The sequence below is a fragment of the Metarhizium album genome (genome assembly GCF_000804445.1).
Source record: "Metarhizium album ARSEF 1941 chromosome Unknown scaffold_15, whole genome shotgun sequence".
In the NCBI taxonomy this organism is placed as follows: Eukaryota; Fungi; Ascomycota; class Sordariomycetes; order Hypocreales; family Clavicipitaceae; genus Metarhizium; species Metarhizium album.
This window is the reverse complement of record NW_024467589.1, coordinates 12277-146540: the sequence shown is the minus strand read 5'-3', so window position 1 is coordinate 146540 and position 134264 is coordinate 12277. Positions and strand designations below refer to the sequence as shown.

At 56.6% G+C, this 134264-nt stretch overlaps 37 protein-coding genes across 37 annotated transcripts; 18 read left to right on the top strand and 19 right to left on the bottom strand.

Annotated features, from left to right (window-relative positions):
* Positions 1–2161: 2161 nt before the first annotated feature.
* Positions 2162–3548, top strand: MAM_05672 (uncharacterized protein; the record flags this gene model as incomplete). Its single annotated transcript, XM_040824470.1, has 3 exons — positions 2162–2441; positions 2526–2655; positions 2738–3548. The coding sequence occupies 3 exons, from the start codon at positions 2162–2164 to the stop codon at positions 3546–3548; spliced, it is 1221 nt and encodes a 406-aa protein (XP_040677449.1).
* Positions 3549–4863: 1315 nt separating this feature from the next.
* MAM_05671 (acetolactate synthase precursor) lies at positions 4864–7553 on the bottom strand (the record flags this gene model as incomplete). The annotated part of the gene is made up of 8 exons (XM_040824469.1): positions 4864–4925; positions 4992–5432; positions 5559–5625; positions 5681–6762; positions 6808–6918; positions 7009–7061; positions 7112–7192; positions 7408–7553. 8 exons carry the CDS (start codon positions 7551–7553, stop codon positions 4864–4866), a joined length of 2043 nt encoding a protein of 680 aa, XP_040677448.1.
* A 5460-nt stretch (positions 7554–13013) lies between these two features.
* Positions 13014–14809, top strand: MAM_05670 (3-hydroxyphenylacetate 6 hydroxylase; the record flags this gene model as incomplete). The annotated part of the gene is made up of 4 exons (XM_040824468.1): positions 13014–13412; positions 13475–14232; positions 14295–14413; positions 14484–14809. The coding sequence occupies 4 exons, from the start codon at positions 13014–13016 to the stop codon at positions 14807–14809; spliced, it is 1602 nt and encodes a 533-aa protein (XP_040677447.1).
* A 2169-nt stretch (positions 14810–16978) lies between these two features.
* Positions 16979–17859, bottom strand: MAM_05669 (Lipase, class 3; the record flags this gene model as incomplete). Its single annotated transcript, XM_040824467.1, has 3 exons — positions 16979–17178; positions 17252–17527; positions 17571–17859. The coding sequence occupies 3 exons, from the start codon at positions 17857–17859 to the stop codon at positions 16979–16981; spliced, it is 765 nt and encodes a 254-aa protein (XP_040677446.1).
* Positions 17860–19552: 1693 nt separating this feature from the next.
* On the top strand, positions 19553–21031 carry MAM_05668 (uncharacterized protein; the record flags this gene model as incomplete). Its single annotated transcript, XM_040824466.1, has 1 exon — positions 19553–21031. One exon carries the CDS (start codon positions 19553–19555, stop codon positions 21029–21031), a length of 1479 nt encoding a protein of 492 aa, XP_040677445.1.
* A 911-nt stretch (positions 21032–21942) lies between these two features.
* MAM_05667 (Major facilitator superfamily domain, general substrate transporter) lies at positions 21943–23556 on the top strand (the record flags this gene model as incomplete). The annotated part of the gene is made up of 2 exons (XM_040824465.1): positions 21943–22478; positions 22554–23556. The coding sequence occupies 2 exons, from the start codon at positions 21943–21945 to the stop codon at positions 23554–23556; spliced, it is 1539 nt and encodes a 512-aa protein (XP_040677444.1).
* Positions 23557–25084: 1528 nt separating this feature from the next.
* On the top strand, positions 25085–27402 carry MAM_05666 (uncharacterized protein; the record flags this gene model as incomplete). Its single annotated transcript, XM_040824464.1, has 2 exons — positions 25085–25470; positions 25539–27402. The coding sequence occupies 2 exons, from the start codon at positions 25085–25087 to the stop codon at positions 27400–27402; spliced, it is 2250 nt and encodes a 749-aa protein (XP_040677443.1).
* A 1227-nt stretch (positions 27403–28629) lies between these two features.
* MAM_05665 (uncharacterized protein) lies at positions 28630–30080 on the bottom strand (the record flags this gene model as incomplete). The annotated part of the gene is made up of 3 exons (XM_040824463.1): positions 28630–29341; positions 29446–29676; positions 29995–30080. The coding sequence occupies 3 exons, from the start codon at positions 30078–30080 to the stop codon at positions 28630–28632; spliced, it is 1029 nt and encodes a 342-aa protein (XP_040677442.1).
* A 703-nt stretch (positions 30081–30783) lies between these two features.
* Positions 30784–32685, bottom strand: MAM_05664 (cytochrome P450 3A7; the record flags this gene model as incomplete). The annotated part of the gene is made up of 2 exons (XM_040824462.1): positions 30784–32533; positions 32597–32685. The coding sequence occupies 2 exons, from the start codon at positions 32683–32685 to the stop codon at positions 30784–30786; spliced, it is 1839 nt and encodes a 612-aa protein (XP_040677441.1).
* A 2422-nt stretch (positions 32686–35107) lies between these two features.
* Positions 35108–38219, bottom strand: MAM_05663 (C-1-tetrahydrofolate synthase; the record flags this gene model as incomplete). The annotated part of the gene is made up of 4 exons (XM_040824461.1): positions 35108–35216; positions 35271–37798; positions 37878–37915; positions 37958–38219. The coding sequence occupies 4 exons, from the start codon at positions 38217–38219 to the stop codon at positions 35108–35110; spliced, it is 2937 nt and encodes a 978-aa protein (XP_040677440.1).
* Positions 38220–40371: 2152 nt separating this feature from the next.
* On the bottom strand, positions 40372–43346 carry MAM_05662 (uncharacterized protein; the record flags this gene model as incomplete). The annotated part of the gene is made up of 2 exons (XM_040824460.1): positions 40372–43089; positions 43155–43346. 2 exons carry the CDS (start codon positions 43344–43346, stop codon positions 40372–40374), a joined length of 2910 nt encoding a protein of 969 aa, XP_040677439.1.
* A 933-nt stretch (positions 43347–44279) lies between these two features.
* Positions 44280–45528, top strand: MAM_05661 (eukaryotic translation initiation factor 3 subunit 2; the record flags this gene model as incomplete). Its single annotated transcript, XM_040824459.1, has 3 exons — positions 44280–44329; positions 44485–45082; positions 45163–45528. 3 exons carry the CDS (start codon positions 44280–44282, stop codon positions 45526–45528), a joined length of 1014 nt encoding a protein of 337 aa, XP_040677438.1.
* A 993-nt stretch (positions 45529–46521) lies between these two features.
* On the bottom strand, positions 46522–49874 carry MAM_05660 (chromatin remodelling complex ATPase chain ISW1; the record flags this gene model as incomplete). Its single annotated transcript, XM_040824458.1, has 3 exons — positions 46522–49533; positions 49606–49773; positions 49836–49874. 3 exons carry the CDS (start codon positions 49872–49874, stop codon positions 46522–46524), a joined length of 3219 nt encoding a protein of 1072 aa, XP_040677437.1.
* Positions 49875–51163: 1289 nt separating this feature from the next.
* Positions 51164–51898, top strand: MAM_05659 (uncharacterized protein; the record flags this gene model as incomplete). The annotated part of the gene is made up of 1 exon (XM_040824457.1): positions 51164–51898. The coding sequence occupies one exon, from the start codon at positions 51164–51166 to the stop codon at positions 51896–51898; it is 735 nt and encodes a 244-aa protein (XP_040677436.1).
* A 400-nt stretch (positions 51899–52298) lies between these two features.
* On the bottom strand, positions 52299–52991 carry MAM_05658 (hydrogen voltage-gated channel 1; the record flags this gene model as incomplete). The annotated part of the gene is made up of 2 exons (XM_040824456.1): positions 52299–52572; positions 52639–52991. The coding sequence occupies 2 exons, from the start codon at positions 52989–52991 to the stop codon at positions 52299–52301; spliced, it is 627 nt and encodes a 208-aa protein (XP_040677435.1).
* An 874-nt stretch (positions 52992–53865) lies between these two features.
* Positions 53866–54662, top strand: MAM_05657 (Nucleotide-binding, alpha-beta plait; the record flags this gene model as incomplete). Its single annotated transcript, XM_040824455.1, has 3 exons — positions 53866–53943; positions 54084–54340; positions 54416–54662. The coding sequence occupies 3 exons, from the start codon at positions 53866–53868 to the stop codon at positions 54660–54662; spliced, it is 582 nt and encodes a 193-aa protein (XP_040677434.1).
* A 2542-nt stretch (positions 54663–57204) lies between these two features.
* MAM_05656 (ubiquitin ligase) lies at positions 57205–59922 on the top strand (the record flags this gene model as incomplete). The annotated part of the gene is made up of 5 exons (XM_040824454.1): positions 57205–57231; positions 57280–57413; positions 57490–57626; positions 57689–59750; positions 59823–59922. The coding sequence occupies 5 exons, from the start codon at positions 57205–57207 to the stop codon at positions 59920–59922; spliced, it is 2460 nt and encodes an 819-aa protein (XP_040677433.1).
* A 1120-nt stretch (positions 59923–61042) lies between these two features.
* Positions 61043–61858, bottom strand: MAM_05655 (NADH-ubiquinone oxidoreductase 20 kD subunit; the record flags this gene model as incomplete). Its single annotated transcript, XM_040824453.1, has 3 exons — positions 61043–61493; positions 61556–61730; positions 61846–61858. 3 exons carry the CDS (start codon positions 61856–61858, stop codon positions 61043–61045), a joined length of 639 nt encoding a protein of 212 aa, XP_040677432.1.
* Positions 61859–62822: 964 nt separating this feature from the next.
* MAM_05654 (Lipopolysaccharide-modifying protein) lies at positions 62823–64718 on the top strand (the record flags this gene model as incomplete). The annotated part of the gene is made up of 1 exon (XM_040824452.1): positions 62823–64718. One exon carries the CDS (start codon positions 62823–62825, stop codon positions 64716–64718), a length of 1896 nt encoding a protein of 631 aa, XP_040677431.1.
* Positions 64719–65272: 554 nt separating this feature from the next.
* MAM_05653 (Rab-GAP/TBC domain protein) lies at positions 65273–67591 on the bottom strand (the record flags this gene model as incomplete). Its single annotated transcript, XM_040824451.1, has 6 exons — positions 65273–65530; positions 65621–66486; positions 66575–67020; positions 67105–67318; positions 67406–67430; positions 67478–67591. The coding sequence occupies 6 exons, from the start codon at positions 67589–67591 to the stop codon at positions 65273–65275; spliced, it is 1923 nt and encodes a 640-aa protein (XP_040677430.1).
* A 936-nt stretch (positions 67592–68527) lies between these two features.
* Positions 68528–68915, top strand: MAM_05652 (heterogeneous nuclear ribonucleoprotein HRP1; the record flags this gene model as incomplete). Its single annotated transcript, XM_040824450.1, has 2 exons — positions 68528–68571; positions 68633–68915. 2 exons carry the CDS (start codon positions 68528–68530, stop codon positions 68913–68915), a joined length of 327 nt encoding a protein of 108 aa, XP_040677429.1.
* A 1321-nt stretch (positions 68916–70236) lies between these two features.
* On the top strand, positions 70237–71633 carry MAM_05651 (heterogeneous nuclear ribonucleoprotein HRP1; the record flags this gene model as incomplete). The annotated part of the gene is made up of 3 exons (XM_040824449.1): positions 70237–70273; positions 70334–70497; positions 70578–71633. 3 exons carry the CDS (start codon positions 70237–70239, stop codon positions 71631–71633), a joined length of 1257 nt encoding a protein of 418 aa, XP_040677428.1.
* An 833-nt stretch (positions 71634–72466) lies between these two features.
* On the bottom strand, positions 72467–75824 carry MAM_05650 (uncharacterized protein; the record flags this gene model as incomplete). The annotated part of the gene is made up of 5 exons (XM_040824448.1): positions 72467–73561; positions 73625–73756; positions 73837–74810; positions 75045–75105; positions 75378–75824. 5 exons carry the CDS (start codon positions 75822–75824, stop codon positions 72467–72469), a joined length of 2709 nt encoding a protein of 902 aa, XP_040677427.1.
* A 6539-nt stretch (positions 75825–82363) lies between these two features.
* MAM_05649 (phosphorylcholine transferase) lies at positions 82364–83886 on the bottom strand (the record flags this gene model as incomplete). Its single annotated transcript, XM_040824447.1, has 4 exons — positions 82364–82492; positions 82557–82899; positions 82963–83313; positions 83417–83886. The coding sequence occupies 4 exons, from the start codon at positions 83884–83886 to the stop codon at positions 82364–82366; spliced, it is 1293 nt and encodes a 430-aa protein (XP_040677426.1).
* A 3415-nt stretch (positions 83887–87301) lies between these two features.
* Positions 87302–90921, top strand: MAM_05648 (Phosphatidylserine decarboxylase; the record flags this gene model as incomplete). Its single annotated transcript, XM_040824446.1, has 5 exons — positions 87302–87388; positions 87504–87548; positions 87648–89787; positions 89871–90622; positions 90691–90921. The coding sequence occupies 5 exons, from the start codon at positions 87302–87304 to the stop codon at positions 90919–90921; spliced, it is 3255 nt and encodes a 1084-aa protein (XP_040677425.1).
* Positions 90922–92740: 1819 nt separating this feature from the next.
* MAM_05647 (Leucine-rich repeat, ribonuclease inhibitor subtype) lies at positions 92741–96604 on the bottom strand (the record flags this gene model as incomplete). Its single annotated transcript, XM_040824445.1, has 3 exons — positions 92741–94145; positions 94218–96405; positions 96550–96604. The coding sequence occupies 3 exons, from the start codon at positions 96602–96604 to the stop codon at positions 92741–92743; spliced, it is 3648 nt and encodes a 1215-aa protein (XP_040677424.1).
* Positions 96605–99300: 2696 nt separating this feature from the next.
* On the top strand, positions 99301–100533 carry MAM_05646 (Oxoglutarate/iron-dependent oxygenase; the record flags this gene model as incomplete). The annotated part of the gene is made up of 2 exons (XM_040824444.1): positions 99301–99388; positions 99455–100533. 2 exons carry the CDS (start codon positions 99301–99303, stop codon positions 100531–100533), a joined length of 1167 nt encoding a protein of 388 aa, XP_040677423.1.
* Positions 100534–101254: 721 nt separating this feature from the next.
* MAM_05645 (60S ribosomal protein L5) lies at positions 101255–102480 on the bottom strand (the record flags this gene model as incomplete). The annotated part of the gene is made up of 3 exons (XM_040824443.1): positions 101255–102122; positions 102234–102271; positions 102478–102480. The coding sequence occupies 3 exons, from the start codon at positions 102478–102480 to the stop codon at positions 101255–101257; spliced, it is 909 nt and encodes a 302-aa protein (XP_040677422.1).
* Positions 102481–103150: 670 nt separating this feature from the next.
* MAM_05644 (epoxide hydrolase) lies at positions 103151–104100 on the top strand (the record flags this gene model as incomplete). The annotated part of the gene is made up of 2 exons (XM_040824442.1): positions 103151–103216; positions 103276–104100. 2 exons carry the CDS (start codon positions 103151–103153, stop codon positions 104098–104100), a joined length of 891 nt encoding a protein of 296 aa, XP_040677421.1.
* A 2054-nt stretch (positions 104101–106154) lies between these two features.
* Positions 106155–108760, bottom strand: MAM_05643 (MIZ zinc finger protein; the record flags this gene model as incomplete). The annotated part of the gene is made up of 2 exons (XM_040824441.1): positions 106155–107542; positions 107656–108760. The coding sequence occupies 2 exons, from the start codon at positions 108758–108760 to the stop codon at positions 106155–106157; spliced, it is 2493 nt and encodes an 830-aa protein (XP_040677420.1).
* A 4293-nt stretch (positions 108761–113053) lies between these two features.
* MAM_05642 (Pleckstrin-domain containing protein) lies at positions 113054–116151 on the top strand (the record flags this gene model as incomplete). The annotated part of the gene is made up of 3 exons (XM_040824440.1): positions 113054–113126; positions 113288–113431; positions 113492–116151. The coding sequence occupies 3 exons, from the start codon at positions 113054–113056 to the stop codon at positions 116149–116151; spliced, it is 2877 nt and encodes a 958-aa protein (XP_040677419.1).
* An 867-nt stretch (positions 116152–117018) lies between these two features.
* MAM_05641 (forkhead domain-containing protein) lies at positions 117019–120576 on the bottom strand (the record flags this gene model as incomplete). Its single annotated transcript, XM_040824439.1, has 1 exon — positions 117019–120576. One exon carries the CDS (start codon positions 120574–120576, stop codon positions 117019–117021), a length of 3558 nt encoding a protein of 1185 aa, XP_040677418.1.
* A 1366-nt stretch (positions 120577–121942) lies between these two features.
* Positions 121943–122536, top strand: MAM_05640 (uncharacterized protein; the record flags this gene model as incomplete). The annotated part of the gene is made up of 1 exon (XM_040824438.1): positions 121943–122536. One exon carries the CDS (start codon positions 121943–121945, stop codon positions 122534–122536), a length of 594 nt encoding a protein of 197 aa, XP_040677417.1.
* Positions 122537–122860: 324 nt separating this feature from the next.
* MAM_05639 (uncharacterized protein) lies at positions 122861–124068 on the bottom strand (the record flags this gene model as incomplete). The annotated part of the gene is made up of 3 exons (XM_040824437.1): positions 122861–122947; positions 122997–123812; positions 123907–124068. 3 exons carry the CDS (start codon positions 124066–124068, stop codon positions 122861–122863), a joined length of 1065 nt encoding a protein of 354 aa, XP_040677416.1.
* A 2111-nt stretch (positions 124069–126179) lies between these two features.
* Positions 126180–126528, top strand: MAM_05638 (uncharacterized protein; the record flags this gene model as incomplete). The annotated part of the gene is made up of 2 exons (XM_040824436.1): positions 126180–126297; positions 126443–126528. The coding sequence occupies 2 exons, from the start codon at positions 126180–126182 to the stop codon at positions 126526–126528; spliced, it is 204 nt and encodes a 67-aa protein (XP_040677415.1).
* Positions 126529–127147: 619 nt separating this feature from the next.
* MAM_05637 (uncharacterized protein) lies at positions 127148–128307 on the bottom strand (the record flags this gene model as incomplete). Its single annotated transcript, XM_040824435.1, has 2 exons — positions 127148–127977; positions 128046–128307. The coding sequence occupies 2 exons, from the start codon at positions 128305–128307 to the stop codon at positions 127148–127150; spliced, it is 1092 nt and encodes a 363-aa protein (XP_040677414.1).
* Positions 128308–128672: 365 nt separating this feature from the next.
* MAM_05636 (arrestin) lies at positions 128673–130370 on the bottom strand (the record flags this gene model as incomplete). Its single annotated transcript, XM_040824434.1, has 1 exon — positions 128673–130370. The coding sequence occupies one exon, from the start codon at positions 130368–130370 to the stop codon at positions 128673–128675; it is 1698 nt and encodes a 565-aa protein (XP_040677413.1).
* Positions 130371–134264: the final 3894 nt, after the last annotated feature.

Genomic DNA, 134264 nt, shown 5'->3' with positions numbered 1-134264 from the left:
AGAACTTTGACACCTTGTATTGCACACTACTTGAGTAGTTTAGCGTCAAATATGCCGCCAACCAGCTCAGGACCAGGATTTGACTAGACGCTTGGGCACAGGACAAGGGCTAGGGCTGGTTGTTTTCTTCACAGCCTAGTCTGTATCCTGGCATTCTATCCTGACATGTGTGTCGCTTAATCCCCGTCGTCGCCTGTTATTCGGGACAGCCGCCACGGGACTAGTCTGACCGAGCGCCTGCTCCACGTTGCCTGGCGCTGCTGGGCTCTGAACATGTAGCCCGAGTGCTATCGATGCGTCGTGTTCTCCTTGCTTCGAGTCACCATCCATCAACCGCACTACCCGGGTTGAGGCATCCTCACCCTCTTCTCCTTCACTGTACCCTCGCTCAAAGCCGAATCGTCGCCGGGGGGGAGATGACAAAAGGCGAACGCAAGTGGTCGATTTTCCCGCTTTCCTTGCCTCAGCGTAGCGCCGTGCTTGATGACGCTCACAGTCACCAATGGGTATGCAGTGCTGCCAGGAAGCGGCCTAGAGCGACATTCGATGGCGTCTACACGTGGGCATCGCGGGAATAATACCACCCTGTCACGGGGAATGGCGGTAAACCCGTAGAGGCCAGGGTGTTTTATCCCGACAGGAAGCATGAATAGATGCCAGATGCTCTGCTGCAGCCCAAAGCACAACCAGAATCAAAAATTTGCAAATATATCGTCGCGCACGCACCGTCCACCACCACCACCACCATCATGAAGTGCGGCATCTGCACAGTCACGGTTCTCCTCGTGGCGGCAACTAGCCCGCTTGTCTCGGCAGTCAGCCCTCCCGTCTCGGAAGCTTCGTGCTTCCAGGGCCTCACCTACTGCGGTTGGACTCTGAAACGCAAGGGTCAGTATAGGCTAGTATTGGCACCAATACCATCAGCTCGTCTCTCGTCTGCCCCTTGGGTCGCTGGTGTAGTGTTCTGGCGGCGCCGTGTTTCTCGCACAGCAACGCCTGCTTGGGCGAGGAAACAGCAGCAGATAGCTGGAGAGGGGGGATAGTTTGCTGACAAAAGATTGTACTCGTGACAGGTTGGAGCAGCGAGGCCTTGGAGATGGCGATTTTGAAGGCGGGGATATGGCCCGACGACCGCGCAGAGGCCTTTGGATTATTCAAGTGCTTGGCCGGCAACAAGCTCAGGTGGGAGAGGCAATGTGGAGTCAACAGTTGCGCCTCCGGGGGGCAACGTAAAAAGAACTTTTGCACTTGCTTCGGCGGCAGATGTTGACGGCTTGGGGATACGAGGAGCGGCGCTGCAGAGACGGGTCGGGTCGCTGGGCTTGTTGGGCAAGCAGGCGAGAGTCGAGAGTCGAGAATTAGACCAGGCGCTTCGCAGTCTTTTCATTACAACGTCGGACTTGGCAACGACCGTGGTGACCGTTCATGTGAGACCGACGTGTTGGTCATTGCAAGGCATTGACTGCGCCGAATGAAGCTTCTCACGATGGTCAAGCACGTAGTCGGCTACGTGGCTTGCACTGTGCAGTCTCTCGTGTGTCTCCATGTCGCTTCGCTGTCGCACGAGGAGACGGCGGAACGTGGATGAAGCTGAAGTCCGTGGCGCAACGTCTATCCAATCCAGCTGCTCCGGACGGCGTCGCGATTCGATTCTCGCCCCATGCCGAGCTACAAACAAGGTGACGTGCCACGATGGCCGTGTGCGTGGATGGTCGGCAAGTTCCGTCGTGGCAGGGCTGAAAAGCATCCCCAAGCCACGGGCAGTTTGATCCTTGCAGGAACGAAACGTGATGCCACCATCCCGTCACGTCCGGACGTTTGACGGACAACCGGGCGTACAAGCCGTGGCCCTTCTTGGCTGGACGGCAGTCATTTGATACGTCCGTACTTCGGCTGACCGGCGGTGTAGGTGCCCGTTGCTCGCGTCGGTTTTGAATCCAGACCGCGGCAGCGTGGCGAGCTGAACCGACGTCCGCGAGAGGCTTGCTGCCAGCTCGACGACGAGCTTGCTCGCCAAACACGGCGCCTCTGCATCTACACTCTGGGCAGTCCAATTCCTCCGGGTCCCGAGCGGTCTCTGCTTCTCCTCGAGCTTCACACAGTCCATCCCGCGTCACCACGTGCCTCGTTACAAGTGTCGGACGGCAAAAACATGCCCTAAATGCTGCGACAACGAGTCCTCTCCGTCCTCGTCTCGGCCCTGGGAGGCAAAGTCGTCGCCGATCGACCCAGCGACCAGTCCATCTGTGACTACTATGCCAGCCAGCGCTACGGAGCGAGCAACGACACGACGCAGCTGCGACTGATGCAGGGCATCGTTGCCTACGCCTATGCCGGCGGCGAGACGCTGCCAAACGCCGCGGCCAACAGCACGGGCATCTTCAACACGGGGCAGTTCAACGGCTATGACGTGTACCTGCGACCATGGTTTGACGGATCAAGTATGACCCTGAACTGAAATCCCACGAGCGACGGCCTCGCCTCGCCTCGCCTCGCACGAGTCCAAGGCTGACCACGTCCCACAGGGGCAACCACGAACCTCAACGACCAAGCCGTCGGGGTCAACTGGTTGGACGGAGGCGGCACCCAGCCGCTGATATCTTTCCTGAACGGCTCGACGCAGACGGCCGAGATCAAGAGCGGAACAAATCAATAGTACGTTGCGCGTCCCTGCCGTGACTTCTCCCGCAAAGAGGGCGTCGTATCGTCGCTGACCCTTGGCCCCTTCTCCCGCCAGCACCTTGTTCACGCACTGGTACTACGTCTTTGGCAAGATATTCGGCTGCTCCCGCTACAAGGGGTTTGTGGGCACCAGCTTCACCCCTCTCACGCCGGCCTACGTCCACAAGTTCATGGACTTGAACCAGACCGAGGTCGGGTACTTTATCGAGCAGTTCATCGCCGCCAGCAGGTACTACGGCTTCTCGGACGCGGACGCCTCGACGCTCTCGACGTTTATGAACGCGCGCTACAACATCCGCTGCTCGCCGCCGCTCGACGGCCAGCTGTACTCCATCTGCTTCGCAAAGGAGTGCCCCCTCGCCGCGCCCAACGCCGAGTGCGGCGCGTATTCCAACGTCCAGCCCTACGGCCTCGCCGGCTCGACGAGCCAAGGCAGCGGCACGCCGCCGCCGCCGCCGACGACGACGACGACGCCGTCCTCGCCCACGGCCTCGACCGCGACGCCCACCACTCCCGCGGCCGCGCCCTCGAGCTTGTCGGGAGGCGCCGTCGCCGCGGCCGCTGGCCTCCTGGCCGCAGCCATGTGTTTGTTCTTCCGGCGCAGACGGCGAGCCGACGCCGCGACGCCGCCCGGCCCCAGCATGCTCGACAGCACGTGGTCTCCCGCCTTCTCGTCCCAGCCGGCTTACAGCTCGAATCTGCGCGACAGCTACTCCAGCCAGAGTCCACACGCGGGCGTGGCCTCCGCCGCCGCCGACGCCCGTCCCCAAGCTGCCCTGGCATCGTCGTCGCCGCCGCCGCCGCAGGAGCTTGACACGCGCAATCCTGCCGGGGGGCCCGCGTACTACGGAAAATATGCGCATTGATCCAGCAAAGGCCTTGACGTATATCTGCACGTACGCCCGTCGAGACGGATGACCTGCGTTTGGTTTGAAGCTGGGACGGAGCCCTCGCGTCTTTTGAACAAGTAGTAGTACCAAGTCTCTCAATGAGTAGATGCTGTGCCGCTGGTCGTGACCCCGAGACGAGGCCGTATGAACCATTTCTGTTCCGCTATAGAACCGCAATGTGCTCCGTAACAGAACGTCTGCACCGCCGCTTAGAGCCACACCAGCTCGATGCCAATCACCTATTGCTCCCTGAGCGGCAGTGAGTGAGCATCCCAAGTCCTCCCTGAGCCTCCGCTATGCGTGCCTGAGCCTTCTTCCTGCCTTTCCTGGCCAAAAGTATCAACGCCGACACCCGGCCCCGTTCCAATGGCGACAATGACAAGCAAGGATACCAGGACATCCTCCCAGGCCTGTCAAGCCTTCCACCGCGCGGCGACGGCAAAGCCAATGATAGATACCCCTGATGTCGACCAGCATATGCTCAAACGCCGCAAGGCCCACAAGTCTGTGGCCAGGGTTGATAGCTGCTCCCGCAAAGTCCATGGGGAACTCTCTCATGCAATAACGGCATCCAAACCCAGGACCACGTCGGAAACCAGCTCTAGTTATGACACTGTCGTGCGAGGTGACCAAGAGTACTCTCCTCTGGCACGGAACGGCGACGCAACAGAGGCACTAAGCGAGAGCTGTTATGCCGATGATGATTCTGACCACCATGCCCGCCAACGAAAGCTTGGACGATCCTCAACCCGCGGCAAGCCTCGCCAACGACTATATGCTGCCAGTCCATCAAGCCGCCCATCAGCATCGAATGACAAGCAAGATGAGGGTGACCCACGGGCTCCGTCAGCGACGTTTCAAGAATGGCAAACGCGTCTTCGTAGGTGGTCAAGCCTTGGTTCAAATTCAGTTCAGCTGGAATTCGCGCATGCATGATCACTCAGTGGCAGATGTTGGTGGCAGAGCCGGAGTACGGACGTGTACACCAAGGACATCTCGCCGAGCCTCACGGAGGGCTATCGGCCATGCTTTTACGTTTGAGCAAGACAATCTCCTTATCGGCTGGAAAACGTCAGGACAGACTTCTTTGGCTCAGAAATACATAAGCGGTTCAGCGGCATCTTTCCTGGACAGCCATCTCAAGGCAGCCAACAGGTTCACTATTGTGAGCTAAGGGGGCGCAATGCACCTATCCATAGTCATAGAATCGACGCAACATCACAATACCTATGTACCTTAAAGATCTTTGACAATTTCACCTGACAGCTTTGCTTTCCTCCCGGACTCCTGGCTAGGAACCGTGAAGACCGCTGGTTCGCTCGCGCATTAGCTGTCGCCGGGCCTTGTCCTTTTCTATAATCAACCGCCGTTAGCAGATAGCCATATCATCGTGTTACAATCCCAGGAACTGTGGCTTACCTCTATCATAAACCAAGAACTCGTGGAGGCCAGCGCCTGCTGGTACCATAGGCAGGACAGGCACCTTCTTATCGGTAATAACCTCGAGAAGAGCTGGACCGTCTGTGTTAATGAGCCACTCAAGGCTAGCCCGAACGTCCCCAGGCTTGGACACCTTCCTCGCCTGCACACCCATTGCGTCGGCTAACTTGACAAAGTCCGGATTCCGCTGGTGGGTATGTGCGTAGCGGTCCTCATAGAACAGGTTCTGCCATTGGGTAACCATGCCTTGCTCCTCGTTATTCAGAACAATAACCTTGACGCCAATGTTAAATTGAGCAGCGGTGGAGAGCTCTGTTAGGGTCATGTTAAAGGACGCATCGCCATCAACGTCGATGACGAGGGCGTCTGGTCTCGCTACTGCAATACCAATCGCACTTGGCAGCCCAAAGCCCATCGTGCCTACATCCCAGGGTCAGAACTAGGATCGTTACAAACTTCAATTGCCAAGAAACATGACGAGATTTGGGTTTGGAGTTGGGAAAGGCCGGAGAGAAACGGCCACGGCGCTGCAAAAGCATCACGTACCTAATCCACCGCTCGTGACAAACGATCGAGGCTCTCTCCACGTGTAGTGCTGCGCTACCCACATTTGCTACTTCAGGTCAGTTGGTGTTCGCAATAGTGTTGGCTGCTCATGAGGAACTCACATGCTGGCCCACTCCAGTCGAGATGATTGTTTTCTTATCAATTTTAGAGGTGAGATCGCTCAGCTCCTCGATTAGGGACTGGGGCTTGATGAGACCGTTGCCCCCAGGAGAATCAGCGCGCTCATAGTTGGATAGAGGCCACTTTGCCTTCCATCCGGATATCTTGTTAAACCATTCGCTTCGTTGCTCCATGCTTGTAGATGTGAGCATAGGTATGAGCATCTTGAGGTTAGTGGCAACGTCGCCCTCAATAGCCTCAGTTGCTTGAATGACCTTGTTGATATTCTTGGGCAATATATCAAAATGAATAATGCCGCCTCGCTTCTCAGCTGCTGCAGCTTTAGCATTAGGAGCAAATTTTGAAGCATTGAGGACAACACGGTCATCAAAGCGAGCACCAAGAGCAATGATAAGATCGGCCTCCTGCATAGACATATTGGCGTATGCCATGCCATGCATACCCAGCATGTGTAACGACTTCTCGTCACGCTCATCAAATGCACCAAGGCCCTGGAGGGTTGTTGTAACAGGAATAGAACACTTGTCAGCTAGCTCGCGAAGAAGCTCAGTTCCACCTTTAGACTGAATGATGCCTTGGCCAGCGTAAATGATGGGCTGCTTAGCTACTTTGATAAGCTCAGCAGCATGACAAAGGGAGGTATGAAGTTGCTTCTCCATTAGTCGTTTGGCAGCCTGAGAAGCGATGCTTGGAAAAGAGGGTAGGCAAGTCTGTGTTGGTATAGCCTTTCGAAGAATCCCAGCTGTAATATCCTTGGGAAGGTCAATGAGAACAGGGCCGGGACGACCACTGGTAGCAATCTCGAAGGCCTCGTTAATCCGACGCGGGAGCTCAGCAATGCTCGTGACCATGCAGTTCCACTTGCACGCACTCCTGCTGATGCCCACAGTATCGCACTCTTGAAACGCGTCCAGTCCGATGGCACTTGTTACGACCTGTCCGGTGAAGACCACTATGGGAGTGCCATCTGAGAGAGCATCTTGCATGGGTGTGATGACATTGGTCGCTCCCGGACCCGATGTGACGAGTACAACGCCAGGTTTTCCGGAGGCACGTGCGTACCCTATGACATGTTAATATAAACCTTGTTCAACCAAGCAAGCCTTACCTTGTGCCATGTGGCCGGCGCCTTGTTCGTGTCGAGGCAAGATAAAATCGAAGTGTTTCGAGTTGTAGATGGCGTCAAAGACGGGAAGAATGGCGCCTCCGGGGTAGCCGACTAGGACTGATTAGCACGTGGGTTCTCATTTGGCCCTGCCGACGAAGACAAGTTCGGTTGGAGGAGAGGACAAACAAATATGCTTCACACCGTGTCTGAGCATCATCTCATGAAAGATCTCGCCGCCGGTCTTTCCGATGAACCTGAAAGCACATGAGAAAGAGCCCATCGTGGTTTGAGAGAGAATTCTTACGACTCATCCATCTCGGGTTTCGATCGGTTGACAAGAGGCTGAACATGACGACGAGATTCGGGTTTCAAGTTGAAGGCGGGGCTGGGCACAGGGCGAGTTTGATTGTAAAGCAGGTCAGCAACATGACTGGGATGAGATTAACAATGAAACATCGATTGACTTGGTGGAGCGAGCGTTTAGGCACTCCTCGGCGTCTTTCCAATCAGGAACACGGATAGTTGTTGGGCGGTGAAGCGTGACACCACGAACGAGGTTATGAGGGTGCAAAGGACCAAGAAAAACAGCCAGAAACTTACGGCGCGGCAGAAGTGGTAGCAGTGGCCTTTGTTCTTTGCGACGCGGGCAGCTTTGACTGCGCAAGAGCGGCTGTGGGCGGCGTCGTCCTGGCCCTCGCCTGGCCAAGGGCGTCGATAGCCTTTCTCGTAGGGCGATTTCGGAGCATCGCGGAGGAGTAGATGGATTCGGGGGGGAGAGGAAAGTCGGGGTGGGGTGGGAGAGCCAAGATCCCAATTGCGCGAGAAAGAGTATCCGAAGATGCCAGTCTATGCTTCGGGATCGAGGAGGATGAAAAAATAAAGATGTTGTTGGAGGAGGCGGGAGGCGAGGAAGGCGGGAGAGGCTAGAGAAGGAGGGTTTGGCTCTGGATCGAAGCGAAGCCGGACAAAAACCTGGGGCAAGACTCATAAAAAAAAAACGTCGCCACACAGTCACTGTGGAGTCGCAGCCACGCTCCGACGTCGTCCGGCAAAATATGTGGGGCTCTGTTGGCGCCCGGTACTTGGTAGCCAATCGCGCCCACGTTTCGACACCAGAAGTAAGCTGTCAAGGACTGGCCTTACAGGCTACTAAAGGTAAACCTGGAGATGGAACGATGAGGTAGAGAAACAGAGAAGACTTAATTCTCAAGTATTTAATATCATGAGGATACCCAAGCGTTGCGGGTTAAGGAATTGATAGCAATTGGAGCGAAACCTTCTACAATCAACAAAAGCAGCTACAGCTTAGGAACGCTTTCAAGAAAGAGAACTAGGTCTCTTGCTTAATATTCTGTAGACTTTAACAGAGACCTATTGCCCAGACGGGGCGGAAAGATGCGCGGCTATATCAGCCGGGACGAGAAGCAGAGTGCTTTTGAAATACATTTCCCCGCTCGGCCGACATCCAAGGAAACAAGCTATAAAAAAACCAAACGTCCATGCCAAGTTGTGGCAGATTGCAGGGGTATAACCCAACACAGAATGTACCGTCATTTCAAGCCGCCAATATCATTGGCCGAGTCGACTCAACAGCGCGAATCAGAAGTACAAGTCCCAAGAAGAACTTACTGCCACTGTTCCTCTTGCGATTCGGGGCCTCGTTGACGATACGCGGAAGCGCAGCCGTTTGCGTTCGTGTTGAACCGGCGGGCAGGGCGGATTTGATGACTCTTTAGAACTGAGACTTCTTACGAGAGAGCCCTCCTGCGATCCAGGCGAGCAGTTTCCATCCCTGTAAAGAGAACCATTCTAGCCTGGGGAATGAAATTACATGGCAGCATATCTCGAATAGCTCGAGGTAAAACCCAGCGTAATCCCAGTCAATGAGTCATCAATGACGGCAAGGATCTAGCATAACATTTCGTGGTACCAAGTTGTAACAATAAGTAAACACAAATAGTATTCCAGCTAAAAACGTTTGTTTTAGGCAGGTAGAGGGTTGGCTGACGTCTTTTAATCTCTTGGCGGACGGAGAAAAACTCGAGCCAGAAATTCGTAAAGGCGTTGACTTGCTTTGGGGTTGCTCTTGGCGGAAGACCGAACGAGTCCTCGGAGTAGCAAGATCTGAATACACTGGCCTGTCGCCAGCGACCCAGCCGTTGCTGACTTGACTGACGATGGTTGATGGATAATGCGGCAAAGCCGGAAGGCAAGGCGAACGGCAGCAACTCAACCAAGAGTCACCCACCGACTTAGTAGCTAGCAAGGCTCTTTAGATCCGGTCCATGATGCAGTATGTGGCACTGTCGGCCTGTACTGTTTGTCTAATTCGAGGAACACAGATCCTGAGCTTAGACGCAAAACTTGGTGACGTCGGTAGCATCTTCTGTCTCGCCCCTAGAAATATCTTTTTGCCATAGACGTGGAAGAAAGCAGGATGATGTTAGGGTACTCTAGTGGAAAAAGGTAGGGCTTTTACATAATGGCAGATTTGCTCATCAGAATAGTCAAGCTATTAACCATGTTTAAACTCTAGGTCTATGTCGGAAGGAGTAAGGGGACATGTATAGAGTCGAGTTTCCGTTTCTCTTTAAAACCTCGCCTAAAAGACTGTTGATAAAGGATTCCAGAGTTCCTCTGACGTTTCTTTACCAGCAATTGCTTCACTCTTGAATTTGTCCATTTCCCAGTCGCGATCCATGATTGTAGAATCGTTACGTCGCGATTGGTATAATGTGAGTTTAGGGCTGCTGTCTTTCCAGAAAGAAGCTCAGCCAACAAGAGTTGGTATGTTGATTTGCACTAGAAGCCTACCAAAGAATCTACGCTCGTCAATGCTTGCACACGATGAGGTGAACTCTGCCAAGGATTCGACTGAACGGGAACTTACGGTGTCTATATATGTTCTCTCTTGTGTTGGTTCAAGCCAGTGCGGCATTAGTGTAACAAAGGCTGGTTGGGGGTCAGGGCTCGGAGCAAAAGACTCGATTCACATGAAATACTGTATGGTCTTGAGGGTCCTTGGCGCCTCAAGACCATACAGTTATTTTGTAAATGTGTGACACAATTAGCCAGATATGCTCCGAAGCTCCCCCACCATTTTGAGTGACCGTACATCGCTTGTTCTTCTGCTACTCGCGCCCCAGGCAGCCCGTCGTCTGATCCAAGCGTGGCTGGTCTGTGGTTGCGTTTCCGCGTAGCCTAAAAGGGCGCACACCAAATCTCGGAGGTAGGTTTGCCGTCGTGCTCAACATGTCGCCTGTTTGCGTGGCCATCTTTCACAGGAACAACCAGTTCCTTCTATCAAATATTCATCCACGAAACGGGCTTCGTGTTCTTCGATTCCCAATATCGGGAGCGAGCAACCCACACACGCCGATGTATCCGGCCTCATGAGTCATGACTTATTACCGACGGCTCCAAACAGAAGGGAGTATAGGGAGCCTTGTCAATATCAATTTCTGGAGTTTAGAGCCCCGCTTCGGGTTCGGTGGGATTGAGTCATAGACGCGCGACGTACGTAATCGTGGTGGCTTGCTTGGGATCTTGCCAAGACCGGGTTCAGAGTACTATAGCTTAATTTTAACTCTGGTCAATCCAAGCAGAAGACCGAGACAAAAGCAGTCCAGCCAGCCAGCTCGCCCCTGGATAAAGGATCGACGGCGGGCCAAGGATGTACCCGGCTGTATAGCCTTCATGAGCAAGGACTTTGGCAGACTGCCATCTCGGCACAGGCCACTTCGTCTCAGATAGATGGGCCGACGAGTTTGACGGCAAGTGACGGCCCAAAGCAGCAGCCGAGAGCGCTGGTGTCCGACCAATGCGGTATGCTTGGTGAGAAACACTTGACTACATGGTGCCAGTCGGGAAGACCGGGGTTCCATGCCAGGTTGCAGGGCATACGTAGTTGAAAACGCACAATCAAACCTGTCAGACGGCAACCACGAATAGAGGCCTACGGGCAGTACGGGTTCTGATACGTCTCGCAATGGCAGCTAGAGCAGCCAGAGTCAACGACAGGCCGGGTCTGTCATCCCATTCGGAAAAGGAAAGGCCAAGGCATGGACACATTCCCGGCATACGGAGCACCGACAGGCAGGCCCTTGCCCTTGTATCGCATCGCATAGCTTGTCCAACCGAAGGGCGCACGCAATGTCGAATGAGCTTCCATTGATGTCAGCGGTCGACGCCGTGGCCCGCGGCATCGCGTCGTCGCTCTCGGGGGTTACCATCTACGCCATCAACATCTTTGACAAGTGCGCCCGCCGCCCATCCATGGCTCAGGCTCCAAGGCGGCGCTCTGCCGTAGCCCATGGCATGTTGATACTGGAGTGCGCAGCAGTATGACCCTGCTCTTGGAATACAAGCGTAGCCAGTGTCACATTTGATGCCTCACAAAGGCCAAGGGCATCATTCGTTTCCACTTGCTCGAACCATGCCCGTTAGAAGGGGCTTCTCACTTTGCTTATTACATCACCTCTGCAGGGATCGATTGATTCTTGCGATAAAAAGGTGTATAGCACGCGTGGCTCGCGGAGCCCTTGGGCATGTCGCAAACGCCCCGGGCATCTTTCAGGGACTGCGCCCATCTACATGGAATACGTGTGTGTGTCCAGGCCACAGGAAGTCCACCAGCGACAAGTAGCGCCAATTCAACTTGTGCTTCATTCCGGGGTCGTTTCCAACACCAGTGGCGGTGTCGATGTCGGCACACTCGAGCGCTTCCGGCAAACACAGTAAAGCGATTGCCAACTCGTCGTGCACACCGCAGATTACCGCGGCTGCCGCTGCATGAGCAAGTCGACGGACAAGGGAAAGCGCTCCAGTCGTGAACAATCGGCCTCGACGACGAACAAAACTATCCATGGCCGCGACTAGCTGCAAGGATCTCAGACGGTCGAGGAAAGTCGGTGACGACAGATGTTCTCTCCACTCGACAGAGATTTCGCAGCGCGTTTGGCATCATGGCAAGGCAGCAAGCTCGCTCTGACTCGTATGGATCGGCGGAATCTAGCTTGGCCTCGTTGCTGAGATGGACCTGGATGAGTACCGACTCGTGAGCCCACGCCGGCGGCGCACCATTTGCCATGTGCCGCGCATCATTCGCCGTCGGCATCTACGCTAGTCGGCGATTTTCCTTTGACTAGCGCACCGTGTTGAGATTGACACGGTCAGCACAAGCTTTCCTCGCCGAGGGTCTTTGGTCCGGCTCTGATCGCGACCAGGGAGGCGCAGACACGGGCTCGTTTCAACCATCCGACAAGTTATGAGCTTTCCGTGACGGGACTTGTCATGACTGACCTTGCTGGTATGCAGCCACCCGAGTCGGGGATACCTTCTAGCTGGGCTGAGTAGCAGATCACTGCGTCAATCTTCTTTATCCCGTCACCGCCCTCAGGGGTTCTGTAAAGGATGGCCAATGGGCAGTTTGTGCTCCTCGAAACGACCGAGGCCGCTACTCTATGGCTGTGATAAAAGTATCAGCGTCTCGATGAGGGTTACATCTTGGAAAGACTTGTAGATGAACCGATGAAAAGGGCACAACAGTCTGGAGCAGTTGGCGGGCTGTGGGTTCGCATAGCTTTCTTACACATGGTGAAACATGCCAATGCCAGTGACGGAGAACCCTTCAGTTCATTACTAATAATCCCCGCGTGGCCGTCATTCCATCTTGCATCCGGGACCGAAGCGACGACAGCCGTGCCCCTTGCCACCAACCTTCATCCCATGACGAGGAGCAAACTTGGCATCGGGTCCGTCGTTACGCAGACCGTCAAGTGTCATGCACGATCAACCTGCTGCTGTGTGTCGTCCCAAGTCGGCCGCAACGATGCAACCCTAGTCCTTATGGTTATGTTTTGCCATGTGGGTTTGAGTTGCAGTGCCGCGGCGCACAAACTCCCCCGTCGTGGGGACAAAGGTCGGCCATGCAAATGAGAGTGTGCTCTCGTTTAAAAGGCATGAGTGCATACGCAATACTACTCCCCGTCGCGGCGGCTTCTGATGGTTTGAAGTTCGGATCTGTGGGATGGATGCAACGGCGAATACGTATGCAGTCGATTCATACATTCCCTTGAGGACTGGACTGCATTTATAACATGTCTTTGTCCTCGGTTGATGTGTCCCGTGGAATTTTTTTATAAATAAAAAGTCTTGCTACGCGTTTGCCTTCTCCCCATTGCCGTCATCCTACGCGAGTTGCAGCCATGGGTTTCTCTGACGGATCAGGCCTCGTTTCGGCATCCGTTGCCAAGTTTGCGACAACGCTTCACAAAACCCCCTCGATAGAACTCCCCACCGCACGCATCCTTCTGTATGTGCTGATAGGCTCGGCGATATGCTTTGTCCTTTGGGCAAAGCCGTCGGCGCCGCGCAAGTTCCCTGGTCCGCCGGCCTGGCCCGTCGTCGGCAACCTGCCGTCGATTTACCGCCAGCATGCGGAGCGGCAGTTTGCCGAATGGGCCGCCGTGTACGGCGACGTCATCCAGGTCCAGTTCGGATCCTTGTCGGTTGTTGTCGTGAACTCGGCGGCGGCGGCCAAGAGCATCTTCACCGGCAGCGCCGCCGCCCTGTCGTCACGCCCGGTATTCCACACATTCCATCAGGTACGCTGCTTTTCCCCCCCTTGCCAGTCGCCAATCCCGACTGACACGAGACTACTCCAAAGCTCATTGCGGGAACTCTCGGGCCAACTATCGGAACTGCGGGATACGGAGAGGCCCTGAAAAGAGGCCGCAAGGCTACGGCCTCGGAGCTCAGCAAACCGGCCGTCAAGGCGAACCTGGACAAGATCGACCTAGAGACTCGCCATCTGATTGACGAACTCAACTGCTACGGGACCGAGGGACACAGCCCCGTCCAAGTCTCAAAAGTCATCAAGAGACTGACCCTGAGCCTGTCCCTGGGAATATGCTACGGCCGCCGCATGTACCTCGGCGACCCCCTCACACAGGAGATCATCCACGTCGAGGACGAGATCCTGCGGCTCCGAAGCATGACGGACAACCTCCAGGACTACATCTCCATACTCCGATGCTGGCCCTTCAACACGTATCAAAAGGCCGCCACCGGCCTGCGAGAGCGCCGAGACGCCTACGTCGGCAGGCTGAACCGCGAGATTGAGGAGAAGATGAGGGAGGGCACTCACGAGGAGTGTCTCTACACCAAGAACTTTGACGGCCCGCACCCGCTCCCGACCAAGGAGCTCTCCACGGTCCTGCTCACCTTCCTCTCCGGCGGCCTGGCCACGGCAAGCAACACCATGCACTGGAGTCTCACTCTACTCGCCGCCAGGCCAGAGATCCAGGAGACGGCCTACAGGGCCATCCGGGAAGTCTACCCGGACAACAAACAGCTCTTCGAGTCCGTGTACCAAGACACCGAGGAGGTGCGGTACATGTCGGCCCTGGTCCGCGAGTGTCTCCGGTGCGATTTGCCCCGACCATCGCTCACGTCTCGTCTGTCGCCTGCTGACCAGCCCGACGCAGATACTACACCCCGTCGCGACTCGCGCTCCCTCGCCTCGCCGTGCAAGACATACGATACCAAGACGGGACCATCTCCGAGGGCGACACCGTCGTCCTAAACACGTTTGCCTGCAACAGAGGTCAGCACAGCACCACCACCCACCCCCGTCAAGACACGTCGTGAGCTGACTGCCGTCCCCTGATCCACAGATGCCGCGGTGTACGGCGACCCGTACAGCTTCCGCCCCGAACGGTGGCTCGAGAACCCCGACCTTCCCATCTTCAGCTACGGCCTCGGCTACCGCATGTGCGCGGGCTACACGCTGGCCAACAGGGAGATGTACATCGTCCTGATGCGCATCATCGCCTGCTTCAGGATCAGCGCCGACGGCGACATCGACGCCGACCCCATCACCGGCTGTCTGGACGCCGCGCACCAGGCCATGGCCCCCAAGCCGTCCGGGCTCTACTTTGAGCCCAGAGACGGCCGCGGCCTGAAGCGGCTTTTGCAGCCGCACCAGTCGCTTGGTATCTAGGGGCGTACGAGGGCTGCAGGACGTGTGTGCAACGCAGTAAGCTGCACAATCAACTAGCATAGAAGGCAGCACGTAGGAATCGACGATAGACTACATAGATCAAGACGAGACAGACAGTGGAGTTGAACCTGCTCCGGCCGAGCCATTTGCCAGGTGCTTAGCGTGCCGGCAATCGCGAACTCCAAAACGCAGCAATAATCGCGTCCCGTTCTCCGAGCTCATTCTTGGCGCCGTCGCTTCACGGGTCCCCGGACTCCCGGGGCCCGGGCTGCGGATCGGGGGCCCGTCTAAATCAGGCATAGTGGCGCCCGAGTCCGGCCGGCGTTGATCCCGAGGTGCGCCCGCCGTGGATTCCCGGCAGCCCCGTACGTCGCGAGCTTGACGGGACAAAACGAGTCGTGGCTCTCGACTGAGTAGCGCTGGATAGCATGCCGGCTGCGAATGTGGGATACTGCCGCTGTGACAAGGGCTCGTCCGAGGGCTTGGAGCAAGCGCAGCTTAAGCATACAGCACACTTTTGCCCTTTGGTTCGTAAATACGTTGTACTTGTTGGAATAAGAGGGTAATTATCACGGACGAGTGGATAACGTTGTGGAGAATTTTCCAAGGGCCTGAAAATTTATTAATACTGAGAAACCCCCCCTCCCTGAGTGTCGTGGCTTAAGGGACTGACAGCTATTGAAACTATACCTTCCATTTTAACAGTCCTATACGATTACAGCTTATATCTGACGGACGCTCGACTGTGTAGCGGCACGCCAGTGCTATGCCATTAGCACGGCGACATTGCATGTGTTCCGCCGCAAACACGGGTCCTCGTTCGACGATCCAGAGGCTTGAAGTAATAGTGACCTGCCGCATCACAAGGTTTCGACTTACCCAAGACGATAGCATTGCCACTTTCCAGTCCCGACGCGCAAATCAGGCAAGGACACGCAAGACTAGCTGTTCGCTGGTCATTCCTGGCGGCCCGTGCAAATCCAGAGGTCGTCGGCCTTGCCCAAGACACCAGTCGGATCCTAAGCTCTGCCGGCTTCCCCACGTCTGAGCGGCCTCTCAGGCACTCTGCAGCGCCTGCTACTAGAAGTAAGATGTAAAGTCTACAAGTAGTATAATAAGCTACTCAATAAGTTAATAAGATATAGTATAGAGAGAGGTAATAACCCATAGGCGTCAGTCTGTCTGTCTGTCCACGAGCTGTGCCCTGTGTGGAGACGGCTTCCTTCCTCTCATTGGCTGCGGATCCCTTGTCGGTGGCCGCCTCGGCCGCCTCGCGCCGCCCCCAAGAGCGCGGATACGTTTATAAGATACTTTAAAACTAACCCTTTCGGCCGGGTAGCTCAATGGTAGAGCGTCTGATTACACAAGTATCCTTATAGTATCCTTATGCCGTAATCAGAAGGTAGCAGGTTCGATTCCTGCCCTGGCCGCTTATCTTTTTGGTCCCGCACCACGCTGTTTTGTCTGCTGGCTGCGCAGCAACGTAGAGGCGTCTGTCGTGACTCGTTCCCTTCTCCGTTCGTATGGTCAATCCTTGAAGGGCCGTGTCTTGACGCCATGGACAAGACGACACATGAGAGCATCTTTCCCACTTGCAGCTGTTGCTGCGGGCATTGCGCTCGACATCGCACTAGCAAGAGAGACAGAAACGACACGACGAGCACAGGGCGAGAAGCCAGGACGGCGATGGACATGGGCGAGGGATAGATGAGCACGACGTGAGACAAACTATCTCCTGGTCAAACACCAGGTCCTAGCTATCTACCGCACAACCCTCGATTGAAATTCCTCGATAAGAACTGATTCAATGGTCCGGCTGGTAAATCAAGCCCACTATGGACATCATTGACTCACACGCTCCCCTCCAAGGACATGGACGAAACTAGCACGGTAGACACCCGGTCACGCCTGGTCAGAGTGTGAGCGACTCCAGCAAAGAAACTCGTCCATTCGAATCCCCGCTTGCTTGCTTTGACGAAGAAAGAACCAATCTCACTGTCACACGGTTACGGTCACAAAAGGGCTATGACTGTGACCACGAGTTTGAGGCACAGGGCCTGCGCCAAGAGGATCGAGGGACGCCCAAGTACAGAGAGTCCTCTCATAGCTGAATGAAGCTATGGCTCAAGGCCCTCTCTTCACTGAGCCCTCGTCACAATTGTCAACCATTTAACAAGACGACTTCATCGCAGCATAGGAAAGATGAGCCTGCGATACCAGAGATGCTTGCTGGCCAAAGGCACAATCCATGGCCTCGTAGCCGTAGCACCTGTATGTCGTGGCTGCGTCGGGTGTGTCGGAAGACTGGAAGTACTCGGTCCTCGGATGGATGGAGCCAAGAAGGAAAGGGTACAGGTGCGGAACAAGGTCTGCTTCCCCGATCAGTCCTTTGCAAGCTCCCATCAAGAATTGGCCAGCAGCCCGGGCACACGTCATACTTACCATTCCAGTGAGTGACCCGGTATGAAATGCCGGGATTCGCATCCGTCGCCCCAGCGAGCCTGTCAAAGTAATCGGCGAAGCCCATGTTGCCGACTCTCGGCGCGCCGTGGGTGATGACCTGCGTGACATTCAACGGCTTCGGCCCCAGGCTGCCAAAGGCCAGCTCGCTGAGAGCGCCGCCCAGGCTGTGGCCTACGGTGGTGACGGTGTAGTCCGGGTGCGTCTCCAGGCTTGACGCCAGCTCTCGTTCCACCTCATCCTGGATCGATTTCCATGCTGTCGTGAAGCCATGGGTGCGTTTTGCATTGTGTGCAGGAACCTTTGGGGTCGGTGTATTCAACCAGACGCAGGTCGTTATCCGTGTCCCAATCCTTGATGGATGCGGTTCCAGGAATCGCGAGCACCAGCTCCTTTCTGGGATCCAGTCGGAATATCATGGCCTGTGTGTCGGTGTCGGTGTTGTTGACGTAGTGCTGCTGGACAATTCCGTCCGGGAGTCTGCCAGCGCATGGAAGGCGGAATACGGAAACTGTGCTAGTACTCAAGCTTCTTGAATACGCTGGGGGCAACTTCTCCCATGTTAGCGCGACACTCGGGTCTAGGAACATGTTTGGTTGCGCATCTTGCCTGGTTTCCGAGGACAGTTCGGGGTGGCGACGGCCTCTACCGCAGCCGTCTCGCTGAAAATGTCTGGAGGGGCACCTTTTGCGAGAGCGCCGGCTGCTTGAATCGCATAGCTGATGATGCTCTTCTTTACGACATTGGCCAGGGCAAGGGCAGCCCAGGGCAGCCCGAGTATGACTGGGAGCATTCTAGCTTCTGTTCCGGAGAAAAGTTCGCACGCCGACAAAAGCGCGACCTGCGGCGTCGTACACTGCCCACGATCCATCCTGAAATAATTCCACGAGGGAGGCACCGGTTGGACGAAGAGGCCGCTAGATGTTGCTTTGGGCGAGCTGCTCTATCTCAGCCAGGGCCTATGCAGAGCAACGTTCGAGACGGTGCTCAGTCTAGTTCCAAGACAACGTTGACGCTAATGCCGGCGAGGAAAAGTGAGCAATCCGCATAGTCGAGTCAGGGCATAGGCAAATTCCTGTCAACCTCGTTGTCAATGTCGACCAAGACAAGGCTGCGCACGGCAGTCAGATGCACGCAACTGCGCGTTTCCCGTCTCCTGGGAATAAATGTAGTCCATCACCCTTGCTCCTTTTCCCGTCATTGGCCAAATTGTCTCTTTTGTCCCGTGTTGCCACACGCAACTTCTGCTGTTTGTCCCACCATCCAACGCTTCATAACGACCCTTTGCACTGCCGCTTTCGCCAGCACCACATCGGGCACCAACTCGGCCAACGGCTCCTTTGGTCTATTTCAGAATGCAACGGAGCCACGCCGAGATAACCATTGGTATCGGAAGGATTCGATGGTAAACAGACTCGCCATAGCTCCGGTAGGTCGCCCTGTCAATGGTGGCTGCAGCGTAGACGTCCGCAGAACTGCTTAGACTTTGAGGACCCGAAAAAAAAAACTCCTATGCAACGAGATGCCGGCCGGATCTTTGCTGTTTGCTAGTCCTTGGTTAAGCCATGCCTGTAGTTTCAAAAGTACGGCGGACAACACATGACTCCGTCGATGCCATTTACCAAGCGGCCGGCGCAGTCATGGTTCGAAAGGCGTGCGCCGCAAGCGTTGCTGCACAGGTTCGTTCGATTGTTGAGCATTCTTGTATGGCTCCTGTACGCATATACGCGCTTTGCATTGAAGGCTGGCGTCAGGAAAGCAAACTTCGAAATGAGCTTGAGGACCTGGGTAAGTGTGGTCCGGTGTCGTGCGCTGGTTAAAAATGGACCCTAATAAATTGACGTGAGCGACGGCGCTTGGGGTTAGGGTTGCGCGGTGGCGCCCCTCCCACTCTCTACGCGCTCAACACCAAAAAACGCGTCCGCTCTGCCGTTGTCGCGTTATCTGCACGTACCACGTACCACGTACCCCAGCCCGTCCGCTTGCCTCCACTCCGTTCGTTACCTGGGCGCCCTGGGGCACTCTGACCTCGCGTCCTTCCTTTCTTGCCCTGCACAATCCACGACTCGACGACTTTCATCGCTCCTGCACCGCATCGCACCTTGACCGTGACGGTTGAGTACGGCAACCACAGACACCGCTTTCATCGCATTCACTCTGCCTTGCCACTCTCGGCAACTACACCGCCGCCGACGACATCCAACCTTCCCGACCAACGGGCTGGCGCAACACCCTCGACTTGGTTGCGGCCGCGACACCAGGCACCAGGCACCAGGCATCGACATGCCTCAGCCGGCAGTCACGAGGCGGCAGGCCGTCCAAGCCTTGCCTTCTCTCAATCCCATTACCAACTTCACACGCGTCGTCAAGACGCAGCAACTATCCGACGTCGCCGCGAAAAAGGCACTCGTCGTGGAGTTACCGTCCCCTAGCCCATCGCTCAAGAGAAAGGCAAGCTCCATCCAACAGGACACCGACAGACGACGCATTGTCTCCTTCTCCCCCCGCAGTGACGGAGACGAACATGAACGTGCCCCCTTGAAGCGGGCGAGACGGGCCGGGCCATCCCCCGCTGCAGACTGCATTGGAGTCTCTTCCCCCAGCGAGGGAAAGCGCTTCTCCAAGGCTGCGCCGTCCAAGACAAAGACGGCTCAAAGACCAAGCCAGTCTACCATCATCGCCAAGGCCCTCAAGCAGGGGAGGCGGGTTCAAACCAGGATCGACGCCGTCTATCAGAAGAAAGCCGACAAGGCCAAGGCTAACAGGGAAGAAAAGTCACTGCTGCCGCCGCACCTGTTCGACATGATTGCCCTGAACAGGGCATTCCTCAAGACCATCATGATTCAGATTGCTCACAGCGGCAGCACGGCCCCCATCGACATGAGGATGATTTCTCCAAATGTCTCACGGACCTGGGGGAAGCGACAAGTCACGGTGGAAGACATCCGACGGTGCATCGCGGTTCAGTCCCACGGGCCGGAGGGCTCCGCATCACCATTCATCATTACCGACTACGGGCGGGGAAGAGTCTGCGTCGAGCTAGCCAGCGGCGTGGAGGCAGCGTCCATCAGGGAGGACCGCCTGTGCAGCCAGTTTGAAGACAACATCCGGGCTCTGTGTGCGGAAAAGGCCACGGATGGAACGACGGACGTGCACGTCCCCCTGCAAAGCCTGTCGCTGTCGGATCTTCCCCAGGCCGCCGTTGCAAACAAGACCGACGGTTTGCAAACGAACCCTCTCGTGGCCAGGGGCCAGAGTCTGCTGTCGGGGCTAAAGAGCGACATCGCAGCCAAGCAGCAGGGGAGGCAAGACAAACAGCACCGAGCGGCCGCACAAACGGCCCAGCTGCTCAACCCCGACGGCACCAAGATGAGTCTCCTGGACCGGCTTCGGCACAAGCAGCTGGCCAAGGCAAACGAGCCGCTGGCGCCCTCTGGCCCAGACCTTCAGCGCCGCGCCGCGCTCAACCGCGTCGTCGACGTTGCTGCCACCATCTCCATGCTTAGCCTGTCCAACCCGCTGTCTCTCCCCCGCCAGGCCTTCACCATGCTGGCCATATCCAACAAACTCCGCGACTCACTCCGCGTGCCCCTCTCCAAGGAAGAAGGCGTGGCCTGCGTACGACTCATTGCCGCAGAAATCGCGCCCGAGTGGCTGCGGATTGTGGCCATTGGCGGCCGGGAAAATGTCGTCATTCAGCGCCACGGCCAGCCCATCGATCGGGTTATCCGCGAGCGCGTGCAGAGGCTGCTCGCTGCGTGAGGGCAGGAGCATAGACGTGCACGTTGGCACGTTGGATACCAAGACGAGATACCCGCAGCATTTCTTTGAGGAGACTTTCGCCTCACAGGGCGCTGGATCAGGGCCGATCAGGTCCCAATGTACGTCCAGATCAATAGTTGAATACGCCCGTGTCTAAGCCACCCTCCCCACATGTCGTATTCGTTAATCGTCGGCGGAAACTCCATGGACATACATGTGCCGGCGGGTCCCCACCACAGTAGTGAGTGTGCCTCGGCAACGACACATCGGATACAAACACGGCAGGAAGTACGCCTTTCCACCAAGCAGTGCAAGGACGAAGCAGGATCCTCAACTCAGCAGATTGGAGGCAAGCGCATCTGCTGCGTTCGTTTCGGCGCCGGGACATTCGCGTTGGCTAAGTACCTAGGCGCCTTTCCTGTCGGAAGGCATCCGCACCCCCATCCCACTTCCGAAGAGTAGTGATTTTGCTCCGGAGCGACGCCCGACGACCGGGGTCAGGGACGGAGTCTGCGCGGATGGATCTACTAGTTATCGGCTACTTAGCCTGCGACTCCCATGGGATGGGGCCACGGCAATGCCAAGGGGGGGGCAAAGTTGAGCTACTGGTCTTTATCATTGGGACCTTGAGGAACCCTGGGGGGGAGAATCGGGTTTCAATTAGTTAACACGTCTTTTTTTAAAAAAAATCCCTTCTGCTCTTCTTGCGTAGTAGCCATTTCGTTTTGGTCGGGTGATGCTTTCGTCGACATTGCTCGCGTCTGGCCCGAGTGAGCTTTTTCTACGGGAAAATTGTACGAATTGGATGAGGTCGTTTTCGCTGTAGCGGAACGTTATCCGCTACAAGCTTGAGCAGAGAGGACGTCGTTCGGCTTCGCGCAAGACTCCACGCCGTCGAGCAGCTGCTGCAAATGACGCAGCCGAAAGTAACGGGGGCTACGCCTCGCTTCACGCCCATATCGCACACATCAGGCGACACGGCTGAGGCGTACCGCTCCATCTCTCACGTATCGGGCCACGACTTCCATCCTCAGACCCTGACGGAGACTGTCGACGAAGACACATCCGGTGCGTGTCATGGCCTCTCGCCGCGCCGCAAAACAGTCATTGTAGCCGTCTTGTCCTTCTGCGCCTTGCTCTCTCCCATTTCCAGCACTTCCGTCCTCGCCGCGACTCCCGAGGTAGCAAAGGAATACGACACGACGGGGTCCATCATCAACGCCTCCAACGCGGCCTACATGATCTTTATGGGCCTGTCGCCAGTAGTATGGGGCCCCATGAGCCAGGTGTTCGGACGGCGGCCGGTCATCTTGCTGACGGCAGTGCTGTTTTTCCTTCTGAGTCTAGCGACGGCTCTGGCGCCGGATCTGGTGTCATTTTTTGCATTTCGTGCGCTCTCGGCGTTCGAGGGAACGGCCTTTATTCTACTAGGGAGCGCATGTCTAGCGTGAGTTCATCGCTCGGCTATGTCCTTGTACGAGCTGTTGTCTTGTATGCATTGTGACTGGCTGACGCTGGACAGAGATATATATCATCCTACCGAGCGAGGCACAGCCATGGGCTGGTTCTTGTCCGGTACTCTCATCGGGCCGGCGATGGGCCCATTTATAGGCGGCATCATCGTCACGTATTCGTCGTGGAGGTCAATATTCTGGCTGCAGACTGCCCTCGCAGGGACCAGCGTCGTCGGTGTCTTTTTCCTGGTTCCCGAGACCGCGCAACACAAGAAGATTGCAGATTTGGAGAATTTGCCCAAAAAGGAACGGCTCGGAGCAGTTATGCACATGATTAGTCCCATTCGCGTGCTGAAACTGTTTCGGTATTGGAACCAGGTTCTCGTGGCATGTGCTAGTTCGGCCTTGCTCTGGAACATGTACAGCTTGCTCACACCCATTCGATACGTCCTCAACCCACGGTTTCGCCTGGATTCCCCATTGCTGGGTGGGTTATTCTATCTTGCCCCGGGCATGGGCTATGTCGTTGGAACTTTTATGGGTGGTAGGTGGGCGGATCGGACGGTCAAAGTGTGGATAAAAAAGCGAAATGGTGTTCGCGTTCCGGAAGATCGGCTGCGGTCAGCAGTTCCGTTTATGGGTATTGTGATGCCCGTTTGTATTCTTGTATACGGCTGGACGGTGGACAAGTCGGCAGGAGGCATCGCGGTTCCGGTAATCGCCTTGTTCGTACAGGGCATGGCACAACTCTTTAGTTTCCCATCATTGAACACATATTGTCTTGATGTAATGCCGGGACAGGGAGCTGAAGTCGTGGCGGCCAATTACTTTGTGAGATATTTGGCGGGTTGTATAGGCTCAGGCGTGGTGCTGCCTGCGATTGAGGGTGTTGGAGTCGGTTGGTTCTCTACCATTTCGGCGTTGCTTCTGGGTCTATCTACAATTGGTGTCATGGCCGCCATCAGATGGGGAGAGTCGTGGAGAAGGGCGACTGATGCCAAGTTGGAAAAGCACAGGAGGAGGACGCCTCAAAGCTTGAAAAAGAGGATACAGCTGCGGAGCACGGCGTGATTGAAGATAGACTGTCAGCATAACAGATTGCGTGATGAATCATGATAAATTCCAATGGAGGAACCCGGGGGTTTAGAGCATCTTACATGAAGACGGCGTGTCGAGTCTCGACTCTGCGGGCTAGAGTACGACTTTTGAGAGGACAGGAGCACGCCGTCATCGACAGCCACTAGCAACGGGCATCCGCGCGTGGGCAACTGTTGAGCAGCAGTATTTGAGGGTCGGGAACGATTTTGGCGCTTTCGTGAGTTCGTTGGGTGCGGCAGGCAGTGATCGATACGAACTGGCACCTCGACATGATTGGACAGGCGCCAAGGCAAGATCACGCCACGTTTGGCTGGTACTGCCGGTCGAAACGAGGAAGCCTTCCCTCTAGGAGGCAACGAATCCTCTCGTGAACTCGTAGAACAAATGGATTCCTCCTTTTCTCTCCTCCTCGCAGTCGTCTTGGCATGCACAGCCGACACCAACAACAGGCATCGATCGCCGAAGCGCCCTCGGCCGATCAAACACCCGTGAAATGTAGAGCGTACTCACCGTCACTACTTTTGCTCTGACTATCCGCAAATAGGTCCAATAGGAACAAACGGATGCGTATCGAGTACGGCTGGTTTTTGCCTTGTCGAGTGTCAAAGCAGACGGATGGCCAGTATGGTCATGAGCCATGACTGAACTTCCACAGTAACGTAAGCGCCTTCTCCAACGTGGCGACGGCGTGGCGGGACGTGTGAGCCATGGACGTGGTCTTACATGGCGCTCCGTGGCAGATGCGGCCTTGCGACACCGAGAGGTGGAGGGATTGCGTATCCCATCTCGAATGAGGCCGTCCAAACATACAGAGGTAGTGAGTAGTAGATGTGTCGTCGTCAGATCCATTGTGGCATTGCTGGTCACTGCATTGTCCCTCGTCACAAGTTGCCCTCTTTTTCTCGCGAAAGCTTGTATTATCCATCACGTTGGTTCCTTCCTTCCTTGTCTTGCGACTGACTATTGGTCCATAGCTGAAGGCGCTTCCCAAACTACCCTTGACCTTTTCTTTGCCTTCTGCATACTCCAGTACGCTTATTGCTCCTGTCTCCTTGACGTCCAAGTCATATCATTCTGCCTCCTTGTATATTCGTTTCTTCATTTCTTTTTGGCCTTGCAACGCAGGAGAAATGATTCTCCATCTCTTTGCTCATTTGTGTCTTGACGAGCCCGTTTCGGCACCTCATAGCTGCACCGCGAGATCTACGACGTAGATCCTCTCCTGGACGTTCACGTCTGTTTTCCTTTTCCCTGCGACTATTGTTACATCCAAGTCTACAGTCCATTACCTAGGATCGACGTTGAACTAGAATTTTTTTTGTTTACTACTTCCTTTTTCACAAGGCGTCCTTATTGTCGGCGCACCCCTCCGGCAGCAAAAGACTGTGTAATAGACGCCTCCCGGTATACATCACTATTAACTGATTGGCGCTTCAATTTACGAAAAAAAAAGTTTGATACTCTAATGTGTATCTAACTTGGTTGAAACACGCCAACTGGCATGGAGCGCCGGGCCCCTTTGCTCGGTCTAGGCGACCGCGGAAGCATGCGCAACGGTCACAAGTTCAAGAAGAGTGACCCTATGTTACCATATTCTGAACACTCAACCCGGGATCACGTCGCGCGAATCAAGACAGTTTTCAGCCACTGTCATTACAGGAGGATTTTGTTCTGGGCTGCCGTGTGCCTGATGCTTGTCATTCTGGGCTGGTCCCAGAGCAAAAGTGTTGCAGTGCCACGCGCGGTTGAGTACGCAGAGAGCAAAGCCTCAATTTCGGAAAACACTCCCGAAACCACTAGCAATGAAAGACTAGGGGCCGAGGATGAAGAGCAACGAGAAGAACTCGAAAGGGAGGCCAAGCAAAAACCTTGGCTCCGGTTCCCTCAGTAGGTGCTCCTTTCCCTGTAGCAAGCAATAGGTCGGTCAACCCGTAGACTCACCATTCTTCGTCTAGCCTCGACGGCTACTATTACGGTTTGAAGACGCTAGTAAAAGCATCAGACCTGGTACCAGAGTACCCCAACACCACTGACACAGCGGCTTTGCCCGCCCCAAATATCAACGAGGGCCGTCCACGGAGGCCAGCGGTATACGATCCATACCACACAGCCGGCAGACATGTCAAGACCTGTTACCTTGACAAGAACAAAGAGATCCCGGCAGCCAACGTGTATGCGTACGATGGCGTACCCCAGCACATGCCCGCCGCTACACTTGGGTCGTACGAGTTATTTGGAATTCGAGACGATGTCTGCTTTGACCGGTTTGGGCGGTTTGGTCCCTATGGCTTGGGATATGCGAAAGAGGAGGGGGGTTCGGGTGTTGGTCAAGACACAGAGGATTCCCACAGCGAGCTCGTCTGGGCAGCGAGCGGCAAGATCAACTACACTGAGGTTGACTGGGGTGATGCTCAAGACCGCTGCTTAGAAGCCAACCAACATGGCCTATTAACCCCTGACGCGAAATTCGGTCGAGTTGCCAATTCGGCAGGCGATGCAAGCAGCAAGAAGGTTCGCCAGGCAGTTGTTGCGCGCTGCTACACCGACTTCCAATGGACGGACATTGCCATTGTCAACTTTCGGGCTCTGATCACGGAGCTGTCCCTCAAGTCGGGCGGCGAGTACACAGTCCATATTCTGCTCCACGTCCTCGACGACGACGAACCCATCTGGGCGGATGAGAGAGTTGTGCAACGAATCCTCGACAGCCACATCCCCCGCGAGTTTCACAGTCTGGTGACTCTCTGGAGCGAAGCCCAGATGGAGCTGTTCTACCCCGGAGACTTCGAGGACGCGTACGAGAACCCCAGCCACTCTGCCATTCACGACGTCTTTCGCAGCGCGCACTTGGCGCTGCAAGTGTTTGCCTCTCAACATGCAGAGTACGAGTACCTTTGGAACTGGGAGATGGACCTGCGCCATGTGGGAAACTACTTTGAGCTGCTCGACCGAGTCGGGCGGTGGGCAGACAAGCAACCGCGAAGATTGCTCTGGGAGCGAAGCGAACGCTACTACGTCCCCTCGTACCACGGGACGTGGGAGAATTTCAGCAGAACCGTTGAAGCGGACCACGCACAGTCGGGCAGGCAGGCCGTCCTGGGCCCGGTGGACGACGAGGATGGGAGGCCTCTCTATTCCGAAGAGGACGGCAGGGGCCGTGTCCCGGAAGGCTGCGGCGCCGAGGACGACGCCGCCGGATGCGGAGTCGACGAGGGCGCGGACCTCATCACGTTCAACCCCATCTTTGACGTTGCCGCCTCTGGGTGGGTGTTCTCCAACGACGTGGTGGGATACAGGGGCGCGTCGTGCAGCAATCCCCCGCGGCGGGCGTCCATTGTCACGGCGGGCCGGCTGAGCAGGAGGCTGTTGATGTCGATGCACGAGGAGGTCTGGCGCCACCGCCGGACCATGTTCTGCGAGATGTTTCCCGCGTCGGTGGCCCTCCACCACGGCCTCAAGGCCGTCTACGCTCCTCACCCCGTGTTTGTCGACCGCGCCTGGGCGCCCGCGGGGTCCGCCGTCGACGCCGTCTTCAATGGCGGCCGAGACCACTCGACCTCGGGCCCCAACAGCCCCTTTCACCTTGGCAACGAGCACAACCACCGGGGGACCAGCTTCTACTTCAACAGCGAGTTCGCGGGCCTCTTGTGGAGGCGCTGGCTCGGGCACGCCCAGATGGACGGCCGCGGGCTGCGCGGTGCTCGCAGCGGCACCCTCCGCGGCGGGCGAGGCGAGGAGAGCCGGAGCGACAGCAGCGGCCGCATGTGCTTGAGGAGTGTGCTCCTCCACCCCATCAAGACGGAGGGTCCCGACCTGTAGCCAGTCTGTCGACGGCACGGCCGGAATGGTTCGGCGGTTGGCGTCGCCACAAAACATGGAACAGCGTCTCCTGCCGGGAGGGAGGCGAGGGGGCAAGGGGTCAGGCAAGGCCACATATTTCATGTACCGTCTAGCAGAATTCTTCGGCATCAATCTCAAGTACAAGTACAGTGAGTGTGGGCTTCCAAGTGGGCGCGAGTAGTTTTCAACAAGCGTCTGTCAAGGACGCAACGTAGATGCAAAGGCCGGACGCACGGGGCACCTCGTCGCACCGCCAGGCGAGGTCTGTATGAAAACCAGAAGAGCAGAGTCGACCGGTAGACGGATCCCAGTCTGGACCGGCGACAACTCGAGACCAGTCTGGTCTGTACTGTCACTGTATACAGTATACATACAGCCAGGCAGGCACGCACGCACTGGGTGACCAACCCCCCCAAAAAAAAAGAAAAGAAAACATATTCCGACACGAAAAGACGCAAAAAGGCACCCGAACCCGAACCCGCCGACGACAAGTCGACGCTTGACAACAAAGACCAACGGCAGCCGCCACCAAGGGCTCCAGGGTGTGGTCTGTGGTTTCGCCCCGCGACACGGCCCGGCAACGCAACACCACCAGCTTACGTACTTGGAGGCGGGCATGGTCGCGAGCAGCCGCGCCACGGCCACACCGGAAAAACAACAAACAGGCAGAGGTCCCGACGATATACGAAAAAGAATAAATGCCGTCTGTCCCGAGAAACCGCAGCCCAGAGAGCCTCCCCCCTCCCCCCTCTCCCCCTTTTCCTTCGCGCCTCCCGCTGTGCGAGCTCAAGCTCCCCTGTACACGTGTCACGGCAGCCCATACAACAGAGAAAAAGCCCATCCTGCGCGCCGTCGAGCAGAGGCTCCAGGTCAGGAGAATGGAAAAGCGGATATTAAATAGTAGCTCGGCACAGCGTGGGGGTGAAATCGCTGGACGTCAAATAAAAAGCGAGACAAAGAGGTATCGAAGCCACGCCGCGACGCCGTCAACGCCCTGAACGCCACTTCGAAAGGGGACACGGAAGAACCCCGGAGAAGAGAAAAAAGCAGCCATCGCGCAAAGAGAGGGAGGGCGGGGCGTGTCGTGTCATAAACGTCGAGGAATAAAGAGAAGCAGACCAAACCAGGCCCCCAGTGGCACGGTCACGGTCGATATCGAGGCGACACGTCAAACCGGTGGCTCAGGAGACGTGGTGACTCTCCTCTTCATTTTCTCAAGACAGCCTCGTAGATGCTCACGATGCCCGTAACGGCAGTGCCGACAAGGATACCTTTGTAGCCGCCGTAGACGGCGCGTTCGAGACGCTCAATCGACGTCTCGGGCAGGAGGCCGCCAAAGGTGACGCCCTGGCCGTACACGACGTACGAAACCAGGGCCTTGGCGATGCTAAACGTGAGCGGGTCGACCACGGTGTCGTTGGCCGCGGCCCTGGAGCGGGTCCGCGGGCCAGTGTGGCTCGTGGCCGTCAAGTTGAAAAAGTACCCAAACAGGCTGGGGAGGACAACGCTGGTCAGAGTCCAGGTGAGCGCCGGCGACCAGAAGCTCGAGGTCAAGATGAGGAACATGTCGGGCAGGTAGACGGGGTAGTCGGAGGTGCCAATGGCGCGAACCGCCGGGATGGTGAAGGCATAGCGGTCGGCCAGGATCTCGCGTCGGATAAGGACCAGCTCAAAGGCAGCGACGACGAAAAGGACGCTGGTGACGGTGCTTAGGGTCTCGCGGGCGGCATTGGAGGCCTCGGTGATGCCGGTCTCCTGATACATGGACGCGACACGCTTGCGCATGGCCACGGTTGAGCGGTCAAAGGCGTTGGCCACGTCGGCAGGAGTGGCCGGCAAGGGGATGCGGGCAGCAACTTGAGAAAGGCTACGGGCAGGCGTGCGAGCAACGGCCGTAGAGGATCCATGTTCGTCGCTTCTGTCGACGCAGGCACGACGGGTCAGCCGTGAAGGGGGAAACTCGGGTCCGCGACGAGCAGAGACTGGGACGCAAAAACGACCAGACAGCATCGGGGCACTTACTCAGAGGCCAGCTCCTCGAGGGCCTTGTTCGCGCGGCGCTTGGCAACCCGGAGAGGCTTTTCGCTCTCGTCCTTAGAAGAGTCCTTCTCCTTCTTAACGGGGGAGCCGAGCGCCTTGGAGCGGCTGTTGAAATAAGGAGTCAAGTCGGAGCGGTTGGCCAGGCGGCTGCTGTGTTCGGCGATGAACTCGTCGAGCGCAACCTCGAGTTCGCTCTTCTTGAGGCTCTCATAGCTACAAGAACGCGCAGGCTGGTCAGCGCACAAGCTTTGATGCGTCTGGTTGGGGTTGAATACTGCTCAAGCCAAGGCGCCCGGCGACGACGAGGTTGTGCAAGAACTGGCGCGCTCGGGTGCGGCACACGTCGCGCGGCTCGAGAAACAGAAGCCTCAAGCACGCCTCAGTCGTGCTACCATGACATGATGCTGCACGGCTCAATGTCCCGTGGTCGCATCAAGCTGGTTTCGCGCGCGGGAGCTCCGGCAGTCGCGAACCTGACGCGCCAGTCTTTGTGCGCAACGAGGAAGACAAGACGAGGAATCAGCAACATACTTCTTCAAGCCAACATTGTCGGCAATCTGGACGAGATCGAGCTTGCGCTGCGCACGCAGCCAGGCGTTGGTTTGTGACGAAGACATGGTCGGCTCGATTTCGCCGTTGTCGCGCGGAAAGACTGGTGGCCGCAATCGATAATCGATGCGGGCGCGCGCAAAACAACCTCAAGGTCAATACAAAATAAGGCTACCAGGGTGCCAGTCTTGACGAACAAGGGTCTTTGTTGGCACCGTGACGAATGAATCTGGAGTGGAGAGACAAAGTAGTGAGAGAAGAAGAAGAAAAAAAGAAAAAAAATAGTATTAAAAAAAAAGAGCCCAAAAAAAAAGCCAAGATGGATTTCGACGGTGGGTGGTGGGTTGCTGTGGTGGTGACGGCCAATTGTTTATGTTTTGTTTTGGTTTTTTTGGGGCCCCCAGGTGGGGCAGCAGCAAAGGGCAACTCGCTCAGGAAGGACGGAAGGACGGAAGGTGGTCTCAACTTGCAACTGCCGTCCGCCCTCGACTGCCGCCGGCCCTTGCCCGTTGATCCCGGCTTGCCTGCCTTTTGAAATGCGTCACGGCCATGGCTGAAAACGCGTCATTGCTCCGTACTACATACACCAAGACCCTGACTGCATGCAGCTTGCTGCCTTTTGCATCCGCCTACCCTCCTGACTGCCTACTTATTTATTACATGCATGTATGTACGCATGCCCAAGCTGGCCGCCCTCTGACCATGTTCCAGTTGCAACAGGACCCTTGTCTCCATTCGCCGTTATTGGAAGCCTTCATATTCAGCTTTGCACTACGCATCCGACATCCAGTTGATGAACTTTTCTTCTCCCCTCTTGACGAGCCGCATGGGGACTGTCTTGCCCTGCAGGCCCAACGTGATCACCGACTTGGCCTCCGCCAGCGTCCTCCTGCTACGTGCCTGCGCCGTGCGGTATACCTCCGCTCTGGCGTCCCTGCTCATTCTTTGTACTTCTTCTTCGCTGGCCCATTGGTCCACTGCTAGCTCGAGGCTGTACCGTTGGAACAGAACCGTGAGAAATGTCATGATTTCAACCTGCGCGACTCGTCGTCCGATGCAGGATCGGGCCCCGTCGCTGAAGGGGAGATAGGCTCCGCGACGGGGGCGGAAGAAGCGCACGCTGCTGTCGGGTTTCCGGTCGATGCCCTCGTCGCTTTCGTCGTCGCCGCCGTCGAAGCCGTCGGACGACTCTGTCCAGCGCGTCCCTTTCTCGTCCGTCTCGTCCGTCTTCCCTTGGCGCCGGGGACCGGGCGTCGTCTCAAACCACCGCTCTGGCTTGTAGTCTCGTAGGTCGTCTTGTCCGGGAGTCAACCGACTCTCCTCGCAAGGCCAATGGCGAGCGTCTTCGTGAGCCTTCAAGACTTGGAGCATAACCAAGCTTCCCTTGGGGAGTAGGCATTCCACTCCATCAACGTTGACCACCTGATCACGATCCCGGGATACCTGCTTGGGGATGGCAGGTCCAGGCGGAATAAGCCGAAGAGTCTCGTTCATACACGCCGCGATCGCGCTGCCTGTCATGGGCCCAATCAATCTTTCGTAATCCCACGTCGAAGGGTCCGAATTCCCGACCAATTCGTCAACGTCTTTATGGATCAATCGTTGAGCCGCTGGGTTCGTGGCCAGGTTGATGAGAGTGAAATGAATGGTGTTTGCCGAAGTCTCGTGACCTGCCACAAACATGATGAATGCATTCCCAAGAATCTCATCCCGGTTGAGCACCCGTGTTCTTCCAACATTCCCAGCAGTCCCCTTTGCATCCAAGCCGTACGAACCCTTGATCAGCGCGCCCATGAAATCCATGCCCTCTTCGGTCTGTGTTCCATTTTCTACACCACGCATTTTTTCGTTCATCATCTCATTCGAGTATCGGACGTAGTCCTGGTATGCTGCCGCAGCGAGCCGTGGGCCCTTCCACGGGGATAATTTAAGCAGCCAGGAAGGTAACAATAGGACGATGAGGATGTCGTTCAGTAGCCGAACTAGGGTGTCCACGAACGAGAATGAGTAGCCAGGAGGCGGGTCTAGTGAAGCGTACTTTGCAGCGGCGACGTCTACGCCAGGTGGCAAATCTTGACCCGGCCAGAGAAGTCGTAGTCCGAACCCAACATAGCTAATGACGTTGATGGTGAGTCGCGTAATATCAGCCGAGATGGTTGTCAGGGGCTCACTCCTGTTGCCCAAGTCGTCTACCCAGGTGCCCATCATGCCCTTGGTCTGCTCGATGATTTCGCGAAAGACCAGGGCAGAGTTCTTCTCATTGAAGCTTGGCGACGTGGCCTTGCGATGAGCTTTCCACACGTTCCCTTCGGTCGTGACAACGTTTTCGCCGAACAATCTCAGCATGCGATAAATTTGACATGGCTTGGGGAATTTTTCTCGCTGTGTAATTATTTGTCGAATCACGTCGGCATTGGCTGTCTGGATCATAATGGCACCGGGAGACACCAAGGCAAACGTGTCGCCATGGCGTGTATAACGCTTTCTGTCTAGTCGGTAGGCGGCATCGGGAATCATGAGACTAGTGGCTTCCGGTTAGAAAATAAAACTGTCGACCTCGTGCGCTAAACAGCCAGCAGCTTACTCTAGCCAGTCATCCCACCAAGACTTGGGCAACAACCTGATCAGCTTGGCATAGATGGGAGCCAATACCAACCAGTGTCTCGCCAGCATTTCACATGCTACAGATCAGACGAAAGACATCGTCTCGAGTTAGAAACATGGTGCCTTCAAAAATCTCAAAGACAAAGGTGCTGGCGGAAAAACAATAAGCAAGCCCAAGATATCGACTCACGAACAACAAGATACGGCAAGTTGCTTGCTTTGGCTATGGCGATGTTCCGCCTTAAGCCCAAGACAAGACGAATTGTGCCATAGAAAAGAAGCCCCGCAGCGACTAGCAGGACGTTCTGCATGGTCACGGCGTGGCAGCAGTCCTCCTTGGTTAGCCAGTTCGGTTTCACTTCCAACCAAAGAACCCCATATGACTGAACCGAAATACAGGTTGGAATCTAGGGACGTTGAATAGATGAAACTGTGTATGACCGGTATGCGACGAGTCCGGGGACGTTGCTGTTAGAAAACGTCAAAATGAAGACAAGCGCAGATAGGTATTACCCAGTGTCAAGTTGATTGAAAAAAACATTTTCCAAGGATCGGTTGGGAGAACAGACGGCGGCGCGAAAGCATATTATCTCAAGCAGGAGTAGCTAGTTGCTCATTTCGGCGCCAATGCCAGCCAGCCCGATGAGGAGAAGCCCGTTTCCCCTTGAAAGCTGGTCTCGGTTTCTAAACATCCGTTCCCACTTGGCTCCAATCGGCAGCGGAGCACTGTCAAGGCATAAACAGATGGTAGGGACCGGAGACTGGGAAGGTTATGTGGACCAGGATACGTCGTGGTCACAAGTCGCCAATGCTACGTCTAGCTTCGAAGGCTGAACGTGCTCGGCGGATACGCGAACTTGAGTGGCGGAAATTTTGTCTAATTGCCGCACATGGCGCAAAAGTTACGCGGCCACCTAGCGGGTGTTTGGATGCTTCGCCATGTTAAATCGGCAGTGCTGGTTGCTATTTGTTAGTCGACGCCGTGTTTCAACTCGTTTATTTGCACTCGGTCCGCCTTGCCGAGAAAAGGTCCAGCGTCGACAGCATAGACGACAGCAAAAGAGAAGACGACCAAGATCCATTGAGCTGACAAATAGCAGGCCTCGAAATCGGATCATTCCAGACTGCGTTGGGTCGTGGTTGAGCGCCCGCGTGAGTGGTGTCGACCTCGCCCACAATTGACCTCGGGAGGTTTCGATGCCGGCGCCAGTGGGCCAATCCGTCGAGTCCCATCGTGGGAACCGCCAAACGCTGCGGGCGGCTCCTGTGGCACCGGAGACTGGCGCATCCGAGATGCAGGCTGCAGGCTGCCTTGAGGGAGGATGACTGTGTGTGCGATCGACGTTGGACAAGGTGGATGCAGCGAAGCGATGTCTTCACGGGCCTGCACGGGCCTGCATGAGGCAAGAAGCACTTTCCTTGTCCCTTCCAGCCCTTGGCGGGACCAATCAATGTCTGTCCCCCACGATTCCACGGATGCACACCCCCACTCAACAACTGCCGCACCGGACCCTTGAAGCTGACGCATCTCAAGACGGTTCAACGTGATGAAGAGATGCGTGCCGGCGCTGTGCCGCCGTGGCTCGTGAGAAACATCCGAGACGACGTTCCTGAGCTTGGAGAATCTTTCGGGCTTCGCAATGCGAGGGACACCGGTGTGTGGCTCCCACTTCGGTGGCAGTTTCGCCACACTGCTTGCAGGAGGCACTGTGACCGCAAAGAGCCAGAAAAGAACAGCTAGTCGAGCAAGTTGGCAAGTTGAATGAATGCCTTCAACACGGATGAGAATAGTGTATCGGCAGTTTGCAATTCCTGCTGCTCTGTTGCTCTGCTCTGCCGTCGTCGAGCCAACCTTGACGAACTGGGAAAAAAGAAGAGGTGAATTGAGCATGCACGTGCACAAAACAGTACAATCATGCCTGCCTTGCGAGCCCGCGAGGCTCCGGCGGCAAAAACCGTAACCCCCACCTGGCGTTGATGAATTCAAGAAGGCGCAAACGCCGACTCATGGTCCGGATATATACACGGGCAAGCATTGAAGTACAATGAGCAATTTTGGTCTTTTCTGTGCATGCTGCTGCCGAGAAGCTAGTTACATCCAGGGACTGCTTCGCCCCAGCAGTCACCCTTTTATTCGCCGGCATCAATCCTGGTCAAGATTGGAGCAAACGGACCAATCATCATCACATTGAACACAACACTTCAACAAGAGAAAACGTCTCATCCAAACCCTTTGAAATGGCTGCATCACATCTATCCTTTTCCCCACTAATCCGCGCTACGTGTTGAAGATATCAAAGTAAAAGACGCTGTTCTGCCTCCTGTAATTCCGCTTGCCGTACCACGTTGAGTCGAAGACAATATGTTCTCATGATTTTATCCGCCGCCCCCGCCGCCGCCCCCGCCCTTCGTGAATAACAAGAAGGGGGAACTAAAACAATGCACTTTCTGATCGAATCGTCGCTTGTTTCGGTAGATCCTGTACCCTCTTCTAAAACAACCCATCAATCTCGCCAGTTTCCGTGTCGACATCCACGTTGAGATAGCCGGGGGCCGTGGGCAGACCGGGGATTGTCTGAATATCAGCGGCCAATGCGTATCTTATTGTTCGTGTTAGCTAGCAGTTCGCCTGGGAAAGGCCTCAAGGAACTTACAGATACCCTGCACCGGCGGCCATACGGACGTCCCGAATCGGAACGGTAAAGTCCGTGGGGGCGCCCTTGAGGTCAGGGTCGTGGGAGAGGGAATACTGCGTTTTGGCAACGCAAACAGGCAGGTTGCCATAACCTTGTCTGGTGTAGGTGTCGACCTTCTTCCGGGCCAGCTCGCTGAACTCAACCTTGGCAGCACCGTACATCTTTTGCCCTATGGCCTCGATACGCTCCTGGACACTCCCGTCCAGTCCATAGGTAAATTTGAGCTCCTTGGGCTTTTGGCAAGCCGCAACAATTCCCTTGGCCAGGTCAACGGCTCCTTGGCCGCCCTGGGCCCAGTGGTCAGACAGGATAGCATCTTCAGCACCAGCAGACAAGGCCTCCTCGCGAACAACGGCAATTTCGGCATCCGTGTCGGTGGCAAACTTGTTGATGGCCACGACTACGGGAACGCCAAACGACCTAGCGTTTCTGATGTGCTTCTTGAGGTTGACACAGCCGGCACGCAGGATTTCTACATTTTCCTGTCTGTAGACGTCATCTAGGGGGGCTCCAGGAGCGATAGGAGGGCCACCGCCGTGAACTTTCAGAGCGCGCACAGTAGCTACGACGACAACCACATCGGGAACAAGGCCAGAAGTACGGCACTTGATGTTGAAGAAGCGCTCACCGCCCATGGTGAAATCGAAGCCGGCTTCGGTGACAACGAACCCAGCTGATTCGCCATGGTTCTCATCAGGTTCGGTACCGGCTAGCTTCAATGCTAGCTTGTCCGCGATGATGGAGCTCTGGCCAATACTGATGTTCGCGAATGGACCAGCGTGGACGAACACAGGCGTTCCCTCCAGAGTCTGCATGAGGTTGGGCTTGATGGCATCCTTCATCAAGGCAGTCAAAGCACCGCCAGCCCCAATGTCATCACAGGTGACGGGGTCGCCGCTGCGGGAAGAAGCAACGACCATGCGTCCCAGGCGCTCACGCATGTCTTCCAAGCTTGTGCTCAGGGCGAGAATAGCCATGCACTCGCTGGCAACAGAGATGTCAAATCCAGTTTCACGGGACTGGCCCTTTTCTGTCGGAGCGGTGCCAACGGTGACGCCTCGCAGATGGCGGTCGTTGACATCGAGTACACGCCTCCAGGTAATGGTGTCGGGGTCAATGTCAAGACAAGCGAATCGTCGAATCTCTTCCTCGGTGAGGGCATCAGGGTCGGCCTTGTCAATACCGAGCTTTTTCAAGCGGCGGAACATGACGGGGGCAAACTTGCGCACTCCATTCTTGGCGGGGACAAGTCGTCTGTAGAGAGGTCCGTCCTTCTGCGTGTTTTCATGGAACATGCGAGTTTCCAATGCCGCAGCCAAGAGGTTGTTGGCAGCAGTGATGGCGTGAATATCACCCGTCAGGTGCAGGTTGAACTCGTCCATGGGAATCACTTGGCTGTAGCCGCCGCCGGCAGCGCCACCCTTGATGCCAAAGGTAGGGCCTTGGCTGGGCTGCCGGACGTTGGCAAACGTCAATCGTCCCAAGTGGGCTCCGAGAGCCTGGGCAAGACCCATGGTCGTCGTGGATTTGCCCTCTCCCAGGGGTGTGGGCGTTATTCCAGTGACTACGACGTAGCGGCCATTCCTTCGATGGTCGAGGCGTTTAAGCACGTCGAGGTGCACCTTGGCTTTGTAGGCACCGTAGGGTTCCAGCTCGTGCGGAGCAATGCCAACCTCGGCGGCAATACGAGTGATTTGCTTGGGAATTTGGTCTCTCGAGATGGCGATGTCTGATGGTACAGGGGTCTTCAACTTGAGGGGGAGGGGGATCGTCTTTCTAATCTTCTCCTTTTCAAAGAAGAGATTGGTGGCTTCGACAACGTTTTGCAGAAGCATGGCAACAGTCATGGGGCCCACGCCTCCGGGGACGGGGGTAATGACGGAGGCGACTTTGGAAGCGCCTTCAAAGTCGACGTCACCGACCATGCGCTGGCCACTCTTCCTGGAGGCGTCGGGAATGAAATTGGTGCCAACATCAATGACAACGGCACCTTGCTTCAACCATTCGGCCTTGACAAACTGAGCCTGTCCAATGGCAGCAATGACAATGTCGGCGTGCCTGAGGAAGTTGTCCAGCCCCTGGGTCTTGGAGTGGCAGACAATGACGGTAGCGTCAGCATGGCGCAAGAGGTAACTGACAGGACCGCCAACGATGTTGCTCCGGCCGAGAACGACTGCCGTCTTCCCAGCAACCTGGACGCCTGCCTCGTCGAGCATGTACATGACGCCCTTGGGAGTGCACGGCGTGAAGATGGGAGCGCCGCCGCGCTTGGCCAACTCGCCAATGTTGTTTGTTCCAAAGCCGTCGACATCCTTTTCATCGGCCACGGCAGAGGTGATGTTGTACTCGGAGATGTTGGCGGGAAGGGGCAGTTGAACCAGAATGCCATTGACGGTAGGATCGTGGTTGAGGCGACGGATCTGGTCCAGCAGCTCGGGTTCGGTGATATCCACGGGGAATTGGAGGAGTTCGCAAGCGACGCCAGCCTAAGGTAAAGATATGAGGCGTTAGCACCAACGTAGCCCACCAGTCACATGTAAAGGCACACGTGGGAAAATGGTGTACCTCTTGGGCAGCCTTGAGCTTCATGCGCACGTAGGTGGCTATGGAGGCCGGATTCTCCGGTTAGCTGTATGCCGGCTCACGATTCGCGGGGGAGGGGTCAAGAAAAACAAAAATCGGGCGAGGCGGGACGAACAAGAATCTGGGCGGTGGCCAACTGTCGAAGGCAGAGTCAGTACGGACAAAAGCGGAGGGACGAAGACTGTGGGAAGCGGAATTGCCTTGAATAATTTTGAGAGAAGGCTTGTAACGGGGGTTGAGCCTCTGCTTCTCGACAATCTCTGCACCGATCCTCTCACGTATGCTCTTGGCGATGGCAGTGCCATCCAACACCCGGGCAGTCATGGCTGCACTGGTGGCGAATCTTGTTTGACGACGAGGTGAGGACAGATGGTTGCCAAGAGACGAGGAAGCCAGCCGGGCAGGACGGCGTGAAGGGGAAGTCGAGAAGTAGAAGCGTGATGGTTGTGACCGGGGCGATGACGGCGGTGACGAGGGTCCCAATGGGGGTCCAAATGGGGGGCCATGTGCTAAGCTCCAGGCCGTCCAGGCTCGTGACAGTGCGGTGCTGGCGACATGTGAAGGCCTGAAAGCCAGCAGGCGGGTGCCGCCGCGGCCAAGCGGACGGTCAGGACGTCGCTGGCTGCATTGGGTGGCTCGGGCGGCTGCGGCAGCGGCTGAGGATGGACAGGCAGGACTTGGTAGCCGTCTGGCACAGGTTGAGTAGGTCGAGCAGGCATGGGAATGCCTTGTGCGCGCTGCTGGAGGCCGGGATGGTCTCAGTGAGATGGCCAAAGTCGTAGCCGAGTGCATCTCTCGTCGTCCCGTAATGGCACAGCGCTGCATCGTATCCCGCCTTGATGCTCCATGCCGCAAGCACACACGGTACAGGCGCTCGGAAGCCATTGCCGTGCTTCGAACTCGAAGGCCTCGCTTGGCCAGCAAATGCTCGTGCTCGGGGATGTGTATGCTGCAGGCTACGACTCGAAGTTGCGGGACCGGAACCAGGCCATTTGCAGAGCAGAGACACCGTCGTTGTTATTAAGGGTCCGACCGATGACCAGACGACAGCCGCGCCAAGGATTTGGCCTTTTTCTTTCCCCCCTTTGGCCTGGGGTGATTTCCAGTCTGTTTGTTCGCTGAGCGGATCCCAGGTCAGCCAGGGTTAGGGTTTAGCCAAGGTCAGCCCCGTCTTCGTAAAGCACCTCCCTCCACGGCAAGGTCGTGGGTTGGGGTTCTTTTTATAATTGCAAACTCCCTCCGCGATCCCAACCCGTCGAGCCATTACCATCACCCACACACTACGGATGCCATTGATTTCCCAGTCCTGAAACCCCGCTCCTGTTGTGAGGATGCGGCCCGTCTTGTCAGCTGCTATCGACAGACCAGGCAGGTCCATGGCCCTCATACTCGATGCGGCCAATGGCTTAGTTTTCATGACCAACGAATTCGCATCGCCAGCGCGGGGCCAAGGATGGACGATGCCAGCCAAAAAAAAAAAAAAAAAATAACCTTTCCAAGGGTATGTCAAGAGTCACGAGGTTTCGCTTGCATTGGCGCGCAAACGAGGCAGCTCTCTACATTCGATGATGCCGAGACTTGCCTGCTTGCCCATACTCTCCAAAAAACCCGGGGCCAAGCGTGAAACATATCATCGGGGCACACGGGTTCGTCAGGCAAAAGGGAAGCTTTCATGTTTTTACAAAATAGAGTGCGCCAGCCGGTGCGAAGCCTGCGGAGCTACGCCCCAGACTCCTCTCGTATCTCTACGTATTTGTTGATGCCAAGATTGCAGCAACATCTCGGATCAAAGTACAACCAGAAACAACCAGCCCACCATGTCGATCCAGCTGCCAAACCGGTCCGCTCGGCCTATTCAGACAAGCTAGGCCAAGGTGAGCCGTCAACTCCGCCGAGGGCTTGTCGGTTGTTGCCACGCTGCAAGGTGGCGCCGGGGAACCGCAGCAGCTGTTAGCTAACAGAAATTAAGCCATTCGCACGTGACGCTTTGCAATGGTATGCTGGCGGGGAGTCGGCGGCAACAAGGTTGTTTGTTTGCGTTGCCGTCAGACCGTGAAGCTCGGTCGACGAGGGCTGTGTCCGACCAAAATATGCTGTCGCATGATTCACCGTGAAAGTTTGCATGTTCTGTCATCAACTGTTTCACGTGACTCAACCCTAAAACCAATGGGAAAGTGATTCTGCGTGGTGCCTGCCGCTTGCTGCCAAAACGGTAACTTTGCACCTCTGTCATTGGATCAGCTTTCTAAGATACATAACTCTAGTACTCGCCTCGACATCTCTGCCCGTCAAATAAGTCGACCTGCATGGGCTTCATCAACCTCGGGAGTTTCTCCCGTACACAATTCCCGTCCCACCCGCACGCAGCACACACGTCCTACACCCACAAAGCAAGCCGTCACCATCACGAATCCTACGTCGCAGCACAACCTCTCGCTCCGAAAGACACATCGTCCAAGACGACGCACATCGGTCATCATTCCACCTCGGACCACAGGGCCTGCAGCCTCATGATCTCCATCCAATCATCCGTCCTGTTCGCACTCGCAAACCCAGACTGCATGTCATTAAACATTTGCGCGCCCGTGGCCCCATGCTCCGTCTCGTACCACCCCAGGGAGCTATTCCCATGCAAGTTCCCGTCCGCCGTGCCCGACAACACCGCCATGCTGTTCATGCCCGAGTACATGAGACTCAGCTGGCCCTGGTGCATGGCGTTCATCATCCTCATCTCCCTCATCTGTTGGATAAACTTGATCCTCGGCACCGTCTGCAAGTACACCTGCAACCTCTTGTCACCAAACGCCCTGAACCTTTCAACCTGCTCGTTGGACGCGCTGGAGCCGGGCTCCCCAGCCGCACATGCCTCCATCCACATGCCTCGCATGCGCGGCGACCAGACCTGGCAGATTTGCGCGCGTTGATCAACCTCTCCCTTGATGGGAATGTGCGGAGCCAGCCTCGTGTCGGCGACGAAGCCGACGTAGCAATCCTCGCAGAAGAGCGCCTCTGGATACCCCCACCACTTGGCCTTTTCGCTATGATGGATACCCGGGCACGGTGGCACCGAGGCAAACTTGCGCACGCAATCGGCGTAGTAGCTGAATACGCCGCGGTCCAGGGCCTCGAGGTACTTCTGGGCGAACTGCTTGAACCGCGGGCTTGCAGGGCAAAAGTTGCACACGACGGTTGTTTCAGGGTCCCGATCCGCCGCAGGCTCAAGGAACTTGTCGAGCCCCTTGGTCGTAAAGACGCCGACGTAGCACGCCTCGCAAATGTCGAAATCTCGACAGCCCCCTATTAACGTCCACCAGTTGCCGCGTATGATGCCTTTGCCCGTGCACGGCACGAGTTTGCTAATGGCCTGCGCTGATTTCCAGAACCCGTCAAAGTCCTTGTCGTTGATGGCTGTCTCGAGAGCAACGAGGACCGGCAGAGAGGACTTCGCCAATCCGCATGTCCAGCGCTGGCCCAGCATCTCCATCCACGCGTCAAACCCAACATTCTGATTGACGGCTTCGAACTCGCCCTCAAAAGCCGTCAACTCCAGCTTGTCCATGTAGCACGTCGCGCACACGTAAAAGTTGTCCAACTTCCGGCGGAAGAGGTACCACGGTCCTTCGCTGGCGGGTTTTGAGTCGCCCTCGCAAGCTGGGAGCTGTAGCCGATAAGCGGCCCGCTCTACGAATCCGGACCAGTCGTTCATCCCGGCGAAAGTTGCAAGCGCTCGATTCAGATACGGCCAATGTGTGTCGCAAAACCATTTGTCCTCGGCGCCTTGGCCACTGCAGGGCGTGAAAGCGGACTCGAACGCAGTGCCAATGATTTTGTCTTCGTAGCAAGCTTCACAAGTGATGAACCCTTTGATATCATTGTTCCGCATTCCGTAGTACCTGACGCCGTCTTTTCCCACCGTCGCTTCTTTACCGTTGCAGTTGGGAATCGCGAGACGACGAGTCGCGTAGGTGCGCAGGCCATCTAGACTGTTCTGCGCGAGGGCTTGTTTCCACAGAATATCCCTGACGCGCGGATACCAGAACCGACAGCTCGAAGAAGATGCTTCCTCTGCGAGTATTCGCTTGAACTGTCCCGCTAGTGACGTGCCTTGTATGTGATCCTCGTGACATTTGGTGCAGATGAGAAAATTCGGATTCTCGGGGAGCTGGTACCAGTAGAGGGAGTACTCGACGACGCGGTCTTCCGGGCAGTGCTGAACTGTGTCTCTTGGTGTGCCGCTAGCCACGATTGGGGGATGTACGTGCCTGGGGGTTTGGACGGACCAACCGAGGGTATTATTGTCTGCCGAGCCGGCCGGGCGGTTGCTCATACTGAGATTGTTCATCTGCTGAGCCATGGATTCCGCATGATTTTGAGGAGGCTGGTGATGTTCAGGCACGACAGCGTGACGGGCTTGAGCATGATCGCCAGTGTACCCATTGTGGCTCGTGTTGCTGGCTGGGGGGGCTGACTGTTGCGCGACCACAGGCTGGTGAGACCGCGCGGGTGCCATGGGAGAAGCCTCTCTGCTTTCCGGGGAGGAGTGCTGGGTGATGGTGGTGGTTGTTGGTGCATTATACGGGTGCGGGTTTTGCAAAGCTTCGGCATGTGGGTTTTGACTCGTCTGGACGGCTGTGTGGCTCGCTGTTGTCTCTGCCACGGGTCGGTACTGCTCAGGATGCTCTGCAGTTTCACGAGACGTAGCCAGGCTATAGTCTGCTTGTGGGCAATGATTATTTCCCTGCTGCTGCGGATTCGCCCGAGGCGGAGGCCCAGGAGGATAAGTCGTCGGCGAAGAGACTGGAGGCGCAGGGTTGATATGAGCGGTCTGCTGATGCAGTGTGCCGTGTGCCGGCTGCGTAGAAGTCGCCGCCGAAGAAGGCGCCTCGCGATCGGGGCTTTGGGCCCCATACCATGTATTCTGGTTATGATTCGGCAAACGGGAATCATGCGTCGGCGGCTGCTGGCGTGTCCGGGGCGGCAACGGCGGAGGGTGGTGGTGTTGACTGCGCCCATGATATCCGGCGGGAGAGGCAGGCGTCCCCGGGGCCGGATCCGATGCCGCTGACGTGTACAGTCCCTGTCCAACCGAGGGTCTGCTTGGCTGAGCGTGATGATGAGAACCACGATACGTTCCCGGCGCCGGCGTCAAGTACGTCGAGTGGTAGACCTGTTGTTGGCCCGCAGCAGTCGGCGTCTACGGGATCAGGTCAGACCAGGCTTCCGTTCCCCAGGTGCCACTGATGACTTTGTTATATCTACCTGATGGGGGCCCTGGTTGCCATGCGCATAATGCGAGCTGGCGCCAGTGTCAGTGCCATACGCGTCCGCCGCCGCCGCATTCGCACTCGCATTTTGCTCGTCGTATTTGGACAGTCGCTGGTGTAGCTGCTGCTGCCCAGCGGCGACGGCCTTGGCCAGTCCTTTCTGGAACGCCTTTGTCAGGGAATCCATTGCCCGAAGCGCGAGGGCAAATGAAGGCAAAGGCACGGCTTCTGCGCCCCCCGTGTCGATGTGGTGGCCGTCCACAATATAAGTCGAGCGCCGGTCAAGCATCAATTTGAGCCATTATTAAGCTGCGCAGCCATGTCTGACCGTTACAGGGGCGATCCCTGAGCTCGTAAGGCTTTTTTTTTTCCATTGTTCCACCCAGCTTCTGTTGTTGTTTGATGACGGCCGTCTGAAGAGTGAGGCTGAAGTGGCCTATTGACTGCGTGCAGGAGTCTCGACCCAGGTCTCCAGATTGCGGCTGACCAGGACGCGCTTTCTGACAGCCGTTGATGGCAATGAAGGGCAGCGATTTGAGCACGAGCATCGGTGTCGGATGACGATGACAATGACGATGACGCCTGGCTGACTTGCGGCGGTGGTTCGTGTCCGATGCGGCTGGCAATGACGGAGTATGTAGGCGACAGATTCGCGGCCACGCGACGGTCTACGTTGCCTCGCTGGTCCTTGCAATTTGCTGAGCGCTTTTCAAGTCTGCTGGCGCGGACTCGGTTGCGTGGATGGTCCCAAGTCCTGTCTCGTCGTGCTTCGTCACACATCACACGTGAGGCTTGGCGGAGGCACCGAAGTTGCACTTTGGGTGAGAGTATTTCAAGCCCCACGGTGTAGGTAACGTTATTTTGTCCCTCGGCCAGGTGTGGCGCCCGTGCTAATTTGCCCGCCACCCGCCCACCCTCTTCACAGATGCTGCCCGCCCCACCGAGACGCACAATCGCCAAAATTTCAAAGCCCACTCCGCATCGTCAGATCTCGTCCCAACGCCCTGCCCAGCTGCGCCCATATTGCCTACCCTCCGCCTTCTCTCGACTCTTTCTCGCCCAGCGCCGGCTCACCCGCAGCAACGAGGTCGATAGTAAATATTGCAAGCAGCTGTCCACCATGAGACCTATTCTGCTCTCAGGGCACGAGCGTTCGCTCACTCAGGTTCGGTACGACTTACTTGCCGTGCTTCCATCATCAAAAAATAGCCCCTGCCCGCCGTCAGACTATCGGGTTCTCGCCTCCCGAGCTGAACAATAAAGGGCTGGGGGGGAAAACTGCTTCGTCGTCGATTCACAAACTGACCTTGTTTCTCCGCCGACAGCTATAACCTCGACGGCGACATCATCTTCTCCGTCGCCAAAGACCAGCACATTTGCGCCTGGTTTTCGCACAACGGCGAGCGTCTCGGAACTTACCAAGGCCACATCGGCGCCATCTGGACCGTCGACGTCGACCCTACCTCGACCATGATCGCCTCTGGCTCCGCCGACAACACCATCCGCCTCTGGGACGTCAAGAGCGGCAAGTGTCTCAAGGTGTGGGAGTTCCCCACAGCCGTCAAGCGCGTCGAGTTCAACGAGGACGGCACCAAGCTCCTTGGTGTCACGGAAAAGCGCATGGGCTACCTGAGCAACATTGTCGTCATGGACATCAACCCCGACGTCGAGGCCGAGCAGAGCGACGAGAAGGCCTTGACCATTGTCTGTGACGAATCCAAGGCCACCGTCGCGGGATGGAGCAACATGAGCAAGTACATCATCGCCGGCCACGAGGACGGCAGCGTCAGCCAGTACGACGGCAACACGGGCGACCTCTTGGACAACGTCCCCATCCACGAGCTCAACCAGCCCATTGTCGACCTCCAGTGGGCCCCCGACCGCACCTACTTCATCACCGCTTGCAAGGACAAGACCGCCAAGGTAGGTGGCAGCCGGGCGAACTCGATGCGCCCACGTCGGGGGCGCTCCCGCAGCGACAGAGACTAACAGGGCCAACGCAGCTCATCGCCGCCCGCGACCTCACCGTTCTCAAGAACTACGTCGCCGACACGCCCCTCAACAGCGCCGCCATCACCCCCAAGAAGGACTTTGTCATCCTCGGTGGCGGTCAGGCCGCCATGGACGTCACGCGCACTTCCGCCCGCCAGGGTAAGTTCGAGGCACGCTTCTACCACAAGATTTTCGAGGAGGAGGTCGGCCGCGTGCGAGGCCACTTTGGGCCCCTCAACACCATCGCCGTCGACCCCACGGGGAAGAGCTACGCCAGCGGCGGAGAGGACGGCTACGTCCGCATCCACCACTTTGACAAGGGCTACTACGACTTTCTGTTCGAAGTCGAGAGGGAGCGAAGCAACCGAATGCAGTAAAATAAACAAACGAACAAACATACATACATACAAACATCACAACGATGAGACGTAAAATCCACCAAAGGTGGCGCATCTCGCCCTGCCATCTCAGCATGCTTTGCTGCGCAACGGCGAGAAGGAGGGGGCGAAAACAATCAATCCGCACGGCGTCAAGCTCTCGTGGTGCGACTCAGGAAAGCAGAAAAAAAAAGTTCACCAAACCACGCTTGGTCGTCGTCAGAAGGGCGCGTCTTTTCCTAGCCTGCTTGCATGGTTTGGCGTTGTTGGCGGAATACACGGAGAGGCACCTGCTTGTCCTTCCCTTTTTTTTGTTTCTGTCTTTTGAGGCGGGGAGGTGTCAAGGTAAACCAGAGCAAGAGAAGAAAAGAAAAGAAAAGAAAACAGAGACACAAAAGACACACAACAGTCGAGGAAAAGACGCGTCTGGCGGGCTTCAGGACGGCAAGGGGGGCCCCTTTTGTGTGCTATCTAACTAGTTCCATGTATGCCGTTTCCACTTTCGTGATGAGATGCGAGTGGAAAAGACGAAATGATAGAAATCGAGCGTCTGGCCATGTGGAACGTGTGGGAAATGACAGGTTTACTTACATTTTGAGCACTACTATTGAACGCTACATCCGTGGTCATACCATACGTACACCGGGGCCAGACAAACCAACCTTCGTATACTCGTCAAGAGCGTACCTACTAGACCAGGCCAGGCCACTCCGAACAAACCTTACAAGCTTCCAACACCCAGACCAACTTGTCGCATGAAAACGCCGTACGTCTGCATCAGTTCGTGGCTGCCTGTCCTACTTTCTAACCAGACTATGCACGCCCGTGCTTTGCTGGGGCTGTACATCACTTTCTCTTCTTGCCTTTTTTCCCCTTGGATGTAGTGGTCGAGCCCGTTGAGGCGACGCTTGATGCGCGCGAGGGGGCTCTAGAGGAAGCCTTGCTTAATTTTACATTGTCCAGAGCTTTGTTCTAGACCGGGCACTGTTAGTATTACTGGAGATGGGCCGGGATCCGGCCGCCGGCTTCGAAGTTTGGACGAACCTTGACGCCGTTCTTGGACTTCTTCTTTGCAGGGGCACCGAGGACGCTGTCCTCGTCAACGTCGTCATCCGGCTCGCGCTTGGTTTTGCCGTTGACGCCGTTGGCTCCTCGTGCAGGCACCTCTTCAAATTCCTTAACAATCGTAGTGATGAGGGTTGTGCAGCGACGGGAGAGCTCGGTCGGGGTTCTGCTGAGGAAGAACCAGTCGAACCGGAACAGCGGGGACTCGCGAATGTCGTCGCGCATCTTCTCATACAAGCCCTCGGAGTCGATGCCGTATCGATCGAGGAGGACCAGCAGGAATCGGTCCTCTTCCTCCGTGTACACCTTCTTGTTGGTCGTGGAAACCGAATAGTTGATCTTGAGCTGCTGCAGGGGCACTCTGTAACGAGACATCTTCTTACGCAGTAGCTTACGTTGATTCTCAATCTTGCGCGTGCGTTCCTCTCCGTCCTCGATGACCTTGATAGATTTGGTGTAGTCGGCAATTTCCGTGTACCGTTGCCAAAAGACTTTGGCGTAGGCCTTGATCTCAGCAGGCGTCTTGCTATCAATCTCATTGGAGATGCCCTCGTAGTCGTGACGTCCATACTTGCCTGATCCATTCACAAACTGCTGAAAGTCTCTTCGGCTCCAGTTCCCAAACCCCTTTGTCGATAATTCCTCCTTTTCCTTCTTCTCCTCCTCGGTCAATGGAGTGGCATTGTCGATTTCCTGCTGATCAAGAGCCCGCTCAGCTTCTCGGTCAGACAGTGTCTCTTCGTCGCCGTCCGGAAGGGGGATCTTATACCCGATTTCCTTTCTATAGTAGGCCGTCTCCCTATCCTGAAGATCACGTAGACGCGGTGGATAAAATTGGTAGTCCTGGACGGGAACCTGCTTGGGTGCGCGAGGAGCTTTGGGTTTGCCGTCACCCTTGGGATCTCCGTACATGGCTTGCCGGAAGTACTTGTCCATGGAGTACGATTGTTCCTTGCGCTCACGCTTCGCAGGGTTGATCCAGTTCATGCCCACATCTTTTTTGACGTTGGCAAAGTTTTCGCCATTCCATTGGTACGCAGACTCCGACGTAAACTTCTGGAGGTCGTCGATTCCCAGTTTCTCGTACTTGGCGTTGAGCTCTTTGGTCCTATTTTCGCCCTGGTTTAGGATGGCGTCGATGTCGTCATCGTTGAGTTCCTTTTTACCCTGCAGGTCTCCTGTAGCGCCTTTGGACTGGAACACCTTCTCCGCGCCATGCTGAATCATGGACAACAGTTCATCCTTGTTCGCCGCAGCCTTGGCCGCGATTTGTGCACGGCCTTGTTGAATAACCAGCTGGTCCAGACGGAGCTTTTGGGCGGCGCGCTCCAGAACCTTTTCCTCGATAGCGTTGTCGGTCACAAACCGATACACAACCACCTGTTTTGTCTGTCCAATACGGTGGGCACGGTCCATTGCCTGCAAATCGGCTTGCGGGTTCCAGTCGCTGTCGTACAGAATAACAATGTCGGCAGTTGTCAGGTTGATACCTAGACCGCCAGCTCTGGTGGTTAACAGAAAGACAAATTTCTCGGAATCGGGCTTATTGTACTCGTCAATGGCAGCGATTCGGTCCTCGTGGGCGGTTCCACCATCGATGCGGCAGTACTTGTAGTCTCGAAAAACACAGTAGTCCTCAAGAATATCGAGCAGACGGCTCATTTGAGAGAAAATCAATACTCTACTGCCCTGTTTTTGGAGTCGAACAAGAAGCCTGTCCAAAACAGCCATCTTCCCGGCGTTGTATACCAAGTGTTCATCTGTCGTATAAGGTGGACCAGGCTCGGCTCCTTCAAAGAGGTATGGGTGGTTACAGCACTTTCGGAGCTGCATGACAATGTTGAGCAGTCGCGTCTTTGACTCACGCTTTCCCCCAGCGCCATTGACGGCATCGATGTCCTTCTCAAGGATCTTCTGATACCACTTCACCTGCATGTCCGACATGCCCAAATACACGTTCACCTCCTTCTTTGGCAGCAAGCTCTTTTCGACATCACTCTTGACTCTGCGGAGCAAGAAAGGTCGCAATACTTTGTGCAGCTGCTGGACGACGGTATCTTGATCGCGATCTTGGCCTGAGAACCACTGATCAAATGCTTCCGAATCGCCAAAAACATCGGGCAGCAGGAAGTTCAACAAGGCCCAAAGCTCGTGAAGGTTATTTTGGAGAGGGGTACCAGTAATGAGGAGTCGGTTCCGGGACTGGAACAGTCGGATAATCTGAGACAGGGAGGATTCCTCGTTCTTGATACGATGCGCCTCATCAATGATGATGTACTCCCAAGCAAACTTCTTCAGGTGCGCCTTTTCTCTCAGGATCATCTCGTAGCTGGTAATGCAGACATCAAATTTCTCATCCACCAGGCGCTCATTGATGAGGTTGTGACGCTCTTCTTTGGCGCCTTGCAGAACCAAGACATTGACCTCTGGGGTCCACCTGGCGAATTCTCGTTTCCAGTTATCGAGTGTCGACTTTGGCACCGTAATCAAGTGTGGTCCCGTAATGCCCGCAATGTGCCGAAGATAACCTAAAAATGAGATTGTTTGCAGAGTCTTACCGAGACCCATTTCGTCGGCAAGGATTCCGGAAATACCGTTCTCGTGCAGAGATATCAGCCAGTTCAGGCCTGCAACCTGATAATCTCTCATCTGCCCTTGAATAAAGTGCGGCGAGTCACGGAACACGGTTTCGGCAGAACCCCCATGCTTCTCATCCTTGAGCAGTTCGGCATCTTCTTCGGCTTCGGTCCGTCGACGGCGGTCACTAGTGGCTCCTCCCTGTCGGCCAGCGCCTTTCTTCCTCTGAGCTGCCTCGTTATTTTGGCGGTCGATCTCGGCCATGATGTCTCGAATTTTGGGGTCTGGATTCGTCTCGATGAAGTGACGAAAGAGGTCGGTCAGACCAAGAAGATATCGAAATCGTCGAATCGTATCATCTTCCTATATGACGTGGTAAGTTTAAGCTCATTGCCAATAGACTGGGGATTCGTAGTCTAGGATATTGTGGCATACCTTGGATTCGCCCAGGCGGTCGTGCTTCCTGCCAAAGATGCTTCTTCGCAATTGGTTTGCTTCTGATCGACGCTTTCTCCCATCGGTAAGAGGCTCTCCGACGACACTACTAGCCGTTGTATTGGGGTTTGTATCTGAATCTGTGTAGTCTGGGGTTTCGTCAACCTCCTAGTCATTGCGTTTGTTAGCCGTCGTCGGGCTCATTACATTCACACAGGAACGGCGCCTACCATTTCTTCTCCGCGACGGTATTCTGGCGCGTCTGACATTGCGGCGTCGGTGTCCACACCGCTGGCTCGTGATCGCGGCGCCGCGGCGACGACGACAGATATTCAGACCTCTCAACGCGACGGTTGTAAATGAGACGCGTTGGAAGCAACCGTCACCGAGGAAGTCCAGAGACTTGAGCTGGCAAGAAATGTATGAGCAGCCGGCAGACGGACGCAATGAAAGCCAACGGGACTAGCGTCGCGGTGGGAAGTGTCTCGATAAAATTGGTGAAGAGGCTGAGAGAAGATGTATTTCGGAAGGTCGACGGCGAGAAGAATCTCTAGGTGCCCATCGAGGCCAAGGCCAGGTCGAGTCTGGGCCTAGCGCGTGCAGAAAGATCCACCACCCTCCAAGCAGCCGAAGGGTGAGATGTGAATGGTCGACTCGTTGAAGCCGGCGGGGATGCCACAGCCCACATACTGATTTCGGATCGGAAGAACTTTGCCCACGAAAAGTATCCCGAAGATTTGCGACGGCGCCAAAGCGTGGCCTAATATCTCATGGAGCGTGGCTTTGCAATCCTTCACCTCAAGGTATAACTAAATAAGGCCGGTCAAGGGCTGTCTGTACATGACGACCGAATCTAGAGTGCTAGTGACAGCCTTGCCTACTTAGTTGCAGTCAGCGTCCAGGTGGCATTAAGCCGGTAAGAACCCATTATTGGGCCAGCAAACTCAACAAAAGCATCTGAACCAGGTGGGGGCGTTCCAAATTTATTATAATATTTGGGAATTCCCAGTTTCATTTTTGAAATCTTTTCTCTATTTTATTTCTTACATTTGCGCACCATCGGGAGAATTTGGGGGAGATGGGGGGTTCTCATTTTGACATGGCAAAGTCACGTGCGGGCAGTTCCGAGTGGCCGCCCCATATGCCCGTTACGAGCCCCATGACTACAATCGGTGTTGGGCATAATCTGCTGACGTGACTGAGATTCGCCACTACACCGAAGGAGGAAGAGCATTGGATCCAGACACCTGCGAAATACGGCGAAAACAGGACGAAACTCAGACAGGTGCAGACCTATCCTCTGGCAGAGCCCTGTCCGGAACAGTTGCATTCTTTTGTTGAGTCGTCGGCGGGGTTGTAATCAGCCGGAAGGCTTCGACACACCGAGCGCATCCGTGCGGAACAAAATTGCCAAGGTACACAGTTGACGAAGCCATGGGCATCTAGCCACAAACCCCCGACAGACTCAGGAGTCTTTGTTAACACAGGATTACATAAAGGCGTCACGCCTCTCCTTTCTTTCTCTCTTTCTTTCTTTCTTTCTTGCTTATCTACAGCCATGGACGTCAACAAAGCCCCTGGCGGCAAGCACCCCTCGCAAACCGAAACTCCCGAACCACTGCTTGATGTCTTCAAGGCAGCAGCACTCTCCGTAACGAAGCTGTATAAAACTTCGGCTCTGGCAGAATCGAGAGCCAGGACCGAGGGCTATCAGGAATGCCTTGACGACATCCTTGCCTTTCTAGACAGGGAAAATATTGGCCTCACAGACGGAGAGGGGTGGTCGATACGGAAATGGGCGACGGAACGTCTCCATGGACGTGAGTCAGTGCCGCACACTACCGAAAGTGAGGACGAAACCGAACGAGCCGAGAGAACCTCGTCGCCGGAAGTAACAAGAACAAGCGCTGAACCTCAACCGTCGGCTGCTAAACGAACAGAATCGCCCACGCCTAACACTGTTGCGATTCCGGAGCCGATTCCCGAAGAACCTATGGCCATAGTTGTACCATCACAAGACAACTTTACCTTTCAGTCTTCGCACCCTTATCCAAACATTGCCACCTTGGACCTTTCGGATTCCCGAGCTCGTGATGGGTCATCACATCCACCTGCCCGAGGCTCCAAGTCAAGAATGAGCGGACACAACTCAAAATCAGGCCTGAGAGGAGCCGGCCATCTAGGCAAAGGAGCTGGAACAAAGCGCCGATGGGATTTTGACGACTTTTTTGGAGGCTGTCTAGGAGGTAAGGATCCACTCGGAAATGGGGGGAAGCGCAGTCGGCATGCTTGATGTCCTTGTAAGCAAAGACCATGTCAGGACCAACGATGATGAGGGATGAGGCACAACATTTCAGTACTACACTGGATAGTGTCATGCACATATGACGATAGAGGACATGGGAGCTAGCATAAAGCATCGGCCGGCGTTTTGTCTTTTGGGGCGGGATGGTTGAGGCAACTGCATATACACCGGATCCCATGGTCTCCATTGAACCAACCATTGTACGGAACGGTAGTCAGCATAGATGGACGTGTTTCTTTTTTTGTTTTTTAAACAAAAAGAAAAGAAAAGAAGAAGAAGAAGAAAATTACTACAATCATATGAACACCCAGCAAGATGGGATCGATCCATACTGTAATGCATGTCTTCATCAATCGTGGTCTCATTACTTGAATGTTACTCTCGCTAGCTATTCTTGACCGGAATGCTCGCGGGACTCTAGGCCCAACTGCAACTTCAAGGCCCTATTCTCATGCTCCAACTCCTCCATCTGCTGTTCCAATATTTCCATTCTTTCCGTGGCCCCCATGACAACTTCCTCGGATATCTTGGCCAATCTCCACAGACGCAGCACAACAACAAGGGAACCAATGGACTCGGCAAGGCCCTGCGAAGCAACATCAATAACAAAGCTCACCACAATAACGGCAGAGTCAAAGACATGGAACCACGAAGTAAGAAACCTAGTATTACGCCATTATCAGCGACAGACTATGCGACCGGATGAAAGAGGGCGGCTTGGGACGCACTCTAGACCAAATGAAAACAAACAAGCGGCCAACTCGACCATGAACAGACAACTAGAGACCAGACCGGCCGTCTCCAAGGCCTCCCTTATGCGCACCACCCACTCTTCGTCGCTTTGGTGCATCTCACAGGCGATTAGCTGGATGAAGACGTTGGCCAGCAGCGCCATGACGTCGAGCATGACGATGAACATGACGACAAAGTGCTTGCTGCGCGACGCGAGGAGGACTCTGCCTTTGCGGCGGAGGTGGTGGACATGACGGAGGGCGCGTCGAGTGACTGACGGGGAGAGGCGATGATGGGCGGGAGGCAGGAGGGGTGCAGAGCAGTCAATGTGCGTGTTGCCGTCCGACATGGTGATGGAGATGAGGCTTCGATATCATGAGCTGAGAGAGAACTTGGAAGGGCATTGATGAGGCTATGTGAAGAGTGAGAGGTAAGTACTCAAGTACGCTGTAGGATTAAGTGCAAGAGGCCCTGTGAACCAAGGCGATTGTGTTGTCAATGGAAGGTGGAACGAAGCCGGCTTCCTCTAGCTTCATGAGGGTGAGCTGCTGAATGGCCTAGCGCGCCTATTTAGTTAGTACTAAGCTAAGTAGGTAACTTAACTACTGAAGTAGGAACGTTGCTGAGCCAAGTTCGTCCCTCCTGCAGCCACGGGTACCTGAGTAAGTACGTACCGCCTACAACGCGGGCGGTGGATAAACTCCGGCTCCCCACGTTGAATGTTGCGCTACCGCGGCCCTGCGTCTAACAATAAAAGCTCCCAATGCCAGTCAGACAAGACTTGCAACAAGTTTCATTGGTAAATCGTGTCTCGAGCCTCATTTATCATTTGTTGCACCCGCCGCCCGTCCCGTATCCCCCTCTTCCTCCTTTGTCCTTGTCGCCAAAGCTCCGCGCCCCCCGGCAGTCGACTTCTCGTTCAGTCTGAGGCGAGTGCAAATTTCGCCTTCTCGGTACGTTGCCATGCGAACACCAAGAGCACGAGCCGTCTCGAGTTTTGTGGTTGTGGTCCCAAGTATTTGAAGGATCTCAAGGCCATCCCCCCACCAGTCACCTGCATTGTACCATTCCGCGCAACTTGTTTTTGCTCGTGCCCTCTTGTCTCTTGCTTGTTGACAGCATCCGAGTCCTTTGCGCATCGTTGACGCTGACTCCTCCGTGTGCTAGGTAGGACCTGCTCAAAAGTCTGTCGAGTTTGCCATAACCCTCAACGAAAATCAACCATGTCCAACGCAAATCACAACGAGGATAAGCCTGCCGCTGAGCGCGACCCGGAGACGGAAATTGCGGCATCTGAAGAGGTGGGTGTCTTGAATGGCGCAAATCAACAGCGACCCAGGAAGAAAAACGAGGAGAATCTGTTTTGACGCTTAAAAAAAGAAAATTGAAAAGAAAAAAAAAAGAAAGCAAGATGAACTGACTGGTATGCTCCCTGCGCTAGGAAGAAATCACGGCCATGAAGCGTCGTGTGGCCGAAATGGAGGAGGAAGCCAAGAAGCTGCGCGAGATGCAGGCCACCTTGGAGCAGCAGTCGGCCGATTTGGCGGATGACAAGGAGTCGGTTGATGCGCGAAGCATCTTTGTCGGAAACGTCGACTACTCTGCTTCTCCCGAGGATATTCAGGCTCACTTCCAAAGCTGCGGATCGATCAACCGCGTGACTATCCTCTTGGATAAGTTTACAGGCCAGCCAAAGGGGTACGTTGTCCCCGTAACATTGGATTCTCTCGAGATAAAACACGTCGTGGATTGATGTATTGACGGGCTATGCAGATACGCCTATGTTGAGTTTACAGAACCCAGCCTGGTCGCCCAGGCCCTCATCCTTAACGAAAGCGTCTTCAAGGGCCGCAACATCAAGGTTACACCCAAGCGTACCAACGTTCCCGGCATGAGTCGAGGCCGTGGACGAGGCGGCTTCCGTGGAGGTCGAGGATTCCACGGTCGGGGTGGGTTCCCTCGTGGAGGCTACCGCGGCGGCTATAGGGGCCGTGGCCGGGGAGCTCACGCGCCTTACTAGGGACCGGGAAGTGACTCTTTCCCTGGTCTGGATGCCAGCGACGGCGGTTCGTGGATGCCATCATCTGTAGCGCCGGGTTATTGAAGCGTTTGCAGGAACTGGGAATTTAATGGATTTTTCGGCGCGGTCACAAACGGACATTGGGAATGGGTGGACGTGGTGGTCCGTTAGGTGGGCATACAACCCAGGGACTGACGATAGTGCAGCGACACAAAGAGAGGAAAAGCTATAATCCAAACACGCAAGGAAATGGGGGGAACCCGTCGTGTTAAAGTACAGCGCCGCAAGGAGGGGGGAAACAGACAAGGCAACGACTTGGAGTTTAAAGGGTGATTTTAATCCGGAATGATTTGCTCAATTTGGCTGAATACGAAACACACATGTTAGCCCAGTCGAGTGTCTTCATCTGTGCTCGATAACCTCGGGAGCGAGGCTTGTCGGCGCCGACCAGACAAGCTCCCAGACACCAAATAACTACCACTCGGACCATTTCCACGAGTTGTCTTCGCTCAACGGGACGACTCACCCGGCAGTAGCATGTAGGCCGCACCCGCACGAGTGACCATACCAGACACCTCCCACTCACTAGACGCAGAACCTTGAACAGCAGCAGTGTCTCACGAGTCACGACGTTGCCGCTGTGGGGGCCGCCGATGTGGGGATGCAGGTCGGAGGAGCTGTGAAGCCACGAGTCGCAGCATCTCGCGTCTTCCCAGTTGGGAAATTTGGGTGTTGCGCCCCGCGAGTGCGCGCATGTCTGGTCTGGTTGTCTCTGGCGACGTGTCCTTGTTTTCAAAGGAGGTGTAATTAGCAGTTGTCGGTACTCCGTATTTCTGGGGGGGTTTCTCTTTGGGGGGTGAAACGACTGCAGTGCGCCTGGGCAATAATCACACACACACACACACATGCACGTCTACTTACCTACCTCGGTACATTCCCAGGTACATGTTTGTATAGAGCCCGTCTATAACTATTAACTACTCGAAAAAACACAATACAGGCAAAATGCAATGCTAATTATTAGCATTCATCCGGGGCGAGTTCGGAAGAACCGCATGGGCTGCGGCTGGTTTTGGGGGTTGTCATCGTTGTTGCTGTGCCAGACTGCCAGTGGAATGGCAGACGGTGTTCGCTTCTGTTCTTTTTCCCTTCTTCTTTCCCCCTTTGATCCTGCCTCTTGAGCAGTGGTTGTCGCGACGCCGTCTTACCAAGGGATAAGGCGTCAACAAGAGGGTTCATGCATTGGCTAGTTGATTGATTCGATTGATGTGCACTCCCTTGCTAAGTACGGAGCACACATGCCATGGATGCCTGGCCCTTTGCATGAAGCCTTGGGTTGCGGAGCACGGCGGTTTCCCCTCTCCTCATGACTGCGTGGGCAAGAAAGTCGTCGGCGGTAGACAGTAGATACAAGGCTGGGGGCATCGCGTTGCTGCAGGAGATGCGGAGTTGCTGGCGGCCAACTCTGTACCAGTGATGCCAGTCTTGGTACTGTGTAGAGCCGAGGATAAGCGGATTTTTGCCGCCAGGCCGGGTGATGCGAAATCAATAGGTGCATCAATACCTAGAAAAACCAGTGAATCGTCCAAGGGGGTGGTTTTCTCTCACATTAATTAAAGCAACCAATTTCAAGTGTGATTGTGGCAGCCTGGCAGGCGCACTCGAGGAGAGTTAGCCAAGCCTTGCCCCGCCATGGTTGACCCAGTCACGTGCCGCGCATGGCCTGGCAGCCGCTGGGCGCCGGGCGCTTCCTCTCGCCGGCCTCTGCTCGCACCGAGACTCTGCATGAGACGACCGTCAAGCGCCTGGCCATTGATGTTTGGAGGGGGGCCATTTGCACCAAACAATCCCACAAGGCATTCAACCATTCAACCACGCACGAGACGTTGGACCAGCCCTGGCGTCTTACCAAGCAACGTCCAGACGGCGACTCCAGCTTGAGAGCTTGAGGCCGGACGGCCACCGGAGACTCCCAAGTGCCAACCAGACGTTGCACTGCCTCAACCCTCTCCGGCTAAAAGGTGCCATAGGTGCTTGCCGTCCGCAAAGTCGTCACCACTCGCCTCACGCCTTCGACGCCGTCATTTGCAACCACCACCTCACCACCCCTTTGTGGGCACCACGTTCTTCGCCCTCTGGCTGCGACGTCGTTTTGCCACGTCTTCTACCAATTGCTTCGGCTCGTCCCTCATTACCGGCGCTCCTACACTCATCCCTACGCCTGTCTCGCCTGCAAGGCATCGACGTCGACAATGAGTGCCCGCACGGAGTCGGGGCTTTCAAGGTCAGTACACGCCGCCCGACTTCTTTTCCTCTGCTTCCCCCCTCCCTCTCTTCCTCGTTGGCTTCTCCATCTCGGCCGGCAGAAGGATCCGTCAAGACGTCAAGACGTCAAAACAATAAACTGACAGCCCCGTCTAGCAAGCCTAATCTTCGCGTTACCAGTATGTGGTCAAGACCCCTCGTCTGCCTCGGCCCCCTCGCTGTCGGACTCCCGCCATACCCCAGCTACTGACGTGACCGCGAACAGTCATTGCCGCAGATGGTCTATATAAACGAGACGTCTTCAGTATGTCCACAGCGGGTTCCTTTCGACCTGACGCTCTAGCCGGCCTAGCCCGAAACACCGTTGCTGACTGTCACAGGATTCCCCGACCCATTCGCGGTGGCCACCATCAACGGCGAACAAACAAAGACCACCGGCGTCAGCAAACGGACGCTGAATCCCTATTGGAACGAGAGCTTCGACTTGTACGCATATATCCCCTCACTGCCTGCTGTCACTAGGCGTCACTTTTCGATCCTGAATCTCACCATGATATTGCAGTCGAGCAAATGAAGGCAGCATCCTCGCGGTACAAGTCTTTGATCAAAAGAAGTTCAAGAAGAAGGACCAAGGTTTCCTTGGTGTCATCAATATTAGAGTCGGAGATGTCATGCCAGACCTCGGCCCTGACTCTGACGGTACGGCCCCTGCATCATCCTGGGGAGCACTGACACGGCTACTAACTGGCGCCTTGCTTTAGACCAAATGCTTACAAGAGACCTCAAGAAGTCGACCGATAACCTTGTGGTCCACGGAAAGTTAATCATCAACCTTTCATGTAACCTCAGCACGCCCGCACGGGGGGGTCAGGCCTCCAGCAGCCGGCCGGCCCTGTCCGTTCCTGGCACATCAAGCTCTTCTGCCCTCTCCGCTCCCGATGGTAGACCAAGCTCGTCCATGTCCAACCAGAACGGCATTTCTCCTGCGCCTCAATTGACCTTGCCTCATCACTCGCCTCTTTTCAGCTCGAGTTCTTCCCCTGCTCCGGGATTGAATGGCACGGGTTCCTCTTCAAGGCCGACCAGTCAATTGAGCCCCTTCGAGGACAACCAGGGCCGACTTCCTGCCGGCTGGGAGAGACGAGAAGATAATTTGGGGCGAACATACTACGTTGACCACAACACACGCACAACCAACTGGAATCGCCCTACCGCCAATGGCGGCGCAGAGACTCGAGAGCGAGAAGCCGCAACAGCAGTAGAGCGACAGCGACACCAGAATCGTACGCTGCCCGAAGACCGGACAGGCACTAACTCACCGCCTCTGTCTCAGCAGCAGCAGCAGCAGCCGCCGCAGCAGCAGGGTGGTTCCCAGTCAGGAGGCGGCGGCAGTCCGACTGGTCCCGGCAGCCCTACCCAAACCGGCGCGAGCACCACGGTGATGCACACCGGTGCAACGAGTCCCGGCACTGGAGAGCTTCCACCGGGCTGGGAACAAAGATGGACACCGGAGGGACGTCCCTACTTTGTTGACCACAATACCAGAACGACTACCTGGGTCGATCCCCGTCGTCAACAGTATATTCGCATGTATGGCGGCCAAAACAACACCAACGGCCAAATTCAACAGCAACCAGTCTCGCAACTCGGGCCCCTGCCCAGCGGTTGGGAAATGCGGCTCACCAACACTGCGCGGGTGTATTTTGTCGACCACAATACCAAGACAACCACGTGGGACGATCCACGTCTGCCGTCGTCCTTGGACCAGAACGTTCCTCAATACAAGCGAGACTTCAGACGCAAGCTCATTTACTTCCGATCTCAGCCTGCTATGCGAATCCTCAGCGGCCAATGCCACATCAAAGTCAGGCGTGAGCATATTTTTGAGGATTCTTTCGCCGAGATTACACGTCAGTCCGCCACTGACTTGAAGAAGCGGCTGATGATCAAATTCGACGGTGAAGACGGCTTGGACTACGGAGGTCTGTCCCGAGAGTTCTTCTTCCTGCTGTCTCACGAGATGTTCAACCCGTTCTACTGCCTTTTCGAGTACTCTGCGCACGATAACTACACCCTGCAGATCAACCCACACTCGGGCATCAACCCAGAGCACCTGAACTACTTCAAGTTTATCGGACGCGTAGTTGGGTTGGCCATTTTCCATCGACGATTTTTGGATGCTTTCTTCATCGGAGCCCTATACAAGATGGTCTTGGGCAAGGCTGTTTCACTTGCTGACATGGAGGGCGTCGATGCCGACTTCCACCGGTCCCTGCAGTGGATGCTGGATAACGACATCTCTGGCGGAATTCTGGAGCAGACCTTCTCCACCGAGGACGAGCGATTCGGTGTCATGACGACAGAAGACTTGATCCCCAACGGCCGGAACATTGAAGTCACCAACGAAAACAAGAAGGAGTATGTTGATCTCATGGTAAAGTGGCGTATTGAGAAGCGCATTGCGGAGCAGTTCCAGGCATTCAAGGAAGGGTTCCACGAACTTATTCCTCAGGATCTCATTAATGTGTTTGACGAGCGTGAACTCGAGTTGCTCATTGGCGGTATTGCTGAGATTGACGTGGACGACTGGAAGAAGCATACAGACTATAGAGGATACACCGAGTCGGACGAGGTTATTCAGAATTTCTGGCAGGTAGTAAGATCATGGGACGGGGAACAAAAATCGCGTCTTTTGCAGTTCACTACCGGAACTTCCCGAATTCCCGTCAACGGCTTCAAAGATCTTCAGGGAAGTGACGGTCCGAGACGATTCACAATTGAGAAGACGGGAGAGCTCACCAACCTTCCCAAGGCACACACTTGGTATGTAATCAACTGCTGGTGCAATCTATTCTTTCTTTTAAGCTGTTCTTTTTGCTGACCAGATATCACCAGCTTCAACCGCATCGACTTGCCGCCTTACAAAAATCTGGACACGTTGCAAAACAAGCTGACGATAGCCGTTGAGGAGACAATGGGATTCGGGCAAGAGTAATGAGAGAAGTCCAATATGCATTAAGATGACCAGGGATATGTCAACCAGCGATGTTTTTGCGTTGTGTCTTTTTAAGCCCCCTATTGAACGCCACTCTGGACTCATGTTTTGTTGTATCCACACTCGTCCCCATCTCGCACATAATTTTGCCAGTCTTTGTTCGTACATTCGTTCCCTGATGAATACCGTGTGTCTCTCACACTTCTTCTTTTATTCTCTCTTTTCTTTTCTATTTGCTTGTTCTTTTCTTTTCCCTTTTTTTTTGGCCTTGTCTCTCTCTCTTTTGGTTATGTTGTGTCGTCTTTGGTTTGAAAGAAAAAATGGCTTTTTTTCGACAAGGGTCGTTGACGGCGCTGGCGGGTTCAATTGTCATGGAAACACGCAGGAGGCAGAGCGGGAACAGCACAGGCATAAATTATTTACAAATCAGCACGACGTATGAAACACGGAGAGTGGCAGCGAAGTAGATTCTTTTGCGCGCGGTGACTGCAGTGCCCGTGAGAGAGTGCTTATCAAAAACCCCCCGCCATTAGAGTGAACCGGCAGGCACCGAGGACGCGCACCAGTAACTTGCCCAAACGGATTGTCTGCGCAGGTATGAGTATGGGCATGCGGCAGTTCCGGAAACATTGCGTGGCTTGTTTTCAAATGTCGGTCCGTGGAACCGCCACGTACGTTCAGCTCCCCGTTGAATCACGACGAGAGTGCACAAGACGACACGATCAGGGGGCACATGTGTCTCGTTTTGCGATGGGTGGTGAAAAGAGGACCAGGCCGTGACGAGCAAGGTATTCGGGATGATGGGAATGGCACCACGCAGAGGAGAGAGCACTGCCTCGAATGGTGTTTGTACAAATTCGTATTGCAGAGTCGGTCTATCTTGACAACCGTGTACACTTTGGCGAACATGGGAAAGTCGGAAACTTTGCCAAAACTGCTGTGACCGCACCGGACCCCCCCGCCTTCCAGGTCCAGCCCAGCAAGAATGGGCTATATTATATGCAAGGTCATTTTATTGCTCGCCTCCCCCGACGAGCCCGTGTCGGGACGGGAGCTACCGACGGCACTCTCTGACGAAACGTCTCGGCTTGTTTCCCCCCGAGTTCCGCGTCCCCTTTTTTTACCTCCTGTACCACATGCGCGTGATCTTGGTGTTGCGCATCTTCCTCTGCAGCTGGAATATGCCGTACATGAGGGCCTCGCTGGTGGGCGGGCAGCCGGGGACGTAGATGTCGACAGGAACGATGCGGTCGCAGCCCCTGACGACGCTGTAGCTGTAGTGGTAGTAGCCGCCGCCGTTGGCGCAGCTGCCCATGGAGATGACCCATCGCGGGTCGGGCATCTGGTCGTAGACCTGGCGCAGGGCGGGGGCCATCTTGTTGGTGAGGGTGCCGGCGACGATCATGACGTCGGACTGGCGGGGGGAGGCGCGGAAGATGATGCCCAGGCGGTCCTGGTCGTAGCGCGGCGTCGAGAGGTGCATCATTTCGACGGCGCAGCAGGCCAGGCCAAAGGTCATGGGCCAGAGGGACGATTGCCGGGCCCAGTTGGCGACGACGTCGAGCGTGGTTCTGCGCGTCCCGGCGGGTTCCGGCGTTAGATCAGGCCAGGGCGCGGGGAGGAGAGGGCGTACAGTGCATATTGGACGACGCCTTTGGTGCCTTCTTCGCTGGGGAGAGGGACTTCCTTGCGAGGCTTGGCGAGGCTCGATCCCGCAGCGTGGGGGGTCAGGGAGCTCGCGTCTCGGCGGTGGGCGATGGGCAGGGCGGACGCCGCACGGAAGGGCATCACAGCCGTTGCCGGCTTGACTGTTTGCGAGGTGGGCGTTAGCTTTTCTTGGGTTTTGTTTTGCGTTGGGCGTTTATGCCGGCGAGGGCGGAGGAGAGGGGGGAGTTGACGGGGCGGCTGGGCTTCGCGGCGTACCTCGCAGGGCCATGGAGGCCGCGGACCGTGATGAAGAGAGCATCTCGACGGGGGGCGTAGGCGACGGCTTCTACGCGAGGGGGTCGTCGGGGCCGGGCGTCGAGGTTGAAGGTCGGGAGAGGAGGTGTGGCGATGACCGTCAGTCAGGTCTTGGGACGTTGAATTTGTCGTGGATTTGCCTCGCTGATGGGAATTAGGGCCGTTCTGATTGGCTCATGTGGTCTGGTGGGTGCGAGGTTTACCCGGGTAGGACCGAGGATCCCACCCGGCTACCCTGTAGGCGGCTGGTGGTGTGGAGGTCGAGCGAGCGGCGGCTTTTTGTCTTGATGAATTTTCTGCGGAGTACGGAGTAGGTAACTCCGTAGATACGCGTGTGTGCGTGCGCGTGTGGGAAAAGAGAAAAATTGACGTGGTGGTTTATGGTGGGTCGCGACGAAATCCCAGCTTCTTCTCGAGCGCTGCTATGCCGCTGTCTGTGGGGACGGCCAGCTGGATGGCTTTCTTTTTGGACGGGATTATGGTATTGGGTGCGTGCTGTTGGTAGCAACGGCAAAGCATCCCATATGTTTCAAGTGCCACGACTGCGCAATCTGCAACAGTTCCGACGTTCCGACGGGGAACACAGAATGCGAGGGGAGGGTATGATGAGCCAATCAACATCCAGCGGGTGCGCCTTGACATAAGCTTATCTAGCTTATCTGCCGGCCTTGCGCAGACTCGTGGCACGGGGCACCTCAGTAGTACATCATGGTGAGCCCTGGCGAGCCTTGTAATAGTGGGGCGTTGCACGAGTAGTGCGTAGTACACTGTACATGCTCCAAGTACCAAGTACCGCGATTCGGACATTTGTCCTCGATCTCGTTCTTGTTCTTGGACAACCCATCAGACCAAATCGCTTCGGCACCACGAGGGAAAGAGAAGAGAGAAAGGGGGCGAAAAAAAAAATCGGGAAAAAAAAAGAATATACTCATGGTCAAATGCCCAATGCCCAACACCAGACGCTGAACGCTGAACGCCACACGCCCGGCATGGTCACGTCCAAGACTTGGAAGCGCTTGCGTCTCCGACTCTGGCCGTCCCGTCTCGCCCTGCGCTACAAGACCGTCATCATCATCATCTTGGTGTTCATCGCCAGCTTCACGCTCTGGCACGATGCCAAGCTTGGGAATGTTCATCTTCCACTCAGGACCAACACCAGGGCCGCGACCAGGCATCCTGTCCGGCAGCTCATGGTCGAGGCCATGGCCCGTCACAATGCCCTCCTCGCCAAACGGACCTTCGCCCTCGACGCGGCTGCCGCGCAGTATCGCAGCCGACGAGGACGGCACCCTCCGCCCGGCTTCGACAAATGGTTCCGCGCGGCCCTGAGCGCCGACGCCGTCATTGTCGAAGACTACTTTGACAGGATATACAAGGACCTGGCTCCCTTTTGGGGCCTCGACCCCGAATCGACCAAGAAGCGTGCTGGTGCCTGGCACCACGTGGTCAGAGTCCGCAATGGCAATGCCACCGGCCAAGGAGACACCACCGGCCGAGTCCCTTGGCTGCAGCTGTGGACTGCTCTCGTCGCCGAGTTCGCCGAGCACTTGCCCGACGTCGACATGCCCATCAACTACATGGACGAGCCCAGACTTCTCGTGCCCTACGATACCATTGCGAGCCTGGTGGCAAGGGAAGCCAGGGAGAGACGCAAGGTTGACCCTCGCAACGCCACCTCCGAGTTCACGGGACTCGCCGCCGTCGACGCCGCCAAACCCGATCCTTACGATCCTCACTGGCACGGACCCGGCCACCAGTACTGGGACCTATTTGTCAAGACGTGTGGCCCCGACACCCCAGCCTTTGGCGTCGAGCAAGTCCGCGACATGTCTGGGCCGGCCGAGTTTCCGCAAGACTACAGACCAAGTTACGCCTACAGAGGCTACGTCCGAAACTTCACCGCCTCCTCAAATCCCTGCCTGCAGCCGCATCTGCGCCAGCTCCACGGCAGCTTCATCGAGCCCATCAGCCTGTCCTCCACGGAAGAGCTCATCCCCCTGTTTGGGGGGTCCAAGCTCCCCACCAACAACGAGATCCTCATCCCGGGCGCCATGTACCTCGACCAGGGCGAGTTCTACTCTGGCGGCGAGTCGCACGGCCCGTCGTGGGATCGAAAGAGGACCGCCGCCGTCTGGCGTGGCGAGAGCTCCGGCGGCCGCGCGCGAGAGCCCAACTGGCACCATTTCCAGCGCCAGCGCCTCGTCCAGATGCTCAACGGCACCGTCGTCTCGCAGGTCGAAAAGTCCGGCGTCCGGGCCAAGACGTTTGAGCGCCCCCCCGAGTCCATCTATCCCAGTCCACGCCTCCGCGACGGCAACTTGGGCCCCTTTGCCGCCGAGATTGCCGACGCGGCGTTTGTCAAGCTGTGCCCGCCCTCGGACTGCCCCTTTTACAGCGACGCCTTCTCGGTGCGGGAGCATCTGCCCATGAGGCAGCAGTACCAGTACAAGTTCCTCCCCGACGTCGACGGCAACTCCTTCTCGGCGCGGTTCCGCGGCTTCCTCCGCTCCACGAGCCTGCCTCTCAAGGCCACCATCTACGCAGAGTGGCACGACGACCGCCTCACCCCCTGGGTGCACTTTGTCCCGTTCGACAACACCTTTCAGGACCTGTACCCCGTCCTCGACTTCCTCTCCGACGTCGACGGGACGGGGGACGCCGCCGCCCGCTTCATCGCCGAGCACGGCCAGTCGTGGGCCGAAAAGGTCCTCCGCAGAGAAGACATGGGGCTGTACGTGTGGCGGCTGCTGCTCGAGTGGGCGAGGGTGTGTGACGAGAACAGACACACCCTCGGCTACGTCGATGACTTGACGAACAAGAAGGCCGGTGAGTGAATGGAAGACGCAAGTTGGTCATGGCGTTGTTGCTTCGTCCCTTTTTTTTTTTCCCCTTTCCATCAAGGAGTATTTCCTCATCTCTGTTTTGGAAATCACCCGCAGTCCCCTGTTGGTTAATCGCGCATAAGCATTCGGACGGGCGTCTCGGCGTGGTCTCTTTTATTTTTTTTTTCTGTTCCCCCGGCGCCCCGTTTTATGCCTTGTAAGCATACTGCCCGGGGGGGGAGAGGAGGGATCCAAGTGGCTTGAATAGTGTTTGTTGGACTTTTGGATGGTCTGGTTCGGGCTTCCACACCCCCTTTTTTTTTCCCCTTTGGATGACACGGGGCCAACGAAGCAAAGTAGACAGATGGGTGGTGTGAATTCATATGAGTTCCTTAACTATTGCCAACAGAATACCAGGCTATGCTCGTTGCTTGTATATGGTGCCGCGTATATCCCCCGCGCCCGCCCGCCTGCCCGCCCGCCGTTGCACGTCCAGTGATGAGAGCGAGCCCTGCAGAGCACCCAGCCGCCGCGACGTGTCGTGTCTGTTCCCCATCCTGGCGCCTCTACAGCTGGAGATTTGCGAGGAGTGGCTTGCTAGGCCCGCCTTTCAGGTGCGCGGCCGACCCCTTGTACAGGCTCTGCCAGATAAAGGCCTCGCTGAGGAGCAGCTCAATGTCCTTTTCTGTCCACGTCTTGGTGGGCAGCGACTGGAGGAACATCATGATTTCTTGAAAGTCCATACTGACCAGCTTGTCGGACCACTTGACGAGGAGGGCGGCGCAGACGTACAGGTGGAACTCGGAGAAGCCTTGCTCCTCGGCCTGTTACACGGTCACGTAGTTAGATGACGAATGTTGGCGGGGAGACAGACACAGACACAGACACAGACACAGGGAGGAAACAAGACGTACGAGGTACGTGTCCCACATGCGGATGATGTTCTTGACGCTGATTTCACGCATGAGGAGGCAGTTCATCCAGCGGAAACTGAACTGGATAAACTCGACGCCTTGCTGCTCGAGGTGCTTGGAGAGGGTGGCGTCGATGCGGGCCGTGAGGTCGCGCAGCGCCCCGACCTGGCGCTGGATGCCGGGCTGCGCGACGATGTAGTGGTCTTGGATGCCGTCGAGGAGCTTGGTCAGGCACCAGAAGGAGTCGGCCTCCACGGCGTCGAGTACCGACCTGGGCAGCTGGCCCGGGTCCATGCCGGCCTCGATGTTGGGGTCGGCTATGTACAGCCCGAGAAAGACCTGGAAGAAGGGCGTGACGAGGTCGTTGATGCCCTGGACGTAGCCGCTTGCCGGGTGGCGCACGGCCCAGAGGTACAGGATGCGCTCGAGAGACCGTTGCGTCGCCTCGTAGCTGTAGAGCTCGATGTGCGGGTTTGTTCGGGGTATGTCGATGCTGATTTGGTGCCAGATGGCTTCGTCCAGCCCCCGTGCTCGACCGGCTGAGGATACGTTGGGGCCGACCCGTTCAAACGCCTGTCGCACGCCGTCAACGTATTCTTTCCGCTTGCGCTCCAGCGTCGCTACCCTTCTTTCGCTGTTGGTCGGCAGGTAGCTGAGGAGGAGTTGCCACGTCATGGCGCGCACTTCCTCGGGAACTCCGGACCAGGCCAGCGCTCGAAGGTCGGGTAGTGATATGGACGACGCTTGGAGGAGTTTCTTGAACTTGTTGATTCTGGTGATTCGAGAGTTGATGGCATCGGCTTCTTTCGTGGTTGCGTCGCTGGAGGTGGATGGGTAATTGATGAGATGCAAGGCATTGGCGGGATCTATATTGTTGTTTGTGGTCAGCGCGAGAGTCTGGTGTGCCCTGGGGCGTTGGTTTATCAAGGGAAAGGAAGGGGGGAGGTGAGCTACCTTGAAGAATGTCTTTATACTGCGGCCGCAGGATTTTGCCCTCGCTCTTTTTCGGCATGGGATACGTCAATGATGGTCGCTCGACAGCAATGTCAGCACTATTCGAATGGCGCCTTGTCCCTAAGCCAAACGACCCATCCAATGCTGGTGTGAGACCTCCGGCGTTGGTTTTGTTTTGCGTCGCCGTCCTCCTAGACCGTCTCTTCATGTTGGACAGGCTGGGCAGCCCAAAGTCGTCGCCGTCGTCATCATCGTAACCGAGCATCTCATCTTCGTCTGCTTTCCAGTCATCGTTGGTGTTGGAAAGAAAATTGATGTAGCTTTTAAAGGGCGGAGAGCTGGCGCCGCCTGCTGACCCTCGTGTCGGAGGGGTTGCTTCACCTGAGCGGCCGACTTTGGTGACGGAACTTGAAGGAGGTGTCCTGGGTCGGTTGCTGGTGAGGCTTCTAATCAAACGGGCAGGTAAGAATATCATGTCGGGCTCGCGATGGGGGACAGAGGACGGACATGACTCGAGCAGGAGCACCTACAATGAGTCGAATTTGAGCATATCGGCATGCGAATAAGCTGCGCCCACGACGAAGTTGGGATCGCGGCCTGCAGGCGACGTCACACTTCGCTTAGGAGCATGTTCTCGAACCGGAGGTCGCCAAAACGGGGAGGCTGATCTGTAACTGTCATGAGTGTCTGGTGTGCCTGGTCGGAGCAGAGTCAAAGAAGCTGGGACAGCGTACTCGGAGCGGTCTGTGCTCGAAGGCATTATGCATCAGCAGGACAGTTGCACAAAGAAACAAGGATTGGACAAGAAATTGGATGGATTGGGCTACATACCGACCTGGACCATTTCCTGCGGCTGCTGGGTGGGCTATTAGCAAGCGATGAAACAGCAGGCATGTGCCCGACGGGGATGTCGATGTCGATGGCCATGACGATGTCGATGTCGATGTCGATGATATGCCACGACATGACAGGCGAGCGAGGTGCGACGAGGGCGATGAGGGGCGACGAGGGGGACATACTGCAGCTGCCGGCTTCTTGCCGCTGCCAGATGACGACCACATAGTCACGGTTGGTCGTCGAGAGGGCGAGATGGACGCTTCATTCTGCGAAGATTGCGCGGGTGAGGCCGGGAGAGAGCCTCGTTGCGCGAGGACGTTGGCGGTTCAACGGGTGAGTGACTTTGATGTTGTCACGGACGCTCAATGGACTTTGACTTTGGAGTCTGGTGGATCCCGCGCTGTGGTGGCAAGGCACCGGCTGCTGAGATTAGTGGGGCTTCCCCGCTGCCGCCCACTGCCGCCCGCTAACACTCACTATGTGCCTCCCGCCACAGCTCACCTGCCTCCAAACGGCACGCCGTGTCAATGGCATCGCGTCAGGCGATCGTTGGATCGGATTGTCTATCAAAAAAATCAAAAATTCTGCACAGCTGAGGCTGCGTAATTAAAGCTGTACAACTTGTTTAACAAGTCGACTTTCACACGTGACAAATGTATTCAACCCACGCCGTTTGCTGGGCACTGAGCAGCTCGCCCTTGCAAATTGGAGTCCTGGTCCACATTATAACTTAGTTATTCGTCTGCCAGGCTGCCCTGGAGCCCTGGAGCCCCGGAGCACCAAGCCCAATCTGGCACGGACCGTCTTAGTCAGCGAGCCGGACAACTCCGCAGCTCCTCGCCATTCCTAGGGCACCACTTCCAACTTTTCACTCAACCTCCTTCAGCATCCCATCGACGACGCAGCTCGCGCCATCATCGAGTGAACCGTAGCATATCGCCGGGCGTCTTGCCATCTTGATACTTGTCCGCAGACGCTTACGTCACTGTTACTTACGTTTCTCGGCGTCACCTACTGCGCTTGGCATTCCGGCGTCACCTGGAGCAGTCCTGCAAGCGCTTCGACCTCCTGACTTGCTTACAGCCCGTCCTTGTTTGGCCTTTGACAATCACAAACATGACAGAAACCGAGAATTTTGAAGAGGACCTTTTTGCTGACCTGTATGCGCTACAAATAACACGACTGCACTGGATCGTCTCTTTTGACTAACCGTGATTCTAGCTACGATGACAACGACACATCCGCAAAGGGGCCCCCCGCCCCAGCACCTGTAGCGGAACCGCCCGACAATGACCAGCAGAAGTCGTTGCCGCGACCCAGTAACGATGCAAACGAGAACGAACACATGCATCACGATGGCGGAGAAGAAGAAGATGACGACGAAGTTGACTTTAACCTCGGAGGCGGCTCTAATAATGCTGTCGCTGCTCCTCCCCAGGATACCGGCTCGTCGACCCCTCCGTATGGAACTGTTCACAAGGCAAGCGCCAAAGATGATGGGTAAGTCTCGTTGCAACCTAACGCGCATGCCATTTCCTATATTTTCCTATATCCCCCCCCTCTTTTTTTTTCCTGCACCATCATTCTCCGTGCCCCTTGACACTATGGCCCGTGTCGATGGCTGCTGGTGGTCCTGGTCAAAATGGAGACCATTGGCAAATTGGTCGGGCTGGTACATGGGTAGACTGCCTGTTTTCTCCGCACAGGTTTGAGCGGGTGACTTCACTCGGGTGGAAATATAGACGCTGGGACAACTAGCTGGTTTGGCAGATATCTCAAGAAATATTCTCCACGTCCCCACAGGGAAGCTTCATTCTAGTCTTGGAAGTATGACTAGTACCGAGTGCCACCACCTACGGGTTGGACACCACAGGACAACAAGGCGTGTGATGAGTCTACAAAAGGCAGAGAAGAGAGTTTTGCGAACTTGCGGAAAAGAGAAGAGGAAACAAGGAAAGACACTGGAGTGTATTTTTCTTCCTATGGAGATGATCGAAAGCACAAGCAGCCGACTCTAGTCTATCTCAGGGCGCCGCCTTGTCTTTTATAGCCATCAGCAACGGGATATCTGGAACTCCTTGATGCGGGTTTCGTACACCTTCGAAAGCTGTAGCCGCTAGATTGACGGCGACTAGCGCTCAGGGTTAGAGCATAACTAGCATGAGACAGTCAGTATGGTCCAGACAGTACAGTTCAGAGGAGAAGAGCCAGACGATAGCACAATTCGAAACCAGACAGAAGCAGAACAGAAAGAAAAGAAAAGACAGAATCGACAGAAGGGACATAGCATTGGGCATTCCATGTTGGCATTCTGTGGCCTTGTCGTCGTGTTGGCTGCCTTTGTCGCGCACTTTGCTGCGACATTGGCTCCGCCTTTACCGCCACGTCTCTGTCTCCCTCCGTCTCCCGTGGCCGACTATCAGAGCCTACTGTCATGAACGCCTCCGATTCCTGCGACCAGGCCAAGTCACATGGCTCACACGGCATGTGAGATGCAAGCGCGGCGACAAAGGTTATGCCAACATGTCCGGACGGACTTGTCCGGGGTCCGCTCCACGACATGCCGGGTTTCGTCGGCGATGATCTATTCTCTGCCCTGTACTCCCGCTCACCAAGCCGGCCTGATGCAGAGACGGCCTGTACTCGGGCCCATCCTGCCAAAAGCGGCCGACAATCATGTCTTGAACGACTGCCCTTGTGTTCTGACGGACCCTGTTTGTTGCCTATCGTCCCTTTGTTGTTGTTTTTGCACCGGTGCTGTTTGTGTGCACAGCACAATTGCTTTCTGTGCGTATGAGACGACGGCTGATCATGTGCTTAGAAAAATGTTCATTGGCGGGCTGAATTGGGAGACCACCGACCGTGAGTTGAAAAGCGTCTTGCGGTATCAGCAGAGGGGAGCCTTCTAACCCGGCGGACCAGAATCACTACGAGAGTACTTTGAGCAATTTGGCGAAGTTGTCGAATGCACCGTCATGCGTGACAGTAGCACCGGACGATCTCGTGGGTTTGGATTTCTGACCTTCAAGGATGCCAAGACTGTGAACATCGTCATGGTCAAGGAGCACTTTTTGGACGGCAAGATTGTGAGTCGGTCCTTCTCGCACGAGGCTACGTATGCGCCGTATACTGTGAACATTGCCCTAATGAAAGCCCCCCCCCCCAGATTGACCCCAAGAGAGCCATACCGAGAGACGAGCAGGAAAAGACGAGCAAGATCTTTGTCGGTGGCGTCAGCCAAGAGACGACGGATCAAGAGTTTCGAGACTACTTTGCGCAGTTCGGACGAGTCGTCGACGCCACGCTCATGATGGACAAGGACACAGGGCGTCCCAGAGGGTTCGGTTTCGTGACGTTCGAGAGCGAGGCCGGCGTCGAGGCGTGCATCAACGTGCCCCTCGAGATTCACGGCAAACCCGTCGAGGTGAAACGGGCACAGCCGCGCGGCAATCTCCGGGAAGAGGAGGAGGCCGCCAAGCGCAGCAAGTTCAAGAAGGACGACCAGCCAGGCGGGCAGGGCACGAGCCAGCAGATGGGCAACAGCGGCATCACGCCCCAGGTCATGGCGCAGTACTTCCAACGGATGCAGCAGTACTGCGCCATGGTCACGGGCCAGATGGCCATGAACCGCGGCATGAACATGAACCCGGCCATGTGGCAGCAGATGGTGCAGATGCAGCAGATGCAGCAGATGATGGGCCGCGGCGGCGGGAACAACCCGCAGGGCATGATGGGCAGCAACATGAACCCCCAGATGATGCAGCAGATGCAGCAGATGATGCAGCAGCAGCAGATGATGCAACAACAGAACCATCACCAGCAGCAGCAGCAGCAGCAGCAGGGGCCAGGCTCGCCAACACAATCAGATCAAGGCGGCTACGGCCAGTTCAGCCAGCCACCACCCAGCGGCCCATCCGGCGGCAGGAGAGGCGGCAGAGGAGGAGGAGGAGGAGGAGGCGGCGGCGGCGGCTACGGAATGGGTGGCGGCCGCGGAGGCGGCGGCGGCGGCGGCCCAACCTCCTGGGAAGGAATGTACGATGACGTCCCGCAGCCCGACGCAGGAGGATATCGTCGTGGCGGCCACGGCTCAGCGGACGGCGGCCACGGCGGCGCCGCGCCGCTCAACGCCCCCACGGGCCCCAAGAATGCAGGTCGTCCAGGCGCGAATTACCGCGGCGGCGGCCGTGGCGGCGGCAGAGGATACCACCCGTACGCTCGGTGAGGTCATGCATGACGTCTCCGAGCTTGCTCCCGTCTCACCATACTACACGCGGAGGGGGGACCGGCAGAGGCCCCTTTGAAAAGACACTGGCCGCTGGACCGCTGGAGGCGACAGCAAGGGAGGGGAAGAGGACGGGAGATTGAAGCCATGTACTATACCATCTACCTAGGGAGACTCGAGACGCCGCCACGTCGGTCGAATGCGTGAAACTGCTAGGCTTTACAGCTCGTGTACCGTGTACTCTGTGCCATCGACGCATCCACCCGTCGGTTGCGTGCCTGCGGACGTCGGGCCATGCATGCCAGGCCGCGTCGCCACGGAGGCGCCATCATTCTTGGCACCGCGCTCGCCCGGCACCGGTCCGCAGACGGATATAGATGCATGCCGAGACTAGATTGGACGGGTAGGTGTCTGTCAGGCTCTCACGGCCGGTATCTGAGACAGGCACGGCAGAGTATCCGAGCCATCGCCATCGCGGACCTGGACTGGGAGCCAACTCGACAGCGCCTGGGTAGGCACGCAGCTTGCATTCATGGACATGTCTTCATCGTCTACCGGTGGCACCTCCGCCGACCTGGACACGAAACAAGAAATCGAATCAACTCTACGTTGCACGTCCCCGTGCCTGAAATGCCTGGAAGCGCGCGCTGATGAAGAGTACACTACACAAACGACGGCCCAATGAAAAAGTCTCGAATACAATACAATGCCCGATGCGAGCGGGAGCACGGAGCATCCCTTTGCCCGTTCTGCGCCCCCGGCGACGCGGGACAAGAAAAAGAAAAAGAAGAAAAAAAGTACATGCTTGGTCGTCAGTCATCAGACACGGCCGGCTAGAACCAGCTCCAGTTGTCCACCTCCTCCAGCTTTCGAAGAACCCCGACCGAGTCTGCGAAGAGGATGTTTCGCCCGCCGAGACAGTCCTTCTCCAGGACATCTCGAACAAAGCCCACAATGGCCTGCGAGTCCTCCCGCCTGGGCAGGGCCTGCAGCTGGCCGGGTTCGAGTTCGGCCACCGTGCGGATCCAGTTGATGGCTCTGGTCCGCGCGGGGAGCCGCTTGCCCGTCGTCGTCGCCGTCGCCGTCGTCGGGGTTGTCCGTTTGCCAACATGCCCGAATGCCCAGCAGATGAGGGTGCAGACGTACAACCCCCAGTAGTCCGAGATGTCCGTGCAGGCTGTCACGCCGTGGGAGGCGCTGCTGGCCTTGGCCGGGTTCCGCCCCAACTTGTCCGAGAGGTCCAGGAAGTCTCGAACGGCTCGGGCTGCGAAGACGGTTGCGATTGCAGACGTGCCCGAGTCTCGCCACCGGCCCAACTTTTGTTTGTACTCGGCAAACAGGCTCGCGTCGGGTATCTTCTTGTTGAAAACCCAGCTGTCGCCCGAGACAGCCAGCAGAACGTGCAGCGGCGTGTAGTGTAAAGCGAGATAAGCGTTGGCGCCTGGCCGGCGGTTAAAGGATTTCGACATGGGCAGATCGTTGCTGTTGAAACCCGACACATCTCGCGTCAGGCCCACCTCCTGACGGCTTTGTCGGGTTGGCAGCAGAAGCGCGTGGGCCGCAATGACGAGGGACACGTCAAATGCCGGGGTTGCTTCCGTGGTTGCCAAGTTCGGATTCTCCATCAAGTCGCCAATCGTGGTCAACATCATGGTCGACGTGTCAATTGCAGCCCATGCCTCGGCATTCCTGGCCTCCCAGAGGCTCGTCGTGCTCCCGGATAAAGTAATGTGAAGTTTTGATGAGGCCAGGCTGTCCAAGCCCAAAACGGTGGAATACGGCTGCTCATGATAGCACATGCCGTGAACGCTGAGGAGAAAGCAAGCAGCCAACAGTCTCCGACACGATTCAATGTACACCCACGCGTTCCAGCGCTCGGTGTTGCCGCCAGATGGTTGCGGAATAGTCCCAGAGCAGTACCCGGACACCTATGAAACATTTATACGTCAGCTTATAGCTCCAAGCGTGGCTTGGCAACAACCGCCGCCTACCGTTTGACATAGGGTGAGGAATCGCGACGAGGGTTGATAGTCATCCTTGTGTCGCCCTCGGAATCTGGCGTAGTACTCGCAGAGCAGGACGGTTTGCATGGCCGGTAAAGACCATGTGGCTGACTCTGTAAACTTGATTCACGCATCCCAAGTTAGCTCATGGGGAGGCTATCGGGTATGAAAAAGCAAGCAGGGAAGAAGGTTACACCCACGGTTTTTGATTTGTGCCAGGCATAAGAGTGTAGTTGACTGCCGTTGATGCGATGTTCTCTGTGGCCCAGAAACTGCGTCGCGAGTGCGGCCATGGCACACCGCAAAACGTCTACATGCTCTGGGACGGCGCCCGCACCATCCTCCACCGTTGATTTGTGAATAATGGGATAGAGAGGGTACACCTTATCCCAGAAGATGTCGATATAGTTTGGCAGGGCACTCCGAGCTTCCCGATTTAATGACACAGGCATGAAGCCCTGAGCTAGCAAGCCCAGCCTCGAAATCGGCTCCGGTGGACACGGCAGAGGGTTGACGACACGATCCGTTGGCAGTGGTGCCGAGGTTGTGACCATTGTCTCCGATGACTGGCCAACGACTAGTTGAGGGGACATGCGCATGCTGGGAGCGGGAACATGAGGTCCATAGAGCCCTGGCGTTTCTCCATATCCGGGAATGCCAACAGTCGACTCGTCATCGTAAATGGAGGAATATGACTGCGGAGCGGAAGGGCCATACCCGTAGGCAGCATACCCTCCCGTGGCCATCACAGCTGCTGGCATGACCCTGGATGTTGGCTGATCAATGCGGCTGGTCCAGGCACTGTTCGAAACGGCCATGGACGATCGTTGACTGCCCCGTGAAAGTACGGCTGACGTTGAAAAGGGGCCAGAGGCTGTCGATAAGGGTGTCGTAATACGCGGGCCGGCCGGCCAGGTGATTGAGGTAGTAGGGATCGTCGAAACACAAATCGAGGCGCTTCCGTTGCCGTTGGCTAGGCTGGGCATGACTCGGAGTTGTTCTGCAAACGCAGCCGCAGCGGTCGTTGGCATGTTCGGCACCGATTCCACCAAATACTCGCTTTTGATACCGCCTATAGTGATTTCGTCTGGGCTGTGTCGTACGGGAACCGCTGTTGGCTTGGCCGAGTGTGACGCCCATGGGGAAGAGTGCAACGACAGGGTCGGGGTCGGCGCTGATGACAACGAGGTCGGTGAAGTATTACCATACGACTGTTGAACTTGAATCAATGATCCTGGTGGAGAACTAGGATAACTGGGTGGTCTTCGGCTACCTCCTTGGGAAAAGGAAGGACTAGACGATTGGCCATTACTTGACTTTCCCACGCGATCTTCCTGGTCACTGGGTGGAATTAATAAAGAAAGAAAAGGGCTCTTTTTTGGCGAAATCGGGAGGTGGGACTGCTTACTGTCGTTGTTGATGGCGCTCGAGGAGATCTCGCCGATGAAATATTTTGTCACATCCAGGAACTGTACAGGGCAAAGCCGGCGGCTGATGGCTAAGTTGATGGCGTCTTCGTGGTCCGGTTAGCAAAAACGGCGTCTTGCTCTACCATTTGACAAGAAGAAGAAGAAGCAAACCTCAAGTGCTCGGCTCGGGTAAAAGTCTAACCAAAACACACACACACACACAACACGTCAGCCAACACACATATGCGAGGAAAAGAGGCTGCAAGCGCTACCTTGGGTGGACGGCAGATATCACAGGTGTGGACTGGAACTCCCTTCCTTGCTCTGCTCACTCTTCCGGTGATAGGGGTCAGTTTGACGGGAACCTCTTGTTGAGGCGGGCACGGTCTCATTGGCGTGGCGGAGAAGGCACCAGCGGTTCCATGCCCATAGACTTGTCCTTGACCGTAGTGGGAATCCATAGAGTCGGCGCTGGCGTTGCTCGGGCGCCTATCGTGAGGATGCCGACTGCCTGGGTAACCGCCGTAGGCCATGCCCGGCGGGTGTTGATCGACCAGCAACGAATGCGAGGAGCGTGTTGGAGGAGTAAATCTTTGGCTGCGAGACGGCGACGCAGTCATGGAGTAGTCCGAGCCTCGACCGTACGGAATGGAGGCTGTCGAAGCATCCGGCGGATGTTGTAATGATCTTGATCCTACATCCATGGTCTTTAAAGAATGAGAGTTACTGGCATGATCGTCATCGGCATCGACGTTCATGATATTTCTAAGGCTGGCCATTGTTGGTGGCAAGTAAGATGGAAGCAGCTGTGTCAAGTGCCCGAGAGCGCCCTGCGTCGGAGAATGCTAATATCAACAACGACCTCGCACAGCCTTCTCGGCTGCTAAGTTAAGAAGCCTCAGGTAAGCAGGCAGGACCTATATTGGGAGAGATCTCCCGAGACCAGTAGCCAGAGCAAAGTGACCTCCGAGGCTGTGAAGGTCGGGCTCCGGTTGATGTAACAATATTGTTCAATAGACGAGGTGAGAACGCAGCTTTGGAGAAGAGCGTATGGCAGACCAGGACTCGGGACAGGTTGTCTTCAGCCTCATGAGACGACTGGGATGTTGAGATGACACACAGGACCCATCTGCGATGAAACGCACAAAAGATATCCTGGCGAAATATTCAGGACAAGAAGGCCATGATTACTTGATCACAGGTGAGCAGGCGGGATTTTAAAAAAGAGGGTTGAGACCAGGCAACTCATTGCGAACGAGACGGAAGATGACCCTTGATCCATCCCAGCGCCATGGCCCAACAGGCCTGGCAGCTGAGCCAGGCCCGCAGGAACGATTACCATGTACATGGCCCACGCCGCCTGAGGAAGGGAACAAGTCGCGTTCTGTGACGAATATGGTGTAGAGCGGGCTACGGGTTGCTGACAACTGGGGAAACGAAAAGCAGACCGCCGCCCTCGAGTTCTTGTTGGGCGATCCTTGTCGAGGCTGACAGCGTAAGATGTAAGAGCAGCCTCAGTGGAGGTGAACCAACCCGGCGGAAACGGGCTACGTGCATCCTACCCGCGACTCGTGAGCCAAGTACTAATGTAGGGGTCGCGAGAGGAATAGGGGCAAGGAAATACATATCCAGCCTCGTCCTGACTCCTGATCGAACCACCTGCTCGTTGTTGGCCCGGGGGTCGACTCGATAAAGACGTCCATATTGCTTGGTCCCCTTCTGTTGGAACGGTCCAAGGTCTGGCTGGCCAATGGCTGTCTGACTGACCGTAATATGAGCCTGGCCAACCATACTCCGTAGCTCGATGGGAACTCACTCTGCTCTACAGACGCCACAACAGCTCCCCCCCCCCCCCCCGGGCCACGGTTCGTCACTACCTCCTCTGTGCTCGGTATCTTGCGCAGCAATGCTCATGAACACACATGACTGGCCATGATGGCATCCACGCTTGAGCAGTCGCTCGAGATGTGCAGACAAACTGACCACCGAGTACTCCGTAAGAGCTGTCAGTGCTGGACCTTGACTGCGGGCACCAGACGTGGCGTTCCGCGGTCGTGGCGGGTATGGCGTCAAGTGTGACCAAGCTCAGTGGGGCATAACGACAGCGCTGAAAAGCCGCCGGAGCTCAAGTTATGGGCAGGATGGAGGGTCGAACCCAAGGCACGGCGTCGGTGGCTGCGAGGGTTGGCAAGCCGCTTGGGTCAGCGGAACACGGGGCTGGACGAGGGTGATGGGGAGAGCTGAATGATGGTGTTTGGAAGGGTGCGACGGTGTAATCAACCAACAGAACCCAGAACCTCGGAGCAGAGGTATTTGGGCATATTACTAGGGGTGCACACAGCTGTTGATCATCCGTGCCCCGTCTGCGGTTTCCAATACCGGAGGACCCTCGCGTCGGATTCTGTGCGCGTAATAAGGGGCAGGCGAGGTTGGCGGTGGACGCAGCTTGCGTGTCCGCAGCCAAGGGCGCACGGCATTCTCGGAAACATAGAGGGCTGGTGCTGATGTTGGAAATGTAACCCTAACTCGTGATTCCGGACCTGAGCACGCGGCGCGGAACACGCAGTAGTGATGATGTCCTGGATGTGACACGCCTTGCCAGTTCCAACGGGCCGTGATCGTCATGATCCCTGCTGCAGGACATGGGCAAAAAGCCGGGAGCAGAGCGCAGTGGAAATTGGCTCGGGAGGCTAGCGGAAAGAAGGGCCGCAAGGAAAAGAGAATCAAAGGCATGCCCGTGGGAAAGCGTGAATCTCCCGCGAAAATCATGGGGAAAGTTGGCAGGGCGCCTGCATGCTTGGTTTCTCGCACAAGACAAGGAGTCGATTGGCCTGCCCTGCTTAACGGGGTGTACTAAGTGCTCCGTGTCAGGCTGGCAGACGCAAGTCAGAAGATCGACAGTCGAATCAGACGAACGAAGGCGTCTTTTCGCAGGTCCATCTTGGCGGACGAGGGTGAGATTGTGCACCAATCAACGTGTGACGACGCGACTGCGCCGGCCAAGCCCGTGTGTAAGATATTTTGCCGCATGACGGACTATGTATTACTCCGTAATGTGGATCTGGCTTGCCTAAGTAGCTGGTGACCTTGGAGAAATGCAGTTGGGACGAGTCGCCATGAAACAACAAGCCAGATTCCGGACGGCTATTGGCCTGGCACGTCGCTTTGCGTAATTCGTTTTCGTAGCCCACTGCTACGTGATGAGACCGGAGCTAACGTTCACTGAACCCCGGCGGTGTACATGACGGACCGTCTGCCCACGTTGTGAGGTCAAAAACAGCAAACACGCACACACACACATGCTCTGTTTCTCCCGTTGGCCGTTTCGGCGTTCCTTGTCCATCATGTCTCTCTCTGTCTCTCCTTCTTCGAGTTTCGCTGATTGTTGGCCGAGCTGCGCGGAGATCCCCATTGTCTCGCCCCCTCGCCCAGATAAGCGGGAAGTGTGCGAGAGTTGAAAAGCGACTTGCCAGCCCGCTTACTCTGGTCGTGGTCCAAGGATTTTTTGCGAGGGGTTGTCGCGGGGATGTCATTTTTGCACCTCCGCTTTCGAGGATGCCATGGCTGCCGACGCATGCCACAGGCCATGGCACAGGCCAATGTTAGGAGGAAGCCAGGCGCTGAGCTTCAAGCTGGGGGGGCGCGCTGGTGCCGAGGACACGTTTCTGCCCCATCGGCGTCATGGAACGAACAAGGGCATCGGGGAATTGTCGCTCGTTGTAAAGCACGCACACGTACTCCGTACGGAGTACGAAGTACTGCAGGCCGTGTCTATGCAGTACCTGGGCTACTAGTCGTCAGTGCGTGACCTCTTGGAGAACAAGCGTTGGACTGTCGAACTGTATCAGAACTCGCCCCGGCTGGTTGATCGGCGAGTACGGATAGATGGACACGGCCAGCGGCTGAGCCAGTCAATAACCGGGCCAATATCTGTGTTTCCAACATGACCCATCGCGCGTGGTCGGTCCAGATGGACAATTCTGGAAGCAACCGGCAAGGGTCTAGCCGTCAGCTCTGGATCTTTCCCCATAGAGCAGGAAGCCGGATGGGAACCATCGAGCCATGCCAGACATAGGCCATCGAGTCAACGGGCTGTGTGTCAGGCATGCTCGCCGCTGCTACCCAGGGCTGCCGTCAGGGCTGCCACGTTGAGCGGCGCCTGTTCAACCAGTATCATGAGCGAAGCAGTCGAAGGGGTGGGATTGGTGTGGACATGTCCAAGGTAGGCCGGACTGAATTCGAAGCACCAGGGCCCGGCTTCCAGATGGAGGGTGTTTGCATATTCTCTTCCCTGTCTTTGCGGCCGGCTTCCACCAACTTGGGACGGGTGGAGGCATCATCCACCAAGGGTAGCGGGCGGAAGCAAGAAGTTTACGACCACCGCTGGGCAGAGTGGCATTGACTCCTCGTGCTGTTGCTGGACGAAGACGTTTTGGCACGTCGCAATGTCCACGTCGAGTCGACCCGCTTGACGTTCGCGCGCGCACTTCGGAAAGCGGGAGCCTGTGTCGTTCCTTCCCGATTTTCCGGGATGCCAATGAGACTGTGATGAGTGAGATGCAGGAGGGTGCATCGCCATGGTGGCAAGTCAACGTCCATGTCAGGCTGACACGAGAGTGCACCTTCATGTTTGACGAGGGCCTCTACGTGCCGAGTCTACTTTGCAGGTGCGTCAAGGGCGAGGCTGACTGTGTGGGCGCGTGAGCGTGACACTGAGACTCATCAGCTCGTGTCAGTGCAAACAGCGTTCATCAATCGCATCATTGCCAGCACCTGCCGGTGCCTATTTTTAGTCTCGGTGCTGCCGGTCGACCAAAACAAGACGCGTCGACCTGGCGCATCCGGTCAAGTCAAAGACTGGTGCCGTGCCTGTTTGCCGGGACTTGCAGCATGGCATGAACCCAGAACAGAGAGAAAACAAGAAGAAAGACACCAAATGAATGTAACTAGAAAAGAAAAGAGACGAAAAGAGAAGAAAAGAAAAGAAAAGAAAAGAGATACGGATACTACCAAGTACTACCAAGGAACCAACACAGCAATACCAGTTTATGCCCACCAGGGAAAGCCGCCTACAATCCATCACCACGGGCAGAAAAGGAGGGACGCTCTGCGGTACAGGGTAGGTAGACAGTCCCCAGACGACGGATGGCCCATCGCCCACCGTCATCGTCATTGATCAACGTCCATCAGCCCGACAGGCCACCCAAGCATCCGTCCCAACGGCCCAAAACATCCAGATAGCCCCCATAACGGCGTCTCTCGTGCCGGCGCCGAGCGCTCTCCCGGGCCTCCCTCCATTGTCCACACCCGTCACTTGACACTTTGCGACTACCCACAGAGCCCTGCTCGTCTGAAAAGACGTGCGGAAGCGTCCAAGGCCCGGGCTCCCCTTGGCTCGCTTGCGTCTGTCCGGCGCGAGTCGTCAACACCCTCAGCCATGGTCCCCGACGGCTGCGCGGCTTATATTTGGGGGCGAGGGGCTGCCGTGTTCGTGAACGGCACCGCGTGTTCAAGTCTCCAGATCAAGCCTAAGCCTCAGCCTCACAAACCATGAGACTCGGCACCGCGAGAGCGACGGGCTTTCTCGTCCAAGCCAATGTGTATAAGAGGCGCAGAGGGCCTGACAGAGGCCGTAATCGCGGCAAGGTGGTTTGCGTTCAGGCCGCATGCCGAACTCAAGCTAGATGCCCGCTCGCGGAGCTGCCGCGCGAGAAGGCTCTCCAGCAACCAAGTTGCGAGTGACGGGCTGTATTGCCGATCCGTGGCTTCGTGGGGCGCTGGCAATCGAGTTGGCACATGCATTCCCCCATGTGAAATGACGAGGCGGGACTACTGCAGGCCTCCTGGGCGAGGCTGCTGCGCGTGTCTTTCTCCCCAGTGGTTTCTGGTCAGGAGTCAGGACGTTGATCGGGCTTCTTGCAGACATGGCTGTGTGCCAAGCGATGGGAGCCAGATGGAGGGCCGTTTCATGGCTTCCCGTACCTTTTGAAACAAGACGGCCGCCAAGGGTAAAGCAAGGGATGAGCTAGTCCAAACGTAAAAGGGCAAAGGAAAAACAGTAGCATTGTGGGTGGTCGAGGCTCAAACGGATATGAAGCAGTATACTTGAATGAATCCATGCTCATCAATGCTGCAGCCATCAGCTCGGTCAACTGGACAAGGCGGCTTTGCCACGCCAAGATAGAGACCGCGAGCAGTATGTCTGTCTTGCAATCAGGTGGCCATATGATATATCCTTCTGCCAAGTAGAACGAATGAACGAATCTCCGCTTCTCAGGAGACAAGGTGAAAGGTAGCAAGCACGACATCAAAGTGGCAGTTGAGCCTTCTGTTCGATCCACGGGACATTTGGGCCCCCGGCAAGAAGTATTCCAAACACACAGAAACGGCACCAGAACCACATCACTCGTCGTGATGTAGCCTTGCTCGCAACATCTTCAAACACACCTATAGTCTGCTGATCCCCGAAAGAAGCATTGCAGGCCAGGCATCCACTGCCCGACGAGCGATAAAGCCACCGAATTCAGTCAGAATAGAGCAAGTCCATTTAAGCGTCACGCAGGCCCTTGTCGGCCAAAATCGTGGCCAGCACCTCCAAATCTCACACATTCTTTGGTGAAAACAACTCGATCTCCCCCCCCTTCCTCGTCGTCATGGATGTCACTATTCGCGCAATGATGCGCCGTAAACTGCGCCGCCATCCATCGACCCGAAAACGGGCTCAAGAAATACACCGCATGTCACTTTGGCCGACAAGAGCTTCGTTTCCCAATGCCCTAGCCGTCTTCATGTCGCCAGACAGTCCACGGCACCGACGCCCATTGCCCACATCCACTCATCTCACGATACACAGAGAGCCAAATTCATCAAAGTCAATATATTCTCAACAGCCGTCATCGCATTACACTTATACTGCACCAATACAAAAGTCCCCCTTCCCCCGAAGGGCGGGTGCCTGAGGAGGCGCTACAACGATGATGCGAACCACAGCGCGGAAGTATGAAGAATGAAGATATCGACAATAATTAAAGACAAACAGAAACAGTCGCGAAGCGCCGTGTTGCCAATGTTCCCTCTGATAAAAAGGGGCAAAAAGAAGAAAGAAGGAGCTTCAAGAGGATCGGTCCTTTTAAGTCTTGTCCAAATCCATACTCAGCACCATTCGATTAAGTACAGTCAAATCATCTCGTCTTCAGTCGTAGAAAAAAGACTTTTCAGAGAATAAAGGGAACGAAGAGTCAACTAATGCAATCAATGAATGGCTTTTGTCGTCTTCTGTCATAGAAGTAACGCGCCAGCGTCCGGCGACAGGTGTATTTTATGCCTGGGCGGCAGCATGCAGAGAGGGAGCGCTTGTAGACCGGGGCGACTTGGCAGCTTCATCGGACTCCTCGGACTCGTCGTCAGAGACGGGACGGCTGGCGACTGTTCGTCTGTTCTTGGTCATCTGTGTAAATGTGAGTATTGTGATTATTGGACAGCCGGCACGCTTCAAGGCGAGGTGAACCTACCCAGGAGCGGACACCGCCGACGAGACCAAGGGCGTAGCCAGTAACAAACTCCTTGGAGTTGTTAGGGTTGGATCCAGGGGTAGTGGGAGATCGAAGACCATCGCTGTTGGCCGAGTTGAAGCGAGCAGGGCTGTGGGGTCGACTAGACGGCCAGAACTGCTTGAGTTCTCGGCTGAGCTCCTGGCCCGTGCTTGTCCAGTTTGTAATGATGTTGTCGCGAAGATCCTGGACGTGGCGCTTGATGTCTAGTTCATTCTTCTTGAGCCAGCTGACGTTGAGCTCCTGTCGTGAAGTACCACGCTTGAACTGTCGGGAAATGTACTTTTCGTAGTCTCGGACGATTCTGTACGCAAAAGCCGAGTCAATATCAATACACGCCAGAGCACACAAGGCACGCAAAGCTCACCTAGTTATAATGCCAGTTGTGCTCACCCCCTCAGTTCGCTGGGTAACAAGGAACATGCCGGCTGCCTTGATGGGTTGATAAATATCATCACCTTCGTCAGCGCCGTAGGGAAGATCGTCGTGCGCAACATAGTCGAGGTGGTTGGCCTGGAGGAACTCGGGGGTAAAGATCCATGGGCAATCCTCAATGACCTCGTCCACCCACTTGCAGTGTCGCACAGATTCGGCTCGCTCCTTGGCCGACATGACAGTCAAGCCCTTACGCTTGTGCGTTTCATCGTCACCAGTAACACCAACAACAAGGGTGGTGTTGGGGAAGGCCTTTTTAGCCTGTTCAAGCTGGCGCATGTGCCTGTCAAGCTCTCGTCAGCGCCTTTCTCCATTGACGACTGCGCATTCCGAGTCGGATTCCCGGTGGAATGATGAGTCATGGCTGCCTTGTTCCCCAAACTTACCCAAGGTGAAACAAATCAAAAACACCGTCAGCATAGACACGGACAGGTCGACCGACAGGAGGAGGGTTGGTCTTGAAACCACCGGCAGGATGGATCAGCTTCCCAACTGGCGGCGGTGCCATTGTCTCGTCGTTGCCATTGGCGGAGGCCTTGCGTCCCCTGCGACCGACTCTCTCGGCAATATCAATGCTGGCCTCTGTGGTATCGCTGGGCTCGCCAGGATCAATGACATTATCAGCAGCAACGTCAGCAGAGCGGCCCGAATTGCTTCGCAGTCTCTTAGGGTTCGGACCGGTGGTGCCGTTGCGATGATGGTGTCGACCGGATTCAGGCGCGGTAGTATCGCCCTCTTCGGCCGAAGCATCTCGAGATGAAGGCTGCAAGACACTATCGGAAGCACCGCCGTTGGGGATGGAGACGACGCTCCTCTTGCGCTTGCTTCCTTGTGGAGAGGCGGATGGTGACGACATTGTGAGCACGGGGTAACTTGCGTCGTACGTGGCAATCTGGCGTCGTTTGTTTACGGCAAACGTTCGCGTGACCAGAGCAGCAACATCCAACGGAAGCAACGACTCAGGTCAGGCTATCGATGCCGGACTAGAGGCGGATTTGGTTTGACAGAGACGACTGGTCTTGGACCCGAGATGAAGGTTGTGACATTGGGGGGGTGGAAGGGGCCAGGTCAACTGTGGTGCGGATAACGCGACGGAAGAGCTTATCAGGAAAAACCCAAAGAAAAGGCGAGGCTAGAGCGAAGCCACGGAGTTCGGGTACGGAGATGCAAAGAGGACGGAGTAAAGAGCAAGGCGTGAGGGAGAGAGTGAGTGAGTGTTCCGGACGGGAGCACCTGCAACCTGGTCTTTGAAGAACGCGGTGGAGCACAAGAGCTTGACGCTGGCAGGAGACTATTAGGAGAAGGCTGGAGGCTGGAGCAGCCTTGGAGAGCCTGAGCCAGGGAACAGCGGGAAGCAACCGTGCCAAGCGCCTCGACTTGTGGTGGCGCTCGAGAACGACGGGGAGCCGAGGCCAGCCAGTCTCATCAATCGATGATGGACGATTGCTCCCCCAGTCGCATCCACGGAGTACAGGTTCAAATTAAATGGGCTGAATGAGGCCCGAGACTACTCCGTATTACTACGTATAAACCAACCGGCTCCATGCAATAAAACTCCGGGAAACAAGACATCCCTCATGTATGACTACGTGGTACGTACTCCGTAACGTTTTGCTTTTTATCCACGGATCCGCCCCAAGTGACCCTGACGTCTCGTTGGTCAAATTATAATCACGTGATGCCACGCACGGTTTCTATCTACGTACGTACTCCGTACCCTTTCGCTGCGCACGCCCAACAAGGAAAAGGGAAAGGGGTCCAAAACCCAATAAGCACGCGTCGCGTCTGCAGGCGTCGTCGAACTCGAGATGTCTCGCATAGTGCTCTTATAACCCGCATTCGGCCCAACGAGAATTGTCGCAGGGCCGAGTTCCTTCTCAGGACAGCGCATTGCCCAGTCGCGGTACAACATGTTGCAGCAGCCGTCTGTGTTTTAAGACGCCACGACTGCGGACTTCTCTGCAGCATCCAAATCGATTCCCTCGTTACGGACGACGCCGTAGCTGACATTCCAAGACATTCTTGAACAAAGCGACCAGACTGGGGTGCATGTCGACCCAGACAACGCACTCTGCGGAAAGAGGGACCAGAGCACTTTGGTAGCCACGGCTGGCCCAGTACGGAGTAAGCATCAATAGTTGTGACTAGTACAGAGCCTCTCATCCACGGATAGGAGTTGAACGCCGCCGTGCGGTACGGAGTACTGCGGCCTCGTGCGGTCCAGGGCTGTACGGAGTATGATGCATCGCGTCCCAGCCTGCGCTGTACCCGGACCAACCGAGTACTGGAGTCCGGCGTTGGGGTGACCGGGTTTATGAGCCGGGCAACGAGGTGACGGTCACGGATGATGTTGATCAGGCCATGACGTCAACATGGTAGCTTGGATGCTGGAGTCAAATTCACATATGCCTCTTCACGCGGCATGACATGGCAAAAACGAGCTGGATTTTGAAAGTTCCTGCCGGCTCGTTCGTCTCCTGTGATGCCTCCCCGCCCACCCCTCACCGAGTCTCATGTGGTGATGTGTTATATATGCACGGGTCGAGTACCGTTTGCTTGTTGAAATGCAGGACAAAGAGGTTTGGACACGTTCCACCATCTGATACGGCATCAGTTCGGCGTGCTTCAATTGCAGGGCCGAGAGGGCTGGAATGGTTGAACAACATGTCTATTCATCACCCATGTCCAATAATCACATCACCTTTGGTATCCAATTCCCGTTCCCAACTTCGATTGCCTAGACCCGTCTCCATCCGGCGCGTCTCTCGCGTTGGCGGGTTAGCCGGCTTCAGCCCATGAGGGCCAAAAAGTCGTGGACCAGTGGCCCGTCCGTCGTCGTCTTCCTCCGGAAGCAAGCTGGTCGGGGTCGGGATCGAACCTAGCGTTAGTTAAACTCCGGCGCCATGGCAGACGGTGTGATGACTTGTGCACGACACTGTGGCTGCTCAATGTCTTGGATTTTTTGGCCCTCGACCGGGACCAAGAATGCCACCCAGCATATTGCCTCATTTCAGCAACAGCCATTGCTGTGCCACGATACTATCACAACAGACATCCAATTATATTTGCATGGGCTTGGTCAGGTATTTGTTTTTGCTCAAAGTATAGCTACCTGACCACGGATGTACCAGACCTCAGAAGATACCGCGGTACCTTTCTTGTGCGTCGGTGGGAGGTATTATGCAGAGCTTGGGCAACACTCCAGACTCTTCAAGTACAAAGCACAACATGCACGCACGGGTGCTGGCTTGTGCATGCTTTATGAGGATGTCTCAATGCACATGGTGAACGCAAGGGACCAATGTCTTGTATAGCTGCGGCATATCCACGCAGACATTAGACAAGCACTGCTTGAAGGGAAATGGCAGGAAAAAAATAAATATAAATATAACTTGGAAAGCAGAGAACTTTGGAGAGCAACTTTGGAATGACGCAACCGCCAGTCCTCAGCCTTACCCTAAGCCGCGTGTCGCCTTGATTTTTATGCATGTACAGAGTACGTCACCACCAGTGACCACCCACGAATTGCCAACCCTACTTAAAGTACTCAAGTGCCTGGGTACCTACCTCTTGGCCAGGTATTTAGATACTGAAGTACTACCTAATACCCTGGTTACATCGGAGTAAGTACTAGTGTCTGGCTGACGCATATCGACGTCTTCTTTGTTGTTTCAACCCCGCCTGCAGTAGGACATCCTCCTGCATAAAGTACGGAGCACCGAACGCCATGCATGTACCCAAGTAGCACTTGAGGCACAAGGCAACAGTCACCCGGCCTAAAGTTGCCTTCTCCCTCCTGAAATTCGGGAGACCGCAGCGGCTGTGCATACCGTGCTGACGCCATGACGGTGTTGATCCAGACTCTGTAGACTGACCCCATCACACTAGAGGGCTCGGCTACAGATGGGGATCATTATTTAAGGCTTTCTGCGTTCCAATCTGTCAACTTCTGCTCTTGTCTCGTGCCGAAACTCCGGCTTTGGCGAACCAAGGCGAGACAGCGTTGCACACCGTGCGTGGAACAAGGACACACACGGTGCAGCTGGACAAAGTGGCGTGCCAAGTCGACCTGGAACACCTGCCCCAACATTTGAAGCTTGTTAAAGGTCCGCTTGAGCTTCTCCCTGTCGGAGCTTTTGGCCGCTTTGGATTTTGTTCCTTGCGGACCAAGTCTCCTCTGGCTCGCTTGCCTCCTCGTCATGAGAATAAAGCCAACTCGGTTACTTTCGTCCTCGAGTGTCAGTTCTGTCACCAGCCAGTCGACAGGCACGATGCGGCCCAAGACGGACAAGACGGACAACGCGGGGTCTGGAGGCGAGGCGGCCGGCGGCCTGGCTTTGAAGCTGGTCATTCTGAAGGTGCGCGCTCGCCCTTTACACCTTCTTCATTTTGTTTGCTCTCCTTCGATAATACCATGAAAAGTCGCTCTCTCCCAGACTTTGGCTGATCAATTTGCTGACCTTTGTTGTCCAGGCCAGAAACCTGGCCGCCAAAGATCGTGGAGGCACTTCCGACCCGGTACGTTCTACCTCAACCGTTGTCCTGCTATTTTCCCACACATGCCGGCGGGGGACCAAGTACTCCGCACCAAAAAATGATTTGCTGACAGCGCCACAGTATCTCGTCATTACCTCCGGTGATAGTAAAATTGTCACCCATTCAGTCCCCAAAACTCTCAATCCAGAGTGGAACGTGATCGAAGAACTTCCAGTAAATTCACCTCAGAACCTTCTCCTCGATGTCATTTGCTGGGACAAAGATCGATTCGGCAAGGATTACATGGGCGAGTTCGACATCGCTCTCGAGGAGATATTCCAAAATGAACGAACTGAAGTGGAACCCCGTTGGTTTGCCCTAAAGAGCAAAAGGCCTGGCAAGAAAACGGGCGTTGTCTCTGGCGAGGTCCTCCTGCAATTTTCCCTCTTCGATACGGCCAACCTGGGCAGCTCCTCCAGAGACATTCTGGACAAATTCTACGCCATCGTTGGCTCCATTTCTGCCTCTATGCCGTCGCCCAAGCCACACTTGACACCTGCACTAAATCAAGACGCGACATCTTCGGGCCTGGAAGAGCCCCGCGACGAGGACGACGAGGATGACCTGACCGAATTCGACGATGAAGAGGGTGACGACCCATCCAAACCGGAAACGGCCGAAAAGAGGCGCCGTAGACTTAGGATCAGGGGTCTGAGGAAGCGACGAAGAGACAATCCCTACGCCTTTAACAACGGTGGTTCGGATGTTGTGGGCATCATCTTCCTCGAGATTGTCAAAATCACCGACCTGCCCCCCGAGTCTAACCTCACGCGAACAAGCTTCGACATGGACCCGTTTGTAGTAGCGTCCCTGGGCAGGAAGACGTACCGTACACGCCGTGTCAGGCACAACTTAAACCCCGTCTACAATGAAAAAATGATCTTCCACGTGCAGGGCCACGAGCAAGCGTATTCTTTTTCCTTCACTGTTATCGACCACGACAAGTATTCTGGAAATGATTTCATTGCATCGTGCAATCTGCCGGTACAGGAGCTCATCGAGAGGGCGCCGCAAGCCAACCCGGAAACCGGATTGTACGGACTGCGGGAGCCGGACGAACACGCCCCCTCGGCCGCCAGATCCCGCTTCAAGAAGCTGGGCATGTCACGGTCGTCATCCACACAAAGCTTGGGCAAATTGATGCGTCCGCAGCTGTCGAAAACCTCACCAACCACGAGCAACAACACGTCACACAGCACCAGCGTTGAGACAAGTCAGACCCTATCCGCCAACACCGCTGCGCCAGTCTCTGATGCGTTTGCTAACCCAGCTGAACCGTCGGATGCTGGTGCCGAAGTTGAGGGATCCGACTTCCATGACTTTGTGGTGCCGCTGAAAATGAAGAACCTGGACAAGTGGGAGAGTAAGCACAGCCCTCAGATTTACCTCAGAGCAAAGTACATGCCGTACCCAGCTCTGCGGCAGCAATTCTGGCGGGCCATGCTTCGCCAGTACGATACCGACGAGAGTGGTGAGATTAGCCGCGTTGAGCTCACCACAATGCTGGACACGCTAGGGTCTACCCTGAAGGAGTCTACCATTGACAGCTTCTTCCATCGATTCCCCCACAAAGCTGCTGACAACGAAGAGACGTGGGATCTGACCATGGATGAGGCAGTGATTTGCCTGGAGGATCAGCTTGCGGCCAAGAGCAAGCCCACGACAGTTGCAGACAAGGTGAAGAGCCTGGTCCCGGACCTGAAGCAACTTGGAGTTCATAACAGGCCAGACATTGCTGGGGATCTAAGCTCCACCAACGCGTCGGGCACCTCGACCCCCCAAATCGTCGTTGAGGCACATACTCCCATTGACGCCAAGGGCTCCGGCGAGGAGGAGAGCGACGAGAGCGGCGACCGAGACGAGGAACACGTTGTAGAAATTCGCGAATGTCCCATCTGCCACCAACCACGACTCAACAAGCGCAACGACACGGACATTATAACTCACATCGCTACTTGCGCCAGTCAGGACTGGAGACAAGTAAACACAGTGCTGATGGGTGGCTTCGTGACGGCCAGCCAGGCCCAACGCAAGTGGTACTCCAAGGTCATTACCAAGATCTCCTATGGCGGCTACAAGCTGGGCGCCAACTCGGCCAACATTCTCGTGCAAGATCGCATGACTGGTCAGATCAATGAAGAGAAGATGAGTGTCTATGTAAGACTGGGGATCCGGCTGCTGTACAAGGGTCTGAAGTCGCGTGACATGGAGAACAAGCGAAGTAAGTACCGGCTGGAACGAAACTAAGCGTTCCAGGCAGAGGAAGACTGTGCGCGGTCGCGTGTGGAGGCTGACACTTTGTAGTCCGAAAAATGTTGAAGAACCTGAGCATAAAGCAAGGACGCAAGTTTGACGACCCAGCTTCTAGGGAAGAAATCGAAAAGTTTATCGAGTTTCACGGCCTGGACATGTCAGAAGTTCTTCTGCCCATTGAGGAGTTTAAGAACTTTAACGAATTTTTCTACCGAGCACTGAAGCCGGATGCTCGACCGTGCTCCGCACCCAACAACCCGGGCATCATCGTGTCGCCAGCCGACTGTCGAAGCGTCGTGTTCAACCAGATTACTCAGGCAACCAAGGTCTGGGTCAAGGGAAGAGAATTCAGCATCAAGAGGCTGCTAGGGGATGCTTATCCAAATGACGCGGCCCGCTATGAGAATGGCGCGCTGGGCATCTTCCGACTAGCACCACAAGACTACCATCGATTCCACGTTCCCGTCGACGGCACCATGGGCAAGCCAGTCACCATTTCCGGCGAATACTACACAGTGAATCCCATGGCCATCCGGTCCGCGCTCGACGTGTACGGCGAAAACGTGCGCGTCATTGTGCCGATTGACAGTGTGGCGCACGGCAGAGTCATGGTGATTTGCGTGGGGGCAATGATGGTTGGCAGCACGGTCATTACACGGAAGGCGGGAGACGAGGTCAAGAGGGCCGAGGAGCTGGGGTATTTCAAATTTGGCGGCAGCACGGTGTTGCTCCTCTTCGAGCCCGGCAAGATGGTGTTTGACGATGACTTGGCAGACAACTCGAGCACGGCGCTGGAGACATTGGTAAGTTGGGTGTGCATGCAGCAGCGTCTTGGGTGGTGGACAAGCTGAGCAGGCTGACAGAGAGACAGGTGCGAGCGGGCATGTCGATTGGCCACTCACCAGACGTAGGGCAACACACACCAGACATGCGCAAGAGTGAGGAGGACATCACGGAGGCGGAGAAGAAGGAGGCCAAGCGGCGTATCCAGGGCAACTTTGCCATGGGGCAGTCTCCCAGCGATAGCGGCGACGACGAGCGTCCCATGCGCAAGCTGTCAAACGTGCCAACCATGAACACAATGGCGGCGTCAGCCATGTAGGTGGCGGTTGGCGAGGCAACTCCTTGCATGAGGGGGCCGAGTAGAAGAGGGACGTGGACGTGTTTGATGTGACGCTCTGCCCCGTGGTCATGACAGTTTTGACTATGCGCGGCGATGCAACGGGCAGGAAGCGGGAGAAGATGTTTGATTCATGTAGCGATTTGGAGGTGTAGCGGTCAGAGGTTATCTACGCTACTACAGCACATTGAAGAATGGCCAAAAGGGACAGCGTCTGCCGAGTAGACATTGGAATGCGCGCAACACGTGCGAGGGTGGACGACGAAGCCAGGCGGGCGGTGTCGAGACGAGTCGTCGGCAACGCGGGCTCGGAGCGTGTGATGTTGTCGTGCAGGTCGATGAGGCCGGCGACGGCGACGGTTCGGAGCCGGAACAGCCACCGCGTGCTTGTCCATTCCCGCTTCCCACGTCGAGTCCCTGCATGCACATGTCGTGCCGTGCCCGTGCCCAGCCAAGCAAACGCACCGGATCTTCACACCAGCCTCCCCCCCAAGCCCAGCCGAGCCGAGCCGGTCCGGGCCCGGTGCCTCGTCCGCCTCCCCAGAGAGTTTCCACCACTGGACGCCTCACCCGCGGCCAGACCAAGCGGACGACGAGCCCCTCCTCTGCGCGGGCCCCTCGTCGCGCTCGCCGTCCACGGACACGGACCGCTTGCCCTCTGCTGCCGCGGCGGGCGGGGCCGTCGATGTCGTCGCCGTCGTCGCCGAGTCGCCGGCCTGCCGTGCCGGGCGCGCCAGCCTCCACGAGGCGTGGAACTGCTTGCACAGGTGGGCCGTCATGGTGTACGTCGGCGACATGTTTGCGGGCGGGCGGCTCCTGCCGGTCCGTGGTGAATGCCGGTCCGTGGGTGAATCGTGCCGGTCCGTGGTGAATCGTGCCGGTCCGTGGTGAGCTGGTGGTGTCGGGAGCTCGGTGCCTGGAGGAGCGGAGGAGGAGGAGGAGGAGGAGAAGAAGCAGCAGCAGCAAAGGGAGAGAGGGAGATCAAGCTGAGTCTTGCGGCGCCCGCCAGAGGGACGTGACGGACGTCTGGCGCTTTTGTTCTTGCTGCCCTCCCAGGCAGGCAGGCAGGCAGGCAAAAGGCAGGCAGGCGAGTGGTTCGACACGGCGGCCCGGTGGCCTGATGTAGCCGGGTGTAGCCGGATGGGACGAGGTGGGGACCCGGCGCCTCGACGCACGCGCCGCCGTTGGCTGCCAGCACTGACTTGGCGGTGGTGGTCTGACGAGACTGGCGCCGAAGCCGCGACGGGACGGCCAGTGGCCGCTGCTGCCGCTGCTGCCGCCCTGCTCTGCTGGCCCTGACTCGGCGCTCTTTCCTGCGCCGACACACTGCGACTCCGTCATTCGGACATGCGCTTTGTTTCATCCACCAGCTTATTCTTACTCTTCAACGTTTGCTTCGTTTTATTTCGTTTTTACAAAAGGGAAAACCGGCAACCAAGGGACAGCATCCGCACAAGCATGTCGCGACTGAAGCCTCCCCCCGGGAAATTAATATAATACACCCATGTGTTGCTTGTGCTCGGTACCCAAAAAGAAGGAAAAGGAGCCGGCCGCCGCGCCTGCGTCGTGTAAGCATGCAGAGACACCGTCTGCAGTCCGCCGTCCGCCGTCTGCGCGACAAGTATACACACGTAAAACCACCCCGACCGTCTATTCTTGACACGCTGATAAAATCATCTACTTCTTCCGCCACGGCCGCCGGCTCAGCCAATAGACACCAAGTGGCCCGCCCTGGCCATGCCGAGCATGCTGCAGTGAGCGTCGACTCTCGTCGACAAGACCGAGTAGGCCGGCGCTGAGCTCAGTCCGCAATCGCATTCTCGTCCGCCAGCTGCCGTCCCTCTGCGCCGTGCTTTTCCGAGGGCACCGTGATGTTGGCTCGCGCCTTCTGCTGAGCCTCCACGAATCGTCCCCAGTGCTCCGGATCGCTGTCCCTCATGCTGCCAAAGAGCGCGTCCTTGTCTTCCTTGAACGCTCGCACTGCTCCCTTTTCCTTGACCTTTTCAAGAAACTCCCCGCCAATGTCTTCCGCGAGGTCCACCAGCATTTGACAGTGTTTCGGATCCGATCCGATGTCGTCAATCGTGCTGATGAGGTCGAATTGCTCCTTGCCCACGAATCCGGACCGGAAACGGTGTCCAGCACGGAGCATCCGTCCTTCCTCCTCCGCTAGTTCCCTGGACAGCATCGAATTGGACCGGGACAGCGGCTTGGGCGCCTGCATTTCCGCCTCCTCTTCTCCGTCCGACACCGCGACTGCCGAGTCTTCTGCCGTCGGTCCGGCCTGCAGTGGCTCCTCGCTCAGTGTCCAAGACGCCTTGCGCAGCTCGCTGCTCGCCACTGCATCTGGCAACGCCTCCCGCGTGTCGGGAAATTCGTCTTCGAACCTCTTGATGATGCCTTGCAGCGTTTCATCTAGGAACGTGAGCTTGCGCAGGTTCACCTCGTCGCCCGGCTCGGCCCTGGCCTTGTGCAACGCTGGCTGCAGGCGCTGTCGAATCTTTCTCGCCCCCGCCAGCAGATGCTTCGACATGTCCTTGGCCTTGCCGCCAGTCGCGAGGCCAGGCAGCGCCCCAGAGTCGCTGCCGTCCTCCCTGCTCCTGCCCAGCTCTGCCGACTGTCGCTGGGAGTCGTCGCCTCGGTTCTTGAGACAGAACGCCAGGGCCTTGACCACGCCGGTGCCCCCGATGACGTAATCTTCGTCTGGCGCGTCTTCACGCTCTTCCTCTGCCCCGTCTTGCTCCAGCACGTCGTGGCCCACAAGATGCGCAATGACGTCGGGGTACGCAGCTATCTTGGCATCCCGCAGCTCCGACTGCGACTCGGACATGGCGCTCGCTGCAATGGTGCTGATGCTCGTGTCGGGAATCCTCTCCATGTTGCGGAGACAGTACGCCACCACCTGCTTCGCCATGGCCTTGACAACCTCTCCCGATTCTCTACTCGGCACTTCAATGTCCACACATATCAGGCTCCTGGATATTCTCGCTGCCGCCATCAGCGACGCATACAAGGCGCAAGCTTCTTCCTGTGCTTCCTCCGTCTTGGCGTCCGCAAGCCTCACCAGATCACTATTGCCCACCAAGTTGATATGTGCCAGGTTGCGCGCTTCCGGCAAGACCTCGAGTAGCGCGATGGCTTGCTCCGGGCTCATGTTGACGTCCTGCAAGTGGATTCGTTTTAAATCTTCCAGCTTGGGGAGATATCTAAACATTCTGTTAGTATGCCAAGCTGCATCGTCACCACACGCCAGAGCTTATTTCAACCAAAAACTTTACCTTCTCAAGAGGCCAAGGGCACTGGGTTCTGTCTGGAACAGTTCTTGATTGTGGGAAAGGTCGATAAATCGAAAGCCTCTCAGCTTGGCAATTACCGGCAACAGCTTCCCGAGACTCGATGGAGTCAGACTACAGCTGGACAGGCTCAGCGCCCAGATGGGATGGTGCTCGTCCAAGCAGCCGGCCAACGTCTCGATGTGCTCGTTGATGTCGTTTCCGCCCAGATCTAGACCCTCGCAGAACCCGCCAGACAAGTACCTTACCACATGCTTGATACCGTCTGCATCCAGAGAGTTGTGTGCCAAGCCCAGTCGTCGAACACCACACTTGATAATGCCGTCCATGATTGTGCCCAGCTGCTCCATACTGGGCTCCGTCTCGCCCATATTCACCATCTCCAGAGTTGAACCACCTAGTCGATCGGCCATGGCCTTTGAGAAGACATCTGATATCGAGCGAGGAATATGTACGCCATTTGGCAGGTTGCCATTCTTGACAGCCGGCGCCTGTCTGGGAAAGGCTATGTGCGAAATGTCGAGATACTTCAGTGATCGGCACTTGTATATGAATAGAGAGATATGCTTCCAGCCGTCAGGTCCAAGCTTATTATTTTTTATGACGAGCCGCTCAACAACTCCACCTCGTGCCTCGAGCTCGTGTTTGGGCTTCTTACGCCGCGAGGTTGGAGGCATCTTGGCTGCCAGTAGACCAGCAAGAATCACGCGAAGGCCCTCATCGCCCAGGCCACAATTCTCCAAAACGACCTCCTTGACGGGAACCACCGCGAGATAGTCCCCAAGCGTGATTAGGTCTGGAAGCTGAAGAAAGTAGTCCGTCAGGTCCAATTTGTTGACTGTGCCAGCGGAGAAGTTGGAGTTGGCCTTGTCCATCAATTGCTCCGTGATCTTCTTGAGAATCGGAGTTTCGCGCAGCTGACAACAACGACGATATATCCTGGCAGGATTTGTGGTTGGATCAGACGACGACTTTGGAGTTGTGTCGCCGCTGTGAGTATCTGATGATGATGAGTCGGTGCTGTCATAGTGAATCTCGATCGGCACAGAACCGTTGTCTTCGGCGAGTTTTCGACGCTTCTCTTTCCTAGCTTTCCGTTCTTCCTCGCTTCTCTTCTTCTTCTCCTTCTTCTTCGATACCTCCTTTCCCTTTTCAGGCTCAGCAGACGGAGTTTCGTCGGCAGCGCCATCGTGTGTTCTACCTTCGTTGTTAGGGTGGTTCGTGTCGGGTTTGGAGCTGCCATTTCCGTTGGTCCGTCTGGCAGCCTCCTCGGCCTCCTTGTTGGCTTCAACTGCCTGAGGGTTCTTAAGCGCAGCTCCTTCGCCTTGTTCTGTGAGTTTCTTCTTTTGTGCCTTGTCTAGCGGTTTTGCTCCCCGAGTCTCCCCATCGGCATACTTTGGCATGGGAGCAATCTCCACGTCTACGCAAAATGAAACCCGTCTAAGCTTGGCATCCTTCAGCTCCGATATATTGCATCTTTCGCGGTTTTGATCGATATTCAGTACCTTGCGTTCGACCAGGCCATTTCCAAGCTTTCCATTCACCATGCTGGTGCTGCCTGACGAGGACAGACGTCGAAAGACCCCAAGAAAGCCAGCTTGGCTGGTCTTGGGCGGGGCTGGAGTGTATGGGCTGTTACCTTCCGGTTTCGCGGCGGCATGTTGCAGAACAGCATTTCTGGTAGGATTCAGCTTTGGTGGCAGTGGGATCGACTCAAGGGTATCATCGGAAGACGGCGAGGTATGGGATGACTGAGGTGGTGCTGGAGATGGTGATGCTTGATATTCAGTCTGCTGCTGTGACTCTTTGTGGTGAAGATGATGCAGAGAATGGTGATGGGCCGCCGTATTGCTCGGTGGCGACGTAGCGGAGCTAGAGAATTTGGCAGGAATGATGTTTGAGAACCATGAGTTGCGTCGCTGAAGGGGAGGTCCATTCGGCCCCGATTTATTGTCTATTGAGCCGGATCGTGATGTTCGTTTTGACGCAGCGGTGGAATTTGTAGGGCTGGGAGTAGGCTGCCCATTCTGCTGTAGAGGCGTACCCGTTCCCTTTGCGACAGGGGTCCCTTGGGGATTGCGAGCATCTTGCGACGGCGTGGGAACATTTCGCGGTTGCGCTGGAGCCGATGATGACGCCTTTGGAGGCGAGGTGGACGGTTTGTTCGCTTTGTCTGTTTTTTGAACATGTCAGCAGATGTCGAGGAACCAGCGTGGGAAGATGTGGCAGGCACAGGGTTCCTTTGCATGCGCAAAACGAATTCCGTATCCGATTCGAACGAACCATTGACATGACATGGCGTAGGATGAGGCCTTACCTTTTGGCGACGCCTTGGTCATCCAGCTAACGTCGACGCCGTGGACTTGCTCCATGGTGCCGGCGGGAAGCTTCCTCTCGCTGGACTACTCCACAGGGCACACCATGAACGACAGAGATGTGTAGGGACAGGAACTGCACGTGAGATGATATTAAATGGGGTGGCAGACGTGGAAGCACTGAGGAATGATACTCTTTGATCTAGCGTCGTCGGGAAGCAGATCGTGAGTGAAACTGTGGACGACGTTTTGTCTTTTCGCAACTGATTGTCGTCGGAAACGGGCGGGAGTCGTTGGATGTGTGGGCTGACGTCGATTTCTCAGCCGGGGAGACGGCTGAGGGTGGATAGACAGACTTTTGGCTTCTTCCGGGGTCTGGGCACACCCGGGGCTGGCTTTGTCGGTTCAAATGGAGGACCAAGGTCAGGCCAGCCTTTTTGACTGGCCCCTGAGTCCTGGCAGACGCCTCAGCAAGTTGCAAATGTTCTGGTAGATGCTGACCCGGGGTCGCAGACACGGACTTTGTCGAGGGGTCAATTCGAGCCAACGACCGAGCTCTTCCTGGGCCCTATCATAGGATGGCGGGGTAATCAATTACGGAGACGGCGGAGCCAATGGTTTCCTCTGGCTCAGGGTTGAGATCGGCGAGACAGCGCTGTCAAAGTGGTCGCCAAGTTTGTTCATGTAGAATGCTTGTGTTGCTTTGCTGGCGGCTCCTCCGTCATCGACCCCCCAGCGACGACCCTCCGGGCTCCAGCACCCATCAGCTCTCCATAAGGTCTCCACTTGATGCTCGGACGTTGGCGTTGTTTCGTGGCTTTGGACGGGATGTCGATGTCGACGTCGCGTGCTTTGGATATTGGACCCGAGTAAGAGTATCGCTGCTGCAAAATTTGGAGTGATAAACAAGCTTAGAGGTGGGATCTTTGATGGCCCTGGGATTAGCTAGGGTTTGTGCTCCAAAGCCACTCAATTAAATTCTGCTGTCTGCTGTGCGGGCATAAGAGTAAAAAACGAAGGCACCTTAAGCAATAGAGGACAAAGCTCGACTTTTGTCCGATGTTGACATCGACGTTGACGCGGCTGCCTTGCTGGTTCGCGTACTCCGTGGCTCCTTCCTCGCTCAGCTAGGCGGACCTGTGCACTCACGCACACACCAGTCTCCAGTCGACATGCCAATGCAATCAATCAAGCATCGAAATGGTGCGAGCCAAAGGAAGCCGTTGCCTCGTGCAAATCTCTGACAAGTCGCCGACCCCCGAAACTACTATCTTGCTACGATCTGCCTGCATGTCAACCAGCCTCCGTCCAATCACGGAAGCACAGGGTACCCCGCAGTCGGGTCGGGGATTGCTCAGGAGTTAGATGACGAGCCATCTCCAAGCGTCTCGACAAGACAGCCTAATTTCCTGCACTGAAAACGGCCAATAGCTGGAACAGTCCAAACGCAGCCGCCATCGTGGTGACTTTTACGCCGTACCGCCGCCGTTTCCGCGGCTAAGCGACCGAGAGCGAAGAGACACATGTAAGGAGAGCGGATTAGGGTTAGGGTTAGAAAGCATCTCCGCCTCTTCCGCAGCTACGCTCTCCGAACTGACCTACGAGGGGGTGTGACAGAAAGTCGAAATAGACGAGTGCTTGGAGGATAAAAAAGCTGAAAAAGCCCGTCACCTCGTACTCGACGCCAACTCGGGCAAAATCGCATGCATGGAAGCTGCTGACTGATGTCTCTCGTCTCTCCCTCTTACTAAGATGGCAAACCGATGACGCCCGTGATGCGGGGTCTTACTAAGAAGCCTCCCGAATTCCGAACACGATACATGATTACAGGACGACTGCGTCTTGCTACTATTGGCCGCCACCAACACAGAAACCCCGGAGAGAGCTCTCGGTTGCCCCTCCGTATTGTGCCGAATGTATTCGACGGTAGTTGATGGTTGCGGCAAGAAATCTGGCACCTTGTATCTTCATCTTGGCCCCGCCTGCCATTGCCATCAACCTGCAACTCTTATGGCGGCAGGGATGCCACTGTTGTGGAACATCCCCCAGTTAATCCATCTTTCGGGACGACAACTTGTCGGTCTTTATCCTGCTGGTGTCGGGAAAATCCACACTCCGTACAGCAATCGGGATGATCACAAAACCCATGATGTGCGATTTGCGCCACCCGTTGCGACCACCCAAAGGCAGACCAACATGAGGAGCCATGATGCTAGAGTAGATGTCCACAGCACGGCAGCAGCCACGTATCTCGCGTACGACGCACACCCGGCCAACTATCCTCCACTCTCTCTGACAGATGCCGGTGATGGGGGAACCTCGGTCGATGCCCGCCCGCCCGATACGGCTTCATCAGCCGATGCTTGGCCCAGAGCCCCCGGCCCCTGCCCCGACAACGTATAAGGTTCGGAAGATGGCCGATGGAAGCACTGCAACTTGGTCTATTCAATGACGAGCCAGCCAAATACCCCAAGTCATACTCCGTACCGAGTACAACCGGGAAACGGCAGGTGCCAATGGCTTCATGACGACTGGCCATTGCATCATCATCGTCCATGCATGCATGTTGGCGGGGCAGCGCGGCCATGATTCCTCGTTCCAAGTGCAACACACGCGGTAGGCTCGCCTGCCTGCAGGAAGGAGTGCTTCGCCTTCATGCAGCATAAATAAGCAAACGCCACCGGCAGACGGTCGCTCTCGTGTTTTGCCCCGGCCCGGCGTCGCTACTCAACTCATCCAAACGCGCACTTGACATGTCCCGAACGTCGCTCGCCATGCCTCATCATGTGCCCAGCACCCCTTTGGCCAAGTACACCCATCCGCCCGAGACAGGCGAGCATCGTAAGCCGAAGGCTTCCCAGCGCCCAGCACCAAGACAACATGCTAACCATGCCAAAACCTGCCCAGTCAGCTACGCAGACCTCATAACCCTCGACCTCGCCGAGTACGACAAGCCCGGAGGAAAAGAAAAGCTGGCGTCCCAGCTCGGACAAACCGTCCACACCACCGGTTCGCACCTGCCCCCCTCTGGTCGAGGAGGAATCCCTGACATAGCATTAAAAGGCTTCTTCTACATCACCAACATCGGCCTCACCCAGGCGCAAATCGACGAGCAATTCGCCATTGCAAAGTCCTTCTTCGCCCTGCCGACGCCCGAAAAGCTCCGGTTCCGCGCCCCGCTCGAGGACGGCAACTACAACGGCTACCGCCCCCTCGGGGCCGTCGAGGTCCTCCCCGGCCTCCGCGACAACCTCGAGTTCTACAGTGTCTTCAAGTTCACGCCGCGCACGCAGCGCAGCGCCCAGCCGCAAGTCATACGCGAGCACGCCTCCGAGATCGAGCTCTTCCAGCGGCACATGCACGAAAACGTGACGCGCAAACTGCTCGCCCTCATTGCCCTCGCCTTGCAGCTCCCCGCGGACGAGCTGGTCAAGGGGCACCGCTACGACGCCAACTGCGACAGCTCGCTGCGGTACATGATGTACCGGGCCAGGTCCGAGGCCGACAACAAAAAGTACAAGGACCTGTACCTGCGCGGACACTCGGACAACGGGACGTTGACGTATGTCTTCCAGCAGCCCGTTGCGGCGTTGCAGGTGAGGCGCGGCCCGGACTCGGGGTGGGAGTATCTGCGCGTCCCCGAGGGCAAGGTGGCTGTCAACGTCGCCGACATCCTGGAGTTCCTTTCCAATGGGTACATGAAGAGCGGCATACACAGGGTCGTCGCGCCGCCGGCCGACCAGGCGTGCGTGGATCGGCTGGGTGTGCTGTATTTTGTGCGCCCCAGCGACGACCTGCCCCTGAAGACGCTGGACAGTCCGTTTCTCAGGAGCGTGGGCCATGGGAAGAAGACCGGGGAGAGTGGTGATTTGGATATCTCGGCGTCGGAGTGGGTGAGGTCGAGGGTCAAGAAGAACTGGAAGGGGGCCGTGACGGAGGGCGTTGATACTAGGGAAGGGTTTTTGACAAAGGTGTTTTACGCATGAGTAGCTGGCCAAGGCATTGCTGCAAGCATGTTTTCTTCTTCCTCCTCTTCTTTTGGCCACGGAGTACTTGATAGTCTGAATTCATTAGAACCAGCGAAGCACGCAACGCACCTCAGGCTATGGCCATCTGCAGACGTGGTGATTTCCAGAGACGCCAGTGCGCGGACAGGCCAGCGCCGAAACTGCCACCGGGGCGGAGCCATCGCCATCGCCACCTCCTCGCCCTTGTTGGTGGGGACGCTGGGGAGCAGCAAGGCGCCATCTGGGACTTGACGCGTCTGACTAGCATCGTCCAGGCGACGCACGAGAAGCCGAGCACGGGCTAGAATGGATCGACGCCAAGTTCGACATGTTTGAGGGGCGAAAGGATGTGGCACAAGTCACGCACGACAACTACACATCACCACGGGCACTATGCATCATGGCGCAGTGCACGAGTCTCTTCTTTTCCTCCCCTCCCCGTCTCCTCGTGTGTGGTCACGTCAACTGGGCACATCATTTCGGGTTCACGATACTCATGTGTGGCGGTGCGGAGGATGTGTTGTTTCATTCCATTGTGAAGTCAAACTCGAAATCGTTGCCCAAACTCCGAGAACCAAGCCTGTTTCCTGTCCTGTTCCGGCTGTCCTTGAAACGAGACGCATCCCTGTCGTGCGTTTTTGCCCCCCAGTCCCCGTTTCCTCTGCAGCCCTCATCCACCGGCAGCGGCAGCGGCGTCTCCCTACTCCTCGGCGAGGAGAGACTTGATCTTGTCCTGGACGCGCTTCTCCTTCTCGGCCTTGGTGGACTTGGTTTGTCTGTACTTCTTGGAGATGGCCTTCCACTCTTCCTTGGTCTTCTTGGGGCCGTCGCCCTCAACCTTCTTCCAGGGGTCGGCGCGGATGGCGGCGTGCGCCTGGGAGTAGAGCTCCTCGAGACCGTCTGCCTCGAGCCCGTCGTCAATGTACTTCTGGAACTGGCTCTGGTAGCGCTCCTCGTCGTCGTCGGCCAGAGTCTCCATGTACTCGGCGACGTGCCCGCCAAAGATGTACTTCTGGAGGACCTCGGTGTCCAGCTCCCCCGACTCCATGTCGTAGCCGGGGAAACGCTTCTCGGAGTGGGGGATGAAGATGCCGCCGTCAGAGGCGCCCTTCATGGCGCCAAAGACCCGGGCGCCGGTGGAGGTGCGGGCGAGGCCAACGTCGAGGAAGACCTTGAAGGGGCGGCGCTCGCCGTCCTCCGTCTCGACGGCCTCGGTGAGGGTGAACTCGCCGTCGGCCTCCTCGACACCGACAAAGTCCTTGTCGAGGCCGAGCTTGGACAGGGCCCGGCGCGCAATCAGGAGACCGGTGGCGTAGGCGGCGGCCCAGTTGGTCAGCCCGTGCTTGATGCCGTACGCCTTGAGCTCGTGACCGTACGCGGCGGCGAAGATCTTGTCGCCCGTGATCTCGGCGCTCACGATCTGCATGATGATGTCCTTGTTGGTGAAGCGCACAACTAGCCGGTACTTGGGCGCATTGTACTTGTTCTTGGCCTGCGTGATGAGGCGCTTGCGAGCGTAGTAGTCCGTCTTGCCGGAGCGTCTGCGCTTGTACTTGGTTTGGTAGCGGCTAACGACGAGTCAGTATATCTGTTTGCCGGAGCACGTCTCGGCGGGCGAGAGGAGGCCCGGGACCAAAAAAAAAAAAAAAAAAAAAAAAAACAGAGAAAGAAAAGCATACCTGTAGTAAGCGCTATTCTTGACCAACTTGTGGAAAGGCTATTTGAAAAATTCCCCGAGTCAGCAATTTGCGCTTCAGACTTGCTCGTCCTCCTTCCGAAGCAACTTGCTGTGACTCTTGTCCCGCGAGCAAACAGACCACAAATGTAGGCATTTCTGCCCATTCGTGTAGGAGTAAAACTTTTGCTCAGGACGATGCTGCCCTTTCGAGCGCTCGAATCCTGCAGATAGGCCTTTCAACTTACCATGTTGACGGTGATTACCAACGGCGGCTGAGAAGTGCTGCTGGAAGGTTGCGTGAGTTGGTGATGCTGAGCAGGAAAAATAGATTCCAGCAAGACCAATATTTTGTGGGGGATATTTTTGAAGCCCTAAAGTTGTGAAACTCCTGTGATTGGTGGTTCTCTCGAGAAGATGGCCCACTTTGAGGGGCAGCCGCAGGGGTGGTCGTCGAGTTGGGGTTGGTGACGACTCGCAGGACTTTAACGGAGTACTTTGAGGCGATGGATTGGCGGCGCAGACTAGTTACTACGTAGGCCATCTATGCAACCCGGTATCGTTGAGCAAGAGATGCGCAGCTTGTTCAATTGCACCCTTTTGACCCCTGGTGGTTAGAGGTCTAGGCCACATACAATCGACAGTACTGATGTTCACCATGGCCCGCGTCTGGTTCTGCCTCAGGCTGCAACGGACTGAAGCACGTTGGCCCGCCCCGCCTGAAAAGTACCGGGCCGCTAGCTCCTGTCGCAACCGAGGTTGTGACAAACAACTTTAGACCGCAAGGCCCTTTCACCATGGCCTCTTGTTCAAAACCACACACACTGCACGGCGCCGGCACCGCAAAGCACCGCCCTCGTCCTCCTCGTCCTCCGTGTCTCTCCTAGGCGCACGAGAACCCGCCCCGTAGACAGCAAGCAAATGGACGAGATGGCCGCGGCGCCCAAGCTGCCCAAAGTCCTCCTGTTCGACATTGGCGGCGTCTGTGTAAGCTCTCGCCCAAGCCGACCCGCGACCAAGAGAGGCACATCCAGCTCACCAACCAGGTCGTGTCCCCCTTCCAAGCCATCCTAGACTACGAAACCAGCCTCAACATCCCGCCAGGCTGGGTGAATTACTCGCTCTCCCGGTCCGCGCCCGACGGGTCGTGGCACAAGCTCGAGCGCGGCGAGATCCCCCTCGACGCCGCCTTCTTCGCCGGCCTCAACGCCGACCTGCACCGGCCGGAACGCTGGGAGGCCTTTTACGCGCGCGAGGCGGGGCGCAGGCCCTCGCTGCCGCGGGAGACGCCGCCGGTCCCGCGCCTCGACGGCGAGCGGCTCTTCAACGAGATGATGGCCCGGTCCGACGCGCCGGACCCGTGGATGCTGCCCGCGCTGAGGCGGCTCCGGCAGAGCGGGCGGTACATCCTGGGCGCGCTGAGCAACACGGTGATTTTCCCGCCGGGCCACGCGCTGCATCGGGGCGGCGGCGGGCTCGCCGACCCGGTCGGCGGCCTGTTTGACGTGTTTGTGTCCTCGGCGCACGTGGGGCTGCGCAAGCCCGACGCCCGCATCTACAGGCTCGCCCTGCGCAGGCTGGACGAGTTTGCGCGCGCCAATGCGCACTCCGAGAGGGGCAGGCGGCTCGGCTGGGGCGACGGCGTGCGGGCCGCCGACGTGCTGTTCCTCGACGACATTGGCGAGAACCTCAAGGCAGCCAAGGAGGAGGGCTTCGGCACCATCAAGGTCCGCCTGGGGAGGGCGTACGAGGCCGTCGAGGAGCTCGAGAGGGTGACGGGGCTGCCGCTCGCGGGGGACCATCCCAGGGCGGCCGTCGAGCCGCAGATGGGCACAGGCACGGGCAGGGGGTCGCGAAGCGCCAAGATGTAATACCAGCACTCATCTCAGATGGCACCGAGGACAAGCACGAGCGCCGTGGAATTCGCGAAGCCCCCGATCTGGTCGCCATGACGAGGGCAGCATGCCCCATTTCATAGCTTGACAGAGACGCACCGCAAACAAACAATGTCCCGCCACGACTTCTCCCCGGTAGCGCCGTGAGCCGTGACCACACAAGATAGGTTGAGATGCAGAGAAAAGAAAAGCACGCCTCCCACGCCCAATCGCATCGCTCAGAAGTGCCGGCGTGCCAACAATCGCCCTCGCGCATCCATGCCCAACTCGACGTCGTTGAAATCCCACGCCGAGCTGGACAACAAGCCCGTGAACCAAGCCGGTCCCGTGGCTTCGCAGCTGGTTTTGCCGTCCAAACAGCGTCGAGCTGCTGCGCCGGGAAGGCCGCGTGGTCCAACTTGTCGGACTCGAACTGCCCGACAGAAAGAGAAAGAAAGGGGGCGAGGGGAGACGGGGCAAGCTCACTTACACCGACAAGAGACAGCAGCAGCCCAGAAAGGCGCGCTGCTCCTCGATGGAATGCGCCTCGGTGGCAATCACGTCTCTTTTCGACTGGCGCAGATCCTCGGGCGCATCGTCTGCCGCTTTGCTGCAGCAGCGAAGGCGGCATCTTGGTGGTGCCCACGTTGTGCGCGTCCCCTGGCCCCAGGTACGTCAGGCTGGCGATTTGCTCGTGCAGGAGAGTGCAGAGATCCGCGAGACTTGCCGCGTCAGCGTACGCGCCGGCCGGAAGCGAGGAGGAGCAGGAGAGCCACGGGGAGTAGTAGGTAGCCCTGCTTGGAGACCGGCTCGCCGGCATGCAAACCAACGGTCCCGACCCTGCGGCAGATGCAGGTTCCGCGCCTCCCCGACAAGCATGTGCTGTCCGAGATGCGCCGGCACGTTCCCTGTCCCTCTTCATCTTGACCAGCCTTGGGATCGGGAGCGGCGCCGGCGCCAGAGTGACGACCCGGAACAGAAACGGCTTCTCGGCAAACATCTATCTTGCGCTCGCCCGCTTATCCAGCACCAGGGACGGAAAGCGCTCTATGGACTCGTCTCGGAACAGGGACAGGATGCGATCCGACCGCGCCCAAGTCAGTCCGTATATGACGATTTTGCCGTACATTGGATGCCCACCCTGATACCTACCACGGGCAGGCGGCGTTTCCGTCAGCTCGTCTCGGGCTTGCACCCTCTCGAGCCTCAATTCACGGGCCCTTACCCGTCGCAAACGCGGCGCTCGATATTGCTCTCCTGAAAATGACAGCGCGCCTTTGCCCGTGAGCACGGCACACAAGCCCTCTGTCGTTGGGGTGGGCTCTGCGCCCTGGGACGCGCTGTCGACAGGTCCGGACATGGCTGCCGGATGGTCAGGTCGACTGATGGTCTTTGGTCTCTGGAGCCTGGATGTTTTCTGTTGGGATTCCGCCTCGGTCGGTCGGTTGGTCGGTCGCCCGTCTCGGCTTCGGGCACAGCACGCGGCCTACATTTACTTTTCGTCTGCCGAGAATCGAGATGCTCCAGCGTCAGTGATCGCGCTGTTCGCTGGGTGGTTTTGGCGAATCAACGCTCCTTGCCATGAGAAGCGTCCTGTTAGTGTTACGACATACAAGCAGCGGCCGGGCCTGCATCTCCGGTGGGAGCAACTGTGTCCGGAAGTTGGGCCGGGTTAACACGTAGTCAGAGGTCATACTTGATCAAATTGGTGCTACATTTTCTCCTCTGGACCCAGGCAGCGACACGCAGTCGTTACCGTGGCCGGCCTTTGATTTTCATCTCAACCCGCTGCTGTCTCTACGCGCAATCCTTTCCCCCCTCCCCACACCGCCGTCATCGGCTGGCAAGCTTGGAAAACGTCTTGACAGGTCCAGGTAGTTGACCATGCGCCAACTCGCCTGCTTTAGTATACGTTGCAGCGTGTCCATGATCGTCTTCTGGGGCTAAAAGCCAGTCTGGCAGCGCTTGTAGAACCTGTCACCGCAGGGATTCTGTACCCTCGAGCACGCGCAAGGTCCATCCACTAAGTCGGTTTTCTTTGGTCCGAGATCTCAATAAAGCTGGCCACCGCCCCCACTTTGCTGCGATTGTGCCACAGAAGCCTGATGATGATTATTGCCCCTTGCCTCTTCAAAGGGAGCCCAAGATCCATCCTTGCCGACTGAAATGCGCGTCGTTTGTCCCTTCCCAAGGTCGAGTAGTGTTCCTGCGACGTGAAGAAAGTACGAGTCGAGACCAAGGCACTGAGGCCCCGCATATTTGCCGCACATGGGGCATTTCCATCCATCTGTAGGCGCGATTTCCGTGGTGCTCCTCGAATGTCTTCCATGGCGTGTTAGCAGCCATGTTTGCAAATCAAGGCATTCGCTATGCGTGCAATGGAGTCCTCGAACAGGCGTCTTGACCATTTCGGCGCTGAATGGATCCCTCAACGATATGGACACAGTGACGTCGTCGTCACGGTCGATAAGCCTCCTCCATATCTGCTTCTCCGTCTCCACAGCAGAAACAGCCGGCTTCTCAAACACCATCCTCAAAGTCTGTGTGAGATTCCTGGTTGCTATTATCTCAATGGCGAAATGAAATGTTGGCATTTCCCCCTCATGTTTCTCGGGATCCTGGGGCAAGCTTATTTTCACCACGTTTGACCCTTGTCGTATCATATCAGTGAGCTCTGCTGGAACATCTTGACGAAAATCCTTCGCCCTTCGAAGAATCACGGCTTCGCCATTCAACTCGATGTAAATTTCTGGTGGCCAGACGCAATCTGATGAAGCCCAGTCGACCATGTGGATTTCTCTGTCCGTTGGAAGCCATGCGCAAAGTCTAAGTCGATACCGCAGTGACATGTCCGCAGGCATCACTTCGAACTCAAAACTTTGATTCCAACTTTGCGGAGAAAGGAGCGTTGGCTTGACGGCAAAGTCAACAACATAGTGGTATAATTTGTTCTCAGGTCCTCCGGCACGGACAGAAGTGAAATCATTCTGGTTCCGAGGCCATTCGGCCCCTCCTGGAGCGGCACTTTGCTCTCCTGCCATTTCGGCTTGCATGTTTGCCGCAAATTTATTCTGTGTCTGTCGCTCCGATGGGTAGCGGCGGCTTTTATCTACCCGAGTGGCTGGTCGGAGGACCAGTGGTCCGAACTGAGGCTGATTTGCATTGGCACGCGCGCTTTGCACGAAGCGCTGTTGCCCAGATATTGGGCCCCGGTTTGGTTCGCGCCCTACTTCGAGTGGACGCTGCTGAACGAGGTGCCCAGGAACGCTTGATCGGTAGCCCTGGACAAATTGCGCCCCTGGATAGGGTGCGTTGTGAAGTGGACGTGAGCTGACGGAAGGTCCTGAAGTCACTGGTAGCACTGCTGGATCGTAGCTCTGGTTGACATTCGCGACGGGGCTTGACGGATTCTGTGCCGCTGTGAGGCCAGAGGCTGCCACTACGGCAGTTGTTAGCACTGGGCAATGGAAACAATGGAAACGCGCAAAAGAAACGTGATAGGGCAACAGGAGAAGTGAGGGCATTGTAAGCAGCGATCAAAGGTTCACCTACTGGGAACGTCGGTTTCGGGGACTCCGAGGTTTGCCACGGCGATGTACTGCCGTCTTATGATGTCCCGCGCCTCATGCACATGTTGCTGATTGCGATGCCCTAGCCAATGCATCTCATTTCTCCAATCGTTGTCGAAGACATTGGAGAAATTTGCGTTGTTAAGCATATTCCAAGGCCCGATCAGTGTCCAGCTATGATAACACATAAGGAACTGTATGTCTGGTGACGTCAAGTGGAAGTTGTCCCTCAACTCGTGTGACATGAAGGGATATCGCCTGTCACGAATATGAGTAAGCCATCCGGACCAGTGCTCGGCAACGGAGGTCAGGAATCTCACTACACGACTTGACATTTCGCAGAAAGATGGGTCGTCTTGAGCGACGATGTCAAAATCGAATGGAAAGCAGGCAAGCCACGTCAAAAACCGTTGTCGAATACCTCTATTGGGCCCTAGGACAGCAACCAGGGCCTCAAATGTCGGGCCGAGATATTCATGGCTGGAAGGCGGCAATATGCTCAGAAGAAAGTCCCGGTTTGTTGACCAAAGGCAATGAAACTGATAAAGGACTAGGCAGAAAGCGTCATTTTTTCGGCAAGATTCTCTCAGAAACCGGAAGCGCCATGATTCGGGGTCCGTACAGCCGCGACCAGGCCCATGTGAAAGGTTTATGTACTTGACGAGTCTTTGGCGCCATATATCCGTGGAGGCTTGCGCTATCACCTGGTCAGGTTGAGCCAAAGGACCGAAGGCTTGCCGGGCTTTCAGAAACATCAAGGCGTCTTTAGTGACCCAAGCATTGGGACCATCCCCGTCTATTGGTGGTGCTGGGTGCATCGAGGGATTGTTGAAGCCCGCCGCAGTCGTATTGACTTGCCGTGGCGGCCGCTGCTGCTTCGGCTGTTCCCAGCCGCCGTCCTGAGGAAGACCTCGTACTGCAGCACCGGCAGCACTGGTGGCCACACTGCCATCATTGGCGCAAGCATCTCGTGTGGTCACCTGCTCAGTCGCCTCACCTGCCCATGAGCCTCCATAGGCCATGGGCAGTTCTGCTGCTGACGATGGTGGTGGTGATGGAAAGCGCCTTTGCGGCTCGACCCCAGGCATTTCTGTTGCGACTTGGCCTGAATCTACTGGCGTTGGCGAAGGCGAGGGCGAAGGCGAAGAAGACGCAGGCCGAGTGTTCCTGTGACTTGTCAACAACACGCTCGTTGGATTTATCGGACAAGGGCTGGCAGGGCGAAGCCAAGCAAGTAAGTCATGGCAAACCACAAGCGCAATGGCCGCGGACTCAAATAGAAAACGGTGGCGGGAAAGCACATCAATCACATCATACCTCTCTGACATGCTAGTTTCAGCAACTCGAGTTGAATCTTGAGACTCCTGCGCTCGGCCCTGCTGCGCTGGCTGGCTGGCAGTTGCAATTCTCTCCCGTGGCAGCTCGTCGGCGAGAGGGTCTGAGGAACGCTTCGCCTTACGGGAAGTTGGTAGTTTCGTCCTAGGCTTCGATGATGGAGTGGAAGCGGACATCCACGCTGGCTGATGTCCGCCAATGAAGGCCAGGCTGGTCTTGTTTGCCGCTTCTACTCGCCTGGACTCCGCATCATGAGAACAAGGAGGAGCAGTATTGCCTCTGGAAGCTGTAGGTCTTGACATTGCGTGGTTCAGACCTTGAAATTGAACCAAGTCGGGCTACATGGTTCATTCTGAGTGGTCTTATGTTCGCCTGGCAAGAATCTGCAGGCAGCCGCCACTGGGCAACAGAAACAGGACCGGCCGGGGGAGCCCGAAGCCCAAAAACGCGGGGCAAGACGATATATCACTCTGCAGCTCGTGAGCCGTGAGGATATCGTGGTCTCTTTTGTGTGGTGAAGGACGGTCTGGACGCTTATCGATTCTTGATGCTGTGCCGTGCACACGGACATGGGTCTTTCACAAAGTCGCGACTTTATTCCACGGAAGGCGCGGTCCAGCCCAAAACCTAACCGGGTGTTGGAAGGAGCCAGAAGGCCACATGCCAGGCCCTCGGCCCTCAACCCTCAACGTCAACGCTCGAGTCGTGTCCGCTCTTCGTCTTCTTCGTCATTGGCTGGAGAGTTGATGAGCAGATAAAGATGACAAGGAATCATGATAATGGCCAAGCCGTTTGCCGCCCAATGTCATGCTGTGAAACCATCTGACACATCCACGCCAACGCCCCTTGGATGGAAACGTCTTTATTGCCAGCCCCGCCCTGTCCTCATTGGCCACTGACTGACAAGACGCCTTTGCCTGGCTTTCTGTTGTGATGGACTAGCTTTAGGAGCCATAGCGGGTGCCAGCCGCAGTCATCCCGGTGGTGCTGCACTGGCCCCGACCATCGAGCCAAAGAGTACGTAATGAACAAGCTGCCCGGCTCTTGCTCAATTGACGCTATATAGGTAAGTGCACGAAGAGGTAGGCTGTGTCCCGTCGCCTCGGCTGGCTATAGGTCGGGCTATAGCCCAGACCATAACATAAGCGTACAATACATACATTTCTAACAGGAGCTAAAGCTACGGATGAAAGCGTCGCCTGTACTCCGTAGGCAGTGACCACTATAGGCCAAGGTCCGACTCCAACCCACCAATCATCATCCAAAACAAACTTATCATCTTCATTACGGGAAGCTATGCGGTAAATGCTAGCTTCTAAGCCACAGCATTTCACAGGTCATAAACGTCATAAATGTACACTTATATATCTGTACGGCCCTGGATTCATCCGAGCGAGCCTGTGTATGAAAGGCTGCGCACATCACCACCAACTAAATAAAACTAAGCACCGACGTAAGGAGTACCGCCCCTGTTTCCAACGGAACTATCACCATATCAAACGCGGGTAAAAGTCCCAGAGAGACATGATAACTATGACGTGTGCTGGCAGAAGAATGGGATGAGTTCTCTTGTCATGGCCGATGCAGCTGAGGGCAGCCACCCGAAGAATGATAATGCCCCTCCGCGAAATACCAGGTGCCTAGATGTAGCCTTTCAAGGAACGGGATATACGGAGTACAAGTACAAAGCGGCTTTGTCACTGACCAACTGCCCGCCAGCCTGATACATGTCGATGCTGCCTGGTCAGTGGTGGCGACCAACCAACCAACCAACCAACCAAGACCATTTCTTGGGGTGCGAAGAACCTGATAGAAGGTGACACGAAAAGGCAGCTATGCGTCTGAATAGTGGGACTCGTCCTTGATTCAAGTACAGATCCATCTGGGACTTTGACCCCTCCATCGTTGGAGGCTCGCCTGCAACCGTTTCTCATTTCTACGGAAATCAAGTCAATACAGCCAGAGTTTGGTCATGGCTTACTCAATCTTGAAGTATCCATTCTAGGGCGTTGAAGATGGAGAAAGAGGAAGGGTGGGCAGCAAAGTCCTACTGCTCGACTACCTGCCTACCTACCTCCCCCCCATCTCGGTAGGAATACACAACGTCTAGAGCCTAGGTGTTGCACGGCCTTGGCGGTCCGAGGAAATTTGTTGGACGGACGGACTTGGCTGCATTGGGCCAGGACCTGAGTTGGTCACAACTCACCATAGCGTGGGGGATTGGGCAGACAGACATTACGACTGCGGAGTGACTGCGGAGCGGTAGTGCCCGAATAACAGACAACTATCTAGGTAGCCATCTCGGCGTCACGGCTGGGCCAAGGTCGTCTCGACTAGCTGATCTGTCATGGCAACTCAAGTATGTCACACCAGGGGTAGGTTCATTAGCAGACGGAGGACTCGTCTCAATTCTCCTCAGGGAATCAGTAGTCTGTGAGCTGCACAAGTTTCGGCTTGAAAAGTCTTTATTGCCCCGTGTCTTCCCTTCGTGACGATTCGTAGATTGACATGTTCCAAGAGGGCCATGTATGCATAATGGTTTCGTGGAGTTGCCCTTCCCTCAGCCTGCAGCCAGTCGACCTGGTAGGATGCTGATGCCTGGGTGATGTCACTCGTTCGGCTTGTTGCCTGATTGCAACCCGTCATTACTTACTTGGTGGATCAAATGCCCTCGGACGTATATATATACACGGCCAAACCATCTAGTCAGAGAGTGCTCGCGTGCTCTCCGTCAGGACGTGATGTAGTTGTTCACCTTGACAGGATTGAGTAGAGAGCCTCGGCCGAATAGTGCGGAAGGATATGTGTTGGCCACTGCAGTATGTGAATGCAACGGAGCCGAGCAGGTCTCATACCGAAGAAGAAGTCGGTTCGGGGATCTTGAGCCACGATGTTCGGAAGTCGGGTCATGCCCCTGTTTCAGACAAGGCAGGCTGCGGCAATCAATGCCCCTGGACTCTCGGGACGGTTTTAAGCTTCCGGGAAAGGGTCCAACTACTCTATCCCAGACACCCGTCGACACCAGGGCCGCATGTGAAGCGCGAGTACGGATGAATTCAATGACGAGGATGATGCCGTTTCGGTGAAAATTGATGACGCCTCGTCGAAGCGACTGCGGAGAGCGAGAGTGAATGGGGTCGACGATGTCACGACTCACGACCCACGAGTCATGGCTCAGCACGGGCAGGAATGGGGACCACAAAAGTAGCGGGCACTTGATTATCCATTATCCCTCGCGGGACGGACCTAATACAAGACCACATGCGGCGCGTACAGAGTCAGAGTCGGTCGAGTGTTGAGTCTTGACGGTGGGTTGAGCGGCAATGACGCTAAGCCGCGTTCGGCCGTCTCCGCAAAAACAAAGCGCCAGCCACCACCAACCCACCAACCGCGGCGACGGACGGTCAGGGAGGCAGGCAGGAGGGAGGGAGGGACTGACGTGCGATGGACGGTGGACGATGGACGGACCGGCCCATTGATCCTCCATCAACTCCATCGGCCAGGCCACTATACGGCGACCTGCAGCATTCGTCGCCTCTCGCTTCCATCCGGGGCCGCTCTGTCCTCTGTCAGCGGGCGGCGGTAACAAGAGGCCGTAGGCCAATTCATCACATCGTGCCGACATCCAACATTGCTCCCGCCATCCCAACCAAGTCCAGCCCCGGCCGCAACCAGCATCAGCATCGCCCAGCGCCCACCCGGCGCCTCCCTGCACACGCACACGTGCCACAGGGCTCAGGACTCGGGACGCAAGCAGGCCACGCCCACGCCCACCCCACGCCCACGCCCACCTCACGCCCACGCCCACGCCCACGCCCACGCCCTTGCTCGTCCTCGCATTATTCTTCCGGGAAAAAAGGGGAGTTGCGTCCCCACGTCGTCATCAGCCCGCGTCGCCCTGTGTCAGCGCCTCGCTGTCAAAACATCCAAAACCTTGACTTGGTATTTGCGGTTTAGTCATCGCATCGCCTCGCCCAACTCGCCTCTTCCATCGACGCCTTCCGAGTCCTTCTCTGCGCGCCTTGTCTACCGCCATCGACCCGACCATGGCCACGGCTACGCGGGGGCCCAGCGAGCCGCCGCCTCGCCCAGACGTCGGCGATACCCTGGTAGTAATTCGTACGTTGGCTTCCCCCCTTCCCTTCATGCTCCTCCGTGCCGCCTTGCGATCCGGCCCGCATACCTGCCTCGCTTCTGCTGGCATTTCCCTCCTCCACTCCGCCCATGGACCAAGGGCTGCAAATAGAGCCGCAGGCTTATACCTATTGTGCTGCACACAGATGATTTTACCGCCCGAAGCTCCGACGAGCTGAGTCTGTCCAAAGGCGACAGAGTCGAACTGATTGAGCGGGATGACGAGTTTGGTGACGGGTGGTTTCTGGGCCGTAACCTCGTCAGCGACAGCACCGGCCTCTTCCCCGAAGGTTGGCGCTCCGCCTTTCTGTCGGCTTTGGACCGTGTTCAATATTAACCATTACGCGCAGTATACACTCGTCCGACACCGAGGAATGTACCAGGCTTGCCCCCCTCGCAACCGGCGGCTCCCGCCCCGCCAGCCGACAACAATGACAATGTCGGCCAGCAACGCGTTGCGAACGCTCCTATAAGTTCGACACCAGTCTCAGAGCCTGCCCCGAGTCAGCCGCCCGCCAGCGTGGTCGAGTCAACGACGTCGCTGCCTCTACACATCAAGCCCGAAACCTCGGATTCCGCGAGCGTAACCACGGCGAGCTCGCCCGCTCCAGCAACGCGACCTACGCCCCCCCGCCAGAACCAGGACAGCCAAGTGCTAAACGACACGCTCAATGTGATTAATGAGCACATTACAAACCTGAGAGGCTCGCCCAGTAACGGAGGGCTTCGAATTCCAGGCGGAGTGAACGATTCCGGCAGCGAGTACAGCATGCCGCTGGACCACAGGACATCATACATTCAGGGCGAGGAGACGGACGAGGAGGAGGATCGCGAGCGCAGTCGCTCCGAGGTGGAGTCTTGGACTGCGGACCAAGTTGCCGAGTACCTCTTCACCGTTGGTGTTGAGAAACAACATTGCGAGATATTCAGAGATCAGGAAATCACAGGCGAGGTGCTCCTGGGAATGGACCAGAGCTCCCTCTTCATCAAGGCTTTTGATTTGGGTTCGGTTGGACGGCGACTCAAGACATGGCACAAGATTAAATCCCTGCAAGACGAGGCCAATAGCAACCAGCACACGCGGACAGCGCGGACATGGGGTAGCGAAATTGGCTCTGACGACGGCAAAGGAGCGAGAAGCCGGACGAACACCGCTGCAACCTCCATCTCGAATCGTATTTCAGCCCAGCGATTGTCTTCGGGCCAGACGGCCAAGGTCAGCCCCACGGCATTGAAGTCATCACCCCTCTCAGTACACAGCACCCACGACAGCCCAACCCGGTCCAGTCACGTCAAACGACCCTCGGCAGCCTCCGTGAGAGAACTGCACCACTCTCGTCGCCATTCCTCAACCGACTACCGCGCTCCGGCTCCACCGATGGCCGGTCTCATCCCAGGAACGACACCTCCTCCGTTGTCACCGGACGCAACGATGCCGAGTTCTGCAGCGCACAAGAAGCAAGCCTCGTTTGACCGAAACTGGACACTTGGAGGCGCGTTTGGCCAAACGGCTGCGCGACCTCTCTCGTCTGGTGGAGTGCAAGACTCGCGAACCGGCTCAGAGCCGGACCTTCAGGATTCGGCGGTGGACTTGGATCGGGGATATTTTTCCGGCACAGAGACGGATGGAAGACGACGCAATGTCTTGAAGAAGCGAGACGGAAACGCCCATTCAAGGCGATCTAGCTATGCCGAGGAGCAGCGGGTTCGCAGTGCCACGGCTCTGTCTAGGCACTCGAGGTTTGGCAGTGTTGATTCCTTTCGGGATCCTGGCCTGTCGCCAGCCGTGCAGAAATACTATGGGGTACAGTCGACGACGCATAGGAAAACGGCGTCGACGAACACGGCAGACTCTCTTCGTCCCGCGCCGCCGGCCAAGGACAGTCCGGCTGCGCCAATCGTCACGCGTATAGACAGCGGACTGAACCCTACCCGGTTGCCCGTGTCGCCACCCAACATGGGCGGCAAGCCAGGATTCGCGCCCGACTGGCTGACGGCAGTTGTCCACAAGCCCATGAGCAAAGGCCGTCCGGGCATGCGCGCGATTTCGGACAGACTCACAAATAGATCCAAGGACATGACAGCGCCCGAGCCGGGACTCGACTCGCCCGGACGCGCCACGTCGAGCACAGCTTCTGGGGAGCCCAGCATCGACATTGACTCCCCGGCCACTGGCAAGAGCTTCAACTCCACGCCAGCGAACAAGAGCAAGGGGAGAAAAAACAAGAAGGACACCAGCGCGTACACGCGAGGCCTTTTGAAAACTTCGCCCGAGCAGGCCAAGGAGGGCGCCGACTACTACGGATGGATGAAGAAGAGGAGCTCCAACCTGATGACGACGTGGAAACCGCGACTTTTTGTCCTCAAGGGCCGTCGTCTCGCATACTACTACTCCGAAGAGGATGACCAGGAGAAGGGCCTCATCGACATCTCCTTCCACCGCGTCCTGCCTGCAGACAATGAGCGGCTCACAGGATTGCACGCGACCATTACGGGCGCAGTCGGCGGCCCCAGCCTCCCGGCCACGGGCAACGAGTCGGACAAGGGCAGCAACGAGTCGGTCTTCATCTTCAAGCTCATGCCACCTCGAGCTGGCCTCTCGAGGGCAGTCAACTTCACCAAGCCCACGGTGCACTACTTTGCCGTGCCCAACATTCAGCAAGGGCGGCTCTGGATGGCGGCGTTGATGAAGGCCACCATCGACCGAGACGACGCGCAGCCCATCACGACGACGTACCAGCAAAAGACGATTTCTCTGGCCAAAGCCAAGCAGATGCGGCACCGGCCCCCCGCCCTGATGAACCTCGAGGAAGCCGCCGAGGATGAACCCAAGCCGGAGGGGACCACCAAGCCCCCCAACCACAACAGCCTGGGCATCTTTGGCGAGTCCGACAGCGGCGTCTCGGGAATGGACAAGCTCGCGGGCGTCGGCGTCGGCGTTGTCGCCACTGCCAACACCGAAGCCAACGGCGCGAGCGAAGTCGACCATCCTCCACCCTCCAGCGCCTAGGCAGCGCTTCGTCGCAAGAGGAAGTAAAGTAGCTTTTTTTTTTGTTGTTTTTAAATCTTCACATTGCCACCATCTAGATCTTGACAAGCTACGACGGAATGGGAAACGTCATGATGTACTTTTTTTTCGTTCTTTTTCACCATGTGTCATTTTTATCCTTCTCCCTGGCCCCTGGCCCCCGCCACCTGCCTGCCCCCCTCTTTTTTTTTTCCTTTCTTTCTTGTCATCATTGATTTCCCGCTTTACAACCTTTAAACTTACTAGATGGACGGGACGGGACGGGACGGGATGGGATGGGATAGGATGGGACGGGGTACGAGCGTGACAGGGAAAAAAAAGGGTCCCCGCAGAGAAGATTAAGCAGCGACGGGACTCCAAGGCGTATGCTACGGTACACGGCCTTTTTACCTAGTGCAATTTTTATCTTCTCTTCTGATCTTCTCATCTCTCTGTTGTTGACGGCTCGAAACGGCGCTCTGCGACTCCGATTCCGCCCGTGTCGTGTTTGTGTTTTGGGCCCGTACGCGGCCCGTGCCGTGGACTTGACCGTCCTGGCCTCGTCGCACACTCGAGCCACGCACCCACCGCAGCTCACGGAACCAGCAGCTCACGGTAAAATAGTATGTTCAACTAAACTACCTCCCTACAAGACGCGGACCGCGACGCCCCTGCGGACGACGGAAACCACGCACGCAACCGCGTCGTTTGCCTCGTGTAAATACAGCCTTCCGTGACCCGTTGTTTCCCAACACCATGCTCTGAATTTCCCAAACGCCGCAAACACTCGCCCCGGACGGCGTTTGGCTTGGCACAAATGAATGATAGTAGTAACTTCCAAAGCCCGGCCGCAAGCTCGGCTCTTTGCCTTCATGCTCCCTTGACCTTCTGGTTCATGCCCGTGAGAAGTTGTCGTATAGACGCCATCAGAGACTGCTCCACGCCTTCGAAATTGCCGCCCGACCCTGGACCCGACTCGCCTTCCTTGCCCTGGGCAACGATGCTCGCGTCGGCGAGGCCCAGAACGCGGTCAATGGCCGACAGGGCCACTGCCTCGGCGCGGACTGCTCCCAGTTTCTCCTGGGTTGCCTTGATGGACACTTCTTTGAACCCGTTCAACGAGCTGAGGACCCTGGGCTCAATCACGGGGGGCGTTTCTGTTGACGCGGACCTCCCCGGCGTCGGACTCATGTTCTTGTTGAAGCCGTCAATGACTTGTCGAATGCCCTTGATACAGATGGTCTCCATTCTGTCATTTTCTGTGGCCTCCGTCTTCAGACCAACGCACCGGTTCAAGGCGGACATGACTATTGCCTCGGCATTGGGACTGCGCGCCTTCTTCAGGTTTTCAACAAGACCATTTTTGAGCCCAACCACGGCCGAGAGCAGCCGAGGGTCAATGACTGGTCTTGCCGGCTCAGTGGTGGCCGCTGTGGCCGACGTGTGGCTGCTTGGTGCGGGCGTCTGTTGAGCAGCCGCCTGGCCGGGTGCCGTTTTGGCATCAAATGTAGCGGCGGCAGGCATAACTTGGGGAGGTAGCTGTGCTGGCGCTGGCGCTGGCATGCCGGGCTGTGCGCGTCCAGGCTCCGTCTTGACCAGGGCATTCGTCGGCGGCGGCGGCGGCGGTCTTGATGCATAAGGAGAACTGTATGCTCCTGGCTGGGGACCGCCAGGCTGCGCCCTTGCCGGTGCGGGCGGAGGACCATATCCAGCCAACTGCGTTTGGGCAACTGCTTGTGCAGCGCCTGGTGCTGGGGGGGTTGAACTGGGCTGCCCGGGGTGGGCGGATCCCCCTGCGTATGGTTGCAGAGGACGAGGTATCTGGCCAGGTTGAGTCGTGTATCCCGGGACCTGGTACGCCGGGATTGCTTGGTCCGGAGGATAGCCAGCGGCGGTTCCAGGAGGCACATGCTGAGCAGCGTTGTAGGGATACGAGTAAGGTCCATATGACTGAGCTGCCAGCGCTCTGTCGGGGGAAGAAGCCTTCCGCTTCTTTCCCGCGTCCAACTCGACGCCTGGGACCCGCGTCCAGCGGCCGGTTACCTCGTCCTTTCTGAACGCTTCGTTCCCGATAAGGTTGTGTCTGACGCTGCTCTCCCAGCCCTTTGTCTCTGTGTGGAAGTAGAACCAGGGATATCTCTGGCATATCCTCTTGTAAATCTGCTTCAAAGTCAAGCCACTCGGACCGGCGGCTGTCAGCGCCTCGTCAATAAGAACGCTGTAATTCTTATTCGGTTTCTGGAGCTGCTCCTCTGTGTAGTCCTCAATCTTGAGTTCCAGGGGAGGCGACTTGGACCGAGCCTTCCTCTCCTTCTTCTCCTTGGCCCTTCTCTCGGCATCTGATCCTTCGCCACCCTCCTCCTTGGGTTTACGCGGTTTATACTTGCGTTTCTCCGGACGTTCGCCACCGTCTTCTGGCAAGGGGTGCTTCCTTGGTCGACCAACCTTGCGTTTGATTGGTGGCTCGACTGGAGGGGCTTGCGGAACAGTCTTCTTCGCCATCTCTTGTTGCTGCTTTTTGAGTAGGCGCTGCTCTCGCTTCGACATGATGCCATTCTTGGGCGGCCTCCCGGGCCCCCGCTTCTTGGGTATCTGTAGTACTGCGGGATCGGGTCCCGCAGCCGACTCATTCTTCAGTTCAGAGCCGTCTCCGTGCTCGTCGCCCTCGCCGTCTTGGCCCTCGCTCTCTTGGCCCTCCTCTTGCTCTTCACCGTCACCCTCACATTCGCCTTCTTCCCCTTCGGACATTGCGGGAGGGCTGATCTCGACGTCGGACAGCTCATCACTGGTATCCTGGACCTCCCCATTGCCGTGAGATTGCTCAAAGTCAAAGCTCATTTCCTTTCCGCCAGAAGACGGACGTGTTTTGGTCACCGGCTCCTCCTCCAGATACTCCTCTGCGCCGGTGCGTCCCTTCTCAACGCCGTTGATGATGAATCGGAAATCCACGTCCTTGATTTGCAGGCGATCACCACACTTTAACACAACCTTGTCGCTCTTGTAGTGTACATCTTCGCAGAAAAAGCCATTCTTGTGCAGAGGATGAGCCTCAAAAACGCCCTCTTGCTGATTGTAGACAACCTTGAGATGTTCTCTCGAGATGGCCTTGGTTTTGCCTGCAATGTTGGGGCCGGGGGAGTGAATGCCGATAAACGGAACATGGTAAGGCGATGGCCGGAGAGAGCTCAAGTCGACGGCCGCCGCGCCAGGGGTGTGTGACACGTATTGGCGATTGGAGATGATGTCCTCTTGAGATTCCTCGTTCTCGTGCTGTGAAGACCCGTTTGTGCTTGTTTTCCGTCGCTTGGGCGGTCGCCCACTCTCCTCGCTATCAGATTCAGGGCCCAGCATTCCACCTTCCTCGCTGACATAAGACTTGCTAAACTTGCCTCGGTCGTGGCGAATAGGTGACGGGGGCGGCAGACCCTTGCTTGCATTTTCTTGCACCCTGCGCTGGTGTTCTTCTGCCCGTTTCTCATCACGTCGGGCTTGTTCCAAAGCTCGCTGGTCACGGCCAATAATCACGGCATACGTCGTCATCTGAAAGACGCTGTCTGCGAATTCGATACGAGCAAATGACTCGAGTCCCTTTTCTGCGTTGGTCTGGCGCAGGGCATTCGCTGCACCGGTGCCGTTGATTCCATCATCAAGAAGAGTTGGCAACGTCACCTGGGATGGCGTAACAGTAGGCGGCGGGGACATGGGATTCTGGGCTCCGGACATGGAGGCAAGAGCCATCATCATGTAGGCATGGTTGTCGAGAGTGGCCAAGTGTGAGGGAGTAAAGGGTGTGGCGGGAGGAAACTGCTCGCTGGTAGCAACACAGGCCATGTTTGGTTGAGAAGAAGGGGGATGAGGAGAAGAAGAAGAAGGAGGAGGAGGAGGAGGAGGAGGAGGCGGCGGAGGCGCAAATGCTGGCTGTTGTGATGGTTGTGTTGGTTGTGTTTGTGGTTGACTTTGATGGTGTTGCGGCTGCACATGCTCTGCTTGGATTTGAATTTGTTGATGCGACATGGCAGTGTCCCCTTCGGCATCTTTTGGGCCTACGGATTTGGCCTGTTCCAAGGCAGTGTCGCTAGCGTCTTTCGTGGACTTGTCCGGGGCAGGTCTCGGAGTGGTTTGTCGTGCGTTAGCAGTGGTCGCGTCACTACTGCGGTTCGGTGTGGAAGGCGACACGCGGTCCTTTGCGGGCTGCGCAGACTCGCCTGCGTCGGCAGGCATGTAAGAAGCAGCAGGTTGCTCCCTAGATGTTGTCTCGGCCGTGGCGGCAGTCGCAGAAGTCGCAGCCGTCGTGGTCTCGGCGACAGCATCATCAGGCGCAGTCACGGTCGCAGTCGCGGGGGGGGGAATCGCGGGGGACATGGAGGCGGAGGCGCCTGTGTCCAGTGACTGCTCGCCGCCATTGCGGCCGTCACTAGACGAAGTCATCGCTGCTCGGTTGACAGCTCCTTCGCCCGGTTGGGAGGACCGACGGTCGTGGTGCAAGGTGAATGCGATGACGGCGCTGGCTCGCGATGATCCTGGGATGATGTTGGTTGACGCCTGGGGCAAAAAAGAATCAACTGAGGCGGCTGGCGGCGTGACCCCCTGCCAGCCCGGGAATGCTAGTGGCGCCGTGAGCAGTCGTAGCCACTGCCTAACGGGGCGGAGGTACCTGGGTGGTAGCTTTTTAAGCCGCCAGGTGGTTAGTGGCCTGGGCATGACAGCAGCAGGTGCGGCCTTCCTTCCTTCTTGCCCACCCAAATGCAGGAAAGCGCCTCGTCATTGGCTGCGCGTCTGGCTCCTCACAACTCCGTTAGTCGCCCAGTCGACGCCATGACCCGCCCTCTCTGGTTTGCCACGTTCGGAGTACTGAGAAGGAAAAGGAACGAGTGTCATTGTCCACGTCTGCTCCTTTCACTTCCAGGGCACCGTTCACGAATCACATTGACTGCCGAACAAACCCTTTCGTGCCGCTGGCGGACGTCAAAGGCTATCTGTCGCCAGGCGATACAAAGACATCCATTGGGCAGGGTAGCGGCTGGGGCCCAGCATCACCAGGTCGGGAGCCTCTCCCCTGCTTCTTCTTCTTCTCCCCCCTCCAAAAAAAAATAAAAGAGAAAAGTCAAGAAGTGATCCATGCCAACTCAGCCTCGATGCCTTGAAAGGCACAATAGCTGCTGAAACGTCCCATGCGGCCCGTTGTTCGACCCAAACATCGTCAAGCCACGTCCATGTTCGACTCGTCAATGACCCTGACCCAAAAAAGGAGCTTCGCCAGGTTCGTCCGGCTTCCCGATTCGTCAATGTGTCCGCCAAGACCCGCCACAGCCGAGCGCTACGAGCCAATGCATTCTGCCTCCCGCCATTGTTGACTGAACTCGAATCACCAGCGCTTCCTGCGACAATCGCCGTATAACACAGACTGCCGTCACGGTGCCTGTCAAGCGTATCAGTAGGCGCCCAGTGAGCCGGAATCCGCTCGCCTTTAATGTTGAAAGATGCCCTAGCCTGGGTACTTGGGGTAGATAAAGCGGCCAGGCCTCCTCTCACCCCGCCGCCGCCGCCGCCACCCCGACGAATATGGCTGGCCAGGAAGCCGATATCATTCTGTCCAGCAGACCATGTTTTTCCTTGGTCATTGTCTTGTGTATTTCTTATAAGTTGTTGCATTGCGGCGTAGCGCTTCTTTTCCCTCTTCGCCTTGTTCGCCTTCTGCGTCCTCTCCCTCCTCGTCTGCTTGTTTGGCTGGGCCATCCATCCATATCTTTCTCCAGCATCCTGGCTTGTGTACATCATCGCCGCGGTCGTCAACATGCATTTCATTAAGCGCAACCCGGACAACAAGTCACATCGGACCAGCTTCGCCACGTACCCCCGCTATGTCCGAATGCTGTTGCGTTTGGACCAGGTGCCCTTCCTGCACAACGCCTTCGCCGCCTTCTTCGTCTGGCTTCTCCTCGCCGGCTTCTTGTTCTTCCCCGGAACCTTTACCTCGATCCGGAAGTCCATCGAGAACAAGAACACGAATACCATAGGGGACCAAGCCACCGAATTGTTCGTCAAGTCGGTCAAGAACATTCCCCTGCTGGTCATTGCCGCCATGGCGTGCGCAATATCCGTCGTCGGCATGGTCTTTCTGGCCTGGAAGCACAGGGATAACTACGTCTGGCTGCAGAACAAGCTGGTCATCCCAGGTGTTGCCAACTGTCTGGCCGGCCTGATCTCGACCTTGGTGGGCGTCTACTCGCAGCAGAAGGGGGTTTGGAGTCCGACGGCAAAGATTACCGCCATCGTGGAGGGCTCTTGCTTGGGCATTGCGGCTGGGCTGTTTTTGATCGTTGAGAGGCTCTTGAGGAGGGTCAGAGAGGAAAACACGACACACTACAAAAACTCGTCGCTTCGCTGAGGGCTCCGGCCCGTCGCAACTGAGAAGGGATGCTTCTGTAGAAAATGGCTGTACATAATAGACGGAACCGGGAGAGGAGGCAGGGGGCCGGTCAACGCGCAGCGCGTATCACATCATGTGGATGGAGGAAAAAGTAACGGCAGGAAATGTGGCTAGACGTACAAAGTTCATCATCACTGAGCAAGGGGGCTCTCTCCCCCCGAATCAAACGGCTCCTGATCCTCTTGTTGAACCATGCGGACGCCCTATAAGCCCAGTGGCAAAGCATGCCGGCTACAAAGCCGACGGCGTCGTTGTTGAAAGTCAGAACGCCCGCCGTGGTCATCAGCATGACGGTCCATCGCTCCAGTCGCTCGTCGTCGCCCAAGTCTCGATGGGCCCTGGCGGCACTGGCGGAACAAGATTCACCAGCTAAATTTTCCCACAGGTCAGGAGCCCCCCTGTTGAGCGAATGACCTACCTTGGCCAACTCCAGCCCAGCGGCGAGCACCATGATTCCAAGAATACTTCGAGGATACGACTTTAGCAGGCCAATCAGCGTGTCGCCAAAGACCAGGCCGAGAATCAGCTTGGCGACGCCCAGGAAGATGACGCTGGCGCCGGATCGGGCACCAAATCGCCACTGGGCCGCCAGCCCCCCCGCGCCGTGACAAACGGGCATTGCGCCGAACCAGGTGCCCGCGAGATTCATGCACGCGACGCTGATGCCTACGGACGTCGCCGTCGGAGCGGGAAGGTCCGGAAACAAGTCGGCGGCGAGGGCGGTCACGGCAATGATGGAGTTGAGCGTGGTGAGCGGCAGTTGTCCGATGGCCATCCACAGGGCCGGGGCATCGCCGCGCGGGCCAACCCATCTCGGCAGGTGGAAACGAGGATGCCACACGTGGACTGACGGCAGACGATGGCGAGATGTGACAACCGCAACGACGGCAGAGACGACGGCCAAGACGAAGAAGGCAAAGGCGTAGGGGAACCTCGGGAGCCGCTGGGTGGCGACGAGGACGAGAAACGCAAACAGTGCGCAGATCCTGTTGTCCAGGACGGGATGCGTCCAGTGCAGCGGCTGGAGAAGAGAGGTCCCGGCACCGACGATCAGAGACAGGCCGGCTCCCAGCTGGATGCCCTTGACGACGGGGACCGGGACGGCGGACGCGGCCCATGGCAGAAGACGCGTGGCGCTCATGACCAGAACGGCTGCTCCCACCCACTGGCCTGCCGCGAGCACGACTTCGATGGGTGCGTCTTCCCCGTTGGAGATGGCTGCCGAAGCAATAGCCTGCGCGGAGAGGAGTGTGATTTTAGCCGTGGTCGTGGTCGTGGTCGTGGTCGTGGCCGTGGTGTCTGGGGCAGCAGTGACTGGCTGCACGTACCTTCATGGGCTGGACGGGCAGAGGAATGCCGTACACGACGCCGGTGATGATGTTGAATGCCCCGGAGAAGACGAGCGTCGAGCCCAAATGGACGGAGCCTTGCACCGCCAGAGCAATCATCAGCGGCAGCAGAGTGCCGAGATCACCGAGGGAGCCTGACATCTCAGCCAGGGGCGCCCGTCGAAAGGTCGACACGTTGTGGGCGTTGACACGACGCACACGGGCCAGCCACGACGCCATTTGACGGCGCGGCGTGAAGTTTTTCGCGGCTCGCAGCAGGGGAGACGTACTCGTGCACAGATGAGAAATGATGCGACGCATCAAGGTTCAAGACGCTATGCCGTGAGAGCCGTGTCGCGGCACCTTCTCCCCGCGTCGATGTACAGTGTGCTTTATGGCTGCACTGTACGCCTACACCGTTGACCTTGGCGGTGACACGACTACGGGCGGCGCGCCGTTGCCTGGATCTCGAGGCATTGGTCGAATGTATAATTCATGGCCGCCGACAAAGGAGTGGCAGTTGCGAGGTCATTTCTCATGCGCCTGGCGATTCCGTTGGGTTGCCGCTAGTAAGGAGTAAGCTGGTCACCTCGCCGGGAACTAAACGGACAAGAGAAACCAGCAGACCTTGCAACGTAGCATGATGGGCAGCAAGAATCTCAGAAATGAAGGAGCCTCCTTGTACCCTTCCCGGGCGGTTCTCCCTCCGTATGCTCCGTGTACTGCATGGATCTATCATCTGGCCGTCCCGGGGACCCTTGTCTTGCAGGAGCTCCTTTCAGCATCACCAGGCTGGTTAGGCAAACAACTAGCCCTTCTAGTCCGGAGAACAAGGGCAAGCTAGAATGCAGCACTGCGTGTTTCCGGAAGCGGCTTGATTGTCTGCCGCCTGCCCAACCTGCGTGCGGCGGCAGCGGTGACGTTGTCGGCCAAGGGCACATCATGTTCCCGACAAAAAGGACTCGAGACACGGCGGCGCGTCTGTTCTCAATACCCGCGATGTTACGGAGCAGTTGGTGCCTACCTCTGCGAGCACAAAGCAGCTCTGGAGCGGCGACAATTTCCCCGGCAAACAAAGCACAACAGTCGCCTTTGGTTTCCAGCTACAGATGATACCCGTATCGCGTCATTCCAGCTCGCTTAACCTGTGATTGCTGGGTTCCATCTACTTGACGGGGACGGATCAGCGATGGCTTTCCCTCGGAGCCCATCATCACACAGCCTCCCAGTCCCTACCGGGGCAGCTAGAACAGGAATCGCAGAGACTAGGCAGGGAGCAGCCAGCAAGCCGGCCTCGTTGGGTGCTGCAAAATTCGCGCAGGCAATCTCGTCCATGGCCTTTGAAGGAAACGCACCCCAGCAGAGCCCACGGATCCACCACACGGGAACCACAAGTCATGTCATGACCGTCTCCAGCAGAAACGGCGGGACAAAAGGGCTTTTTTTTATCCCTTCAGCGCGGCATATCTTTGCTGAGCTATATTCGCGGCTGGCACCGACGCGCTAGTCGCCAGCGCCATGCTGTCCAAGAGCGAATTTCTATTCAATGCCGGCGTTGTACCCGTGACGTTTTTTGCGTGCTGCGGCATAAAGTTGATAACGAGTCGTCGTGTGCCTGCCTACTCGAGTCGGCAGTCACGTTCTGTTGTCTGTTGTGTTGTGTTGTGATTGCCACGGAGCCGGATGGCGTCGTCTCTGGACTCGGCATGCTGCCCAGTTCCAGTCCCAGTTCCAGTTCGGCCGGCTCGTCATGTGCATCCACGTCCCCGCTTTTTCTCTTTACCCGCGGCCCTGGCACTGGCTGGCAGTGGCCTGGTAACCACTAGTACTTGAGTACTTGAGTACGGAGTACTTGAGTAGCGACGAGCAAGCAGCCCGGGGCCGCCAGACCGATCGGCAAAATCGTGCAGCTTCCGCACGTACTTAAGTTGTTGTTGACGCGCGACCCGGACCAACTTCCGCCTCCACCTCCATCGCCATCGCCTCCGCCTCGGCGCTCTCACTCCCACGGCCAGCCCAGCACAGGTGAGTAAGTCCGTCCATCGCCAGAACGAGCCGGCCGCCGCTGCCCACGACCCGTCGATTGCTTCCGACGCCGTGTGTCTGGACCCGGCCTGCGGCAAGCAGCACGCCGACATGGTCAAGCTCAAGCTCGATGAATTGATCCCGTCGCCCTCGCGCGTGGCTGTCCAGTGCTGACGTTTTGCTTTTCTCTGCCCGCGCAGCAACAGAGCAACCCGTCGCCTCTCGGCTCCAACTCCCCAAACAGCCCCATGGCCGTCATCAACACCGCGCTCGTGGCCCGCGAGGCCATGCGCACGCTCGTCAAGCGCAAGAGCTGGCCTGCCGAAAATGCCGGCGTCATGGTCGTGTTCTGCATCGTCTTTGTCGGTATGCAAAACGGATGCCCTTCCCCCTTCTCTCCCCCCTTGACGTGGGCCAATTGGATACTCAATGGCCGACGGCGACGGCGACTTGGTCACCGAGGAGCTCGAGAGTGTCGCATCATGGTCTTGCTGACGGGGACCGCCTCTAGTTGCCGTCGGTCTCATTGCCCTCTGGATCACAAAGTTCCTCGCCCGCCGTAGGGAGGCCAGGGAGCGCGCCCAGAACAAGTACTAAGGCGGCCAACGCTTGGTTCTTGATTTTTTTGTTTCTTTCCGCGGACGGTTCGCGCCGGCCAGTTGAGGCGTGGACGGGCTGCTCGCGGGAAGAGAGGGGAAAGTCACCAGGAGAAAAATGGAGAAAGAGAAGGGGCATCACGGCGACGGGTCTTGCGCAATTACTAGTCGCTGTCCAGAGTCGTCCCGCGGAACCCGACTTTCTCTCCTGCTCGGCGCCGAATCTGCAAACGAATTGCAGCCGACCACGTCGAGTGTTTCAAAATTTCGAGTCTTCTTTTGGCTTTGCTCCCTCGAGTGTCGTTTTATCGTGCGGGCACCGTGTATTGGTCACTGTACATGGGTTATTCATCATGTTGTGGTCGGGCCGGCCGGGGGAGTTGATTATGTGAACCCGAAAACTTGGTGTGCCGGGGTGCCCCGTGGCCAGACCTTACTGTATTTCTATATGCGTAATGCTGATTGATACCTCTAAATAAAAGCCCTTGGTGTGCGCGCCATGTTCCCCTACCCAAGTACGATGTGGATGCCCGCCACGGTCCTGCCCCCGGCATGCCTCACGTCGAGGCGCGGCATGTCTTGACTCTTGACCCCCTGACCCCTCGGCGCGGAGAACAAGCTCACAGTCCCTCTCGGGCCAGCATGTCGGCAATGTCGAGATAAAACGCCACGGCGTTGAACCTGTTCCTCACGCCCATCCACCCCCTCACCATCCAGCGCAGCCTGTTGGGCCAGTTGATCAGGTCCAGGTGGTTGACGCCGACCAGCGTGCCCTGATAGACGCCCCATTGGGCGCTGCGCACGCTCACGAGCCCGTCGTTGGGGCCCTCCTCGCGCCGCACGATGCGCTCCGAGACGCGGAACGGGCTCAGCAGCGGCGGCGGCGCGGCCACGGCGGCGCCGTAGGAAAAGTACCGCACGCCAGGGACGTCGGGCGTGCGGGCGTTGAACTCGCGCTCGACGTGCGCCGTCGTGAGCTGCGCAAAGGCGCCCGTCGACAGGCCCGCGCGCTCCAGGACCCGGTACAGCCGCGGGAGGTACAGGATGCCCGACGACGAGCGCAGCACGTAGTCGGCAAAGGGGGACCCGCGGTGCGGCGTCGACACCGTCGTCAGCGAGGCGACCTTGATCCCGGCGGCGGCGGCGGCGCCCGGCCGCCCCAGTATGTTGGTGATCATCCAGCGCGCGTCGAGGCCGCCCATGCTGTGGGCGACCACGTTGACGCCCGCGGCGGTGTCGATGCCCGCGCGCGCAATCTCCTCGGCCAGCCGGGCGGCGCGGACGGGGATGGGGCTCGACGGCGGCACCGAGGTGGTGATGACGGTCGCGCCCTGCGCGGCGAGTGCCTCGCGGATGCCGTGCCAGTACTGGATGCGCGGCAGCGGCGGCACGTGCAGCTCCGAGAAGCCGAGGAGGCCGTGGGCCAGGACGATGGGGTGCTTGGGCGTCGCTGGCGAGGACAGTGGTCAGCTGGACGGAGCGACGGAGACGTGGGATTCCCGGGGACTTGGCATGGACCAGACGTGCCGTAGTGTTGGCGGATGGAGGCGTAGTCGTCCTCGATTTGACGCCCGACGTCGCGCGTGCGAGGGTCCTCCGCGCGCTGTTGGACCCGCGAGCTGCGTGTGAATTGGCGACGGGGGGGATGCGCGCCGAGGGCGGCGGCGGCGAGCAGTGCGCCTCGCTGCGTGCGTTTGCTCATCTCGGCACGCGTTGTTGCGTCGAACATCTCGGGATGCTGGGCCACGGTGGGTTTATGGACCTGAGCCGCTGACGTCATTGGATGGAGCTTGGATGGAGCTTGGCGGTGCTGACGACGTTGCAAGTTACATGTCGCGACGAGACTTGATGATGCGCCTTGGTCCATGATAATGACGCCGTGTGCAGTCTTGCACTGGCGAGTTATAAACTCTTCTTATTAGGTGCTGCTTTACCAGACAGTCTCTTATTCATGTAACAACCTGGCCGCCCTTCTATCGTGAAGCCACCGCGCTGGAACACCAACTCCTGCTCTCCCCCCACTCCAAAAAAAAGAGAAGAAAAGAAGAAGAAGAAGAAGAAGAAGAAGAAGAAGAAGAAAGAAAAAAACAAACGTCCGCTGTACACCCTTTTCATGCCGTCGTCACTGCGTAATGAGTACCCCTGTTACCTCTTCTCCCCGGGCATTTGACTCGGCGCGTTCTCGTTGGTAACGCCGCTGTATGCTGGCCGGGACTGCATTCCTTCAAACGGCCCTGACATGTTCTCGGCCATTGCTTCGTCATAGCTCGGCGGTGCGTCGTCGTATGGCGGCACCGTTTGTCCAGGCAGTAGCTGAGGGGGGTACAGCGGATCTTGTGGTGGCCGCTGTGGTACTTGCGGTCTCGGCGCATGGGGCTGGTTTGGATTCGACGCCTGGTTCTGCGTATGCGGCGGGCCAACTGGTGAGTTGGCCGCTGAATTGCCTGGCCTCGGGGGCAGTCGTGGGGGAATGCTGAGCGTCGCCCGGCCGGGTCGAGTGTTTCTGGCGGCCTTGACAAGCTCCGGCGGCGGCGTTATGCCCGAGAAGACTTCCGTCGCTGCAAAGTGCAGTGGGAGGAATATTGTCTGGGGGGCGTTGCTGATGAAGCCCGATTTGGCCTTGCCCCAGCACAGTCCCAGCTTTATTTCCACCTCATATCTCCGGGATAGATTGCAGGTGACAAACGACGGCGCAACGGTATTGGGGAGCGGCTTGTCTTTCCACAGGCCATCCGGCACGACGACTTCGGAGCCGACTTCTGCGCCTGGCCCCGAAGTCAGGGGGATGTTGAGATCGGCGTTGGAGACGACGACCCAGCGGTTCATCTTCCTGTTGAAGATGTTGTACGTCCGCACTTCGGTGATTCCAATGAGGTCCATCTGGAAGGAAATCAAATTGACTTGTTCCGGACAGTTGGTCAGCTTTTTGGCGATTAGCCGCAGAGGGATGGGCTGGTTGCATGTGAGGATCGAAGGGTGAGGAAGTCGAGCCGACATCTCGATGGACGGCGCCGGGGCCGCGTCTGGTGAGTTGCTGCTGGAACCGTTGGCACTCGAGTCGTTATTGCTGCTCTTATTCTCACTCTTCTTCGCGAACAGGGGGTTCTTCCTTTTATTTTGTGGAACGGGCGATCGCGGTCGAAAGGCAAACGGACGACGCGCAAATGCTTCTTGGCCAGTTAGTTTCGGCCTCGGAGGCTCAATGGGCAGAAACTTGTATCCGATTTGGTATCTCCAATTCTCCTTGAGAAAACCGGGACGCTGGACCGTGACCTTGATGTAGTAGCGAATCTCAGCTTCCATGGGATACCCCGTCAAGGACGGCGGGAGAGTCCGCGTGACATGTTGAAGGTGTAGCTGTTTCGTGCCATCCATGACTCGAACTCCACCCATGCCGAAGAGACCGCCGCCGGATCCAAAGCCGCCTACGCCCGCGAGGCCCCCAATCTTGGACATGGCCATTGGGTCGCTGCAGGCATTGTTGATGGGCAGCTTGAACTTAAAGGGGAACTCGTGCTCCCCCGGCTGCAGCGGAAAGGCGCCATAAGGGTTCGAAGAGCTTGAATGGTATTCGTCGGGGAACACCTGCTGGACCTTGTACAAAATCTTGTGGTTTTCACTCACGATGCTGCCGGGTGGACCAGGCAGCGGACCAGTCGGTCTTGGGCCCGTCTCGTCATAAGGATTCGGGACTTGGAGCGCAGTGACAGATTCTCCTTCTAGCTTCACGACTATGCTGCCCACCTGTTCCGAGCGACTGAGCCCGAGGATGATGCGTCCTGTTACGTGGTCGAGGTTCGTGAAGAACTCGGGCGGATTGTCGAGAGCTATGCGGATGGACATTTTAGATGACGGTGCCCAAACACCTCAGGTGGTAGCGCATAAGGTCTGTTGCGGCGATGACGAAGGACAAGGCAAGGCTAACGGAATGGAGTGATAAATAATGCTGCAAAGTCGTGTGCAAATCCTCTCGTTTGCGTCGCGCCCGAGCCAACGTTTGCCGTTTGCACGATGGAAACGGTGGCGCTGTGGGAGAACAGGCGGATGGATCGGCTGCGCGGACTGCAGGGCAGCGCGAGTTGGCCGGGGTCGGAATAGAGGCGCCGATGGGCTGTGGATGTCTCGGCCGGGAATAGTTGTCGCTGGAGAGGAGCTCGAGAGATGTTGCACAAAGCTCCTCGGGGAGAGGCGCTGCCGTCGTCATGGTTGCCGTCGTGGACATCAACTTGCGTGGGTTAAGCCTCAGCCAAGCCTCAGTCGAGGGGTCGAGCGAGCGCGTGTGGCGAAGCCAGGGGCGTGTGGGCTCTGTGGCCGCGCGCTCATTGGCGCGCCCGTGGCTTCGCCGCTTTTGTTGCCGCGGGCACTCGAGCTTGACGCCAAGCTGGCTGGCTGGCTTGCGGGTGCGAGTGGGCTGAGAGAATGCGAGATTGCAAGTCGGCCACTGAACCTATATTTGCCTTCATTTACAAGATGTTGTCGGGTGCTCTACCGTCGGGCTGAGGCGAGGGCAGGCACAGGAGACAAGGACGTCGGTTTGGCACCGGTAACGGGGCTGGGGGTTCGTTTGCGTTTGTTTGCTCGGCACACCAGGGTATACTCCGTAAAGAGCCTGGCATAGTACCCCGTACGGAGTACCTGTTTAGGTACGGAGTACTCGGCCATCCAGGCTAGGTACCTAGGTAGTTATTGATTGCCCCACAGTAGCATGTGTCCCTTTTCGTGCTGGTCCGTCTTCTGACATGTCACTGCTACCTAACTTACCCACGTAAGTACTCTGCGCCTGGTGTGATGGTGCAAGCACCAGCCTGCATTCTCTAGACCAATGCGCCTTCCTCAGACATCCAAGCAAATGCATCATGCCTGGGGAAGTACGGAGTAAGCCGTCTTCAATCTTAAATTTCATGCTTCCTAGACCGGACTCCCTGGTCCATCACCTCGTTTTCTTGTCAAACCTGTCGGTCCTAGGTGCCGCAAGCCCGCTCACGCAGATCACAGGAACACGAGCCCATCAACCGCGCTTGAACCCTTCCTTGTCCTCAAATCCCACTTGTCAACTCTGCAGGCAGGGCGCCCTGACAGTTTCGTACGCTGCACTCCGCATGTCCTTGTCTCCCCTACTTACCATCAGCGGGTGTGCTTATTAGGAATTACTACTAGCCGGCATTCAGAAGTTAGAACCACCTCCTCGCTCCCCGACATTCTCACAAGGTCGTGGTGACACAGTCAAAATGTAGCGCGCATCACTCCTGTTTCCGAAAAACGCCAAAGACGCCAAAAACGCCATCCGGAAGGTGTCTGCCGGACATGGAGTGGGCACATGGTACGCCTGGCTGGGTATTTGGATTCGGGAGGTCATTCATTCTTCCCTCTGCCGACGGATGATGCCAGGAAATGGTACCGCCAAACCAGCAAGTAGATTAATTAAATGTTTCCAATCACCCTGGCTTCTATGAATAACCAGGGAGCACAAGACCAACACGCTCCCTCTCGTTGCCATCTCCTGTGCTACTCCTCGTGGCACCACCAAACGCAAGTCGGCCTGTTCCGCTCTCTCACCTTCAATATCTGGCCAAGACGTCACCGACGCAATCTGCGGACTCTTGTGTTCTGTTGTCGATGTCTGGCAGCGGCAGCAAACCAACCAACCACATGTCCCCCATCACCAAACCCCTGCTTTCAAGGCGATGTTGTACAACAACAGCCCTGTGCTGCTAGCACAAATCTTGGGCGATGCCCGTCGTCGTTCATACTCGTGGACCTGAGTTCCGGGGAACGGCACATTTCTCAACCCTCCCGTTGCTGCTCGTCGGCTGTCCTGCCCAGCACTTTTAGCTTATCACTTCCCTCAGATCCAGACACGGCGAGTGATTCTCGTGCCTCATTCATGGTGCTTGAGGGCGACGGCAGAACCAGACTACTGGGACCAATTTCGTTTTTCTTGCGTTTGCTCCCGTGTTTCGGCCGGAGCATTTGGACACAGGGAAGCCATGTCGCACAGAAGCCATGTCGGAATAAGATTCCGTACTCTCTGCTTCTCGTCAACTTTGGCAATAGGCCATCTTTTGAGCTTTCTCGGCTTTGTCGGCAGAGTTTGGCTGCATCAAAGCCCCGAGAACCCCGGGCCCTTCCTGCTGTCACTTTTGGGCACGGTATTAGGTCCATTATTCGTCATGTCGTCAATGTTCGTGGTGCTGCCACATCTACGTCGTCTCTACGGAGAAGGAATTAGTCAAGTCGAGCCGATTCTCGCTGCTTCCACCTTGTATGGCTTGACTGCTATGGCCGTTGTGACCGAGGTGGTTGGGGTTGTGTTTCTTGCTTACGAATCCGAGGCTTTACCAGTCAGTAGCATCATACAACCGGCTTCACCGATCAAATACCGAGCCGTACATTTGTTCAGAGAACAAAAAGTGCTCCAATCATGGTTGCTGGCTTGGGTGTGCAAGCTGTGGCGCTATTCGGGAGTGCAACTGCGTACTTTTGCCTCGTCTTACAACTGAGCCCAGGTGATGGAGTCCCAGAGAGTACGAATCCAAGAGTCTACGAAGCGCCGCGATTCGGCAGGTTCCTCAGAGGCGAAGACGCATTATCAATGTAGTGGCCCAAAAGTTAATGTCGTCCAACTAGAAATCGCTAGGTATTGAATTGTCCACTACTGCGCTCCTTGCGTATTCGATTGACGTAATAGTTGGCTGGAGGCGTGGATTCCGGCTTGTTTCAGAACGAGATTGCCTTTATGATAATGAGCGGCGCCTTGCCACTGTTGTCTGCCTTTCTTCTCACGGCTTTCAACCCCGGAATTGCGTTTGGAAGGGCCTGGGAAGAAACATCGCATCGTCAGCCGAGTCGAACGAGTTCTCTCCCTCTGGACGAGGAAGAGCATCGGTTGAGCTCCAAAGCGCATCATGCCTACGATTTCAATGTTCGTAAACAATACTCCCCGCAGTCATCTACTTGGCAGAAAATGTCGGGGAGCCCTTTGCCGCACGAAGCTTTGTCCAGCTTTCTGGCTTACCCTCCAACCCGAGATCAGGCTCGAAGCCGCCGCCAAGCCCAATGGCGCCATCTCCGAGGTTGAATGTTACCACGAATAGGCGTTTAAGTGAAAGATCCGAGAGGCGGGTCAATCTGCAGAAAGACTTAATAGACAGTGATGCTCTTTGGTAGTGAGGTGGCAATGCTGGAACGATGCACGGATATGTGGGGTTTTCGCTGCTTTGTTGGATTACAGAAATCAATTAGTATTTCTAGTCCTGGGGGCGATGTATAATTGAAAAACGTTGAAACTAGAATCTGTAGCAGCGGGGTGGCAGTCTCAACCTTGACAGCTTGAAGCACTAGGCAGATGTTCACGGCAATCAAGCATACCTTGTGCCATTCTTTTCGTGTGGAGGATGCAATGGCAGACTAGTTTTGCTCGAATTTATATGAGACGTGATATCCCGCAGAATCGTGAGACGTCTTGCCTGGTTCGCTGTTGTCGCTGGTTTCCCTCAGCAGCAGCCGCGTCACGACTCACGATGTGGATTGTGACCGTGGCATTGCCATGCTGTTTGCTACCGTGGTCCTGCGCAACATGGGAACACAAGAAGGGGTTTCGAATACAGTAAAGAGGATCCCAAACTTGGTCACAGCTCCGGCGAGGCTTGGTCTGCCTTGGTTGCTTGGTTGCTTGGTTTGCTATACACTGCGATCCGGTTCCTTTCCTTTCCGGCGCTCTAGCCGGGTAACAAGTAG